We start from the raw sequence: 144,179 nt of genomic DNA, 5'->3' as shown, positions 1-144,179 counted from the left end.
AATGAAAAGGAATTATGTGAATTTTATGTGAATTATGTGTTTTATGCATAATATAAAATTTAAATTCAAAATTAGCTGACGAAGTCTAAACGGAAGTTGTAGAGCGTAATTTTAGCTACGCGTGCATATAAAGAACGTAAAAAACGGAGCTGGTATGCGAAAGTTATGGATTTTAGAAGTTTTGGCACGAAAATCGAGAAAATTCGCATAGTCACGAGTTGCCACGTCACCCTCGCTGAAAAAGTGCCACAAGACAGTACTTGGGACGAGTATGAGTAGGTGTGAATAGTAGTAGAGATCTATACTACTGGAAGCACAGGACTCGCAATTGGATCAGGGAAAGTCACAAGGTTACCAAGAAGCTATTATTTGATTCCGTCTTGTTCTAGTCTGTCGTTGCCATCGTTTCGGTAATGACTAAGAAGATGATTGTTATTCCGACCTTAGAGGTCATATCAAATTGAGTCCGACTACGATGAGTATTATGTGGTTCAGAGAACCATGTTCGATGTAACATTTGACTTAAGCCAGAAGATTGAAATGAAAGATGATCAAAGTGATCAATAGAAGTATCACACTCATTGTTAAAGAAGTTGGTAGTTAGAAATGATACATGTTGAATGGTGATTGTATCACATTAGAACATGAAGGAAGGTATAATTGTTCTGAAATTTGTCCCTTGGAGATCTGAGTCTAAGTAGTGCAGTATACAATGAGAGATCATTAGAACATGACCCATCGGTGTGTTACAATAAATGAAGGAAAGTAGTTATTCCAAGAAGAAGAAGGAGTCCTCAATAAGGATTTATTTTGTAACTTGAATGTTACAATTGAAAGTCCTATGGAGATCTGAAGCTTTTTAGGATTAGCTGGATATTATTACTGAATTATCCAAGGCTTTTCTTCGATCGCGACTCCATTGACAGCTTTGACCCACAAAGGAGCTGTTTATACTTGGAATGAGAAGCATAGGAAGCTTTGAGAAGTTAAAGAAGAAGTTGTGTGAAGCACCGATTCTTTCGTTACCTAAAGGAGTTGATGACTTCACAGTTCTCTGGATTTGGGTTAGGATGTGTTCTGACCCAAAGGGATAAGGTGATAGCGTATGCATCGAGGCAATTGAAAGAGCATGAAAAGAACTACCCCACTCACGATTTGGAGTTGGCAGAGGTAGTATTCGCCCTAAAGATATGGAGGCATTATCTTTATGGCACAAAGTGTAAACTTTTCACTGGTCATAAGAGTCTCCAATATCTCTTTGATCAGAAGGAATTGAACATCAGGCAACGACGCTGGCTAGTATTACTCAAGGACTACGACTGTGAGATACTATACCACCCTGGTAAAGCCAATATTGTTGCTGATACTCTCAGTCGGAAGGTAAGTCTTGAAAAGAAAAGGGCCAAGAGCGTTAAGAATTAAAGTTGTCTTGAAAATTGTGAAAAGTATAAAGAAAGATCAAGAGGAAGCTTTAGAGAAAAATGACCGAAATGAGGAACGTTTGAGTAAAACGTTGGTGTTTGGTACAAACGGTCAAGGAATGGAGGTATTCAAAGATAGGATTTGGGTACCTAGGATGGGAGGAATAAGAGGTCTTCTGATGGAAGAAGCTTACAAGACCATGTACTCGATTCATCCCGGCAATACGAAAATGTATAGAGATTTAAAACCCTATTACTGGTAGCCGACGATGAAGCTCGAAGTTGCTAAAGTATGTGGCTAAGTGTGTAATTTATGCTAGGCTTAAGGCACAACATCAGAAAACGTATGGGAGTTTAGAACCTTTACCTGTACCCATGGGTAAATGGGAAGATATCACTATGGATTCTGTGACTAAACTGCCCGGAACAAGGAACGGTCACGACATGATTTAGGTGATCGTCGATCGCTTCACTAAGAGTGCGCATTTCATAGCAGCCAATGAGAAATGGTCTATGGATAAACTTGCGAATTCTTATGTGAAGGAAAGTGTGAAGCTTCACGGTGTTTCGTTAACGATTGTATCCGATCATGACAGCCGTTTTACCTCAAGGTTTTGTAGGAGTCTATAAGAGGAATTAGGTACCAAGTTGTGCTTGAATACAGCTTACCATCTGCAAACCGATGGTCAGAGCGAATGGACGATTCAAACATTGGAGGATATGCTGAGAGCATGTACCCTAGAATTTCAAGGTAACTGGGATGAACACTTACCTTTAGTAGAATTCACCTATAATAACAGTTTCCACTCAAGTGTCAAGATGGTACCTTATCACACTTTGCATGGGAAAAAGTGTCGGATGCCATCATGTTGGCTGGAAGCTGAGGAAAAGCAGTTTATGGGACTTGAAATAGTCCATTAGATTGCTGAAAAGTTGTAAGTGATTAGAGAAAAAGATGTTAGCTGCTCAAAAGAGCTATGCTGACAAGAAAAGACAACCGATATCATTCGAAGTTGGAGATTCGGTTTCACTTAAAGTCTCGTCGTGGAAGGGACTTATAAGATTTGGTAAAAGGGGAAAGTTGAGTCCAAGGTTTATTGGACCATTTAAAGTTCTTCAGAGAATCCAGAATCAAGCTTACAAGCTAGAATTACCGGAAGAACTAGAGAGTATTCATAACACCTTTCATATGTGTTATTTGAAAAAGTTCACGGGAGGTGTGCCCAACATAATTCCCATTTCTGAATTAAGGTTGGACGAGAACAAGAGGTTAATTGGAGAACCTGAGGCAATCGTTAACCGTAAGACTAAGAAGTTGTAACGTAAGATAGTCAATTTAGTGCCTGTACGTTGGAAACATATAAATGGGCCAGATCCCACCTGGGAAACAGAGAGTGACATAGTGAGTTGCTACCCGTAGTTGTTTGTCGTTGTGTGATTCCGGGGACGGAATCATCCTAAGGGGGAGAGAGTTGTAATGCCCGTGTTTCTAGGCTAGAAATTAATATTGACATAATGGTCTAGGTTAACCTTTGTAACTCATTTAGAAGAAATGAAAAGGAATTATGTGAATTTTATGTGAATTATGTGTTTTATGCTTAATTATTAGGATTTAATTAATTAAGAATAAAAATAAGGGTCAAAATTAAAGTGTGAGATAAGCCCGATATCTTTGCATAAAGTTGTAGTGGTCAAAACAAGGATTTCGGGGATATAAAGAATGCCGAAATCCGAGTTATAACGAAGAAGTTATGACCTGTCGAAGTTTCGCGACAAAACTGGCACGGTGCCGAATGTCGTAAAAAGTGAGTTTTTGATAAACTAATTTTTAGCCTTAGTAATCTAAACGAAATTCGTAGTATTCGTTTAACCGAGAAGTTCGATAAAAAGAACGCCCAAATCTGACTTCGTATGAGGAAGTTATGATTTTTCGAAGTTTCAGCTTAGCAGTAGACAACTAAAAACTTGAATTTTAGATCGAGTGATTTTTAGCCGACACAACCTAAATGAGAATTGAAGGTCTCGTCATTAGGAGAACAATGGTAAAAAGTCTGATGAAAACGGACGTCGGATGAAGAAGTTATGAATTTTTAACGGATTTCCTGTCCTGGTCTGTTAAAAATAATAATATAAAATTTAAATTCAAAATTAGCCAACGAAGTCTAAACGGAAGTTGTAGAGCGTAATTTTAGCTACGCGTCCATATAAAGAACGTCAAAAACGGAGCTCGTATGCGAAAGTTATGGATTTTAGAAGTTTTGGCGTGAAAATCAAGAAAATTCGCATAGTCATGAGTTGCCACGTCACCCTCGCTGAAAAAGTGCCACGTGTCCTGCTGAGTCACCGAAATCTGCTGAGTTACCCTCGCATGAACAGTAGCCACGTGATCCTCGCATGCAACCCACGTGATCCGATCCACGTGTAGGCTTCTGATTCGACCAAGAAGGAGGCCCAATCCGAACCGAGCATCTGTCAAAACCGAGGCTGCTGACAAATCCGAAGCTCGCACCTAGCTCCGAGCCTCGCACGTGTAAGACGACTCCGCGGTCCAATCAGCGAATGCCACCGAGACCCTCGCACATGCTGACCACCTGCGCATCGAACACACGCTTCAGACCAATCACAAGAAGCCAGCAGCCCTTCGCACGCGCAGCCCTCGTGCGAGCCTTCCCTGCAAACCCTCGGATATGCGAGGCGTGGCTCCTTCTCAGCCGTCCGATCAGAAGCTCTACCCTATAACTAGAAGGCTGCGAGCCTTCCCGGGTAACTTTGGAAATTTGCCACTTTTCACCCTAAATCTCATATTTCTTTCATATTAGCATCCCCCAAAGCCTCGATATCGATTGTAAACCCAAGAATACTCCACGAAGTGCCCGTGAAGCCCGAAAAATTTATCTTTTCGGTTTCGAAGCCCGACCTTTCACAGAGCCCGGTTTCTCAATAAAACTCCCGGTTTTATTAGAAACGATCGTTTTAGGAAACGAATTGCTGCCCGGTTTTCATTAAATCATGTGAGTGTGTAGTTACTTTCAATTTACACATAGATATGAAGTATTTACCTTGAAATACGTGTTATGTGTAAATATATTAATTGTTTAATTGAGGTGAATGTTGAATTGATGTTTTATATAAGTTTTAAACTGTATATGCTTTTTATCTACAAAATATGTTGGGTAGAACATGGATAGATGAAATAGTTGATGTGTGTTAGAAAGGTGAGAGACCTCGATGTTGATGTTGTTGTTGTTGTTGTAGTAATTCAGCAGAGTATGGATGACAACCATGGACTATTCTAGACAGTCTATGGAACACTAGCAGGCCCGCAACCTGTAGGTGTAATGAACTATATGTTCATTTGTTGTACTCTAAAACCCATTGACATGTATTGCAGGAGAGAACACCTGTAAATAATATTGTCGATAAATGAGAGCTATGGACTTAGCACATGTTGAATAAACTTTGGCAGCTATGGAATTAGTGCTCGTTGTATAAACCCCGGTCACGAGGTGACTTTGTGTCTATTCCTTAGGATGAATCCTTAGGAAGGAGGGATAGTTGATTCTTAGGGTAAACCCTTAAGAAATAAATAAAATAATGGGGTTTGGGGTAATTAGGTTGATTGATTGATGTTTAAATATAATAAATTTATGTATTGTGGGTTGAAAACCCTATATGCTCACCAAGATTTCAAGCCTGACCCACTCAGCTGTTTATATTACAGGTAGAGGACCCCGAGCATAGTCGGATGATGATGATGAGTGAATTTTGGATTATAGGCCGGTAGTTACAATTAACTGCCGTAAGGCTTATAATGTCTTGTTTATGCTTTTGATCTGTATCGGAACATGACATCTTGAGGTTTTGATATAAAAGGAAATGATATATTTCTTAAAGAAAGGTTTTGACAAACTTTTATCATATTTTGTTTTGGGGACCAATTGCGCAACATCTTTTATAAAGATTTCTCTGATTTGATTTTAAAAAGCATAAATTAAATCGGTCTTTTCTGGCCGAGAAATTAGGGGATGTCACACCGGTCGATAGGGCCAAAGGGGGTGGTTATACCCAGTCATACTAGATTGAATATGGTTACGTGTTACATGCTATGTGGTAGTAGTAGAGGGGTGAAATAGTCCCTATCATCCGGTCGAGAGGACCGAAGCGGAGGCCGGCACCCAGGTATGCTAGGCAGTATCTGGTCGAGAGGACTGTTAGGGAGGCCAACACCCAGATATGCTAGGCAGTATCCGGTCGAGAGGACCGAAGGGGATACCAGCACCCAGGTATACTAGGCAGTATCCGGTCGAGAGGACCGAAGGGGATACCAGCACCCAGGTATACTAGGCAGTATCCGGTCGAGAGGACCGAAGGGGTAGGTCGGACACCCCGATATGCCTGACAGTATGTGTATGCTATGTGTAGTATGGTATGTGGTACGATAGGGGAACTCACTAATCTTCGTGCTTATAGTTTGTTGTTTTGGTTTCAGGTACCTCTTCAGCGAAGGGGAAGGAGCTGGCGCAATAGCGGCACATCATACACAGACTCATTTTTTTCGCACTTTGGATATTCTGGGATTGTATTCTGACAAGTTCTTATTTTATGTCTTGGGTTTTCAGACATGATTCATTGTTTTATGAGATGTTGTGATTTCACAATATTTTCTTACGAATGTTTTTATGAGTTAGTTAATGAAAAAAGAAATTTTTGGTCTTGAAAACTGGGTTGTTACAAAGGAACTTTCTCCCACGAGATGTCCTGCTTATCACAAACAGAAGATGACGAAATATTATAGTCATTAGGTGATTTGGGAGATTGAACCTTTGGTACCCATTTGTAGTTGGGCTTAACCCATTTCTTTTTTGATCCGATGGGTGCCTCGGTACTTGCTTTTGAGCTTGATGTCGGCCGTTGAGATGACTTTGACCTAGCCGATCTTGGTTTCGTTGGAGCATTTCTTGAGTTGGCCTTTTTGGCCGTCATTCTGTTCTTGACCTTGGGAGTTGAATTCTTGCTCTTCTTGGCATTCCAGTCGCCATTTCTCGATTGTGATCTCGAATGATTTCCTTTAGAGAATCTCCCTCTTTGCGCGTTCTGCCAACCTTGTGCATAGTAGGGAACGTGTGCGCGATTTGGACAATTTTGGGCAATGTGTCCAGGTGTTCCACAGTGAAAACATGTATTTTTATTCACCGGGAAGTTGTTTCTTCCTGCCCCTGGTGGCGTGCCTTTGCCTCGCTTCTGGTTGTTCCCACATGCATACACACAACTGATGGGTTTTGAGCATTACATCAATCATATGGTGCACATGCAAAACCCTAAAACTTTGGATCTAGGTTTATCTAAATGTACATGAAAATTATCCAAAGCTCATAAACCCAGATGTAGCATACTATAATCGAAATCACATATGAAAATATGGTTTATATCTTACATTGATTGTTATGTTGCAATAACAATCTCAAATCCTCTTGATCTTGACTTCTGAAAAGCTTAGTGCCTCAAATGTTGCACCTCTAATGGAGTAACAAGTACATACCAAAATAGTTATGGGCTTAGACACCTAATCCAACAGTCTCCCACTTGGATAAGTCTAATAACTCTTTTGCATATGACTTTAGAACCTGCTCAGCAATCTTAGCTTTCAAAATCCGATGTCAACTCTGATCTTATTAGTAACACGTCCTTTAGATAATGGATCATATATTGCTCCATTCTAGATATCGTATAGACTGATACATTGATTTTAATCATTCTCTCTGTCTATGAGTTGTTTCCCGATTTCTGATTTATGACGAGTAACAACAGACTACAATTGAACACATCAACTTAGTCCCGGCTTGGCCAAGCACTTAAGGTGTCATCACTAACTCATCGAGGGGACCATAGATATCACTTTTATCCAACTTTGGGTAAAAGGAATGGATAAAATTCGACTCAAATGCTCGCTTGTACCTACTCATCAAATCACATACAACAATATGTTTTATAACACCAAGTTACTGGTGCGTTTACATATTATCAATGTGGAACCAACTTGCAAACTACAACTCACACATCTCCGTTTCAAGAATATAAGATATTATCGTCTCACTAATCACCCGTGATAAAATCCATTAAGTGATTCAAGTGAGTGTGGGTTTAATCCAATACTAAAATCTTATTTCAGGTGCACTCATGAACACTTCAACAGACTTTTGCTATGTCTAAAACGCTTCGGAAAATCTACAGTCAGATTCATGGCAGTCTTCTTTCAGACCTACTTCCAAAGTATGATCGACTGTGGATGGTTTGAGTAATCTTGTTATTCGGGAAGTCAAAACATGCAAAGTGAAACAAACGAATAATACTAATCCTGTATGGCCCCAAACTTTTGAGTATAAATAAAACACTTGTATTTAATCACCATATTGATTACTCATTATTCATTGTATAATGTTTCAGATAATCAACTTATTACTTGAATTATAACAACAGTTTTCCCATGCTCCAAGCATGCACACTTTGTTTACATATGGTCCATACTTTGTGAGATAGACCAATTGAAAACATTTCCAATGATGCTCATTTCACAACTCCTAATCCTTATCGTTAGTGTAAGAATACAAGATTCTCGCCACTACTAGAATATGTTAGATTCTAACATTATATGCAACGATCCCTTCGTAAAGTCACAGCATCAAAACTACTAAGACTTTGCCAATGATATTACAAAGTGATCTATTGGAGATTGCTACAAGGCAATTCCATAGATATGAAGTCTCACATTCAAAGTACATTCCTTTGAACATCCTTCTTGCATAAAAGTTTCTAATCTAGACATAGATTCTTAACGTCCAACTCCTAATTTGGAAACATTTCCATATTTGCTATACGAAAACTCATCATTACTAGAATTAGATCTAATCATAATAATGTCATTATGGTCCATACGTTACCATACTTCCAACTGCCCACAAGTGACCAATCCTTGGCGAACCTTAGATTGTACTTGACAGTTGTTTAATTATTTTGGTCATATCCGGTTCTAGTTCTTTTTCCCTTTGAATGCCTTAGGTATTTGGAAAATTTAGAACATTCAAATATTACAACATACGCAATCGATCCTATACCCGAAGCGTATGGGACACGATTCATAATGAAAAACGTGATACTTTACCAGTTTCTTGCTATAATATTGGCATATATAGAATTATTTTAAGTTGAACCTTTTCAACATAACATCCATATATGTCCTTTGACTAAATTTAATCAAAATTTCTTGATCTAACCTTTTGGATTTGAAATGAAGTTTAATATTGTCTCCCTTAATTATAGCATAACAACTTTTTAACCCCTGCAACTTTGCAAAGTGAAACTTTTGTTTTCTATAATTAATAATGCTAACTTGCAACACTTAAAATAATAATCATGCTCCCACTAACATGATAATTATATCCATACCAGCATAACATTTATGCTCCCACTAGCTTTGACACGTATTTAGAAAACAATTGAACTTCTAGAAATTATAACTTATTGACTTCGAAAGTTCATATTTCTAATACGATATGCTTCAATAAGCCTTTATCTAAGCTTCCCAAACTCATACACCTTTCCTTAGATTGCTCATAGGAATGTCTAAACTAATTCAGAACTTGTAGCAATAAGTTCTAAATGGTTAGACTACTTGCCAAATCTCACAATTCGAACTATGAAGAGGGATGCCGTAATCATAATCGAATTTGAGAACGCAAATATCACAATTGCTATCTCCTTAAAACATCTCTTAATGAAAGCGTTTCCTCACAATCATTTTCATGAAATGGAGAGAAACCTTATGACACTTAGATTTTATGGTGTATGTGCTCCTATCCATGTGCATTTGTCATAACTATAATCATAAGATAATGTTTGTGACAAGTCCAAAGTCTTATGGACAAAACTTGTTCATTCTTAATTTCTTGCCATCAAGGGTCCCAACATTGCTTCCAAGTTATTGATCAGCTCGCCGATACCTATCAATGTACTTTCCATTTATCAGGGTGCCTTGCCTCTATGCAATCAATTGAGAACTCATAGGACTCACATGCATAGTTGACCAAAATGGAATGGGACAGAAACAAGAATATGTCAACACGATAGGTTACAAACCTCAAGTTGTGTGCTAGTGTTTAATAATAGGTTTACTCCTGATTAGTTCTTGAACCTTTTCATGATCATTTAGACTCTCACTGACCTCTTGACATATAAGATTCTCTTGTCAAGAAACATTTCATGACAAAAAAATATTCAGGAGTTAGTGAGGATTCTTATCAAGACAAACACTACAAAAAATTGGTCTTAGTTGGTCTTTGTCATATCCAAGACATCATAACTTACCAATTTCAAACATGCAAGAGTAAGAAAAACATTTTTCTACTCCACATTTGATGAGTGTGTAAAAAAACTTCTTAAGATGTGTCACCCAAGTCACAATCTTGGAGTATGACTCCAAGACTTGATTTTGGAACGAAGTATGATTCACCTTTTGATTTAACCATTTCAAGAATTTCCTATTCCTCTTCTTAGCCACACTAGTGAGGTGTCCTTAGAGGATCAATTGTGATATGGTTTCATAATCTATAAGACGATCATAAAACATGATAGTAAAGTACTCTCCCATCTTTTCAGATTGGAGAAACTTTTATATTTCTGCCTAATTGATTCTTCTTATTCGTTCTGCCATTCATTGAAACTATTTAATGATTCAGAATTATACTTAATCTTGTAAGCATAACCATATTTACTAGACTTTTAGTAAATCACGACGAATAAACTTATTGTTATTTGTGGTGGACTTGACCAGTGCACAACATTGCGTACCAAATCTCCTTAGTCTTTCACTTGACTCACATACTTATGTGAACAATGAATTAATCTTGATTTTCTAAGTACCAAGATTTACATACATCACATGACTCAAATCATATGATTCCATGCTTCTATTCAATTGAAACTTGGGCGATGGGAATCTTTCCTTAATTAGAAAATTACGACACTACCATAAATAACATAAATGAGAATCACATCCACTTAATATTGCTTATAATAGAAATACACATGCATCAACTTTCACAAATAACATTGCAAGGAGGTATAAATAAGACAAAACTCAAAATTTATTTTATTTATAAAAGGTGCTATAAACTTTTCCTTACAACGCAAATTCGAATGAAAACTACACTATCACATATTCCTAAACAATTTATCATAACTCTAAAAGTAGTAGCTCAAAAATCCAATCATCGAATCCTGCGATCGAAATCCATTTCTTCGCGATCAGACTCAACTTACGTCTTTCTTTATGATTCCTTTCTTTTCTTCGATCGTACAAAACATCAAAATGTAATCTTATCACATCATGTATTAAGAATCTAAAATAGAATTCTTAATAAAGTTAGATAGTAGATTTTACCTGAAGCAGAGTCATACATCTTGAATCTCCCATCTCGTAGATCTCTCAGGTAGTCAGGGCAGCTTCGTAACTAATGCCCCTTGTTTTGGTAGTATAAACATATGTATTCTTTTGGAATGGTACACAGGACTATCTCAGACTCAACCTTTCTCTTGCGTAGAGAAAACTTTTCTGGACTTCCAATGTTGCCATTTCCCATAGAAGGATGGGACATTGATTTACTAGACAAATTTGCTTGACCAATGCGCCAAATCATCGTTGATTCAGCAATAATAAGCAAATAAGTCAAATCAATTCGGGTCACGTCGTCGTCCATCATATAGTACTCTCCAATGAACTCACTATATGATTCGGGAAGTGACTGAAGAATCAAGTCAACAACCAACTTCCTTGAGACATCGACACCCAACATTCCCAATCTATCAATATGCAACTTCATATCCAAGACACGAGCACATACAGACTTTCCATCTTTGTGTCTTTTTGCCAATAGGGCTTGAGTGACCTTGAACTTTTCAAGTCTTCAAACATGTGGGTCAGGGAGAATTATTTGAGGAGGTGGAGGATGTGAAGCATGATTTCCATTTCCATAATCCAATTGTGGAACATCATCTTCATGTGGAAAACTTTTTCCAAAGGGTTCAGGAAGACAACAGTTGTAAGATTTTGACATCTACAAAACGGGAAAAATTCACGTTAGTTGATAAAATCCTCAATATAGCACCCAAATGAAATATTGAGGCTAGGATCCAACACAATATTCTACAATTTGGAAGAGGTATGTCGTAATCCAAATTGCAGAACATTTGAAGGTAGGTAAATGACGATTTACCAATTTCCACCATGAAAAACGAAAATTGAAAATTAGGTTTTAAATGAATTGAAACTCCTAGATCTTTTGAGATTCATTGAACTTTTCAATGGAATGTTTAAATCTTGATTGTGCCCTTCACATTTGTGACTGGGATGTCGAGGATCATAAACAAGGTGTGGATAACCATGCAAATTAGCTTGGTACTCTTGAGGATGTCATCACCTAATCAATGTGCCGGTTAACCACACACACTTCATTTATCTATGATAATCTACGAGCGACCCATTTCCATCCTTTATTGGTCCCATATTAGTGTGCCAGTTAACCTCACACGCTCCACTAACGACCAACAAGGTGCAATGTGCAATTTCATGGATTAGCATCAACTCCACATTTTCCTAAAGTAACTAAGATTTGGGAATTAATGAGATTGATTAGTTACTTCGTATTTCATTATACTTATAATGGAAGGAGGTGTCCTATCCTACTCGTTTGGCTAAAGACCCTCCATTCATCAAGGGTGCGGTGGGTAAGAGTGGATACCCAATGGCGGTCATTTTATAGGTCGCTTCCTTAAACACCCCTTAGAGACCAGCTTTGTGAATGAGGCCTACTAACGGTAAGACTGACCCTTTACTCATACATATATAATATTAGACTTTTAATTATATATATAGTACAAGGGTGTCTTTTACACTTTTAAAATACTAAGTGGTTTAATTTAATAAATTATACTTTTAATTTAATTAAATATAACCCATATCATTATGGATTTATTAACTCTCTTTTGATTATACACTTAATTAACTTAATAAAACCATAAGTGTGTAATTTGAACTTTTCAAAGTACTAGGGTCTTAGAATTTAATATTTCAAAATTAAACTTTTAATCAAACTTTAAATTCCAAAACTTGAGGGCAAGTTTTGAAACTTTTCAAAACCTCAGGGTTTAGAATTTAAACATTTCAAAATTACACTTTTTAATCGAAAATTTAAATTCCAAAACTTGAGGGCAAGTTTTGAAACTTTTCAAAACTATCTAGATCAAATTACAAATAATTCAATTAATCAAATAATTGGTGATTATCTAAATTTGACCTAATTCAATTTTTTGCAAGATAATTTAAATCAAATAATTCAAATAATTATGGTTTATCAAATAAGGCAATGATTATCTAATTAAATGACAATCATCTTTAATTTTGACAACGATATTCATAACAAATTAATAAAATTCGGATTTTATCAATCAAAATCAAATTTGGTAATTATCCAAGCTCAAAATAGGTTAAAATCCTGAGTTTTCTGCCATCTGAATTGAGTTCACATCGTGAGCCCCATCACCTCATGGTGCATTTTACCACTTCGTGGTGATCAGGCAGAAGCAAAAAACGAAAAAACATTTCTGCTTTGAAAACATAACTTTTACATCAAATACATTAGAAAACATCATAGTATCTGATACCACTGATAGGTTTTGAGCATTACATCAATCCTATGGTGCACATGCGAAACCCTAAAACTTTGGATCTAGGTTTATCTAAATGTACATGCAAATTATCCAAAGCTCATAAACCCTAGATCTGGCATACTATAATCGAAATCACATATGAAAATTGGGTTTAGATCTTACCTTGATTGTTATGTAGCGATAACAATCTCAAATCCTCTAGATCTTGACTTCTGAAAGCTTAGTGCCTCAAATGTTGCACCTCTAATGGAGTGAAAAACACCATAAGCAACAAGATGAACAAGGAGAGAGGGAAGAGGCACCAAAAACGTCCTAGGGTTTCTCTTAGAAGGTTAGGGACGTTTTTGGCTTGCCTAAGGGTTCCTTTTATACTTAGGCTTCTAGGGTTACCAACTAGGAAACCCTAATCCAACTGCTTAATCATTATTCTCATATTCTGATACTTTACCTGCACACGAAGTAGAAGCATTAGTATTCTTCACCTCAACACCCTCAGTTGGCCCTAATTGTTCAGTGTTAACTGAAGCTGGAGCTGGTTCAGAGAGTGGGCCAAACTGAGCAGATGTATCTTCCTCGTTGGTCTCAAGGGTTGGGTTATAGTTGTCATTAAATGGAGGTGGTACACTATGATATCCCAGACCCTTATTTTGATTATTTTTAAATTTCAAACAATTGTCAATCATGGACACAACTACCTCACTTGACACATCAAATTTCTTAAAATTGAATTCTGCATCTTTATATTTAGCTTTCAATGCATCAAGGTCGGCAGTTAATTTTGGCCATTTCCCATTTAACATAGTTGTAATTTTCACATTTATTGCTATATTCTTCTTGAAGTTTCCTAAAGTCCTGAGTCTTGATCTCTAATTTTTCTTTTAGAGGTCTTTGGCCTTTTCTAAGGGTATACCGTTCATATTTTAGGTCCTCATTTTCCCTTTTTAGTAACTCAATTTGTTCACGGAGAAATTTAATAGTAGTTTCACAAGATTGAGAGCATGAAACTTCATTGACCAGAATGTTTGCGGAACTCATTGTTTACCAAAAATGCCCTTTGACTAAAAACTCAAAAGTCAACGTTAAAAGTCAAATTTAAAAATCTAACTTAAAAAGTCAAACCAAAAAGCTAAATTTGAAAATTTGAAAGTTAAACGAGAAAGTCAAAGTTTAAAGTCAAAGGTCAAACCTGGAAGACAAAGTCAAAATTTTACGTCAAAAGTCAATTTAGAAAGTCAAAAATTAAAAGTCAAAACTTTTGGTTGAAAATAAAATTTGAAAATTTTGATTTTTGGGCAAAAAGTGTTAAAAATGTGAAAGTAAACGTGCGAGACTCGAACTTCAGACTCACTCCTGGAAGACTCGAACACGATGCTGACCGCAAAGGCGAGGACCGAGACTGATGGACCGAGAACGAAGCCGTAAACGTGCGAGACCGTGAACCCACGAAGACTGAACACATGTTGCAGGCCGTAAACCCTCGCACCGCAAACCCACCGAGGACCGTGAAAGTTCCAAGGACCGTGAACCCTTCTTCCCGGCTGAGAACACTGCTTCAGTGGCCGTGAAAGCTTCTTCGGATCGCGAAAAAACAGCGTTTTTCACCTCTTTTTGCTCCAAAACTCGATCAGAAACTCGTTTTTATGAAAAAAGAACAAACCCCCATTATTTTACCAAGAACTATCCAAAAACGCCAAAATCTTTCAAAAATAAGATAAAAAACACTCCATATCTGGCCAAAATGATTGACACAGACCAAGTTCTGAAACTCGTTTTTATGAAAAATGTAAAGAACAAACCCCCATTATTTTGCCAAAAACTATCCAAAAACGCAAAAATCTTTCAAAAATAAGATAAAAAATGCTCCATATCTGGCCAAAATGATTGATATAGAACAAGCTCTGATACCAACTGTAAGTCCCGAATTCGCTTGACGTATCAATCAGATCCAATTGATGGTGCGGAATCCCAATAAATTGGATGATGCAAGATCAAATATGAATAATGAGAAAAAGAATAATACGAATCTAAGGTATCGATGATCTGAATGAAGTTCCTTGCAAGAGATTCACACACACACACACACACACACTTGCACCTTCTCTCTACTTTCTCTTTCTAGCCGTCAACACTCACACATGCACTCCTCACCTCCTATATATATATATATATATATATATATATATATATATATATATATGGCACATTGGCCGTGAACCAGTTCACGACCGTAAACACCCATTGGGCCGTGAACACATCCAACCACATGGACCGAAAACCCGATTGCCTAGAAAAGCAGAATATAAACCATATTTTAGACCCAAACCGAATGCACTCCTCACCAAAAGTGGGTATCCACTCTTACCCACCGCACCCTTGACCAGTGCAGGGTCATTAGCCGAACGGGTTTGATAGGACACTTAAATACTCATTAAAAGTATAATGAAATACAAAGTAACTAAACACTTTATAAATTCTCAATCTTAGTTACTTTAGGAAAAATGTGAATTTGATGCTAACCCATGAAATTGCACATTGCACCATATTGGTCGGTTAGTGGAGTGTGTGTGGTTAACCGGCACACAAATGTGGACTAATAAAGGATGGCAATGGGTAGCTCGTAGTTTGTCATAGATCAATGGAGCGTGTGTGGTTAACCGACACATTGATTAGGTGATAAATGACTTCGAGAGTACCAAGCTAATTTGCATGGTTATTCACACCTTGTTTGTGATCCTCGGTATCGTAGTCACAAACTTAAATGGCATAATTGAGATTTAACATGCCATTGAAAAGTTTAATGAATCTCAGAAGTTCTAGGAGTTTCATTTAAAACTAGATTTCTTTATAATTTCGTTTTCATGGTGGAATTCATGAATCGTCATTTACCTACCAACAAATAGTTTGCAATTGGATTATGGCATACCTCTTCCGAAATGTGAATTATTGTGTTGGGTCCTAGCCTTAATATTTCATTTAGGTGTTATATTAAGGACTTAAAACAACTAAACTTGAATTTCTCCCTTACAGATGTCTAGTTCTGACAACTATGGTCTTCCCGAATCTTTTGGCAAAAGCTGTCCTCATGAAGGTGATGTTCCTAGAAATCATACTTCACTTCCTCCACCTCCTCCAATAATTCTCCCTGACCCACATGTTCGTCAACTTGCAAAGTTCAAGGTCACTCAAACCCTATTAGCAAGCAAAAACCAAGATGGAAGGTCTGTGTGTGTACAAGTCCTTGAGATGAAGTCACACATTGACAGGCTGGGAATGTTAGGAGTCGTTGTGTCGAGGAAGATAGTTGTTGACTTGGTTCTTCAATCACTTCCTAATTCATATAGTGAGTTCGTTAAAGATTACTATATGAAAAACCGCAACGTGACCGTTATCGATCTTATCTATTTGCTAATTGTTGCTGAATCAGAAATGATTTGGCACACTGGCAAAGAAAATTTGATTGGAAGATCTACTTCCCAAGCTTCCATGGACTTTGACAATGGAAACATTGGAAGTCCAGCAAAGTCTTCTCTTCCCAATGGAAAGGGATCGTCAATGGTCAAACCGTTTGACCAAATGGAAAAGAGAAAGTCTAAGTCTAAGATTGTCCCATGTGCCATTCCGAAAGAGTCTGTTTGTTTCTATTTCCAAGAGAAGGGCAGTGGTTGTGAAGCTACCTTATCTGCCTGAAGGATCATAAGCATAGTAAAGTCAGAGTTTATGACTCTGCTTCAGGAAAGTCCACTATCTAACTCTATTAAGTGCCTATTTGTAGATTATTAATACATGATGTGATGAGATCACATTTTGATGTTTTGTAGGATCGAAGAAGAGAAAGGGAGCTTAAAGGAAGAGTGAGTTGAGTCTGATCGCGAAGAGATGAATTTCGATCGCATGGTTCGATGATCGATTTTTTGAGCTGCTACTTAAGAGTTATGATAGATTGCTTAGAAATATGTAGTGACATACTTTTCATTTCTAATTGCATTGTAAGGACAACTTTTTTTGCAATTTTTTTAAATAATATAAAATTTTGATTTTATCTTATTTTATATTTCCTTACAATGGCATTTGTGAAAATTGATGCTTGTATGTTTCTACTTTTAGCAATATGGATTTGATTCTTTCGTTTGTGGTAGTGTCTAAATTTACCAAATAAGCAAAGATTCTTATCAATAAGTTTCAATTGGACAGAAACTTGGAATTATGAAACTTGTATTGTATGATGAATGAGAACCTTCATCTTTGGGAAATTAAGACTAATTCCTTGTTCACATATAGATGTGAGTTAAGTGAAGGGCTAGGGGATCTAGTACACTTTGTTGTGCACTGGTCAGGTCCAACGCAAAAAACGATAAGACTATTCATCATGATTTACTAAAAGTTTAGTTAATATGGTTAATGATTACAAGATTAAGTGTAATTTTGAATCATTGGAAAAGTTTCAACGTATAGTTGGACGAATAATAAGAATCAAACAGGCAGAGAGATAAAAGTTTCTCCAATCTGAAAGGAAAGGAGAGTACTTTAGTATCATGTTTTATGATTATATTAATGATTATGAAAACCATATCACAATTGATCCTCTAAGGACACCTTAGTGCATTTGTATGACTAAGAAGAGGAATCGGGAATTGTTCAAGTGGTTAGATCAAAAGGTGAATCATACTTCGTTCAAAAATCAAGTCTTAGAGTCATACTTCAAGATTGTGACCTGAGTGACATATCTTAAGTAGGTTTATAGCACCTCATAGGATGTGGAGTTGAAATGTTTCTTGCTTTTGTGCATTTGAAATTGGTAGTTGTGATGTTTAGATAAGACAAATACCAACTAAGACCATTTATAGAAAGTGTCATTCTTGATATGAATCCGCACTAACTCTTGGATATTTGTTTGTCAAGGAATGTTTCTTGACAAAGAATCTTATATGTCAAGAGGTTAGTGGGAGTCTTAAAGACCTTGAAAAGGTTCAAGAACTAATAAAGAATAATCCTATCGTTTATCACTAGCACACGGCTTGAGGTTTGTAACCTATCGTGTTGACATATTCTTGTTTTTGTGCTCATTCCAGTTAAAGTTGACTATGTATGTGATTTCTATGAGTTATTAATTGTTTGCATAATGCAAGGCACCTTGATTAGTGAAAGTTCATTGATTAGTAAGGGTGATCTGCTCAAAAACTTGGAAGACATGGTAGGTCTTTGTGCTGCCAAGTGGCAAGAAATTAAGATTGAACAGGTTCAGTCCATATGTTTTTGAATTTGTCTTAGACCTTGTCTTATGATATTGACAAATTCACATGGCTAGGAACACATATACCATAAAACCTAAGTAACATAAGGTTTATCTCCATTTCATGAAAATGATTGCGAGGAAAAACTTTTGTTGAGAGAAAAACTTGGAGACACACTTGAACAAACGTTAGTACAAGTATATTGCGGAATAGAGTTAATCTCAAAGGATCAAAAGCTCAACAATAATATAGTTAGATAGTTAGTTGCGGAAAGTAAAGAAATGTAAATGACAACAGTTGTTATATCAAGAATACACTTAAACTGATTCATAACAAGGAATGCATTCACTCCAAGTTAGTAAGTGAGATCAAGTTTAGTGATTAAGTCTAGAAGACTTGCTCCGAAGAGAGGTTATGTTCCAGTAGCAGTTTGAGTTGGAAGAGTAATAAGATATAGAAATAAAGAAGATAACTTAGAGAAATATATTCAGAATAAGTTCATAAGTTAACAGTAAGGAGTAAGAAGTGAGAAGTAAGGAGTTGTAGTAAGAAGTATTTTGATACAAGAGAATGAGTCTCTATTTATAGAGATTCAGAAATAAGCTACTCTATAAGCAGCCGTGCAAGGCATGTTGGTCAATAGAGTACATTACATAAGATAAGTAAAAGAAATAACTAAGACCATGGATGCTAAAGACTTGATGACTCCGGATGTTGAGATGATTACTGAAGGAGAAAGGTTGCAGTTTGTAGAAATGACTTCGGATGCTAGATTGGTTGTGGGAGCTAAACCGTTGCGGTAGTAAAGAGATGTTTGCGGTAGTTGAGTTCAAGAGGGTCACTTTTATGATTCAACAATTTCCCCCTAAGTGACCTCTTTAACTCCGGTTCAGTTATCAAGTTTGAGGAATTGTAGGTCCCCAAAATTGCTTGTTTATCAATCAGGTCCAATTGATGGTGCGGAATCCCAATCAATTAGATGATGTCAAATCAATCTAGAAGAGAATGAGAAGAAGAAGATGATGAATCTAATGATGTATTCAATATGAATTATGATCCTTACAATAGATTCTCTCTCACACACACTTCTTCTCTCTAACTTTCTCTCTCTACAAGACTCTCTTCTCTCTTTGTGTTCCCCTCCATACACTCCCACATGCACTCCTCTATTTATATGGACCTCCAGCCATACACATGTGTACAGCTGCACACCCTGTGTACGGCCGTACACACAAACCGCAAACACATACAACATTACATAAAAATATATTTTCCTAGAAAAGCAAAGTATAAACCATATTTTTGACCCAACAATCTCCCCTTGTTTTATAACTTTCTTTTCTAATTGACCCAACAAGCTCCCCCTAAAAAGTAGCTGGCATTTCTTGTTAATCTTCGTTGGGAGCTTGGCTTTAGCATTAGTCTTCAAATTGATTGGGTGAGGAGGCTTGATGTACTGATTCTTGAAAGATAGCGCTTTCAGCTTGAGAATCTTCAGAGAGAACAACGGAGAGAACAAATCTTCTGGATCACTTCAGCAGGTACAAAGAAAGCAGCAGACTGATTGAGGAGGCTTCAATGCAATCCGTCACATATTCTTGAAGTCAGCTTCACCTTGCTTCTGGGGTTGAAGGATTGAATGTCGAAAGAATAATCTTCATTTCTTGTTCCTTCGAATGAGAATTCTTCGATGCTCACAGATGAAGCCTTGGCTCAGAACTCTTCAACACAAACTTCATGAGTCTTATCTATACCTGAAATCACTTTTCAAGACAAAACAAAACTAAAAGAAAAATTAACACACAAAATAAAAATAGAAACAAAAATATTTTTGGATTTTCTGATTTTTCTGAACAAGAAATAACACTATTTTTGGATTTTAATTTTCTGATTTTTGTTTGATTTTTGAATTATTTTTAATTCTCCCCCTAAAATTTATGCATAGAGGAAAACTATGAACAAATTTAACAAAAATAAAATGATATCTAACTTTAAGGATGATTTGGGATCAAAGTTTTTAGACAGCCTTTATCCGCTTGTCGATACCTTCAATCTTCACGTCTTTGTCTGGTTGATCGCCGATATTGTTGTCCACTTAAACACAAAAAATTGTGACAAAATTAGGACATACTATAAGTGACAAGACAATGTCATCCTAAGTTCCTAGATATTATATCTGATCCTAAGTTTCTAGATACTATATCTTAAGGACCATTCAGCTGACGACTACCAGGGATATTGTTGTCCACTTAAATTGAGCAGCGAGATCTATAGACAATCTTTGAGTGTTCAATTTTAATTGTACTGGAACATGTTTCCCGCTTCCTGATATGCCCCAGTAATCAAGAACTTCCAGAGTACTCCTTACACCGGGTGAACAGACAATCATTCAGAGAGAGAACAAATTCAGATTGCTATTACTTATTGTTTCAGAGGGGTTGAGAAGTAGAAGGTTGCATATGCTGTGTACCAGGTCGAATTGGAAGTCACGCAAAGGAGACAACATATGGCTAACAGATAAGAAGAATTTCATAGATATAATATGCAGAGAAATAGATTTGCATATGTTGCAGTCCAGGTCGGATCTCTTCCAATCACGTAGAGGAGGCAACATTTGACTGACAGATAAGAAAGAAAGAAAATAATTTTCTACAGACCTAATTCATCGGAATTTACCAGCCGCCCTATGAATACTGGAATTAAGGACATAATCCGCACATCGAGGAAAAGTTAAACCACAGTTCCAGATACGGGTTCATTTAATGTGACGAGTAGATTCCCATATATATATATCTCCCTGCTCAACCTATCCAAGCGTCGTATTGTTAGGCTAAACGGAACTAACTAGGTCAAGATTTATCAAGTCTCTAAATTCCTTAAGTTCATCTGCACCTAGTCAAGTCTGTTAAATTCTTCGTGCCTACCGACGCATCAAACCAGGGCATTGACCCTTCAACTTTTGGTACGTTACACAAACTTAGATTTCCTGTTATCACTTAATAATATCACTTCCCAAAACATCTCCCTCAAGCACATTCCATAACCAACATGTTATTATTTTTTTTTGATTTTTTTAAATTTCTAATTTTTGTTTTGTTTTTATTTCTCCCCTAAATTTGTGCATAGGAGAGAAATGAAAGTAAATGCGCAAATTTAAACTATCCTAAAACAAAAATTTGTCTTTAAAGCGAATCAGCTTAAGAAAAACTCAGGAGTATAGAGAAGAAAACTCAAACCGTAAGTCAGCGATTGAATTTGCATCCAGAAGGTCTGAGAACAGCATGCATAAACTCAGAGCATATCTGAAAATTCTTCATGTCGTTAAGCACAAACCCCATGAGTGACCAATTCTTTTCTTCCCTTCCCGCAAGGACACATATCTCAAACAATGTTCTGAGTGTTGTACAGTTGAGAGATGCCTCCTATCATGTTCCTGGAGCAACCACTATCAACAAACCGAAGAGATTTCCTGTTATCACTTAATAATATCACTTCCCAAAACATCTCCCTCAAGCACATTCCATAACCAACATGTTATTATTATTTTTTTTTGATTTTTTTAAATTTTCTAATTTTTGTTTTGTTTTTATTTCTCCCCTAAATTTGTGCATAGGAGAGAAACGAAAGTAAATGCGCAAATTTAAACTATCCTAAAACAAAAATTTGTCTTTAAAGCGAATCAACTTAAGAAAAACTCAGGAGTATAGAGAAGAAAACTCAAACCGTAAGTCACCGATTGAATTTGCATCCAGAAGGTCTGAGAACAGCACGCATAAACTCAGAGCATATCTGAAAATTCTTCATGTCGTTAAGCACAAACCCCATGAGTGACCAATTCCTTTCTTCCCTTCCCGCAAGGACACATATCTCAAACAATGTTCTAAGTGTTGTACAGTTGAGAGATGCCTCCTATCATGTTCCTGGAGCAACCACTATCAACAAACCGAAGTCTGATGATATGCCTCCATAGTTGCTCCAGCACAGAGCGGAATCAGTTGGTCTTTGGAACCCAGTCTATTTTGAAACTGGGTCGAGCTTTGTCATCCTTGCACGATACTCTCTCCCATGACATATCCTGCTTATCACAAACAGAAGATGTAGAAATATTAGAATCGTTAGAAAATTTGGGAGAGTGAGCCTTTGAAACCCATTTGTAGTTTGGTTTAACCCATTTCTTTTTCGATCTGATGGGTGGCTCAGTACTTGCTTTTGAACTCGAAGCTGGCCGTTGAGATGACTTTGATTTTGGCTTCACGGGAGCATTTCTTGGATTGTACTTCCTGGCCGACATTCCCTTCTTGACCTTGGGATTTGATTTCTTGGCTATGAGAGTTGAACTCTTGCCCTTCGTGGCATTCCAGTCGCCATTGTCTGAACGTGACCTGGAGGGCTTTCTTTTTAAGTATCTCCCTCTTGGCGTGTTCTGCCACCCTTGTGCATAGTAGGGAATGTATGCGCGGTTAGGACAATTTCTGGCAATGTGCCCAGGTGTTCCACAGTGAAAGCATGTCTTTTTCTTCACCGTGGAGTTGTTTCTTCCTGCCCCTGGTGGCGTATCTTTGCCCTGTCTCTTGGTTTTCCCACACGCACAGTTGCAACAGGCACTCTGTTTAGCTTGAAATGGTGGCATTTATTTACCAACAGCAGGTTGATCAGAAGCAGTTGAGTACGAATCAACATATTCAGAGTTCAAGGAGATGTTGGTTTGTGCAATGGTGTTCTCCTTGTTCTCATCCTCTGCTACTTTACCTGCAAATGTGTTGGATTAGGTGTCTAAGCTCATAACTATAATTGGTATGTACTTGAATTGATAGCAGCACAGTCCTTTTGGGTTGCCCTCAAACCTAGCAACCGAACAACGAAATTATGAAAGGAGAGATATTAATTTATTATAAGATTAATAAATTAATATAAAAGAATTTATTAATATGTTAAAAGATTAATATATTAATAAGAAATCATTTTGTTTAATTAATTGTTAGCCATAAATTAATTAGAATTAATTTTGGGGTTAAAAGAATTAATTATAAAGTGCAGGGACTAGTTTGCAATTATCTAATAGTTGAGTGGAAGGCTCCAGAACCTCCTTGGAAGGAGGTGGACGAAATCTATAGGGGAAACCCTAACGATTTCGTCCAAGGGGGCTTGGATAAGGCCTTTGGCTTTGCTTAGGCCCTAAGCAAGGAGCATTAGGGTTTTTCCTAAACCCTAGATCCCTCAACTATATAAGGAGCCTCCTGGTTCACATTTTGGTCACTCTTTCTTTGGAAGAAACCCTTAGGGCCGAAAATTGCATACTCCCTCTCTCTCCTTCTACTTTCCTTCTTGCTAGTTTGGGTGTGATTCCATTAGAGGCATTACACTTGTGGTGCTAAGCTTCCAAGAAGATCAAGATCAAGATCAAGGGAATTATCAATTTTTTACTATAACAATTGAAAGGTATGTAATTAGTAAACCCTAGTTTGTTAATTTTGATATTAGCCTCTCTCCTCTAGGGTTCTTGTTTTGCAATTCAAAGTTGTATGTTCAATAGATAAAACATAGATCCAAAGTAGGTTGCATGTGAACTTAGGAATTGTTTTCTAGTTTATTTGTTTTACCTAAAACCATCAGTGGTATCAGAGCCATTGTTGTTTTAAATTGAATTGTTATAATAGTTGAATTGCAAATTAGGGTTTATAGCCATTAAACCCTAAAGGCCAAAATTTTCGATTTTAGGGTTTTGGTGCAAAGGGTTTTCGAAAACCCTAGCCTCCATGAGCCCTAGTCGAAATTAGGGTTAGGGTTTCCAAAACCCTAGCCTCCTCCCCTTGTAATTTCGAAATATGCTCCCCCTTTTAAGGTTTCTTTGTTTTGGATAATAGTTGCCTTATTGGATAATTGAGATAAATAAGGAAATTATCCTATCCCCATATTTTCGAAATCTAGAAGGGATATGGATTAGGATTAAATTAAGTGTTTGATTTAATTAGATAATCCTTACTAGATTTAATTAATTAATTAAAAGTTAATTAATAGACAAATATTAAATCTAGTTATTTGGTTGAGAAAATTAAGGAAATTATCATATCCCCATATTTTTGAAATCTAGAAGGGATATGGATTAGGATTAAGTTAATTGTTTAATTTAATTAGATAATCCTTAAAAGATTTAATAAATTAATTAAAAGTTAATTAATAGATAAATATTAAATCTAATTAATTGGTTTACTTAAATTTAAAATTTAATAGTTTAAATTTCGAAAAAATTATATAAACCCTTGGAGTTTTAAAATGTTTTAAAACACACCTTATATGTATATTATAATTAAAAGTTAAACATTATATATGTATAAGAATATGGTCAGTCAAATCGCTAGTATGCCTCATTCACGTAGCTAATCTATAAGGGGGGTATTAGGAAACTGCCTATAAAATGGTAGTTGAATGGGTGTTCACTCTCACCCACCGCTTCCTTGATTAGTGGAGGGTCGTTAGCAGAACGGATTTGATAGGACAACTACATCTCATTAAAAGTATAATGTTATTAAAGAAAGTACTAGAACATTATTTTACAAAATCCCAACTCTAGTTACTTTAGGAGAAATGTGAAAAGTATGCTAATCCATGAAATTGCACATTATGCTTTATTGGTCGTTAGTGGAGCGTGTGTGGTTAACTGGCACACTAAAAGGTACTAATAAAGAGTAGTAATGGGTATCTCATAATTGTCATTTTGATGGAGCGTGTGTGGTTTACCGGCACATCAATAGTTAATGATAAAGACAATGAGGTTACCAAGCACATTTGCATGGTTATTCACATCTTGTTTGTGATCCTTGGCATCCCAGTCACAAATAGAAGAGCATAATCCGAGATTAAAACATGCCATTGAATAGTTTCAATGTATCTCAAAGAATCTAGGAGTTTCCAATACATTTAAAACTTAACCTTCTATTTCGTTTTTCATGGTGGAAATTGGTAAATCGTCATTTACCTACCTTCAAATATTCTGCGAATTGGATTACGGCATCCCTTTTCCAATTTGTGGAATGTTGGGTTGGATCCTAGCCTCGATGTTTCTTTTGGGTGTTACATCAAGGATTCTTATCAACTAACTTGAATTTTCTCCCATTTTTGTAGATGTCTGAATCTAACCATGGTCTTCCCGAATCTAAAGGAAAAAGTATTCCTGCTAAAGGTTTGTTCGACTATGAAGGTGAAAGATCAATCCCTACCATGTGGACTAACTTGATTCCACTTCCTCCACCTCCTACCGTTGTTCTCCCAAACCCACAAGTTCGAAGGCTTGAAAAGTTCAAGCTCACTCAAGCCCTTTTGGCAAGTAAACATGAAGATGGGAAACCTGTGTATGCACACGTCTTAGAGATGAAGTCACACATTGATAGGTTAAGCATGTTTGGTGTCGAGATTTCAAGTGAGTTGGCTGTTGACTGGGTTCTTCAGTCACTTCCTGAATCATATAGTGAGTTCGTTAGAGAGTACTATATGATGGATCACGACGTGACCCTCATTGATCTCACCTATTTGCTTATAGCTGTTGAATCAGCAATGATTTGGCGTGCTGATCAAGCAAATTTGTCTGGTGAATCAAACTCCCAAACTTCAAGGGGCATTGAAAATGATGACATTGGAGATCCAGAAAAGGTAAACTCTGAGATTGTTCCTTGTGTCATTCCAAAAGAGTCCATTTGCTTTTATTGCCAAGAGAAGGGGCATTGGAGACGAAGCTGCCCTATCTACCTGAGAGATCTAAGATATGGGAGAGTCTAGTGTTATGACTCCTCCTTGGGTATAAAATCCACTATCTAACTCCATCAAGTTCCTATTCATTGATTCTTAATAGATAATGTGATAAGATTACATTTGAATGTTTTGCAGGATCAGAGAAAAGAGAGGAAGCTTGATGGAAAAGCAAGATGAGTCTGATCACGAAGAAATGGATCACCGTCGCATGGATTCGAAGATCAGATTTTGAGCTTAGAAAGTTATGATATATTTGTTAGGAATAAATACATAGTTTTTCAGTTGATTTTGCATTGTAAGGAAAAGTTTTCCGCTGCTTTTATGAATAAAATAAAATTTTTGGTTTGAATAATTTTATATATCCTTGCAATGAAGTCGTTATGAAAAATTGATGTTTGTGTATTGTTATCAATAATGGATTTGATTCTTAATTATGTCATTTGTGGAAATGTCGAGAATTTGCCAAATGAGGAAAGATTCTCACCGCCTAAGCTTCAATTGGACAGAAACTTGGAGTCATGCGACTTGATTGCGTGATGAATGAGAAACGTCATATTTGGAAATTAGACTAATTCTTTGACAAAGTGTCAAGAGAAGGACTAGGAGATCGAGTACACTAGGTTGTACATTGATCAAGTCCACCACGTGAGTGATAAAGATATTCGTCATAATTTACTAAAGTTTAGTGAATATGGTTATGCTTAAAAGATTAAATATAATTCTGAGTTGATTGAAAGAGTTTCAATCAATGGCAGAACGAATAAGAAGAATCAAGTAGGCAGAAAGATAAAAGTATCTCTATTCTAAGAAGAAGGGAGAGTAACTTTTATTGTGTTTTATGATAAGTATTAATGATTAGGAACCATATCTCAATTGATCCTCTGAGTAAGTCTTAGTACATTTGCAGAGGAATCGAGAATTGTGGAAATGGTTTAAATCAAGAAGCCAATCATACTTCGTTCCAACATCAAGTCTTAGAGTTATACTCCAAGATTATGAATTGAGTGACAAGTCTCAAGAAGGTTTATAACACTCATCAAATGTGGAATTTGGAAAAGTTTTCTTATTCTTGCACATTTAAAAATTTGTAAGTTGTGACCAACTAGGACAAATTTTGTGAAGTGTTTTGTCTTGATAAGAACCACACTAACTCTTGAATATTTGTTTTGTCGAGGAAAGTTTCCTGACAAGAGAATCGTATATGTCAAGAGGTCAGTGGGAGTTTTAATGATCTTGAAAAAAGGTTTCAAGAACAAATCAAGAATAAACCTTATCGATCATCACTAGCACACGACTTGAGGTTTATAGCCTATCGTGGATGACATACTCCTTTTCTATGCCATTCCAATTGAATTAATTATGCAAGTGAGTTCTATGAGTTCTCATGTGAATGCATAAAGACATAGCACCTTGATCAATGGAAAGTACATTGATAAGTAAGGATGAGTTGATAAACCACTTGGAAGACATGGTGGGCACTCGTGTTACCATGAGGCAAGAAATCAAGATTGAGAAAGTTCAGTCCATATGAGTTTGGATTTCTCACAAACTTTGGTTTTGACAAATTCACATGGATAGGAACTTATACACCACAAAATCTAAGTGTCATAAGATTACCTCCTTCATGAAAATGACTGTGAGGAAATGCTTTCACTAAGAGAGATTTTAAGAAGATAGCAATTGTGGAAATTGTATGCTCAAATTCGATTATGGTTACGGCATCCCTTTCCATAGTTCGAATTGTGAGATTTGGCAATTAGTCTGAACATTTGGGACTTAGTGACATAAGTTCTGAATTTGTCTAGACACACATATGAGCTTTCTAAGGCAAAGGTGTATGATTTTAAGAAGCTTTGATAAAGGCTTATCAAAGCATTAGGTATTAGAAATATGAACTTAAGGAATTCAATAAGCATTGTTCTCTGGAAGTTTAATTGTTTTCTGAATACATGTCAAAGCTAGTGGGAGCATAAGTGTTATGCTGGTAAGAAAATAATCATCATGTTAGTGGGAGCATGATTATTATGGTAAAGTATTGCGAGTTAGCAATATTAATTATAGAAAACAAAGATTCACTTTGCAAAGTTGTAATGTTTGAAAAGTTGTTTTGCTATAATTAAGGGAGAGAACATTATACTTCATTTCAAAATTCTAAAGCTTAGATCGAGAAATGTTAATAAATTTAGTCAAGGATATATGGTGCATTCTCAAATTCGATTATGATCACGGCATCCCTCTTCATAGATCGAATTATGGGAACAGGACACATAAAATATTATGGCAGAAGGATGATAAAGTATCACTTCTTTATGTGAGACATTATGCATCATGTCCAATACGCTTCGAGTATAGGATCGATTGCATATGCTGTAATATTTTACCATTCTAAAATTTTCCAAATGCCTAGGTCATTAAGAGGGAAAAAGGAACTAGAATCGGTTTTGACTAAAATAATTAAACAACTATCAAAGGAAAATCTGAGGTTCACTGAGGATTTGTCGCTTGTGAGTAGTTAGAAGTATAGTACTGAATGGGCTATATTGACATTATTATGAATAAATAAGATTCTATTAAGAATAAGCTGTCATATGACAAATATGGAAATGTCTCCATATTGGGAGTTGGATGTTGAGAGTCTGTGTCTAGATTAGAAACTTTTATGCAAGAAGGATGTTCAAAGGAATGTACTTTGAATGTGAGACTTCACGCTTATGGAATTATCTTGTAATAATTTCCGATAGAGTACTTCGTAATTTCATTGGCCAAGTCTTGGTGACTTTTGTGCTATGACTTTGCGAAAGGATCGTTGCATAAAATGTTAGAATCTAGCATATTCTAGTAGTTGCAAGAACCTTGTGTTCTAACACTAGTAATAGGGATTGGGAATTGTGAAATGAGCATCATTGGAAAGGTTTTTCAATTGATTTATTTCACAAAGTATGGACCATAGGAAACCAAAGTGTGCATGCTTGGAGCATGGGACAATTGTGGTTATAATTCAAGTAACAAGTTGATTTTCTGAAACTATAAGCAATGAATAATGAGTGATCAATATGGTGTTTAAATAAAAGTGTTTTTATTTACGCTCAAAAGCTTAGGGGCCATATAGGATTAATATTATTATTGCGTTTCACTTTGCATGTTTTGACTTCCCGAATAATAAGATTATTCAAACTCCACAGTCGCTCGTACTTTTGGAAGTAAGTAGTGAATGAAGACTGTCATGAACTGGATTGTAGATTGTCTAAGGATAGACATGACAATAGATTTGCTGCAACGTTCATGAGTACTCAGAAATTGAGATTTGAGTATTGGATAAACCCACGCTCAGAGTATTACTTCATGGAATTCATCATGAGTAATACTGAGACGATAATATCTATGATCTTGAAATAGAGATATATGAGTTGTAATTTGCAATTCGGCTATACATTGGTGATATGAAAACGCATCAGTAACTTGGTGTTATAAAACATATTGTCATGTATGGTTTGATGAGTAAAAGATACAAGCATATGAGTCAATGTTTATTCATTCCTTTTGCCCTAACGGGAAAATCGATATCTGTGGGCCCCTCGATGATTTGGTGTTGACTTATGCGCTGGGCCCAGCCAGGACTGAATTGATGTGTTCGATTAGAAGTCCTATATCATCACAAATCAGAAATCGGGAAACATAGATTCTGGACAAAGAGATTGATTGTATTCCATGTCTTATGTCTGGGGATATCTTGCAGAACGAAGGATTATATGATCACTTATCTTAGGACTCGTAACTGACTGGGTCAGAGTTCGGCAGCAGCTTTTTGGAAGCTACAATTTGCTGGTCAAATTTAGAAGGCATACTAGCAATTATAGTTACAGACTTATCCAAGTGGGAGACTATTGGATTAGGTGTCTAAGCTCATAACTATAATTGGTATGTACTTGAATTGATAGCAGCACAGTCCTTTTGGGTTGCCCTTAAACCTAGCAACCGGACAACGAAATTATGAAAGGAGAGATATTAATTTATTATAAGATTAATAAATTAATATAAATGAATTTATTAATATGTTAAAAGATTAATATATTAATAAGAAATCATTTTGTTTAATTAATTGTTAGCCAGAAATTAATTAGAATTAATTTTGGGGTTAAAAGAATTAATTATAAAGTGCAGGGACTAGTTTGCAATTATCTAATAGTTGAGTGGAAGGCTCCAGAACCTCCTTGGAAGGAGGTGGACGAAATCTATAGGGGAAACCCTAACGATTTCGTCCAAGGGGGCTTGGATAAGGCCTTTGGCTTTGCTTAGGCCCTAAGCAAGGAGCATTAGGGTTTTTCCTAAACCCTAGATCCCTCAACTATATAAGGAGCCTCCTGGTTCACATTTTGGTCACTCTTTCTTTGGAAGAAACCCTTAGGGCCGAAAATTGCATACTCCCTCTCTCTCCTTCTACTTTCCTTCTTGCTAGTTTGGGTGTGATTCCATTAGAGGCATTACACTTGTGGTGCTAAGCTTCCAAGAAGATCAAGATCAAGATCAAGGGAATTATCAATTGTTTACTATAACAATTGAAATGTATGTAATTACTAAACCCTAGTTTGTTAATTTTGATATTAGCCTCTCTCCTCTAGGGTTCTTGTTTTGCAATTCAAAGTTGTATGTTCAATAGATAAAACATAGATCCAAAGTAGGTTGCATGTGAACTTAGGAATTGTTTTCTAGTTTATTTGTTTTACCTAAAACCATCAAAATGAAGTAGAAGCATTAGTATTGTTCAGCTCAGCACCCTCAGTTGGCCTTGATTGTTCAGTCTTAAATGAATCTGGAGCAGAGGTTTGGCCATACTAAGCAGGCATTTCTTCCTCATTGGTCTCAAAGGGTGGGTTATAATTGTGATTAAAAGGAGGTGGCACACTGTGATACCCTAGACCCTTGGTTTGATTATCTTTAAAACTCAATTGATTTTCTACTAAGGACTCGACTGTCTTACTTGATGCAGTATAACTTTTGAAAGTAACATCTGTTTTTCCACACTTTATTTTCAAAGCATCAAGTTCTTTAGTTACAGTAGCAAGTTTGCGTTTAATGTGATCGTAATTTTCACACTTGTTGCTATACTCTTCCTGAAGCTTCCTAAAGTCTTTGGTTTTTGCTTATAGTTGTGCTTTTAACGGTTTCTGACCTTTCCTTAGAGTATAGCCTTCATATTTAAGGTCCTCATTTTCCCTTTTTAGCAAATCAATTTGTTCGCGAAGAATTTTAATTGTAGCTTTACAAGATGGAGTACATGAAACTTCATTTACCGGAATTGATGTGGAACTCATTTTTTTTTAATTTTTATTTATTTATTTATAATTTTTTAATTATTTTTTAATTTTTTTAATTTTTTTTTTAAATTTCCCTTTGACTTAAAAACCGAGAAAGTCAACCTTAAAAGTCAAATTTAAAAAGTCAAACTCAAAAGTCAAACTTAAAAAGTCAAACTTAAAAAGTCAAACTTAAAAGTCAAACCGAAAAGTTAAATTTGAAAAATTAAAAGTCAAAGTTTAAAGTCAAAGGTCAAACTTGAAAGTCAAAATCAAAATTTTAAAGTCAAAAGTAAAAAATTAATAACAAAAAAATTTGGGTTGAAAATAGAATTTAGAAATAAAAAAAATTGATTTTTAGGGTTAAAAGTGCCAATTTTCGAAAATAATAACCGAGAAGGAGAAGTTATGTTTTAAGTTTCGGAGGAGAATAACATCAACCAAGTTAGTTGAGATAGTAAGGCACCGGTTGTGTAGGGGGAAGACCCCGGTTCGAATCCTGGCAGATTCAAATCTGTTTCCCTCCTTTTTATGAAAGGGTTACTCTGCGAGGTTGCTGCTTGCGAGGTGAGCCAAGTGCGAGCCGAAGACGCTGTTGATACGAGAGCGAAGCAGCTAATCCGAGAATCCGAGGCGAGACCGAGCCGCACACCGAGCCGGCCTCACACACCGAACCACACACTGCTGAGCCGCACACCTTCAACAGATTCGCGAAAAAAAACGACGTTTTCACCATTTTTTGCTCCAAAACTCGATCAAAAACTCGTTTTTATGAAAAATGCAAAGAAGTATCCCCTACTAATTTTCCGAGATCTATCCAAAAACACTATTATCTTTTCAAAATAAGATCAAATAAGCTCCAGATCTGACAAAATTGACTGATACAAACCAAGCTCTGATACCAATTGTAAGTCCCCAAAATTGCTTGTTTATCAATCAGATCCAATTGATGGTGCGGAATCCCAATCAATTGGATGATGTCAGATCAATATAGAAGAGAATGAGAAGAAGAAGATGATGAATCTAATGATGTATTCAATATGAATTATTCTCCTTACAATAGATTCTCTCTCTCACACACACTTCTTCTCTCTAGCTTTCTCTCTCTACAAGATACTCTCTTCTCTCTTTGTGTTCCCCTCCATACACTCCCACATGCACTCCTCTATTTATATGGAACTCCAGCCATACACATGTGTACAGCCTCACACCCTGTGTACGGCCGTACACACAAACCGCAAACACATACAACATTACATAATAATATATTTTCCTAGAAAAGCAAAGTATAAACCATATTTTTGACCCAACAAGGAACTGGATCAAAATCCACCAAAATTTTCTAACATTTTCCAGCCAAATGATTCTTCTTGTGATCTCAAACTTGACTTCAGCAGTAGTGTGCTTCGATCTTTCTACTGCGGTCTTGCAGATATCAAGTTGCTTCTTGGGCAGGCGGTGCATGGCATACATCGGAATGAAGTATTTGACATTGTCTGTCTTCCGTTTGAATATGATGTCAGGTTCTGGGAAGTTGGTTGCACCTAGAGATCTCTCTTCATAGCCTTCGGTAAGCATTAGCACTGGTTCAAGTGGTGGAAGGTCAAATTTCTTGATGATGGTGGGATGGATGTCCAAATCTATTTTGGCAAAGTCACAAACAGTGTCCTTAGAAAGGATTTGGCTTTGTCAAGAGTAATATGCGTCTTAGGATGCTTCTCTGTCTTGTTCTGAAAGACTCTAGCAATGAGAAATATTTCTTCAGGGTTAATGCAGGGGAAGTCTGCCTGGGTGCGTATGTAGTCATGCTCTCTTCTGGTAAGAGTGAATTGAGCAAAGTCTGCTTTTATGAACTTCCGCATCTTGTAGTTTTTCACTGCGGATGGTCTATCGTTAGACCATATATTTTCCACTATAGATCCATGCTTCGCATAGAAGCGAGTGAGTCTTTCAAATTCCATCGGCAGTCGCTTGTGATCAGGGAGACTGCGGTCGAAGGATTCAAAAATAGCAAAATACTTGGCATTGGGAGAAATTGGAATATCCCAATAACCATCGGATGGTGGTTCAGCATAAGTGAGATGGGGGGTGTAGTCTTCATCTAGCAGCCTGCGGTGCGGATTGACCCATAAGTTGATCAACGACTCATCGATCATAGTATCGAATCCGCACTCTCTCCAGATGAGTTCAGCTAACTTCGCTGCTTTCCAGTCTTGTTTTCTTTGAGCTGTAGCAGGGGAGTCTGTGGAGCTTTCTGATGACATATGTTCCTCAAGGTTTTTGAAATGAGGAGGAGTCTTAGGTCTGTTGAGGTTAATTTTGGGTGATGAGTGGGGAGATGGAATATTTTGAGATGGTGGAGGTGAAGGCTGCGGGGTGGGAATTTTTGTTGTGGTGATTGGAGGGCTCTGACGAATGGTTGTATTTGAGCGATGACCTTCTTCATCAATTCCCCCTCTTGAGGAACGCAACCCCGGTGCTTCCTCAAGCCATTGTTTGAGGCCATCCACTTTGGCACAGACTTCTGCAAAGTGGGTTTTCATAGTTTCGGCCAGTTGGGAGTTTTCTGGAATGGCAGAGTTGAAGAGTAGCTTGTGTATGTCTTTGGTGAGCTGAAGTATCTCAGGGCCATGGAAATTGGAAGTAAGGGATTTCTGCATCCGGTTGATTGTTGCATGAAGAACGGAGATGGTGGACTCATAGGCAGTGTGAGTCTCATTTATCACTCTTTAAGATAAAGCAGCTTGGTCCGCAATGGCTGTTTGTAAGCCTTGTTTGATTACGGTCACCTCAGCAATGAGGCGTTCCGCTACGGCCATAAAATCTTGATGATCTGCCCTGCGGGTGGTGTCAAGCGATCGAATCCCCATTTCGACCTTGAGAGAGATGCGCTCAGCAGCCATACGCTCTCTTGTCTCAAGTCGTTCAATGCGTTCAATGAGGGACTGCGGTCCTGAAGTATCTTCAGGTGGAGGTTGACTAGGCTTGATCGCAACTAAAATCTGATCGACTTTAGCTTGGAGATTGAGGAACTCTTTTCTTGTGACAACAACTTTCTTCTTTTTCTTTTTCTTCTCCTTGGGCTTGGAAGTTGAGTGCTGTGAACCGCTGGACTCTTCTTCTTCTTCGAACATCATTAGGTCATCATTGGAAGGATTTGGTTTGTTGACCTCTTGGATGTCTTCATCATCAAAACCAAAGGTTGGGGCCGAGCTGAGTTCTCTTCGTCTTGAGATGGGTTGACTGCGGTAGGTGGAACAGGAGTTGAAGTAGGAGGAACATGAGATGTACCTGCGGTTGCGGTTGAGTTTTGAGCTTTTAGTACAGTTTCGGCCATTTGATCCATCCAGGTTTGAACCTTTTGGATTGTGTCAGCAGTATGGGCATTGTTGATGGCATTTGCCCAGTACTTGGCCACAGACAGGATTTCTTGTTCCTTCTTTTGTTGTTGTTTGACCTGTGGCTCCTTGCGGGCTTGGAATGCTCTTTTGAAAGCCACATATTTCTTGATTTCAGCATCAGTAGTTGGCTGATACCGACTCCAAGAATCACTAGAATCTTCGCCGTCAATTCCTTGTGTTCGCACCAAGGTGTCCCTTGGGTTCACGGATCCTTGCACATTAGTGCTCACCGTGACTAAACTGATAAAGATGTAAGTAGAGTATGATTTCCTGGGCTTCCTCGGTCTCCTTGACCCGTGGTCAACTCTGGCCTCGGCCCAGTTCTGGCATGGGCGAAAGAGATGCCCTGCGGATGGAGTGGTGTTTGAAGTGTTTGGAATACTTGCAAGAGGATGGAGTCTAACTCCTCAGAAGAAAAAATATGCAGTCTTGAAGCCCTGGAGACCTTAGGGCGATTTCCAGATTTATCTACTTGAGATAAAACTGGGGGTTGTCTCCACGTTTGGATGAGGAAGAGGATGAAACAATCTCACATGATGAGGTTGAGTGGTATTCGAGTGTGGTATTGAATGGATGTGCGGCCATCCCAACGACTACCGGAGCCGGTTGAGAGGCTTCAGTATCAGTCCGGTCACGCATTTGGCCAGTGGTTGCGGTTGTCTTTCTTTTCTTGAGGATAGCAATTGGTTGTCTATCTTCCTCATAATCACTACTCGATACAGTGGTGGTTTTGGTTTTTCATTTCTTAGAAGCTGCGGTTGGTTTTGGGGCTTTCTTCTTGGGTGTGGTAGCTTTCTTTTTAGAAGCCACAGATTTTCTCCGTTGAGAAATGTTAGAAAGTGTAGTGGCAGAGGGGGCTGCGGTACCCTCAGGAAGAATGGTAGTAGAAGGAAGAGGTGGGGTAGAAGGGTATGGCGTAATACCCTCCGTAGCCTCTATGTGATCTGAGACATCAACAGTCTCGAGACTAAGCAAGGTAAGGATGTGAATGGGGAGCCTGCGGATAGGTCCAAAAAGAGTTTGATCAGAAGAGGGATTGTACCTTTTGAGATCCTTGGTGACAAAAAAGTTGATGTCACTGCCCATGTCGAGACCAGCATCCGCATGTAGATCAGAAATGCATAGGGACCAGAATCGAGCAAAGGTGAGCTCGGTTGGGTTCTCTCTGGGGTGCTCTTTGGGAATGTACTGGAAGAAATCATCCCAAAGAATTTGGCCGTAGTTGACATCGTGACCTGTGAAGATGCTCCATACCAATTCTAACAGTTTTAAGCCCATGTTGTCGATGCCTCCGGTCCTGCCAGACAGACAGCGGATGACAAAGTGGCATACGAACTGCCAAACCGCAGGCAGTTGGTTCTTCTTGAATTCACCAATCCCTCGGATCGGTTTCTGGTAACCCATTTGGTAGAGTGCAGTGGTGATGTCAGATAATGATGGTGTGAAGAACTTGATGGAGGGATGAATAAGAAGGTTTATGGAAGTCAAGAACTTCTCTTTGGTCAAGATGACCAAGGAATCATTGATGTGGTTGAGATGCACTTCTTGAGGGTTTTCCAGTGGTCTGTATACAGAAAGAGCACACTTGAAGAGTGTAGAAACGGGAACAACATCAGTGAATGCGTCGAATGGACCAAATAAGATGTGGTTCTTGAGATGCTTGATCATCAGTTTTGTTGGAGCATTATACGATTGATGATCTTCAAACACTGCACGGAAGTTGCTTGAAGCGATTGATGGTGTTGTGGAACCACTCTGAGTCATGGAACCTGAAGCCTTGGATTGCTTCTTGGATGCACCTGATTTCGCCATTGAGAGATGTGAGATTGGAGTTCTTGAGAGCTTTTGGGAGTTTTGAGAAAATAATCGATTAACAGAGAGCATAAACAATTTTAGTGAAGAAGATGGGTTTATAAAGGGGGTAAAAGGATTTTAACCCTAGGTAAAAGATAGAAGAGGGTAAGAAGTTGAATGGGGTTTTTGGGGGGAATCAAGGATTCTGGGATTGAATCTCAACCACACGAATATGAAACGGTTTTTGGAGAGATTTTGAGAAATCTTAAAAGAGGGTTTGCATTTAATGGCGGATTAGACGTATGGTAATACGTCAGGTAAACGTGGGGTGAGGAGAGAGAAAGTTGTAATTGATGGGACGTGGTTGGGAGAGGAAAGGAAAAGTTGAGGATGGATTGATTTGGGAATCATTCTTTTTGTTATCATCCCTAAAATAGGTCTGATCCTGGGTTAATTCAGAAAGAGAATGTGACCGTTTCTAAAGGGAATGTTTGTATTTTATTTAATGAAGGATCATTAAATAGCACACAAGGATTCGAGAGTTAATGAACTGTTGGAATTTATTTAAGATGATTGCGGATGAAAACATCATTGCGGTTGAGAAACTTCATCGCGGATGAGCAAAAGAAAGATTTCAGAGAGAATCTGTGAGAAAACACTTGTACAAAGAGTTAGAAATAAAAGAACATTAAAACCCATGAGAGATACGTATGATATATGGTTGCGGTACCTAGATTGTGGTATCAAAACCATCTATCATATGTAATTCTCAGTTAGAACCGCAATGGAGACCAATGATGGTCTGCGGTAGCTAACACTTCATAAAGAATTGTGGGTCCGGATTCATCATTCCCAACATTTGTAGGAATGCATTGAGTTTTGTAGAGTCAAGAGCTTTTGTGAAAACATCACCAATCTCTTCATGAGTAGGAACAAAGATGAGTTCAATATTACCTTTCAGAATATGATCTTTGATGAAATGATATCGTAACTCAATATGTTTTGTCTTGGAGTGCTGAATAGGATTGTGAGAGATTGCTATAGCACTTTCAGAGCCACAGTAAATTGGTATCCGCGACATTCTGTACCCGTAGTCTAGCAATTGTGTCTTCATCCAAAGAACTTGAGAACAGCAGCTGGCTGCAGCCACATATTCTGCTTCTGCGGTAGATAGAGAAACACACGTTTGTTTTCTTGAGGACCAGCTTACAAGTCTTCCGCTTAGGAATTGGCATCCACCTGATGTACTTTTTCTATCGAGCTTACAACCTGCATGATCCGCATCGGTGAAGGCTTGAAGACTGAAGTCGTTGCCTACAGGATACCATAAGCTCATCGATTTGCTTCCTTTAAGATACCGAAGAATTTGTTTGGCTGCGGTCATGTGAGACACTTTTGGATCAGCCTGGTATCTTGCACATACACTAGTTGCAAAGACAATGTCAGGTCTGCTTGTAGTGAGGTACATCAGCGAACCAATGATACCTCTATAAGTCTTGCGATCCACAGATTCACCAAAGGGATCAGCAGAGATCTTATAACCAAAGGCCATAGGGACCTTAGCAGAAGAGCAGTTGTCCATTGAATATTTCTTCAGAAGTTCGGCAGTGTATTTCTCTTGGTGAATGAAAATTCCTTGCTGAATTTTTTTGACTTGAAGACCTAGAAAGAAATTAATCTCTCTATTCATACTCATTTTGAATTTGTTGGTCATGAGCTTTGCAAATTCATCTACCATGCCTTGATCAGTCGATCCGAAGATGATATCATCCACATAAATTTGTACCAACATAAGATGGTCACCATTTGCTTTTCTGAATAATGTGGGATTAATCACTCCTCTTTTATACCTGGATGAGACTAGAAATTCAGAGAGTGTCTCATACCAAGCTCTTGGGGCTTGTTTCAGACCGTAGACTGCTTTTTCAAGCTTATAGCAGTGGTCAGGGAATCCAACATTTTCAAAGTCTGGAGGATGCTGAAGATAAACCTCTTCTTTTAATTCACCATTGAGGAAGGCACTCTTAACGTCCATTTGGTGTACCTTGACATTTTTGTGCGCTGCGTATGCTAGAAAGATCCGGATGGCTTCCATGCGTGCTACCGGAGCATACGTTTCATCGTAGTCAATGCCTTCTAGTTGACTGTAGCCCTTGGCAACAAATCTTGCCTTGTTTCGGATGACTGAGCCTGATTCGTCTAGCTTGTTCTTGAAAACCCATCTTGTACCAACAATAGTATGACCTTGTGGAAGAGGAACAAGTTGCCATACTTTGTTTCTTTCAAATTCTTCTAATTCTTCGTGCATTGCAGCTATCCAGTCTGGTTCAAGTAAGGCTTCTTTGATCGTTCGAGGTTCAGCCGAAGACATAAATGCTGCATAATGGCAGTGGTCAGATAAATCTTTGGAAGATTGAGTCTGGATACCTACGGATGGGTTGCCGATAATTTGACTTGGTGGGTGGTCTCTTGTCCATACATGAAGACGTGGCATCAGATGATCAGAAGGAATATCTTGGATGTCAGAAGATTCTGCGGTTGGGGAAGGCAGTTCCCCCTGGACTTGAGAACATCCTGCTGAATCATCTTGATCTATTGCAGCAGAATTTACTTGAGGAGTTGACAGAGATTGAGGTTCCCCTTGGATTGCAGATGGGAGTTCCTCTGGAACCTGAGAAGGTTCCCCTTGGAATGCAGATGGGAGAGTGACAATTCTAGGATCGGATCTAGTGTCAATATTCTCAATGAGTTCGTCATCTGAGTCCTCCGAAGGTTCGTTTGATGGAGAAGCTTCACTTCGGGCAGGAATGTAAGCAGCACCAGGTACTGGAACCTCAACGGTTGGAAAATGATCCGGAGTAGAGCTTTCCCCCTCAACCGGAGAGGTGGAAGTATTGAGCGATACTACTTCAGATAGAGATGGTCCAGATACGTCGACATGTTGTTGTTGAGCTACGGGTGACACTAGGACTTCAGATAGTTTCTTCGTTTCAATGGGATCAAATAGATCATCATAATTGATTTCAACTAGATTCAGAGGACCAGAAGTGGCTGGAATGTCACTTTCCATGATTGCAGTTGTTTCGGTGGATAGAGGTGCACTACGGATGTGAGAGTCATCAAATTTCACATCGAAGCTTTCGATGATCAACTTTGTTCTTCTGATGAGCACTCGATATGCAACCTTGTTAGTAGAATAACCAAGGAAGATACCTTCGTCTGACTTTGGTGCAAACTTGTTGAGTTGGTCTCTGTTGTTGATCACGAAGCATCTACATCCAAAGATATGAAAGAAGCGAACATTGGGTTTGCGATTGTTGAGACCTTCATATGGTGTTTTATTGAGACGCTTGCAAATAATACTTCGGTTTTGAACAAAACATGTTGTTGCTACGGCTTCGGCCTAGAAGTAGAGAGGAAGTTGGGCGAAGTTAAGCATGGATCTGTTTGCTTCAACGAGAGTGCAGTTCCTTCTTTCTACTACACCATTTTGTTGCGGTGTACAGGGTGTTGAAAATTTGTGAGAGATGCCTTTGGAAACTAGGAAACTGTTCATAAGATGATTAGTGAACTCAGTTCCATTGTCACTGCGGATGCATCTGACTGGAAGCTTGATTTGAAGTTCGATTTCTTTGATAAAGTTAATGAAGATCTGCAGTGTCTCTGATTTTAGTCTGAGAAAGAAGACCCATGCGAAGCGTGTGTAGTCATCTACAATAACCAGTATATATTTTTTGTGGTGAAGACTGGCTACTGTTGAGGGACCGCAGAGATCAATGTGTAACAGCTCCAGTGGTTCAGAGATAGAAGAATCCATTATCAGATGATGACTTGCTTTTGCTTGTTTGCCGCATTCACACGTTGGACAAAGAGTATCATTGCTGAATTTGAGAATGGGAAGACCACATACTAGTTCTCCTGTGACAAGGTTGTTGATGTAGCAAAAGTTGAGATGAGCTAGCTTGCGGTGCCATAGCCAGCAGACTTCGGATACAGCTTTGGACAGAAAACACAGCTGCGGTTTGCCAATGATGAGAGAAACTTCAAGAGGGTACATCGAGCTTTCGCAGCGTGATCTGATTAAGCAAGTGTTGCATTCACTCGTCATTATGTAACAGAATTGATTGTCAAATTCAACACGATGTCCTACTTTACATAGTTGGCCAACACTGATGAGATTGTGTTTATGACCTTCTACATAAGCAACATTCTGAATGGAAATGTTCCCTGTAGTGAGAACACCGTAACTTCGGATGACACCGTTTTCATTGTTGCTAAACGTGACATTTCCACCATTGTATATAGGCCTGAAATCCCGAAGGTACTGTAACCTCCTGGTCATGTGCAAGGAGCAGGCACTGTCAATTAATCATTCTTCTTCTTGTTCCTCCTTGCACAAAGCCTGAGAATTACACCGTTAGTTTAGCCATCCAAACAAGTTTGGAGCCAGGGACGATTGATGTATTCTTAAATGATGCATTGTCCAAGGTTGCATGGACAGGTCTTTTGTCAACTTTTAGACCTAATCCTGGGTGTTTTTTCAGTTTTGGATTATCACGAGGTTTCTGAAAAGTATGAGGTTTCTGATTTTTATTTGACTTGTCATGAGATAAAAACTTTTGACAGCTGCACTGACATTTACAATAAAAGGGTTTGTCACTGAATCTGACATTGTGCTTGGTCAGCGGTTTATGGAGTGAATTGGACTTGAAATTGGTCCGAGGTGGGTAACTTTTGAAAGATTTGACATTTGATTTCTGAAAAGTTTGTTTTGAACGAGGTTTCGCACGTGGAAATCTTTGAGTTCCTCTAGGTGGATTTGGTAGAATCCCTTTCCACTTGTTTTGATGTGATTTTAAAAGTGTTGGAGTGGGTAAAATTCCTTGTCACTTTGGGTCATTTTGGGAATAGACCTGAGTATGATTGTCTTTATGGTCAAGGACGACATTTGGGACTTGGATCTATAATTTGGACGTAAGGGTTTGTGTAAGAACTTAATGAGTTGGGAAGCATCCACCTGCGTACGTTGGGCATACTAGGTGGTACGTCGCGCGTACGCGATCAAGTTGACTTGGTTGGTTTGTTGAGTTTTACCAATTTTGAGATGTCATTCGGAGGTGTATTCTGCCAGAGATCTTTTCAGACTGAGAGGTGAGTTTTCCTTACTGTACTTGCAGGTCGAAGGCACTATGTCTGGCCCATTGGTTGATAACCTGTTACATATTGTTGTTGATATGTTGAGCGTGCAATAGACATGTATGATTATATGCTAGCTGCTAATAAGTGTTAGATTGGTATGCGTGTAGGACTACCTATGATTATTGGTAGTATGATTAATTGTTGTGTGAGTATAAAAGTTGTTTATAATAGACATGTTATCTGGGTTGAGACTACTTCTTTGTGCTATCGGTCAACAGATCGGGGTATTCCAACCAGGAGGTTGTGGGCTGGGGTGTTCCAACCAAGAGGTTGTGGGCCAAGGTAATCCAGCCAGGAGGTTGTGGACCCAGTATGTGGTATGCGGGGCAATCTAACCAGGAGGTTGTGGGCAAGGTAATTAATCTGGGAGGTTGTGGACCCAACATGCTAATCTATGTATTTTATATGTTGTGTGATGGTACCTGGGGGAACTCACTAAGCTTTGGCTTATAGTTTCAGTTTATTGTTTTAGGTACTTCTAATGATTGCGGGAAAGCGAAGGCGCGATCGTGCACATCTTCTTGTTTTTGTGTTGTTGCATCTTGGGAAAACTCTGATTTTGAATAATAATTTAGTGAACTTAGCACCTAATTACTAGAATACATAGGGGATTTGAGTCATTGTGATTCATTAGCTAAATTTGACAAAACAAACTTGTTGAATTTAAGTCAGTTATACAAAAATGAATTTGATGATTCGGAGTGGATGCAACTTGATAGCGAACTTGAGATATATTATCACTCATTGCATAGAGATAATCAGTTCACTAGTTTGAAATGAATTTTCGACCTTTATTGTATGATGGTGGAAACGGGAAAACATCATTCTTACCTATGGTTTATAGGTTGTTAAAGTTAGTTCTGGTTTTACCCGTCATGACCACGACAGTTGAAAGATATTTTTCCGCTATGAAGCTTTTGAAGACTGACTTTCGTAAAAGAATATGTGACGATTTTTGAACGATGCTATGATTTGTTATGTTAAAAAAGAAGCCATTATGAAAGTGAAAATCGAATATGTAATATACCAATTTCAAAAAATGTGAACACATCGATACCAAATTTAAAATTTTAGATGTAATGGAATGGTTTATATACTAGTATTTTTTTTAAAAATATTTTATTATATTTGGTTGGAATTTTTTTGTACCACTACTATTCAAAGTTTCTGTGTCCGCCACTATATATATATATATATATATATATATATATATATATAGGGGCTAGGTTATAATGTGTATATACATCTATTGTGTGTACGTGTGTAGACAATGCTTTTGTATGAGAATGACTAAGATAATAGGTTGATTGGTAATGTGAACATGCTCAACGTCACACAATTATCGTCATTATCATGCATTCTCACTATTCTAATTCATTTTTGTTCTTACACATTGTTTTTCACTCATCTTTATTCTTACAAAATACGATTATCAATAACACATTCTAATAACATTCAGATAGCTTGAGAATCATAAAAAAAAAGTCTATAATACCCTTATAGACGATTTAATTAGTGAGAATGCGTGATAATGACAATTGTTATGTGACGTTGAGCGTATTCACATTACCAAACAACATATATTCTTAGTCATTCTCACAAAATAGCACTATCCAAATGTTATCATCAATGATTTGGGTTGGATGATTCTGCAGTAATGGAGCCAAACAACTCAAGGAAGCGTGATACAAGGCATGATAGAGGAAGGTCAATTGCAAGAAAAGTAGATTACACAAAAAGGATAAAGGAAAAAGATGCAAACATAAGATAAAACGTCGTTGCAGATCACCGGATCTTGAACCCGGTGCCAGTTAAGAACGATCGATTTTGGTACTTTCACGTTGATTTCATTTTATCGAACTGGTCTATTTCTACTAGTATGTACCTTGAGGCATTTAATGATGGTGGTGTGATGGTGGTATGGCAACTAAAATTACTGAAGGAGGGAGTTATGGTTCTTTACAAGAAATTCTATATTCAAGCTTGTATAGTCATGGACCCGATTTTAAGGGTTTGCAATCATTGGGTTGCTGAAAAGAAAAAGAGATGATGGGAGGGATATGAAGGCGACGTCGGCAGAATTTTGGGATTTTAGGGAGGAGCTTATTGATTTGCATCAATCTATTACTTTAAGTTTGGCTGTTAGTGAGGGCAGCGACTCGAAGGTTGCAATTGGGGTGAAGACGCCTTACATGAGTTACATCGAAGGATGTGTTTATGTAGCTAGAGTTTGACCGATTTAATCGGCTGAAACTGAGAAAGTCTCTTCCTTTTCAATTGCTTTTTGACGAATTCAATCCGCTAAAATTGAGGGAATTTTGTTTCAATGTTGACTGATTCACTTGTTTGACTGGATATACATAAACTCGTTGTACAAATCGCAATATGATTCGTACAACTTAAAATTCAACATTTGACCAAAAATGTTTTATAAGGTATATTATATATATATATATATATATATATATATATATATATATATATATATATATATATATATATCAGGCTAGGTTCAAATGTATGTATGTGCGTGTGTGAGAGATGGAGAGAGCGAGCGAGCGAGAGAGAGAGAGAGAGAGAGAGAGAGAGATACAAAGACAATTGGGTGATATGCTAGGCAACCACAATGAGCTCTGTGGGCCAATACAACACACAATGTCATAACTTAATTCTGTTTTTTTTCTTCTATATGTGTATATGTATGTCTTTGTAAATACAGACACACATACATACATATACACACACATATATAGACATACATTTACACATGCATATATGTATCAATATGTGACATCCCCATTTTCTCGGCTAGAAAAGACCGGTTTTTGTTTATGCTTTATAAAAATCAGAGTACTTCTTTTCATAAAAACGTTGCGGAATTTGTTCCCAGAAAAACATGATAAATACGTTATCAAAACATTTTTGAAGAAACGTATTTTATTCATTTTAAAACGTTTGGGATGTCATCGTCAATACAAAAACATAAGCATAAACAGAACTTACATTTATTTACACTAGTGATCTACATCTCTTTAATCTCTTAGTATAATGTAACTTCATAAAAACACCCGTGACATAAATAAACTGAGTGGGTCAGGATGGGAAACCTGGTGAGTACATAGGCTTTTCAACCCACAATAATATAATTATTATGTTTAAACAATTAAAAAATCAACCCAATTACCCATCCCCATTATCTTCTTTATTCTTAAGAATCTACCCTACGAATCAGTTATTCCTCGTTCATTTATTCCCAAGGAATCGGCACGAAGTCCATCATTGCCACGGTTTACACAACAGGCACTAAGTCTGCAGAGTCGCCAGGGTTTAGGCATCAAGTCTGCATGATCGCCAAGGTTTACACAACGGGCACTAAGTCTACCTAGTCGCCAGGGTTTAGGCATCAAGTCTGCATGATCGACAAGGTTTAGGCACCAAGTCTGCATGGTCGCCAAGGTTTAGAGTACACCGGGTGAACACATCGTTCACAACACCTACAGGTTGCGAGCATGCTAGTGTTCCGCTGGACTGTCTAGAATAGTCTGTGGTTGTCATCCATACTCTACTGAATGACGGGGCCATCGTTTGGGAAAAGGCTTCTCACATTGTCCACCTCCCACCCTCACCTCGTGGTCTATAGCACCTCTCAACTCATCATCCAACTCATATTCCATCTATTACATCTACCCATGTTTTCGCCCAACATTATCGTAGATATAAAATACATATACAGTTTAAATCATTTAAATCATGTATAAAATCGATCATCCAACATAGACAACATGTATTTAGATAATAAGCACACATAGCACGTAGTTTATATAAAATTCTTCATATCTATGTGTAAGCTGAAGGTAACTATGCACTCACTTGAAACGTGTCTCAGTACTCGGACAACGCTTCGATACACTGAAAACAATTTTCCTTCGATAAAACCTAGTATCAATACCACTAGGGTTTAGTCTAACGATAATCGCGACAAATTAATAGTCTAACTATTATTACTATTATATAAGCGTTAAAAGATACTTATATAACTCATAATAATAGCCAAAATAATTATTTTAAGGACCTAATAACATTACTATAATTATTTGAAAGCTATATTAAAAATTGCGTAACCGTAGCTCACTTACAGCGGATTTTAAAGAAAACCGGGTTTTGCTCGAAGCAGCGTTTCCGAAACCGAAAGACCCTTTTTCTCGGAACTCCGGGAGCCTCGGGGCTTCCTTAGGGTGCTAGGGGATCACCTAGGCTTAGGGGAGGGTTAAAACCCTTAGAGAGAGAAAGAAATTTAGAGAGAGAAAGAAATTGGTGTGAAAAAGTCGGAGACCCTCGCCCCTTTTTTATACCCTGCGAGGCCTCGTACTACGCTGGGCGTAAGGCTCGCATCGTACAACACGCGTCCGAACAGGCTTGGTGCGACGTGGCTGCTTGTGGATCGAGGAAGGCTAGAACGCGGAGTGTAGGGACTTCGTACGCGAGGCGTACTCGGACACTGGGCATTTTCGGATTACGCGGGGCATATGCGAGGATAGGTGTCACCCATCCGAAGCGAGGCGTGGGCAAGAAGGGATGGCTGAGATTCGGCCACGTCAGCAACTTCGCAATCGACTTCGTAAATTCACACTCCGACTTCTGAAAATCATAACTCTCACATACGAGCTCCGTTTTTGACGTTCTTTATATCCACGCGAAGGCGGGAACATACTCTACAATTTTTGTTTAGACTCCGTTGGCTAATTTTGATTTATTTTAACATTTATATTTTTAACAGGCCGGGACAAGATTGGTCTGTTAAATTCTCATAACTTCTTCATCCGACATCCGTTTTCGCCCATCTTTTTCTTGTTACGCTACTCTTCACGATATCTTCGATTCTCGTTTAGGTCGTGTTGGCTAAAAACCACTCGATCTAATATTCAAATTTCGGGCTGTACACAACTAAGTCGGAACTTCGAAAAATCATAACTTCCTCATACGAAGTCAGATTTGGGCGTTCTTTTTGTGGACGCTCTTGGTTTAATGTATTCTAAGATTTTCGTTTAGATCGCTAAGGCTAAAACTCGCTATATCGCAAATTCACTTTTTACGCTTCCCGGTATTGTGCCGGTTTTGTCGCGAAACTTCGACGGGTCATAACTTCTTCGTTATAACTCGGATTTCGGCGTTCTTTATATGTACGAAAACCTTGTAACATATACTACAACTTGGTTAAGATTATTTATTGTAAATAATATTTTGCCGAAAATTCATTTTCGACACTTATTGCCTCTAATTTGACTAGCCCAGATCTACAGGCGTTACACAATAATAAAAAAATAAAATAAACATTATCAATATGTAATATCCCAAAAATACTAGATAAATTTTTTTGTTTTTAAATCAACCAAAACCATCAAAAGTATAACATTATGGAAAAATACTTATCAAAGTACAATCCCACGATTATAAATACTAAACAATGGTGGATGCGATGCGATCATGTCAGGCCCTTATCTTTAGAACTAGAAATATCTGAAAAACATTTAAGCATAAACTGTAAGAACAAAGCTAAGTGAGTTCCTCAAAATACCACATACCATACAAGCAGCGGCCCCACCCAATGATTATAACGAGCCTCACCATTACTCGCATAACGGGCCCCACCTAGTGATTATAACGGGCCTCGCCCTAACTCGCACAACTGGCCTCGCCCAATGAGTATTACGGGCCTCGCCCTAACTCGCATAACGGGCCCCGCCCAATATACAAAACATACTAGTATCACACAGCCAACTAACATCCTACAATATAATCCAGTAGGTCGGAATTGGTGCCTTCGACCCATGAGTACAGTCAAGAGGCTCACCTCAATCCGATGATAAGCAAGTTATACACACACACACATGCTTCTGCTACAAATACTCCTTACATTGAACATATCCAAACCAACCCTAATTACTATTTAGGGTAATAACCCATGATTAAAGGTCCAGTTCATAATCTCTCATCCAAGGGGTAAAATACTATTTTACCCCTTCATGGTCAAACCCATCCAAACAAGCCCTAGAGTCCGAAAAATGACCAAACTTAACTTCTAGGGTTACGCATTGCATAACCCCTCCTCTACGTAATGCGTAGAGCTACCAACTAGAAAACATGTTAGCCTTACACTACACGTTGTGTAATGCCCGCAGATCCGGGCTAGTGAATTTAGAGACAATAAGCATCAAAAATGACTTTTGATGGAAGATTATTTAGAAGGATTAGTCTTAACTAAGTTGTAGTATATGTTACAAGGATTTCGTTCATATAAAGAACGCCAAAATCCGAGTTATAACGAAGAATTTATGACCTGTCGAAATTTCGCGACAGAACCGACACGACACAGCGCGGCGTAAATAGTGAATTTACGATAGAGTGATATTTAGCCTTAGTAATCTAAATGAAAGTCGTATAATACGTTAACCTAAGAGCGTACATAAAAAGAACATCTAAATCTGACTTCATATGAGGAAGTTAAGATTTTTCAAAGTTTCGACTTAGCGGTATGCCACCCAAAGTTTGAATATGAGATCGAGTGATTTCTAGCCGAAACAATCTAAATGAGAATCGAAGATCTCGTTAATAGTAGTGCAACGGTAAAAAGACAGATGAAATCGGACGTCGGATGAAGGAGTTATGAATTTTTAACGGACTTTTCCGGTCCCGGCCTGTTAAAAGTATAATAATAAAAATAATTTCAAAATTAGCCGACAGAGTCTAAACGAAAGATGTAGAGCATAATCTCACCTACGCGTGCATGTAAAGAACGTCGAAATCGGAGATCGTATGCGAAAGTTATGAATTTTTGAAGTTCGAGACACGCAAAACGAGGCATGTGAGAGGGGAACGCCCTGCGTTCGTTTGCTAGGCCTGGGTTGGACCACATCGATGCTGAGTCAAGTAGATAAGGGATTTGGATCAGACCCCGCTCCTACGCGTTGTGCTCAGAGGAACGCCCAACGTTCAGGGAACGCGCTGCGTTCGGAGGCTAGCCTCACCCTATAAATAGGATATGAGACCAGCCGGGGAAGGTTGCTCAATTTCTTCTCTTTCACCCTAATTCTTCCTTTTTCTTGACAAGTTATACCCCCGAAGCCTCGGTATTAATACCGACACCCGAAGCAAGTCCCGAAGCCCCGAAGATCCCAAGAAATATAGTTTTCGAGCCGAAACTCTGCTCGCGTGAAGCCCGGTTTTGGAGAAAACATCCCAGTTTCAGCGAAGAATATTATTTTAAGAGACGAGGTGTTGTCCGATCATCGTCTTATCAAGTGAGTGTATAGTCCCTTTCATAAACACGATTTTAATACAAGTATTGGTTGAATGTATTACATCTATGTTATGAGTGAATGTGTAGTCACTTTCTTCTAACACATAAAAATGAAGTATTTGCTATGAGAGACATGCTATGTGTTTATATATTGTTTTTTATTTGAGATGAGTGTGGAATGGATGTTTTATATAGTTTTCAAATGAGTTATAAACTGTATATGTATTTTATATCTACAAATATGTTGGGTAGAACAGGGGTAGATGAGATAGTTGGTGTGTGATAAAAGATGAGTTGGATAATGAGATAAAAGGTGATATAGATCTTGAGGAGAGGGTGACATGTGAAAAATGAGTGAAACGTTTACCTAAACGATGGCCCCCGTCATTCAATAGAGTAAGGATGACAACCACAGACTATTCTAGACAGTCCGGTGGAACACTAGCAGACTCGCAACTTGTAGGTGTTGTGAACTTGATGTTCACCGGTGTACTCTAAAAATCTATTGAAGCATATTGCGAGAGGGGTCTCGAAAACGATACTTCCAATAAACGAGATAAACTTGTTACTAATTCGGGAGTATGGATTAAGACATAGTTAATTGTCCCTAGTCTGGAAGTATGGATTGGGGACAGTTTTAGATCCGGGAGTATGGATTAGATCAGGAGATTAGTTTTAGATCTGGGAGTATGGATCAGATCAAGAGGTTAGTTTTAGATCCATAAGTAGGGACCAGGTAAAGAGGTAAATTTTGATACGAGAGATTAGATCGTGTGATTGTGTGGATCGACGATGTGGGATAAGAGTTGTTTTGTATGGTGAAATTGTATAAGTTTGTGAGTTCTAATATATATATATATATATATATATATATATATATATATACACATATATGATATAACATTGTGGGTTGAAAACCCTATATGCTCACCAGGCTCCCAAGCCTGACCCACTCAGTTTTCTTTGTATTATAGGTTATGGCACGAGAGCATAAGTTGGCTGGCATAACAAGGAATTTTGGATTATAGGCCAGTAGTTATAAAGAACTGTTGTAAGGTCTATTTTGTTATGTTTATCCTTTTGGTCTGTATCGAACATGACATCCTAAATCTTTTGAATGAAATACATTTCTATGGATATGCTTTGATAAATCTTTATCATATTTTGGGAACAAATTCCGCAACTCTTTTAATCAAAGGAATACTCTAATTTTATAAAATAAAGCATAAACAAATCGGTCTTTTCTGGCCGTGAAATTGGGGATGTCACACGTTGCGTACTCCCACCCTACACAGTGCGTACTTATAGGGTTGCCGAAAAGAATTTTAAGCACTTATTCCTTTAAGACCAAATGTCCAAAACTCAGATCTATCCCTAATGGACGTCCCAAAACCATAAAGTTCTTGACTTTACGCCTTTGCCTGGCTTAATGAAGCCCAACATCAAACTCTAACTTCTTAACTTCATAAAATGGGCAACAACTTATTCATGGTTGAAATATATCTAACGGGATTCAATTTTTATTCAATAAGGACCTTAAAAACATCAACTAATGCTAATCTATGCTCTAGAGTAGATTTTACTCACAAGAGCCAACCCTTTGGTCCAAAACATGCCAAAACCCTAGCTAATGTAGATCTATGCAAAAGAATCATAAAGGTTGAGACTTTATATCTACTGGAAGATGAAGAAGAAGAGTACTAGAGTATAGATCTATAAGCTATGGACTCCAAGCACACCTTAAAAGTTCTACTTCCTCACTATAACACAACAAAAACACACAAAAGTTGAATTGGTCTTTTTTAGAGGAATACCATTTGTTTAAATCTTTATTTTGAGACATCTGGCATTGGTTGATTCTATTTCGCCATTTTTGGGGGATTAATCTAGACGATGTAATCTGAGATAAATCTTATTGATAATGACCTCTTAACCAGTTTTTCCATGGATTCATTCCATAATTTGGAAGTTTATTATGTCTTAATTCGGAATGAAATATGCTTTGTCTTCCAAAAAAATCCATTATTTCAGTCTTAAGAAAAAAAGACGGTCCATTATATTGAAGAATAGATCTTTGACATTCTCACAAATGGAGTTAGGGTTTCAAGGCGACTGAAAGAGAAGGTAGTGGTTGATGGAAGAATGGTTTCCAAAGGTTAAGGTCTTTAAATAGGGTCCAAGACACTAAAATTAGGGTTTGCCTTCGCCACGAGTATGTTATGCGTACTCTAGGTACGCCATGTGTACACAAGAGAAACCCTGCATCCAAGTTAACGAGTTACACCCCGCGTAATGGACTTCCATGCAAAAATTATATATATAAAAAAAACTTAGAGAATTTACCTGGGAACTAGGTGTTACATAATATTACTATCTTTTATGTTATTATTATTATCTTTAGGATTAAAAATAATATTATTAGGAACATCCTATTTATAGAACGAAAAAACATGTTTTGAGTAATAAATTATAATGGTATTGCGTACACACATAGATATATGTTGTGACATCCCCTAATTTCTCGGCCAGAAAAGACCGATTTAATTTATGCTTTTTAAAATAAAATCAGAGAAATTTTTTTAAAAGATGTTGCGGAATTTGTTCCCAAAACAAAACATGATAAAAGTTTATCAAAACTTTCTTTAAGAAATGTATAGTTTCATTTCATATCAAAACCTCGGGATGTCATGTTCCGATACAGATCAAAAGCATAAAAAAGACATTATAAGCCTTTCAACAGTTATTTACAACTACTGGCCTATAATCCAAAAATCCCTCATTGTCCTCCGACTATGCTCGGGGTCCACTACATGTAACATAAAAAGCTGAGTGGGTCAGGCTTGGGAGCCTGGTGAGCATATAGGGTTTTCAACCCACAATAATAATAAACTTACTAATTTCATCAATCAACAATAACCCTGATTACCCGTTCCAGTTATCCTTACTTTATGTCCCTAAACACTTATCACAAGGGACCTAGCCTAAAGAATATCATCGGGATGGACACTACTGCTAAGGGGTTTCCCCAGCCATACATGTCCTAAAGGCAACCATGAGGGGGATGGAGTACAGCGAATGAGCACTCTTAGTTCATTAACACCTACAGGTTGCGGACCCGCTAATGTTTCCCACTGGACTGTCTAGAAAGTCCGTGGTCGTCATCCAAACTCCGCTAGATGACTGGATCTCAAAACTCATCGAGGCCTCTCCTCAATTTTATTTTATCACACATCACTATCTACCCATGTTCTACCCAGCATATTTGTAGATAAAAATACTTATACAGTTTAAAACTTGTATAAAACATCAACTCAACAGTTACCTCAAATAAACAATTAATATATCTACACATAGCACGTATTATAAGGTAAATACTTCATATCTATGTGTAAAATGAAAGTGACTATACATTCACATGATTTGATGATAATCGGGCAACAATTCGTTTCCTAACACGATCGTTTCTAATAAAACCGAGAGTTTTATTGAGAAACCGGGCTTTGTAAAAGTCGGGCTTCGAAACCGAAAAAATAAATTTTCCGGGCTTCTCGGGCACTTTGTGGCGTATTCCGGGCTTTACAATCGATACCGGGGCTTTGGGGGATTCTAAGATGAAGAAAATATGAAGAGAGGGGCTAAATATGGCAAAACTCCAAAAGTAACCGAGAGCCTTCGCAGGTACCCTTCTATTTATAGGGTCTGAAGTTTTGATCCAAGGGCTGAGAGTCTTCTGATCCGACGGCTGAGAGGCTTCGCAGGGGGGTGGCTCGCACATGGTCTGCGCATGCGAGGGCTCGCTGGCAGTCTATGATTGGACCGAGGCGTGTGTCCGATCCGCAGGTGGTCAGCATGTGCGAGGGTCTCGGTGGCACTCGCTGATTGGACCGCTTCGGATAAGGCTAGGTGCTCGGATGACTCAGCAGCTCGGGTGACTCAGCAGGACACGTGGCGCATGCGAGGCGAGGGTGACGTGGCAAAGTGTGACTATGCGAATTTTCTCGATTTTCACGCCAAAACTTCTAAAATCCATAACTTTCGTATACGAGCTCCGTTTTTGACGTTCTTTATATGCACGCGTAGCTAAAATTACGCTCTATAGCTTCCGTTTAGACTTCGTCGGCTAACTTTGACTTTAAATTTTATATTATTATTTTTAACTGACCGGGACAAGAAATCCGTTAAAAATTCATAACTTCTTCATCCGACGTCCGTTTTCGTCAGACTTTTTACCGTTGTGCTCCTAATGACGAGACCTTCAATTATCGTTTAGGTTGTGTCGGCTAAAAATCGCTCGATCTAAAATTCGAGTTTTTAGCTGTCTACTGCTAAGCTGAAACTTCGAAAAATCATAACTTCCTCATACGAAGTCAGATTTGGGCGTTCTTTTTATCGAACTTATCGGTTTAACGAATACTATGACTTTCATTTAGATCACTAAGGCTAAAAAGTAGTTTATTGAAAACTCACTTTTTACGACATTCAGCACCGTGTCAGTTTTGTCGCGAAACTTCGACAGGTCATAACTTCTTCGTTATAACTCGGATTTTGATATTCTTTATATCCCCGAAATCCTTGTTTCGACCACTACAACTTTATCTAAAGATATCGGGCTTATCTCACACTTTAATTTTGACCTTATTTTTATTCTTAATTAATTAAGCCCTAATAATTAAGCAGAAAACACATAATTCACATAATATTTACATAATTCCTTTTCATTTCTTCTAAATGAGTTACAAAGGTTAACCTAGACCATTATGTCAATATTAATGCCTAGCCTAGAAACACGGACTTTACATATGTATAAACGTATAAGTTAGGTGTTTTAAAGATATTTGATTTAGAATAAAGTCATATAAAAATAGTATGGAAATAATAACCTCTATGTCTCGAACGATGAATAATAATAATAATAATAATAATAATAATAAATATATTAAAATTATCAATAATAATAATTAAAAATAATAAGAATAACATAAATAAAATAAATGCGATACGAAAAAATTTGTTCGAAAAACGGTCGAAAATATTAATACTAATAATAATATTATTATTTAATAAAGATAATAAATGAATATTAATATCGTTAATGTTAATAATAATAATAATAATAATAATAATAATAATAATAATAATAGTAATATATGTAGTAGTGGTAATAATAAAAGTATTAAACTTAGTAATAATAAGATTATTCATAAAGTTAGTAATAATAAGAATAATATCAACTAGTAAAAAAATTCGCGCGTTGCAGCGAGTTGTTTGTGTTTGCTAAATCAGGGACATTTACAGATTCTAAACTTTTGGGTGTCAATGTAACAAAAATCAATTTTTCTTAATGAAGCGCTGGTACATGATGCGATGAATAGCATTAAATAATATACATTGATAACATTAGTATATTTATAAAAGATATCAATAATATAAATAGTTATATGTTTATCACCCGTCTTCTATGATTTGGAGCATCTCTTGATATGTTTCGATTAGTTTTTTGACGAGTAGTATGGGGAGACGCACTGCAGCAACACAAAGCTGCAACGATCAATCCTTTGTACATGAAATTTTCGTATTGCAGTCATGAAGATCTATATCATAAGTCGTCACCTGGTACCCCAAAACAAAAGTTATAGTTTATTAGAAAACGACAATTTTCACCTTTTTGTTCAATTTGACCATCTACACAATTTTTTTTTATTAACTTATGTTTTAGAGATGGACTTTAGTAGAGTGTATTTTGGTTGATTTGAACTAAGATATTTTTATACACTTACTTTTGTTATAATCATTTCCCTGTTGGTCTTTAAGTAAAAACCTTAGTGATTATCAAAATGAAAAATACATTTTCACTTAGTTGGCCATATGTAAAAATAAACTTTTGATATAGATGGAAAGATTAAGAAAGATGAATATATGAGATCCATAAGAAATAAGATAACAAATAAAGAGGGTAGAACAAAAAAAACATAAAAATAGGAGAGTTTTTTTGCCTAATGGTAAATGAAGGACCTATAATTTGAATTGGGAAGAAAATTCACTGCAAAGTGGGTAAGTGTATTACATATTACTAAAAATTTATTGCAATTAAATGATTGTCAAGGGTTATGTTACCAAAAGGGTATTGTAAAATGTTTCTAGAATGGATATAGGAGATAACAGGAACATGAAAAACCAATACACACTCAATGAACTTGGCATATATCATAGAAATAAAAACTTTAAGACGATAACATCGGGTTGTTTTTAAAAAAATGATTCCCTATCTATATCAACAGAAATTACCAAGGAATGAGTTACATGACACAATAGAACTTATATCTAGTCATCACTAATGCATGAATCCTTCAAGTAAACTGCATTGTGACTAAAAAAGGAGAAGCCTTTTCAATCACTTCGAGATCGTTCACTTGTACATGAATCACTACACAGCTATGAGTGAATATTGAATTTTTAATAAAATGAAACAAAACATATATTATATGTAAACACGTGTTAATATCATATTTGTTTCCTAAGATGTAAGTTGCACTCATGGATTACAAACTTGTATCTATATTTAACACTATCCCTTAAAGAATTAATGATGAGTATGAGGATTAGGGGGTTGGTGGTGACAAAAGTGAGGTACAACCTCTCTCCAACATGAAGGATTAATAGAAACCATATTACACATGGAGGGCTCACAAAGCATCTTTGACAAAGAGTTGGAGTTGAGGTATTAGACTTGCTCCCCCTGCCTATCAATTGAAGAATATGACGTTTACTGTAAAGGGGATTAGTATATGTCTATATGCATCCACTACTAGAAAACAACCCTTTAATGACATGTATTATGTGTCATAAAGGGGTACATATGACAGACATTTGCGTGTCACAAGCTTACGACATGCATTTACGAAACATATTGCGTGTCATTAAAGACCTTGTCATAAGGGAAGATGACACACATTTTTTAGTGTCATAACTTCAAGTTTATTTTTTTTTTTCAATAGATTTACTATTTTTCAAATTAAATAACACATTTAAAGTCTCGTAACACAAAATAAAATACTATACACAAGAAATATAATTCATTGCACAAAATATAATATGTCAAATACAAATGCATCATTTCAATGGTAAATAAATATAATAAATTTATAATATTTTATGAAAATTTATTATAGAAAAAACAAAACACAAAATTAAAAAGAGCATATGAGTAAGTTCTTCCTTCATAGTCTTTATGACTTGAAGATGCATCCATTTCAACTAATGTTGACTCTTTTTCTACAACAAAATTTCCACTTCATGAGCAAACTTGTGAGATGTTGCAGGAACATTATTGACTTTAATAATCTTGATACCTATAAAGTATTTTGAGATGTTGCATGAACATTAAATCCCTAGAATCAATTAATCAAACAATCATATTTAAGCAAACAATCTAATATTAAAACTCAATTTAATAAAGTAAGCTAAGATTATAAACCTATACGAGTGTTTCTCTTCTTTGAGTACTTCTTTGATCAACATCAAGAAGTGTTCCAATGCTTGCAGAGACAAAGCCTACAATTCTTAAACATTTTTAACACTGTTAAGCTTGGTTGGAGAAGAAGATTGAGAACCAAGATGTGCACCATCAACTCTAGTCAAAGTGAAAGAAAGATTAACTTGGTATCTACACAAAAAAACAATAGTAAAACAACTTAAAGAAATATTTAAATGGCTATAAACTATAATATGATAGTTACAAAAAATATGTCATACAGTGGCACAAAAAATATCAATAAAGAACAAAAAATAATAATAATTTTAGTTACGTATTTTAAGATTTTAAGATTTTTAAGATTTTAAGATTTTAGTTATACTTTTTAAAATTTTAGTGGCATTAAATATATCATTTTTAAAATTTTAGTGGCATTAAATATGTCAATAAGGCTATTTTTGTTTACAAACTTAAAGATGTTAAGAACACTCTTTTATTTACCGTAATACAAAAAAAAATTGTGGCACATTGTGTCCGTAAATACTCATGAGATTCTATAATTTAGGTTATTTATATCTATAATAAAATAAAATAAATAATTAGATTGCAGTACTAAATTTAATAATAAAAGTTTCATTGTTTTCATCGATATTTTTTACAACTTTTGAATCAAGTATTTAAGTCAATATCAAATATGTCTAAATTGAAACCAAATACATGCTAAACATAAATGTGAAATATATTTTTAAATGTTTTCATCGATATTTTTTACAACTTTTGAAACAAGTATTTAAGTAAATGTCAAATATGTCTAAATGTGAAATCAAATATATGTTAAACATAAAGTAAATAACAAAAGTAAAAAGAAAATAATAATAAAACAAGCTAGATTTAATATTACAAATATACAAGATTTTGTAATAAGGTAATAATAATAATAATAAAACAAGCTAGGTTTAATATTGCAAATATACAAACCTTTTGTAACAAGGGTATGTTTTATAAAACAATTATTTACCTAAATACTTGTCATGCAGCTCAATCATTTTTATAAGTAAATAACAAAAGTAAAAAGAAAATACTAATAAAACAAGCTAGATTTAATATTGCAAATATACAAGCATTTTGTAATAAGGTAATAATAATAATAAAACAAGCTAGGTTTAATATTGCAAATATACAAACCTTTTGTAACAGGGTATGTTTTATAAAACAATTATTTACCTAAATACTTGTCATGCAGCTCAATCATTTTTCTAACAAAAACAAACCTCGAAGCCACTCCACAATCAATTGTATTATTAAAAAAATATTTTTCTAACAAATTTATAGAGTTAATATTTTTTTAATAAATTTATCTTTTTTTTTTTCATGTAAGCTATCCACAACAAGAAATAAGCTCTTTAGGGACGACAACTTTAGCGACGACTATAGGCTTTAGCGGCGACATTAGATAATGTCGTCGCTAAAGGACTTCCACCGTCGATCCTCTTCTGCCAAACGCCATTTAATCTTGACCGTAGGCTGCTATAGTGATCCATCGGTTAGGGTTTCGTCTGGTAGGCAGCAATAGCGGCGACACCAATTGGGACGGCATCTAGCATATATTGATAGCGATCCGTGTGAAAGTCATCGTGACCCTTCAATTGTTTTTAGATCGGACGGCTACTAGGCACCGGAGAATGACACATGTTTTTCCCTCCAACTTGTTGCCGCAATTGATAGCGATCCGCGTGTTTTTCCCTCAAAATTCTCAATCGTTTGAAGATGATATTGAAGTTGACCCACCGACGAGTATCATCAATAATGTGTCTGATTGCGAGACTGATTATCATGAGAAAGATTCTGATTATCATAGTGATGTGTCGGCAGACACTTCAAAGTGTCTGAGGCGAGAATGATTAAAAAAATCTTTACATTTGACTAGTAAAATAAGGTTTGTATTTGTTGTAATCATATATATATATATATATATATATATATATATATATATATATATATATATATATATAGAGAGAGAGAGAGAGAGAGAGAGAGTTAGGTTCATATACATCCAACAAATATTGTGTGAATGTAAGGACCAATCACAATTTAAGAAAAAAATAAAATATTAATTAATATGGATATAGTTAACTATAGAAAATAATTAAAGCATTTAATTTCCCCTTAAATGAGGGATATCGGTTACATATTAACAAGCGAAATAAAGTCCTCCTTTCATTATTTATATGAAAATCAATATTCAATCGGAAAAAGGATACTCATGGTTAAAACTCATACGATAATTATCAAGTATGTCTCATATATATTCTTTTCCTTTATTAATTGTTTATATAAAAAAAGATTTTTATATTTCACTAACGTCAATTGATAAAAGTTACATGAGCCTAAACCATTTTGCCTTTACATAAGTAAGAAAAAAACAAAAGGAATTCAACAATTAAAATAATAATTTTAGGGATTTTGTTTCTCAGTGTGGTATTTTTTTGTATATTATTTAAGAATCTAATCATATTCTTGTAGAATATGTTTATTTTCTTTTTCTTTTGCACATCTATAATATTGATTTATAATTTGTTTTTAATGCTGAAAGAATGGAGTGTGGAGTGAGAACTAACTTTTGAACGTGTCACATATGATTATATTTTTGGGGGTCATGAAAATGTTTTTTTCCTTGCCATTTTAAGAATAGCAACATACTTTAATTTTGCCTCCAATATTTTTTCAATCTATATTACTGTAAATGTTTACATGTAATAGAACTGTACTCACAGACAAATATTGATAACATCAACATACATTATTTTTTCATATAATAGCAATATATTTTAATTTTGTATTGTAAAAATGCCTCATTTTTTAGTTTGCCACATGGATCAAATCGGCTTGGACGGGAGTACTTTTGTTCTGCTGTTAGGTAATGAATGTTTTTGCATCATATAATCTTTCATGTATTTTTTGTGTGTTTTAACTGAATATTTATGTGTTCAGGTTCAGACGTGAAGAGGTAAAGATAAAAGACATATGAAAGCTATCAAAAAACAAAGACATATTCTTCAAGAACGATGGAAAAATCTTCAAAAATATAGCATAGAATGTTGTGTGTGTTTTTTAAGAATGTTGTATATCAAAAAACAAAGACATATACTTCAAGAAAGTTTTTGTTATAAAAATAGTTCTTATTTTTATAGTAAATATGCTTCATTATATTGAAATATATTTTTCTGAAAGAATGATATGTTATTGATAGATGTATGGGGTGTATTCTTTAAGAATATTACTTCTCAACAAATAGTATTCTTTAAGAATGAATGAATAAAAAAACTACTAAATGCAATCGTCTTCTTTACAAATGAAACAATGAAAATTCTTTAAGAATGAAATAATCAAAATACCAATTCATATTTGTCGAATGAAGCCGTATTCTCAAAAAGTCAAATTTATTTTAAATTTATCTAATAAGATGTTATATTTGGTTTAACTTTTATTAATTAATTCTATATAGTTTCCTAAAATGTAAACAAATCTTAATTTCTCTCTCTTTACAATATTACAATACTTCATTTTTTCCGTTACAATTAATTAGGTATAATTATTCAATACATGCTAGTCTATGTTAACAATATGTAGCTTAAAATCACAACCATTTATTCTTTTAATCTAGTGGTCTAGATTTGGTCACACATTCATACAATACTTATAATTCACATTTAATCCTAACCCTATATATATATATATATATATATATATATATATATATATATATATATATATAGTGTTACAATTTTTCAGGATGTTATTTTTTTGGATTGCATTGCTCCATCTCATGGCTGCTGTGATAGGCCATGGAGGCGACGGTGGTGACGAGCCACCACATCTGTTCGGTGGAGGTTTTGGTGATCACCACAACGATGGTAATTAAAATTTATTCTAATTCATTGTATTTCATATTGTATCTATATAAAAAATTATTCTGACTAATATTTTTTTATGCAGTGGTGCCTACGAGACGAAGAGGCAGGGGGATAAATAAAAAAATGCACAAACTATTTAAAGCTAACGGTGAACGACCTCTAAGGATAATATTCGACATAAATACTAACATGCCTATTGGGGAGGTGTACGAATGTTTCATTCGGAAGGTTGGGAGCTACATGTGGCGGGACATCGGTTTGATAAGGACACATGGAATGGTGTTTCTGAATTAGAAAGGGTTGGCATGTTCTAAGATCTTTCGATAAATTATTTATAAAGTTATATATTTAATATTGTTTAATTTGATTTGTTTTTAATTTCTCTATTTTTTTTTGCAGACATGGTTTGATTTTGGAGTGATTACAAATGATCTCATGGCTACAACTTATTGGGCGTCGCTGAACAATCGGATATGTGCGTGGTATTGAGGCTGCAAAAATATTGCAAAAAATCGTTTCATTGATTTTGTAGGGGATATGGAGGTAGCAAGGGCTCAAGCCCCTACGGGTATGGACCTGCAACGTTGGAATGTTGTTATTGACCACTTCTTAAAAGAAAAACATCAAAAATGATCCGTTGGAAACAAATTAATGTTGAAAGAAGCAAGTAGCTAAGAATCGTGGAGAGACGTACAACTACAGTAGTGCTTGTTTTAAGAAAGGAAGTTATGATAATGCTTATTCAGTTATAACATATTTTTTAATGTTTATTCAAGTATAACATATTTTGTAATGTTAAACAGAATTTGAATAGACCTGAAGCATTTCATTGTGCGCATGTGAATAAAAAAGGCAAATTTATTGATCATTCGGGAGGTTGGGAGCTACATGTTAGCTAGTTGGTGGACTGGGGTTAAGGGATTAATCGGCTAGGCGGAGATTAATCGGGGACCATTAGTTGTTAATTTGTTATATTTTAAAAAATTAAATAAGACTAATATCATATAAAAGTTCATAAATACCACTAATATCATAACAAAATAGGTTAATATGATAAATACAACACTAATCATACATCAAATAGTTTCTATTGAGATATAACTTCTTCAAAGTGTTAAAATTTCGGGTTCTACTGTTTCAGTCATTTTGTATGCATGGATTAATCGCTAGGCGCTCTCTAATCGGTCGAGTAGCGCCTAGGGATTAATCGGGACCTAATCGGGATTTTTATAACATTGGTTTTAACATATATTAACAATCTTTGTGAAATACAGAATGTCTTGGTTGCTAAGGTTGCTCTACAGACTCGTCACATAGCCGACTCTAGTGGTGATCCAGACACCATTGATTGGATCGTAATATTTGAAAAGATGTTGGATACACGAAGGGGGCATGTTAGAGGCATTGGGCCTAAACCTTCTTCAGCTGCAGATACAAGTGCTTCATCCCAATGGCAGTCACAGTCACAAGCACCGCAACCAACACATGTACTTGTTAAATTCTTAAAGAATTTGGTAGTTTTGTTATATTGTTAAGAACTTAATGTATGTGTACTAATTTTTGGTAGCTCGGTAGTTTGTTAAATTGTTAAAGACTTAATTGATTTGGTGTTTTGATAGTTTGATAGTTTATTGAATTGTTAACGACTTAATGTGCTTGTGACTTAATTGTAGGAAGTTGATGTAAATGCTTTTCTTCAAAACCCGACATTTGTGACGACCATTGGAGACATTATTCGCTCGTTTAAAAACCAAGTCAACAACGAGGAAATAACGATGAGGAAGACGAAGACACATAATATTTCTTGTTTTATAATATGGAGGATGTTATTTTGAATTTTTTAGATAGTTTATGGATAATATATTAGATGTTTGTTTGAGATTTATTAGATATTTTATGGAATATGGTATTTTTGATGTTTTTTATATAATGTGGTATGTATTTATTTATATATTTTTATCAAAACTGCATTTTATAATATATATATATATATATATATATATATATATATATATATATATATAAACTAATATTATAAAAAATATGTTTTTTCTCAAAAAAAAAAAAAACATTAGCAGCAACGCATTTAGCGACGACTACAGCCAATTGCGACGACTTATACCTCCGGAGAGGTTTGTAGGAAAAGCTCTGGCCGATTGCCGGAATATTAATAGAGACGACCTTATTTGCGACGACGTTAGTGTATTAGCGACGATATGTATCAGAGACGACTGTATTTGCGACAACAACCGGCTATTAGCTACGAATGAATTGCGGCGACCATTTAGCGACGACATGTCGTCGCTAATACCTTTAGCGACGACAAGTGGAATCAATTGCGACGATTTTTGTCACCGCTAAAAGTTAGGTTTTTTGTTGTGATCCACGTCTTTCTTTTCTGCCTTCTTATTACTTGCACCATCTTGTGCCTGTTTGACCAAGGCTATAGCAACACACCAAAGAATTTAGAACCAAAAACCACGTGATTCTCAAATTACGTGAAACCGAAAAAAATGAAAGAGTATAAATACTAGTTGTGGGTCGGATTGTATACATTAGAATAAAATAATCATAAATACAATAATTATATTAATTTTCTTATAATTATACCTCCAATGTCTTATATCATGAAATATATTCATTATATTGTTATTGATATTTTCTAAAATATATTTTTTCAATAACTATTAAACTAACCATGTTAATTGTAACTACCAATAACATTGATTTCAAAATAGTCACTAATCATAACTAGCAAACATAAAATTAAATTGATATCCACAATATTTATATAACGATTTAATATACTTATGTTTATGTTTAAAGGGAAGATTAGGCTATCGATTCCATCTACTTTGGATATGATAAGAAATAAAGACGGATTTCTGCAACTCGAGAATACACAATAACGGAAATCGATATAACACAATGGAATATATATTTATATATATTTTTTCATAGAGAAAGCAAGTTTTTAAAGGAGAAAACACTACTAGTAAGTAGTAACAACATAGCTAGTGGATTCTAGCTAGCTTAGACTAATGGAACTTCGCCGTTAGTTATTATTCATCACGCTATAGTGTTATACGTCCTCCTTCGCCTATAGTCATACTTCTATTGTACACTGCAACACAAATTCAAAATATATTCATCACTATGCAAAACAATCTAAAGTATAATACGACCCATGCAATATATTAGTGTTAGTGTGGGTAAGAGATGCAGTACGTGGAGCAGTTGAACAGAGGGCTGATTTCATAAGGAATATAAACGTCGCATTTCCCAGGTAAGTCAGTAGCATGATCGATATTAATCCCAGGGAGCATTAATGCTGCTTGTTCCATGCATCGACAGGCTGTCTGGCGATCAGTAACTGTATCTGCGTCCTTATACAGCGACTTTACCCCGTTGCAGCATGCTTTAGGCACATGACCTCCTTTAATCAGGAAGCTGGTGCATGGAGTTAGGCTACTCACTACCAACTGACAAGTCACTGCACTCTCCGTTTTATGGAATACGCTCGCCACCATGGCAATGACCACCGCCACCAACAACACCTTTGCTCCGCCTGACATTGCTGTGTTCGACTGTGTGATTGAAGAGAGAAATGGGTCTTGAAGCAATCGGCTTGTGTGGATTGTGAGTTAGAGATTTGGCTGTTCTTTATATAGTATAGGAAAAGTGAGAAAAAGTGTGTTTTTGTGTGTGAAGGAAGAGCAATTTTGACAAGAAATATGTAATTGTACGTCTAGGATTCTAATAGCTAAGGTTTTATTAGAAGTCCATACTTCATTATCTAAAACCAAATTCTTACTAAACTCAAAAATAAAATAAAACTATTACTAAAGTTATTGAACAAACATGTATTAGGTCATCAAAAATAAAATAAAACTATTACTAAAGTTATTGAACAAGCATGTATTAGGTCACCCACAATTGAACCGTATATACAATACAATAGCTTCAAAATTATGAGGATAATATTTCATATGATAATAATGGCGTGGAGATGCACTTATTGTTAAGCCAATGGACCAGTCCATAAAATTCAAATGTTCAATGAAATTAACAACATAATAACAAAGAGTAATTACCGTTAAATAGTTTAGAGAAAATTACTAAACTAGCCAGTTTTCTTAATTATCATTTTTAGCAAAAAATTAAAATTTGGGCGTCTTCGGCAAAACTAGCTGGTAGCGGGTACCTACGGGTAGCTTGTAGCGTTTTGTTAAACGCTACATGAAGTAACTTTTGATTTAAAACGTTTTGAGTAACTAAACGCTAGAAGCTTGTAGTGCCAAACGAGACTTTTTGTTTTAATCGGAACGTTTTGTCAAACGCTAGAAACTAGAAGCTCTCAAACGCTCCGTAGCGAACACATCCAAACCGTAGATGTGTAAAGTAGTCTACTGTTTCGTCTAAATGGTCTATGGTTTTGGGGCTTCAATATTTAAGGATTTTTTTATAACTCAAACCGAAACCATAAATCTTAAAATGGTTTACGGTTTTCTTTCAATGGTCTACTGTTTTCTAAACCTTAGACCTTAAAATGGTGTACTGTTTCATCGAAAAAACTATGGTTTTGGTTTTATTATTATTATTATTATTATTATTATTGGTATTTGACTACTCTTTACTAGAAGTTGACTACTACTTCATCCATTTTGACTACTATATCGTACCTCGTATATATTAAACGAATGATATTTTTTAGAGTAAAAGTTAGTGTTTATTTTTCTTGATTTTTTCACTCAAAAATGTTAGTATGAGTTATGAATATTTCGTATTGCTTATCACTCTTGGAAGATGAAAGTTTGTTAATTTATCAGACGAGCGACAATGAATTATTGGATTAAGATGAACAAATGATTTTGCAACAGGCAAAGGTGGAATACTTTTTCAGAAGAACATGCTTGAGAACTTTTAAAAGATATCCCTTATTTTTAGTTTATGTAATTTGTTATTGAGTCTCCTTGTTATTTTAGGTTTAATTAGGTTATTATCTTTCTTACTTTTTTGGTAATATCTAATAAATATTAGAGCAATAATATTTATCATTAGTTATTCCAAATCGACGGGTTTGCGGTAAAATTATATATATATATATATATATATATATATATATATATATATATATATATATATATATATATATATATATACTGGATAGGATATAGTAGTTAAAATAAATGAAATAATAGTCACCTTCTAACAAATGGATACCCAAAGGAAACAAAAAATCGTAGTTTTATTGACGAAACAATAGGTCATTTTAAGGTCTACGGTTTGGGAAATAGTAGCCCACCGAGAGGAAACCGTAAACCATTTTAAGATCTACGGTTTCATTTTGAGTAACGAAAAAAAAAATTCATTAAATATTGAAGCCAAAACCATAGGCTATTTAGGCGAAACAGTAGACCATTTTACACATCTATGCTTTGGGTGGTTATTATGGGACAAATGTTAATTTTTGGCTAAAAATGAATAAGTCGTTAAGGAAAATGGTTAGTTTAGTAATTTTCTCAATAGGTTTTTTTTTTTTTTTTCGTTTTTTTTTCGGATAGTTAGTGATTAGAAGTTAATATTTTAATGTTAGTAGAATTCGTCAACGTCCAAATTAGACTCGGAACCATCAATTTAAGCCTTAAAACCTCTAACATGTTAGAGAAGAGGGGGATGAAAAAAAATGCCCAACAAGATAATCAAAGTTATTTGATATCTTACATATGTGTGTAAAGTTTATTTTCTTTTGTTAATATTTGGCTCTATCAATAGGTCTCCTAATATTCAAAACATGATAATAATCCACTAGATGACACTTGCAATTGTAGACACAAAATAGTAGCAATGAACTAGAATTATGAATGGAATGTTTAAATCCTTAGAAGAGCCAAAATCACGATATATATATATATATATATATATATATATATATATATATATATATATATATATATATATATATATATATATATATTAAACTTATAATATTATAAAGTATAATGGTTGAATCTTAACTTTTAAAACTCTAGGTTTGGAAATAAAGTTTCATTAGTGAGACTTTACAAATTCCAAAATTTGAAGGCAAGTTTTGAAACTTGTCAAACTCTTCACATTCATAACTTATGAGTTTAATATAATTTTAGTGTATGAGACCATTCGTTTTCCATAACTTGAGGACAAGTTATGGAGGTCATTAAAATTTATTTAGATCATTTTCTAACAACTAAAATTATCACATAATTTATGATCTAACTAAACTCATAATGAAGATAATTTCAAGTAAACAATTTGAAAGCAATTTTGTTTACCATATAAAAACAACAATTATTTTAAAACTTTGACAATTATCTTGTGGTTGGATGAGTACAAGCACTACCATATCATAAAAAAACATTTTCAATGATCCAAAACAGTTTGTGGTAGTGTTCCTAATCCAAACCAGGCCTAGAAACTCAAAATTCTGCAAACAAAGCCTGCAACTCGTCGAATGCATGAACTAGACTCGACGAGTTGCTCTATTACTAAGTGGACTCGTCGAGTTTGTTCATGGACTCGGCGAGTTCACCAGTCAGAGGCCAAAATTTCAACTTTTTCAGCTTTGAAAAACTATTAAGCATCAAATATAATAGAAAACAATCCTAGGCTCTGATACCACTGTTGGGTTTTGAGCACTATAACACTCCTATGGTGCACATGCAACCCTAAATGCTTTGGATCTATGTTTTCTCTAATTAAACATGCATTTTAAAATTTTCTAAAGGATTCTCCTTAGCTAGCATACAATTAAAGCTATACAATATAAACTTAGTTTGGATGCTTACCTCTTGAGTAGGGTAGAGTTCTTGACCTTTGAAAGCTTGAGCACCCCAAGTGTGATGCCTCTAATGGTTCACAAACACCAAATGCAAGAGAAGGCTTTAGAGAAAAGGTTATTTAGCACAAAATCAACTTCACTATCTTAGAATGTATGTGGGTGCCAATTTTAGCTCTAAGGTGAGTATTTATAATGTGGAAAATGCTACGGTTACACTTTGTAAACACTAATGACCTTTCATATACTTAGGCTCCATGGGTTAACCTCCATGGATTATCTTAATGGTTTAGCCCATCCTAAATAACTATGGATCATTTGCCCACATTATAAGAATGATTGATTTACCCAATCAATCCCCACAAATTTAATTAGTCTCTTTTGATCACAAAATTAATTCCAAACTAATTCTTGACCAATACTAATTAAATAATATGATTTCTCAATTAATATATTATACTTATAATATATTAATAAATCACAAATAACCTCATTCTCAAAAGTCCATCCTATCAAATTGCATTGATGAAGGCAACCCAAAAGGACCATGCCATAATCGGGTCAAGTACATCCCAGTCATAGTTATGGGCTTAGACACCAAATCCAACATTGGATACCATAGAGGAGAGAAAAAAGACGATTAATGATGTGTTAGCCGTTCGAGAGTATTTTGATGTGTTTCCGAAGGACTTACCTAGAGTTCCTCCAGAGAGGCAGTTTGAGTTATGTATTGATCTGGTTCTAGGTGTGGCTCCAATTGCCAAGGCACCTTCTCGGTTAGCACCATCGGAGATGTAAGAGTTGTCTACAAAACTGTAGGAGTTGTTAGACAAGGGGTTTATCAGGCTGAGTAGTTCGCCCTGGATCCCACATGATGTGTATCTATTTTTAGGAGCTAAAATAACTAACAGTGAAGAACCTTTATCTACTTCTGAGGATTGATGATTTTTTGACCAGTAACAGGGTGCATATTGGTTATCCAAGATTGATATGCATTTAGGCTATCACCAGATGAGGCTTAGGGAGGGGGATGTTCAGAAGATGGAGTTCATGACTCGTTATGGTCATTACGAGTTCATGGTGATACTTTTTGGGCTCACCAATGCACCAACAACATTTATGGATCTCATGAACAAGTGTAACATCCTGTTTATTAAATAAAATAAATTGATAAAATTTATGAATGAATAATAGTCCTAAACTCCATGATATTTAGCGGGATGTTGGTTTCGAGGAGCTAAATGATAAAATTTGGAATATTCGAGGGTTAAAGTGTAATTTCGGGACTTATTTCGTAAATAATTTTAGAAGACAGAGGGTGTTTGGTATCATTAGAACCTAATATGAAAGGATTTAGGGAAGCATGGGATAAAGAGTAAATTTTGGACCTAAATTGAAAACAATTTGTAGAGGGAGGGGCTGCTTGGTAAATTATGGATTGGATTTGAAAGGAATTTTCGAAGCCAGGGTAGAAAGGGTAAATTAAGGACTTAGTTTGAAAAGAGGTTTCTGGGGATGGACCATTTATGCCATTATGGCAATAATTTTTGTAGGGCGTCGGGTATTTAACATCCGTCCAAACCCTAACCCTAACTCTCCCAACAACTGTCACCTTATCCTTCCAAGCGACCGACCGCCGTCACCACCCATCTGGTCCATTCTCCGACCATCTAGCGGCCACCGAGCAACAAACTGACCTCCTACCTTTCTGACGGGTCGAGACTCCATCCAACTATCGTCATCAGCTGACAACGTTGCCTCCAGTGTGAACTGTTAGCCTCCAGCTACGTTCTGCTGCCGCTAAAGATGCTCAGCTGCCATTCTTCTCCTTCTCTTTCTCCGGCCGCCATCATAGAGCCTCGGCCGCCGTTGCCTATTTCCATTGAAGACAAGTTGTTGTCAGGCGTTAGGCTCATGTTACATCGCAAAATGTCATCATAAGCGCCGCTATTGCCGCCATATAGCACATTTCAGTTGCTCCGGTCACCATTTGCCACCCCAAAGTGTTGTTGTGTTCATGTGTGTGGGCTTTCGGTCGAGTAGAGTCGTGAAGAACCACCATGGCAGTCGGACATGGTGGCTACTACCGTCCACACCGCCGTTAACTACTGCTGCCGCCATTCGTGCGTATGATGTCGCCGCCGTACGCCTCCAGGAGAGTGGTTGGGTGCTTGCAGACAGAAGCTTGGGTGGATGTGTTTCTATTGTGGTGTGTTTGTGTGTATGGTTTGTTTGGTCGGAAAACCGATAAAAAGCCACCACCACCACCGTAAGGTAGTGGATGCCACCATGTGCCACTGCCGGCCACCACTAGGTGGTTGTGTGTGTTTGTGTTTGTATTTGTGCGTGTGCTATTTAGGGTTTTTCTTTGTAATATTGTAACTGATGCTAGAATAATAAAAGAAACACGTAACCATCACCGTGAGTTGGTGGCCGCCGCCGTGAGCTGCCATTGACCACCACTACGTGAGGTGGTAGTGGGTGGTGCCCAACTAGCGAAACCCTAATAGGCCTAGTGAAACCCTAATGGGCCTAATGAAACCCTAATGGAGCTAAGGACTTAGCTTTTGGGCCTATTGGGTTGGGACTGGATTGGAAACCCTAATTAGGGTTTAGAAAACCCTAATTTTGGAATCATTGGCTTGGACTTATCAGGACCCATATTTTGGGCCATTGGAATCAGACTATGTATTAAGCCCGACCAAACCATATGATTTATCTAGTAGAGTGATGGACTTAATGGATTAAGTCTTTAATAGGTTAAGTGAGAAACACTTAACCCTAATCGTCATTTTATGTGAAAACCCTAATTTCACTTGGGCTTTGATTTGGGCCCTTCTATTGCCCTTTGGTGATTGGGCTATTAATGGGCCACCCAAAAATCAAGCATATGGACTAGAATAATTTAATGGGCTTTAGGTTAAGGCCCATGTAAGGGGTTTGGGCCCAATTTGGAAAATTGGCCCATAATTTGGCCTTTATGTTTATGAGTTATTGGGCCATTAGCAATGCCATATGTTTGGACTGGACTAAATGGTTGGGCCTTAGGGAAGACCATGTAGAGGTTTGGGCCCAATTAGGAAAATTGGGCTATATGTTGGGCCTTGGTTCATTATTAGACTTTTGGGTCTTTGGATTGGGTCTTGAGCTTGAGTCAAGCTAAGACAGGGGTAAAGCAGTATTTTACCCCAAGCATGGACTTATGGGTTTATGTTGGAACGTAATTGCTGATTGGGTGTTATTTTGATGTTGACAGATTCGGGAATCTATCAGCCAGCAGCCACAGCTTTATCCGCGAGATTTTAGTAGTGTAAGGTGAGTCTCCTCACTGTTTGTATGGGTCTATGGCACCAATGCCGACCCATTTAGTTTATATATGATAGGAAGACCTGGGGGTTAGCCCTAGGCATTATGCATGAAAAACCAGGAGGCGGCTCCTGGCATACAGTTTGTTATTATGTATTATAGGAATATTCGAGGGTTAGCCCTAGGCAATATGTTTGAAGGACTAGGAGGTGGCTCCTGGCACACTGTATGCTATTATGTATGAAAGACCAGGATGTGGCTCCTGGAACACTATATGTTGATTAGCTAAGTAGAGTAGTATGTATGTCTGTCTTTGTGATGCTTGCATGGAACACCAGGAGGTGGCTCTTGGCACTTATCTGTGAGACCAAGGGGTGGCTCCCGGCTTGGCAAGAAAGACCACGTGGAAGTCCGTGGCATAATGGCAAGACTATGTTTGACACATAACATCTTTACTGATTATGATATATGTATGGCTCATGGTTATGTATGACAGTATGCTAGTTATGTGCTTATATGCTAGACAGTATCCGGTTGAAAGAGGCCGAAGGGGTAGGCCAACACCCAGATATGCTAGACAGTCTGTTAATATGTATGGTATGTGCTATTTGGGGAACTCACTAAGCTTCGTGCTTACGGTTTTCAGCTTTGGTTTCAGGTACTTCGTTTTCAAAGGAAAGGAGCCGGTTCGATCGCAGCGCATCACACTATGTTTTACACACATGAAATCTTTGGGATAGCAATCTGATATTGTTTTATGATAACATGTTTTGATTATTGACACTTTGGTTTTGACATGGTATGTTTCATGGATGTTTTTATACTATTAGTTTTTTGAATTGTTAAACTAAAAATAAAATTTTTGGTCTTAAATTTTAGGATGTTACAACAGGGTTTGCAGTTCGATGTTGAATCAGTCAGTGATTGTTTTCATTGATTATATATTGGTCTATTCTAAGACCAAGGAGCAGCATTAGGATCATCTGCGAGAAGTTCTGGAGACTCTGGGGAGGGAGAGGCTTTCTGCTAAATTCTCCAAAGGTGAGTTATGGTTTGTGATGTGCAGCTCTTGGGGCATCTCACCAATCAGAAGGGTATCTTGGTTGATTCGGCCAAGATCCTGGTCGCGATGCAATGGGAGGTCCCGAAGTCTCCATCTAAGATTCAGAGTTTTCTTGTTTTATTCGGGTATTATCAGAGGTTTATTGAGAATTTTTCTAGGATCGCAATCCTGTTAACCAGGTTGACGAAGAAGTCGGTTACTTTTCCGTTGGGGGCCTGAGCAACATGAGGCGTTTGAGGCATTAAGCCAGAAGTTATCCAAGGCTCCGATTTTGACTTTACTTGAGGGTGTGGACAATTCTTTTGTATATTGCGATGCATCGATTTCGGGAATAGGGGTAGTGTTGATGCAGATGGGTCATGTGATAGCTTATGCTTCAAGGAAGCTGAAGACTCATTGGGCGAATTATCCCACCCATGATTTAGAGTTGGGGACGGCGATTTTTGCCTTCAAGATTTGGCATCATTACCTATATGGTGTCCATTGTATCATTTACACAGACCACAAGAGTTTGAGGTATTTGATGGATGATCAAAATATGAACATGAGGCAGTGCAAGTGGCTCGATGTGGTGAATGATTATGATTATAAGATCCTTTATCACCGGAAGAGGAACACCAGAAGAGTGAGCACATAGTGTGTCAGATGTCCTCTTTTGATTATGATAACGAGGTTCGTTGACCCTTCATCAGAGAGTTTGGGTTCCCTATTTCGGGGGTGCGTGACATATTTTGATGGAGGAGGCGCATAAGTTGCAGTTTTCTATTCATTCGTGTGCGACAAAGATGTATAGAGACCTCTGACTTGATTATTGGCCTGTATGAAGCAAGACGTGGCCTGTTATGTGTAGATGTGCTTGACTTGCAAGAAAGTCAAGGTCGAGCATTAGTGACCTCACGGAAATATGGATTTGTTGGGTGTTCCCATCTGGAAATAGGAAGAGACCACGATAACTTTTATCACGAAGCTACCATGGACAACACAAGGGATGGATTCAATTTGGGTCATCATGGATCAATTGACCAAGAGTGCACATTATATTCCTATTCGGGAGAGCATCTCTATAGAGAAGTTGGAAGATGTTTATATTTAAGAGGTTATGGCTCGTCATGGAGTTCCAGTTTTAGTGGTTTCAGATCGGGATATTCGATTCACTTCCAGCTTCTAAAAGAGATTTCATGAGGAGTTAGGTACTCAACTGCAGTTCAGCATGGCTTTTCATCCACATACTGATGGATAGAATGAACAAACCATTCAAACTTTAGAGGATATGCTTCGGGCATATGTATTGGATTTTGGTAGTAGCTAGGATACGTACCTTCCACTGGCTTAGTTTACTTACAACAACAACTACAATGACAATATTGATCGACCTCCTTTTGAGATGTTGTACAAGAGGAAGTTTCAGACCTTGATTTGTTGGGACGACGTTGGTTAGCGAGTTATGGGTAGCATGGAGGTGGTGCTCCAGACTACCAAGTTGATTCAGCAGGTGCGCAGGAGATTAAACACCACACAGAGCCGTAATAAGAGTTATGTTGTTAGGTGCCGATCGGATTTAGAGTTTCAGGTCGGAGATATGGTACTCCTAAAGGTGTCATCTGGTTTAGGAAGCGAGGCGAGCTGGTCCCAAGATATATTAGACCTTTCCGGGTTATATCCTGGGTGGGCAGGGTTGCATATCTTTTGGAGCTACCCAAGGAGCTTAGTCATATTCACAACACTTTTCACATCTCTCATTTGCGAAAGTAGTGGTACCACTAGAGGATATTCAGGTGGATGAGTTCCTGAACTACATAGAGACACTGGTTGTGATCCTCGATAGTAAGACCAAAACCATAAGTAACAAGGTGGTGAACCTAGTGAAGGTGCAATGGCATCATTCGAAGGGCTCATAGTGGACGTTCGAGTGTGAGGATGAGATGAGGGAGCATTACCCACAGTTGTTTGTAACAGCGGAATTTGAGGACGAAGTCTTATTCAAGTGGGGGAGAGTTGTAACTCCCGTGTTCCCAGGTATTTTCATTTATGGCTTAAGCTATATAAATTTTTGCATTTTGGTACATTGCATTGGGCATACTCTTTGAGTACACTAGGTGTATCTCACTAAAAGAGACATGGATTCCTTTGAATACATTAGGCATACACAAGATGCACGCATGGCGTACTCGAGCTGACCCAAAACCTTAACTTTTTAGGGTTGAGCCCTATTTAAACACCTTAAGTCCCATGAGGCCTTTTCATAATCACCCTCGATTCTCCCCAATCGGCCATTTTGAAACCATAACCCTTGAGAGCTTGTTTTGGACTTTTAAAGTGTTCTTTGTTCATTTTGGAAGAAGAGGAACTTCACCAATCAACATTATTGGGCTTGGGGCTCGTAGATCAAGAGTTTCCTTCTCATTTTCCAACTTCTGGAGGTATAAAGCTTTCTCCTTTATGATTCTTTTATGTAGATCTAGGTTAAGCTTGAGATTTGCATGATTTTGGCCCATGGTTTTGGTTCTTTTGAGTAAAAGCTACTCCAGAAGTTAGGATTAGCATTTCTTGGTGTTTCTAAGGTTCTTATGGCATAAAAATTGGATCTTGAGAGTTATATTCCTCCCATGTATGAATTGTTGGTCATTTTGTTAAGTTATAGACCTACAGTTTAATTTTGCGCTCTATTAAGCCATGCAAAAGCTTAAAGTTGCAGACTTTATCAGTAAGACCTTCAAAAAATTAAGATCTATGAGTTGTACATATAGTCTTTAGGGATTAAGAGCTTAACATGCAATTTTGGCATCAGAGTTGTACGTTGGGTGTAACCTTGGGGTACGTATGGTGTAACAGGCTTTTCTCTGTTTCCTTCTCGGTGGTAACTCAGTATGAATGAAATAATTGGGAAGTACACATGTCGTACTCCTATAGGTGAATTTTAGGACATTTTGGGCCTTAGTCCATGTTTAGTTGGCTGTAGTATGGGAAGGGTAAAAAGAACTTTTACCCTAGTAAGAGAGAGTATGAAATAGGCCTTTGATTATCGGTTATTACCCTATTTATTAATTAAGGTTATTTTTGGTTATGCTTAGTGTGAGGAGCCTTCGTGTCAGCAGCTCGAGTGGGTCATTTGTTATCATCGGATTGGGGTGAGTGTCTTCATTGTACTTGTGGGTCAAAGGCACCAATGTCGGCCCACTGGATTATGTTTGTAGGATGATAGTTTTCTTTATGACACTTACTAACATGCCTGTATGTGCATGTTGTCTTTGTGACTCTTGGTAATATGATTGTATGCTTTTATCTAGAGGTGAAATATACCCGTACCGGTTGAAAGATACTGAGGGGGTCAGAAGGAATTCAGAGAGTTGGAAGGGATTCAGATAGTCGGTAGGGAATCAGGGGTGAAATAGACCCATTACGCTGTAGGTTGATATGTATGTATGGTATGTGGTATTTCGGTGAAACTCACTCACCTTTGTGCTTACAATTTATGTTTTGGTTTCAAGTAGCTCTGGTTCGAAGGGTAAGGGCCCGACATGATCACACAACATCCACTTGTGTTTTGTATTTTATGATTTAGGGATTGTACTCTGATATCTATTTTCTACAGTGACATACTTTGATGGTTTTAAAAATGTATGGTTAATGGCTTCGTTGATTTTAAAACAAAAATTTGTACTTAGTATTTTTGCAATGTTACAAAAATCACATATGATAGTTGTCCCGAAGTAGCGTGTTATGGCAAACCACAAAGACGAATCACATAATTTTGTCTAATAATAAACTTTGAGTGCATGACAAAATTAGTATGTTTTCTCGTTACTCATGGTTAATATAATATGATATGAATACAAATTAGTTATTGTGAAATCAAATGGTGCGTTTAGTTGTGGAAAATTGTTTTCATTTTCTAAGAAAATGTTTTCAGAAAATAGAGTTGAGTTTTCGCTTTCAATTTTCAATGAAAATTTTAGAAAATGCGTTTGGTTGAAATTGGGGGAGTTTTCATTTTCCATCTTAGAAATTTGGAAAACTTTGAAAAATTGTAAAAATCTTTTTCTAATTTACATACAATTTGGAAAACTATAAATTTTTATTTTTTTGGAAAATTTTGGAAAACTGAATGAACCAAACGCATTTTCAAAAATTTTGTTTTTCTTGGAAAAATTTTCTCGAAAACTGGAAAATTTTCCACAGCCAAACGCACCTTAAGTATTGAAAAAAATCATATATAATTTTATATTTGATAAAATATATGAAAAACTAGTTGGTAGTTTAATTGATAAAAAATGATGTTTGATTAAAACTAGCTGATAAATTTGTTGAAAATTATAAAAAGACATACACAGGCATGTGGAAAAATATTTTTATTATAATTGATAAATTTTATACGTCAGAGAATTAAAAAAAGCTTTATAAGTAGGTTGAAAAACTAAAATAGGAGCCTAGCAGCTGAGGAGTGAAATTTCACACAAAAAGTCCAAGGTTCAATCCTTAACACATTCAAAATATTTGTTAGTGTTTTGCGACTATCCACCGACATGGGCTCATGGGTAGGTTGGTGTGGGCCTCTGATATGATGAGGTTTACAAGTTTTTAAAGCTAATTTATAAGTTAACTTTTTGGTTTGTCAGATACAACAACATAAAAAAACTCATGTAATAAACTACTTTGTAAGGAAACTGAGTAATCTAACCATTATAAACAACCATTTAAAAAAATAACCAACTATTTTGTTTTTTTTTTTTTTTTGAAAAAATGACCACTTGATTCAGAACACCATATTCCGGAGCTCGAAGTTTTGTTTTGGAGGTGTGATACGAAATACAATAATCCGGAGTATTTATGATCTTGTTCCGGAGTGGGTGTCGGTTAGTGGGGATAGGGTTCGGAACCTGAAACTTTGTACCTTCCGGACTGAAAAAGTGTATTCCTGACGGAAGTCCGAAACGACCGTACATTTTGAAGTGGTGTTTCGGAGAGCTAGAATTAGGGTTTTTCTATGTTTTTCTTCCAAATATGCAATGCTTTGGTGTAGATATAAGCAATGATATCAACTTTGTTGGGTTAGTTACCTTGGTTGCTTACAAGTCTAGGTTACACACTAATCAAATTTGTCTATCTTTTCAATGTCCTAGATCAAATATAGTTATGCACATTCTTGACGATAGTGATATTAGAAATTTTCTTAGTTTTGTTACTACAAGGCCTCCCAACACAGTACAATTGTTTGTTTTTAATAATGTTATAGAAAGCGGTACCAAACGATTTCCTGTGGAAAATCATTCTGGAAATGGTTCTTCTGGTGCTGGAAGTAACCAAATTTGTAATTTATTACCTATGACAACCAACCATGTTCCTTCATACAATGAACCTATACATGGGGTTCATTATAGGTCTAAAGGTAGGGTTGTTGTTCATGCTAACCTTACTGTTGATGCGGACAAATCTGCGAATGATGAGACAAAACTAATGATGTTGGTTGATGATGGTAATATAATTCCACATGGAGAGTCAGTTGAATATTTTCAGAGTTACATTGAATTTGATGGGGATGATCATGACGATGGAAACAAGGAACCGCTCCCTTTACAACCCTGAAAATCACAACATCAAAAGTTCCCTTTTAATTTTTCTGATTCTGAAGAAATATAGCCCACCCATTGGGGTATGCCAGAACCTTTACCACTGTCTAAATTAGTTAAAAAAAATCGTAAAGGGGCCACAACGCACAACTATAATTCCCATATGAAGTTATTCAAACTCTTCAAAACCAAAGAAGCACTTAAGCTTAAACTAAGAATGAAAAGTGTTAGTGAAGGTTTCCAATATAAAGTGAAAAAATCTACAAAAGACAGGTTTGAAGCTGCTTGCTATATGGATAATTGTGACTGGCAGATTAGGGCAACAAAACATAGTAATAAGGATACATTTCAAGTGGTTTAACTATCAGAGAAACAAACTTGCTTAAATACACAACTACGTCCCCATCACCAACAAGCCAACAAAAAGGTATTGAGTCACTTCTTGAAGGGCATACTAGTTGATAGTACCGGTAATATGTTGCGGGGGAAACAAATACAATGAACTTTAAATGACCGTCTCTGTGTACATATTTAATACTAGAAAGCATAGAATGCTAAAATGTATGCTCTAAATCTATTGAGAGGGACCCCTGAAGAAAACTTTCAAAGACTACCTTTATATTGTTATAACTTGGAGAAGAATAATCTAGGGATGGTTACACATATAAAGATGAGTGATGATAACAAATTTGAATAGTGGCAAACTCAGGACAAAACATGGCCCTCTCCGTGAACATCTTGGTGATCTCCTTCACCGTCTCTGACCCTTGCCACAAATCCATGTACTCCTGATCCTACCTCTCACGCTCCACCAGCGGCACATATCTGGAACGGAACATCTTTAAAAACTGCTCCGAAGACACAACATCTCTCTACTTAGAAGAAAACGAACTAGTACCAAGTCTCCACCAATCCTTCGCTCCGGACTTCAGAAGGTTTAGAGTGTACCTGAACTTCTGGTCAGTTGGGAAAAAGTAGGTGAAAAAGCATCCCTATTACGCGTACGGGGTCCGGTGCTTTTAGTAGTACGGTCCCATACTACCTTCCACACCTACCCATATTTGTCTCAAGGATAATCACAACAACCTTAACCATACATACTATCATACGCACACACGAAATCCTCACACCCTAGAGGAAGGCTAAACCTCTCGAGACTGGCCGGCTGACCCCTCACAACTTATCCATGAAACTTCCACCAACCTTACGACACTCGTGTATGCTAATCATACATAACACTGGACCCTATAGACAGTCGAATATCTAATCCTACCCTAAGCCCTTCATCACACAAGAACAGGAAATAAGGCCAAACCAAACATTATCAGGCTATAGAATCTTAGTTATGTATAACCATGATGCATACACTAAGCAACTACAGTAATGATGTCAATTTCATATAAGTAATAAGCCTAGGCTATCAGGCGTCATATAATCAGACAATTGTATCATGCGAATTGTAACGCTCGTAGATCAGGGTTAGTCAATTAAGAGACAATAAGTGTCGAAAACGACTTTTTGATAGAAGATTATTTAGAATGAATAGTCTTAATAAAAGTTGTAGTATATGTTACAAGGATTCCATATATATAAAGAATGCCGAAATCCGAGTTATAATGAAGAATTATGACCTTTTGAAGTTTCGCGACAGAACCGATACAACACTGCGTGATGTAAATAGCGAATTTATGATAGAGCGATATTTAACCTTATTGATCTAAACGAAAGTGGTAGAATACATTAAACCGAGAGTGTGTATAAGAAGAACATCTAAATCTTACATCGTATGAGGAAGTTATGAGTTTTCTAAGTTTCGACTTAGCACTAAGCAGCCCAAAGTTCGAATATGAGATCAAGTGATTTCTAGCCGAAACAATCTAAACGAGAATCGAAGATCTCGGTGATAGTAGTCCAACAGTAAAAAGGCAGACGAAAATGGACGTCAGATGAAGAAGTTATAAATTTCTAATGGAGTTTTCCTGACCCGGCCTACTAAAAATAATAAAATAAAATTAAAGTCAAAATTAGCCGACGGAGTCTAAACGGGAGTTGTAGAGAATAATGTCACCGACATGTGGATATAAAGAACGTCGAAAATGGAGCTCGTATGTGAGATATATGAATTTTTGAATTTCGGAACACAAACTTCGAGGCCTTGTCAGAGTTCACGACGTGAACACAGTGTTCACGACGTGAACATGTGCTGGACGCCTTCTAGAGCAAGTGGACTGATGACGAAAGCAATGACCTATGCCTGACCAAACTCACGACGTGAATTTTAGAGATTCACGACATGAATCCATAAAATCAACCCTATAAATAGAAATAGAAGGGCAGCCGATTTTGGTTGCTACTTTCTTACTCTCTCACTCCCGATACCCTCTCTAGCCCTATTAAAGCACCCCCGAAGCCCTGGTATCATCCCGAAACCAGACGCAAATCTCGCCGCTCTGAAGATCCCAAGAAGAAAACAGTTTTCGAGCTGAAGCTCTGCCCGCGAGAAGCCCGGTGCATGAAGATATCCCGGTTTCATATAAGAATACTACTTTAAGAGCCGTAGTGTTGTCCGACAATCTTCTTTTCAAGTGAGTGTATAGTCACTTTCATCTTACACATAGATATGGAGTATTTTACATAAAATACGTGATATGTGTATATATGCTGTTTGCTTATTTGAGATGGATGATGAATGAATGTTTTATATAGGTTATAAATTGTATATGTATTTTATATCTACAAATATGTTGGGTAAAACATGCGTAGATAAAGAATGAGGGATGAAAGATGATATAGATGTTATTGGTAGCTGCGCCTAATAAATAACATTGGCAGCTACGTCTAATAAATAATATTGGCAACTGTGCCAGTTATAGAATAAATGATGTTGTTGGCAGATGTGCCTAATAATTAATATTGGCAACTGTGCCATTTAGAGAATAAATGATGTTGTTGGCCGCTGCGCCTAACGAATAACATTGGCAGTTGCGCCTAATAAATAATATTGGCAACTGTGCCAATTAGAGAATAAATGATGTTGTTGGCAGCTGCACCTAATAAATAACATTGACAGCTGTGCCTAATAAATAATATTGGCAACTGTGCCAATTAGAGAATAAATGATGTTATTGGCAGCTGTGCCTAATAAATAACATAGGCAGTTGCGCCATAGGCACATGTGGACTTTGTACCTATTCTTTAAGAATGAATGAGTAAAGGACAGATGATTCTTTAGATCTTTAAGAATAAAGAAGATAATGGGGATGGGAAATTTGGTTGATTGTTTAATGTTTAAACATACTAAATTTATTATTTGTGGGTTGAAAACCCTATATGCTCACCAGGCTCCCAAGCCTGACCCACTCAGTTTTTCTTTATATTATAGGTAGTGGCACCAGAGCATCAGTTGGATGACTTATCAAGATATTTTGGATTGTAGATCTGTAGTTATAAATAACTGTTTAAGGTCTATTTTGTACTTTTTATGCTTTTGGTCTATATCAGAACATGACATCCCGAGATTTTGTTATTTAATGAAAATACATTTTCTTTAAGAAATGTTTTGATAAATTCTTATCATATTTTGTTTTGGGAACAAATTCCGCAACTCTTTTAATCAAAGGATTACTCTGATTTTATAAAACAAAGCATAAACAAATTGCTCTTTTCTGGCCGTGAAATTGGGGATGTCACAGTTGGTATCAGAGCATTAGTTTAAGCGAACTATGAATATGGATTTATTTCTAGACTTAAACTTAGAATGATAAGCGATGATCGTGAGGAGTGTGTCTAGTATATTTAGGTAATGCTCCTGAATAGACACGAGCACTAGTATATTTTAGGAAAGATGCCTAAAATGCTTTTATGTGCTAAATGTTATATGTTTGCCATATATGATATTATTTGTTCGGATCTATGGTCTGTTGCCGACCGGATCTAGAAACCTTATGTGTTCAGGTTTCTAAGTGTATGACTACGATATTAGAACTAGCATGTAAACGTTTCGGAGTGATAATGAGATTTATACGTCTATCGTAAATAAAGCTTTCTTATCTTAAATTCTCGCCCGGTACACCGAACATCTGCTTGGATGTACAAAACGTCATGGTGAAGACTCGTAGAGATTTGAGTAAATGGAGGAAAGGAAAAGGCTTATGATAGTGAATGACACCTATCAGAAGATATCGCAAGAATGGTATATTGCCTTTAGAATATGTCTAATAAAATAACAATACAAACAGAGGAGTACGGTATGTCTGAAGTACACCTTCGATTGGCAGGATGATGGAATGATTGGTGTAATTATTAAAGTTGTCCCTTTGTCTGGAATTTCCATCACCAATCGAGTTGAAGCATAATTAATGATTGAAGATACGCATGGAAGAAGTCCTAGTAGAGTCTAGGGAGTTTTTTATGATTATTTGGACACATTCGTATGTGTTAAATTGTTTTGTGATTTTAGGACTTGGGAACTGCAGGACAATACTTGGGACGAGTATGAGTAGGTGTGAATGGTAGTAGAGGCCTATACTACCGGAAGCACATGACTCACGCTTGGATCAGGGAAAGTCACAAGGTTACCAAGAAGCTAGTAATTGAATCCGCTTTATTCATGTACGTCGTTACCATTGTTTCGGTAATGACTTAGAAGATGAATGTTAATCTGACATAAGTGGTCATATCAAATTGATTCCGACTACGAGGAGTTTATTACGTGGTTTAGAGAACCAAGTTCGATGTAACATTTGACTTAAGTCAGAAGATTGAAATCAAAGCGATCAATAGTATCGCGCTCGTTGTTATAGAAATTGGTAGCTGGAAATGCTACATGCTAAAATGTGATTATATCACATTAGAATATGAAGGAAGGTATATTCCGTTCTGGAATTTGACTCTAAGAGACTTGAGTCCAAGCGTTGCATCATACGATGAGAGATCATTAGAGCATGACCCATCGGTTCGTTACAATAGATAAAGGAATGTACTTATCATAAGAAGAAGAAGGAGTCCTCAATAAGGATTTATATTGTAACTCGAAGGTTACGATTGAGCGTCCAACATATTACGAAGAGCAGATGCAAGATTGAGCGCTACCTGCAATCGAGAAGTCCAAAAGCTAGATACTCGTTCGAAGAAACATATAGATTACGATTATTACTTAGGATGGAAAGATGACATATGGAATCCTTATACCAAACCTATTTCGTTGATGATTCCGGGACATAATCATCCTAAGGAGGAGATAATTGTAACGCCTGTAGATCAGGGCTAGTCAATTAAGAGACAATAAGTGTCAAAAACGACTTTTTGATAGAAGATTATTTAAAATGAATAGTCTTAATAAAGTTTGTAGTATATGTTACAAGGATTCCTTATATATAAAGAATGCCAAAATCCGAGTTATAACGAAGAAGTTATGACCTGTCGAAGTTTCGCGACAGAACTGGTACGACACTGTGTGACGTATATAGCGAATTTACGATAGAGCGATATTTAACCTTAGTGATCTAAACGAAAGTCATAGAATACGTTAAACCGAGAGTGTGCATATGAAGAACGTCTAAATATGACTTCGTATGAGGAAGTTATGATTTTTCTAAGTTTCGACTTAGCAGTATGCAGCCCAAATTCGAATACGAGATCAAGTGATTTCTAGCCGAAACAATCTAAACGATAATCGAAGATCTTATCGATAGTAGTCAAACGGTAAAAAGACAGACGAAAACGAACGTCATATGAAGAAGTTATAAATTTCTAACGGAGTTTTCCTGTCCTGGACTACTAAAAATAATGTAATAAAAATAAACTCAAAATTAGCCGGCGAAGTCTAAACGAGAATTGTAAAGCATAATCTCACCTAAGCGTGGATATAAAGAACATCGAAAACGGAGCTCGTATGCGAGAGATATGAATTTATGAAGTTCAGAACACAAACTTCAAGGCGTGTGTCAGAGTTCACGACGTGAACACAGTGTTCACAACGTGAACAGGTGCTGTACGCCTTCTAGAGCAAGTGGATTGATGACGAACGCAATGACCTATGCCTGACCAAACTCAATACGTGACTTTTTGAGATTTACGACGTGAATCCAAAAAATCAACCCTACAAATAGAAATCGAAGGGCAGCCGATTTTGGTTGCTATTTTCTTATTCTCTCACTCCCGATACCCTCTCTAGCCCTCTTGAAGCACCCACGAAGCCCCGGTATTATCCCGACACCCGAAGTAAATCCCGAAGCTCCGAAGATCCCAAGAAGAAAAGAGTTTTCGACCCGAAGCTCTGCCTGCGAGAAGCCTGGTGCGTGAAGATATCTCGGTTTCATCGAAGAATACTACTTTAACAGCCGTAGTGTTGTCCGATAATCGTCTTATCAAGTGAGTGTATAGTCATTTTTATCTTACACATAGATATGAAGTATTTTATATAAAATACGTGCTATGTGTATATATGTTGTTTGCTTATTTGAGATGGATGATGAATGAATGCTTTATACAGGTTTTAAACTGTATATATATTTTATATCTACAAATATGTTGGGTAAAACATGAGTAGATAAAGAATGAGGGATGAAAGATGATATAGGTGTTATTGGCAGTTGTGCCTAATAAATAACATTGACAGTTGCGCCTAATAAATAATACTGGCAACTGTGCCAATTAGAGAATAAATGATGTGGTTGGCAGTTGCGCCTAAAAAATAACATTGGCAGCTGTGCCTAATAAATAATATTGGCAACTGTGCCAATTAAAGAATAAATGATGTTGTTGGCAGCTGCGCCTAATAAATAACATTGGCAGCTGCGCCTAATAAATAATATTGGCAACTGTGCCAATTAGAAAATAAATGATGTTGTTGTCAGTTGTGCCTAATAAATATCATTGGCAGCTACGCCTAATAAATAATATTGGCAACTGTGCCAATTAGAGAATAAATGATGTTGTTGGCAACTGCGCTTAATAAATAACATTGGCAGCTGCGCCTAATAAATAATATCGGCAACTGTGCCAATTAGAGAATAAATGATGTTATTGGTAGTTGCGCCTAATAAATAACATAGGTAGTTGTGCCATATGCACATATGGACTTTGTGCCTATTCCTTAGGATAAACCTTAGGAATGAATGAGTAAAGGACAGATGATTCTTACGATCTTTAAGAATAAAGAAGATAATGCGGATGGGAAATTTGGTTGATTGGTCAATGTTTAAACATATTAAATTTATTATTTGTGGGTTGAAAAACCTATATGCTCACTAGGATCCCAAGCCTGACCCACTCAGTTTTTCTTTGTATTACAGGTAGTGGCATCAGAGCATAAGTTGGATGATTTATCAAGATATTTTGGATTATAGATATGTTGTTGTAAATAACTGTGTATGGTCTATTTTGTATTGTTTATGCTTTTGGTGTGTATCGGAACAGGACATCTCGAGATTTTGTTATTTAATGAAAATACATTTTCTTTAAAAAATGTTTTGATAAATTCTTATCATATTTTGTTTTGGGAACAAATTCCGCAACTCTTTTAATCAAAGGATTACTCTGACTTTATAAAACAAAGGATAAACAAAGTGGTCTTTTCTGGCCGTGAAATTAGGGATTTCACACAAATTCCTGAAGATCCCTAGCCTATTACTAGCATATTTTTCTAACATATCACAATATAAAATAACAGTGTGGTAATTTGGGGCTTAGTGCTTAATGGCAAAACATGTGCACATATAACATATAATCATATAACATTCTATAGCCAGTCAAATAGATCTACAAATCACTAAGCATAACATCATCCTATATACCGGGATACCGATTAAACAGATCGCTGCAACATGCATAACAGGATTTCAAACCAATGGGCTCGTATTGGTGCCTTCGACCTACAAGTACAGTGAGGAAAAATTCACCTCACAAACTGAACATAATTGATGAGGTCCAACACCAAATCTTAGCTCTCTAATCCGATACCTATTTCCACCAAGTGACCATTTCCATCAAAATCCCAAAATACCCTCAAGCTCAAACTTGGTCAAATTCAAATTCAAAGTCAAGTGGTCCAACCCACTAAGTCAACTAAGTCAACACATCTGAGTCAACTTAAAAAGGCTGACTCATGCGAGTACGTGTGACGTACTCGAGAGGTACGCTTAGCGTACGCAAAGCCTCGAAGAAGACCAACATCGGGGTGGTTCACAAAGTATGAGGGGGTTACTCCCAGGTACGTGGGGCATACCCTCGCAGCCTCCAAATTCCATTTAGTGCTTAATGGCTTAAGAACTTCAGCCCATATTTCAAATCTATGGTCCAAATGCACCCTAGAGTCATAAAGTTTCCAACTTTATGAATTTAAATGTCCAGAAAGTGCTTAACACAAGATCTTAATCCGTTAAGACCTTCTATAAGATTCATGAAGCAATTCTAGCAACTAGGACCTCATTTTTATCGCTTAGGACCCTTCCTAGGGTCTTAAAGGATAGCTCAAAATGACAAGAACAAACCATGCACAAGTTGGGACCTTTGGGACAAGAAAAGCAACATAAAACACCAAAAAATGGGATCTAACAACCAAGACATCAAGGTGTGGACTTTATACCTTGTAGATCTTCTCAAGAAGGAAAGGATCCCATATCCACAAGCTTACTTCCACTTCAAGGTTTCTCAGTGAAACCTCTTGCTCCTTCAGCACACCAAGAACAAAATCTTGAGCTCAAAACACACACTAAGAGGGATAGGGTTTGCAAAAACATCTCAAAGGATGTGGAGGCTGAAAAGGTAAGTGAGTGTGAGACATAATGTTGCTTAAATACCTCTTAAACCCTAAAAATTAGGGTTTCCTCCTGAAGCTAGTACACCCCGCGTACATAAGTTTACACTCGATGTACTAGGGCCCTCCTTCAAACAACATCTAGATCATTGAATACATTCCAATCTAACATATAAACATGAAATCCTTAATTTGAATTTCTAGGATTCATGAGGGTTTTCACCAAAATCCTTAAATCCATCAATGGGATGATTGGATTGAGATTGGGATCAACAAAACAACTCAATGGAGGTTAGAAACCAAAACCCTAATCAATGAATCAAATTAATTTTGATATTGGCATTTTCCCAAACCTTGAATTCGACATATAGAGTTAGAGGATGAGAAATTATACCTCTCAAGCTTGATGTTGCTTCGAATCTTCAATTCCTAGCTTGATTCCCCAATAAGCACTCAAAATCATCCTCTGTTTCATAGAAATCGCCATTTCCTTATTCCTTCTCTCAATCATGTTTCTCCTTTCTTCAAATGAAGAGAACCTCGTCTAACTAGTGACTACTTTTGACATTTGGCAGAAATGATCCCTAACCTACCTTGTTCTCATATTTAACACCATTTGATCAATAACTAAAAGGGAACTTACATCTTTCACACTTTGACCCCAAAATAATTTATTTTGTATAATTAGTCAAATGAATATGTTAACACTAGTCACGAATTTTTCTATTTATCGAAACTAGTCCCTCAACTTTAAAATTGTTTTCAAATTTACCATTACTTCAATTATTTTCACATTTATATAAAAGATTGACATAAAAAGTCCTCATCCATCCATTATATGACTTTAGTAGTCCTTTCCAATAACCTAATAAACCCTTTGGTCAAACAACTTCTCAAATTTGACACTTTTCCCCTTTAACTTTAAAATGTTACTATTTTTACTAATAACTTTCAAAACTCCATATCAACTAATGATACAATTAAATCCTTCATTGATTAACTATATAAATTGTCTTTCATTTATTTAATTTCATTTATTAAATTTATTAATTTAAGAACCTAGTCTTGAATTTTAGGATGTTACAACAAGAAAGAAAGAACATAGATTTTGTTTTGGGAGGCTGTAAAGGCTTACCGAGTGTTTGATTTCAAAGAAATCTTGTGTAGGCGACGTCGTGCACTAAATGATGATTGTCAGACATGGCTAGACATAATCAGTAACGAGAGATGGGCAAGGTCATGTTTCCCTTTGGTTCGGTAGACATCAAATAGTACCGAGTCTGTCAATGTACTATCAAGGGATGCACGGAAACTACCGATAACAATGTTGATTGATTTCTTTCGAGCAACTATGGAACAATGGTGGTGCCAACGATGTAATGCTAGAGGTAAGTGTTTCCCTATATTGTAGTAGTTCAATGATAATTGTAGTGTAATTTACTGTGCATGACAACGTATACATAAATCTTTGATATAGCTGAAAGCAAAGAAGATGTTACTAAGTATGCTAAGAAGGTCATCGATACGAGGATCAATCATTTGTTTTCAGGTATACCAGATTGATCAAAGAAGATATGAGGCGACTGACCAAATTAAAAATGGTATAGTAAACTTGGAATGTTGTTACTACATGTGTGGGAAATGGCAATTGTCGGGTATACCTTGTACTCATGCTATGGCGGTATTCAAGGAACTGAGATATGAACACTGCAGTGTATGGGTGCCATCCTACTTCACAATGGAAACATATCGATCAACATATGTAGAGGTTGTGTTTCTTGTGCCATTTCCAGCTAAATACGAAGCACCAGATGAAGTCATGGTTGTTTTACCACCATTGATGGACAAACGACAACCCGGACGACCTAAAAACCATAATCGTATCCCATCCCAAGGTGAATGTCCGATTCAGCAAAAATGTAGCCATTGCCAAAGGATCGGTCACACAAACAGAAACTATGATGCTCCATTTCCCACAAAGTCAACAAAAAGTGAATCTTCAAGTAGGACCAAGTCAAGTGGTGAAGGCCTTGCTCAGTTTGAGAGTAAAAATACTAGTAAAAAACATAGCCAACAATATGATATTGTTGATTTAAAAAACTTGCAGTGATGTTTGTACGATATCATAGTATTCTAGAAAATGTTGTTCAAAAGTATAAAATTGTTTTTGCTACATCTTCAAAAGATTTTTTTTTAAACATTAACAAAGAAAACCTTAACTCAAACATTAGCATAATATGCAACATCTATCCACTGGACAATCTCAATGCACCACCTAGCAGCATGCTCCTGCGCAGTAGGCTACAAAATCTCATTGGAGGACACTGCATAAAAAACAATATATAAAGGTTAACCGTAAGTTATTTATGTCATATCAACTTATTTATGTCTATCCACTGAACAATCTCAATCCACCACCTCGCAGCATGCTCTTGTGCAGTAGGTTGCAAAAACTGAATGGGGGGACGTTGCATAAAAAACAATATATAAAGTTTAATCGTATGTTATTTATGAAATATCAACTTATAAATTATAAGGTGGACTAAACTACATGCATTATTAAGATCAAGAATACTTTGACAATCAGGTGCATGCAAAGGCCTCATCCTAGGGTATGCAACTGCCCGAGGGATAACACCTAGTATAGGGGAACCAATAATACTATTGCTAGGAAATGTCTCCAAGATACAAGTCTATAAAATTATGATGATAAACAACTTACCAACTTAAGAAAGTTACAATTCTTGTTGTTTAAAATGTCTTATTAAACATAGTGTACATACCTTAAATGCACAAACAAATCAATGAGAGTATTTGTGTATCTACTGGCGATTCTTGGCGCATTTGAGTTCAAATGATCCTCAATCTTATCAAACACAATAGACATCTATTTATAAGTGAAATCCCATATCAATCTTCCCCATGGCTACCTATGCCAAAAAATTACACTTAATAAATACATGTATCATTTTGATATAATATGGGTAAAAAGCCTATATTGTAACACACATAACAATCAACAAAAAAATTAAACTTTTAAAACCAATCCACAATCTACCATTGTTTACAATTTAGTTTTAAAAACATGTTTAATATTAGAGGTTTCCCAAAATCATGAATCAAAACACCAGGAGGTGTACGATCACGCCTTCGCCTTCCGCGATCATATGAGGCACCTGGAACATAACTTAAAACTGTAAGCCCAAAGCTTATTCAGTTCCCCCAAAGTACCAACACACACAAAAATAACACACATATACAACAACAACATACTATGGGTGCAATCAACTATCGTGTTGGAATGCCAACATATTATGGGTCCAATCAACCATCGGGTTGGATTACCCCATGCTCCTCAACCATCAGGTTGGAATGCCCACATACTATGGGTCCAATCATCATCGGGATAGAATACCATTGGGCCCATTCAACCATCCGGTTGGAATGCCTTGGAAAAACATGTGCACATATAACAAATAATCATATAACATTCTACAACTAGTCAAACAGATCTATAGATCACGAAGCATAGCATCATCTTATATACCAGGATACCGTTCAAACAGATCGCTACAAAATGCATAACAGGATATCAAACCAATGGGCCCGCATTGGTGCCTTTGATCCACAAGTACAGTGAGGAAAAACTCACCTCGTAAACTAAACATAACTGATGAGGTCCGACTTTAAATCTTAGCACTCTGATCCGATACCTATTTCCACCAAGTGACCATTTCCATTAAAATCCTAAAATACCCAAAATACCCTCAAGGTCAAACTTGGTCAAAGTCAAAGTCAACTAGTCAAACCCATTAAGTCAACTAAGTCAGCTCATCCAAGTCAACTCAAAAAGGCTAACTCATGCGAGTACGTGTAACGTACTCCAGAGGTAGGCTTAGCGTATGCAAAGCCTCGCAGAAGACCACCATCGGGGTCATTGACCAAGTATGCGGGGGTACCATTGCAGCCTCCAAACTCCATTTAGTGCTTGTTGGCTTAAGCACTTAAGCCCATATTTCAGATGTATTGTCCAAATGCACCCTAGAGTCATAAATTTTCCAACTTTATGACTTTACATGTCTAAAAAGTGCTTAGCACAAGGTCTTAATCTATTAAGACCTTCTACAAGATGCATGAAGCAATTCTAGCAATTAGGACCTCATTTTTATGGCTTAGGACCCTTCCTAGGGTCTGAAAGGACAGCTCAAAATGACAAGAATAAAACATGCACAAGATAGGAACTTTGGGACAAGAAAAGAAACATAAAACACCCAAAAATGGGATCTAACAACCAAGACATCAAGGTGTGGAACTTATACCTTCTGGGGCTTCCTAAGAAGGCAATGATCCCAGATCCACAAGCTTGCTTCCAATTCAAGGCTTCTCAATGCAACATCTTCCTCCTTCAACACACCAAGAACATACTCTTGAGCTCAAAACAGACACTAAGAGGGCTAGGATTTGAAAAAACATCTCAAAGGATATGGAGGTTGAGATGGTGGGGGAGGGTGAGACGGTGGGGGAGGGTGAGACATAATGTTGCTTAATTACCACAAAAACCCTAAAAATTAGGGTTTCCTCCTGAAGCTAGTACACCCCGCGTACATAACTGTACGCTCATCGTACACACATGTACGCATGGCGTACTCCTCCTGCCATATTTACAAAATTGCCACTAGGGCTTCAAAGCATAACTTCTTGGACTTAGGGACCAAAATGACATGAAATAGAATTATAAGGATGAATTTAGAAGTACTTGAACATCGGGATCTTATATGTATACCTGTTAAACTCCTTTAAATTAGAGACGAGTGCCATACGTTCATTTGTAACTGGATGTCGAGGGTATTTCCCCAAAAATCCTTACTCTAGCATATACAGCAGGGAGACTCTCACCACGTCTTCATTACTTAATTAATGAAGTAAGTTATTGAACACGTACTTAAGGTTAGCCACACTTACTGAATGTGAAAGCGGCTCAAATGGAAACCATGCTCTCTGAATGCTGCAAAACCAGAACTAGGATGGAAATAATCCCTGAACCGCAAGCCGGTGACCAACCAAAATGCTTTCTTGTCAAAGCAAACCCGATAGCCACCAACCGGAAATAAAAGCTCTTTTAGGTCAACCAGATCAAAAGTAGTAGCTTCCTTGCACATAAGATAGTGACATAGTAAATTGTGACATCGCATTCCCATTGGCATGTTAACGTAATCACCAAAACATGATTGCCAAAACATCGCCCCACAAATTGGTCTGTTTTGTAAGCATGCCATGATTTCGCACCCAAGTTCAGGTTTGCAGGTTGTAGTAACAACCACTTTGTATGTTCTATTTTGCTACAATCAAAAGAATTATTATTTAGGGATTTTTATGTATGTTCCGGAGCGGAATTAGGGTTTTTGATTGTAATCCAAAGTTAGGGTTTTTGTATGTATGTTCCGCAATCCGAAAATTGGGTATGGTATTCCAGACCAAAATTCGGGACTCAGTTCATTGTATTCCAGACATGATTTTCGAATTCTGGACACGTTTCGGTCTAGCAAAAATTAGGGTTTTTGATAACGATGTATCATGTAACATAAATGTCTAAGTCCATGTAATCCTATAATTGCCTTAGCACGATTAAAATTCATAGAAAACCCTATAATACCTATATGATTGCGTAAGCTAAATATTTTTTTTAACATATAATCTAAAATAAATGCATTTAATTCGAAACAAATTTGAAACTTACAAATAAAAATTGTATTTCTTCATTGCTATCGAAACATATTTTCAATTGTAGAGGTGTCCGGAATGAGATGTCGAAGTGTAGTCTGAAACAATGGATGTCGAAGTGTAGTCCGAAACAGGTTAAATGATATTTATAGTAGAACCAAATTACCGGATCAGAATTATCTACCCGTTTAACCGAATTTGAAATTAGGTCCGGAACACCTATTCCGGACCAAGTGGTCATTTTGTATAAAAAAGAAAAAAAAATAATAATAATAATAAAACAAACAAAAAAATGGTTAGATTATTCAATTTCCCTACTTTGTAATCAGGACATATCAAATATAACCTAAGTTTAAAGAGTGTATCATAATTCTAATTTGGTTGGTTGACATGGATAACTTATCCCAATTGGCCATCATAAAATTGTAACATCTTTTTCGGGTTTTAGCTTTTTGCTTGTCTTTTTAATAAATTTCAAATCGTTCAAAAAAAAATTTATTTCCATAATATTGGCGAATTAGTTGTGTAATTAATTATTGTAATGTCTAATATGCTAATTGATTTTTTAAGCATCAAATAAGTTATTATCAGTAACAAAATTTAAAAGTAATGCATTTAGTATAAAGTATAATTTTATCTTGTCAGTGATACATAAAAAGCTCTTTTAGTTAATTGATATACGTCAACAAGGTATATAACGTGATAGTTTTTTCTTCATAGTCATATACGTCAACAAGGTATAACGTGAAGTAACAAAAGTTTGCATAACACACCTTTTGGATTGGCCAGAAATTATGCGTATTTAATGTAAAATAGACGGGCACAAATTGCTTTCGTTCTGTTACGAGTAAATGCAGAGTTTTACATTTTTGTTATATTTAAATTTGAAACAGGAAGAAATGTTTTTCTTCTTAGAACAACAGAAGCAGGACGAAAAATGAATTACATGTGAGGAAGGTAGTGTTTGGTTAAATGGCCAGTTCTGATCATCAAAATTCAAAGGTTTTGTTGTGTTTACTAGGGTTCGATGGAAGGAGAAAAACATCAAATGGAGAACGAAATGCACTTATATAGATGATTCTTAATAAATTTATGACAAAATTACATGAAATGTGGTTTATCAAAGGTCACAAACTCCATCATTGTTAAATTTTTTGACAAACATGGTCCTTATGGTTTACAAAACTTACGTGAAAGATCCATTTTGCTAAAACCGTTAGTTTTCATCTGTTAGTATGATGGTAATTTGGTCTTTTCAGATAGCAACGATTGAGTTTGTGGTTATGGGTAAACCATAAAGATCATTCTTGTAATTTTCTCTATATTTTATGATTATGACTTTAAGGTTTTTTCACTATTTTAAATATCACTTTCATTACTTTGAACTTTAAAAAATATAATATTCACCCCCTATATTTTAAATTTTTGTGTTTATCCATCTTAATATATATAATTTGATTTTTTTTAATAACTTCCGTTCATTAACACATAAAAATCTAATATTTTATGTGCTTATTTTTACATACACCAAAAAAAAAAAAAAAAAAAAAAAAAACATTTAGTGTCACACACTTTTTATGACACATCTTGTTTATGCTACTATAGTATGTTTTAATGGTATATTTTTTTATGTCACTATAAAATCAATAGATTTAATGACACTTAATAATCTATGTCACTAATATTAATATTTATTAGTGCATAAAAACTTAAAATGTCATTGAAGTTCTATATTTAGTGTCATATAATTTTTTTATATACCACTAAAGTTTTATTACGTGATTTTGTCCATTTCTTTTTATGTCACTACAAAAATTGAATTACTGCTTCTTACCCCAATCCAAAATGAATCGAATTTTATTGCTAAAATTTGATGTTTCCTCCACTTCTTATACCCTAATCGATCGCATTTAGTAGCATAACATCATACATCCGGCCAATGACAGATTGCCAAGTTGAAACAGATGATTTTGTTGGATCGTTATCTAGATTACGTTTGGAAAACTCAAAATCAAAACTAACTAGATGAGAATCAGAGCTCCTTATTGTGCTATCTCTCTTTCCGAGCTCCTTCTTGTCGAATCTACTCGACAAGAACGAAGACGAGGAGTTTATGGATCCTGTCAGTGCCACCTAGAATCACGATCCGGAGGAATGTTTCTTCAAGCAACAATTGAAATCTGAATATGATTCATATGAGTTCCTTGAGTAGACTATGCGTGGCCATTGTCAACGCCAATGAAAATGGAAAGCAGAGAAACGTTGATTCAAAACCATAATCTTCCACATCCGTCAACGACTATGATAATTGATACACGGTTTTAGTTCATGGTGATGCCTAACTCTCGATTACCCTCTTAAGTTTCCAAAAGGTTTTGTGAATCGACTATTTTCTACTTTCGATGGCTTGTAGACTCGTAAATTCTTGTTTCCTTTTGAAGGTAAAATACATTTTGTTAATCTCTGAAGTTGAATTTGTTCGCTTTAGACATTGTTTAATGTTCCTTGGTTAATTTTGGTTTTAGGATCCCCAACAAAAGCGAATTCATGGACATAGATTTGTGTCGCTGTAGCTAACAGGTATGAATCCATACTCTCGTTGTTTAATTTGGAGATTTTGTGTTGTATTATCTCAATTCACATTATTTGTTTGTAAAAAGATGTGCTCTTATAAACAACCATTTAAGTATGTTTATTACAATCAATTATTTTTCCAATATTAGGTTGTTATAGCTTTCTGGTTATAGATATGTACTCCTCTATAATATGGTAACAAGCATGTATATTGCATCTTCACTCTCAAACATAGTTGATGAATGATGACATTGGATGTTGTCCATCTAGTAGAGTGCTTTGTAGACCTGCAAAACTAGAATCCTAATGGACGCATAAAGGAAGCTAATGAACTATAGAAATATGCAACAAAGAATTATGAAATAGCCATTAAACTAAATTGGAACAGTCTACATGTAACTTTTATAAAGAAAAATATGTAGCTCTATTATATTTATAAACTTACTTCTTGTTTATGGCTTTGTGATGAAATTAATTTTTGGCTCTTAACTATTAGGGACTTGCATTACACGTGCTTCATTTAACACTTTTAATATAGTCCCTAAAATTTTATATTCTTTATACTTTTATTTATGTATATTGATTAACATCATAGGAACAGGGACGGAACACAAGCATTACAAGTGAGGGGGCCGAAACAATATAAACAAGTTTAACTTGGTTTTGAAGTTATGATTTATAAAAAAATTTAGGCCGCTTAAAACCTTAAAAAGTCTCTCAAACGGCCAATTTCCCCTATCACCATCATCATTTGATACCGGTTAATTATTATTTCTTTGTATTACTAGTTATTTAAGTTGCAGAACTATTAAAATCAAACCTTGTCATGATCTAATCTATAATGCTAAAGTAAAAGGTATAACTTTATGAGAAATAAATTACGTTTACAATGGCTTTATGTGACTTATAGATTTTAGAAACTATCGATTACAAAATCCTCTTATTACTCATTCACGTAACTACTGTCTCACTATGCAAGTTCTACATCACAAAACAACCAAAAAATAATTAAATAACAAATGATAAATCACGACATAATGAAGTGACAGAACACTACTGACAATTGAATTTTTTTTTTTTGAAACACAAAGTGAAATAAGTTATTATTATTTTTTTTGGTTTTGGGATTTGAAATATTTTGAATCTTGTTTCGTTTTTGTTTAATAGTTTTAAATATTTTTAAAACAGTTATCTTTTTCACCAGTGTCCGTGATTTCATGAGAGGTGGTATTTTCTTTCCTTAATTTTCTGAAATCTTTTATAACACAATAATATCTCATTTTCATTCCTTAATTTTCTGGAGATCATATCTCATTTTAAGACACATTCAATATAGATTAGGCCCTAATCCTCTTTAATAAATGAAACTTTTTTTTTGTCACATGTCATCTTCTCCTTCATTTTGACACTTGTCATTTTGTGAGAATTTTAGAAATTTTATTTTACACTTGTCATTTTTTAGGGATTTCCATTTTCTTAAAATTAAATTCCATAAAATTGTAATGGGTTTTATAAGGAAATAAAATCATCATATTAATTTGGTAATAATTTCTCATAAATATTTCAAACAATTTAGTTTCTTTTGCAGATTTTTAGAAGATTACATTATGTTATTAAATATTACATTATAAAATATTTCATATTTATATATTGATATTAAAATTTTATTTTTAATAAACCCGTGTAATACACGGGTCTTACACCTAGTACATAATATTTAGTAGTTAGTAGTCCAAAAAGCTGGGCGGCCATAGCCTCCATAGGCCCCTTAAGGGTTCCGCCCATGCATAGGAATTAGGTGCACTTCTTCCTGCCCATGCCCATGAAAAACAGACAATAGTAAGAAGTGTAATCAGTATTCAATCAGGTATATGAAAATATTATTAAAACATCACTTTTTTCTTATAAGTTTTCACCATGAATAACTGATTATTAATTGTGAATCTTCATAACTACTTGTCCAAAGATAACCTGGATCTTCGCAATCTCTTCTCAAGATCGATAGCCCGACAGGACAACAACATGACCTGGAGCCTTGAACCCTCGGGGATATATATTGTGGCCTCTCTTAGGAGATTCATTGATGAAACAATATTGCCAAAAACACCATCTGGTGCTTGGGAATGGAACAACCTGGTCCCTGGTAAAGTGAATATCCTAGCATGGCAAGTTTGTCATAGTCGGCTACCTACCAGAGTGAATCTAAACAAAATGGGTATTGTATCTTTGACTACCTGCCCACTATGTAATATTGCTGAGGAATCCGAATCACATTTATTAACTGAATGCTCAATCTCACAAGAAGTTTGGCGTTGTATGCAGAAATGGTGGTATATGTTCCCATTAACTTTCGGTTCACTGAATGAAATGCTTCATTGCAGAAACTTAGCGCTGGGCAGTGATAACCTCGATCAAATTCAGGAAGCAGTTATGTTGATATACATGTGGGTGATCTGGAAGTTCAGAAACGATAGAATCCACTCAAACATAGTCAGATCATATAAAATTCTGGCAAACGAAGTACAAATACTAAGCCATTTGTGGATCAACTCAAGAAGCAAACATAAAAAAAACTAGATGGGAGAAATGGTGTTGTGATCCGATAGCTGAGTGTAAAAGTTGAGAAAAGGGGGGGGGGGGATGGGGCCTGGGTGTGGGTTCATTGGGTTCTTATGGGTGAATTTGGGGTCCTTGGTGATGTGCCTAATTACAGCCAGTGTGCGTTTGGTGTGGGTTTCTTTCATCGGGTAGACATACGTTAGGAATCGGTTGTGATTAGGTTCTTTTCGTGGTGTTTTCCTTTCGTGTGAAATCTGGGTTGTGGGATGGGGGACACTATAATAATTCTTGGTGTGCGTTTTTTTTCTCCTTTTTTCTGGTGTTGCATCTTATTCCGCAGGTGCTGAAGAACATTGGAGCTTGAACTCGATTAAAGACAGCACATGTGTCGCTGATTGAAGCCGGCAAAGTCGACATGGATCTTGCTTTTATTGCATGCAAAAGGCAAAAGCTAAGCTGGCATCAATGGTTTTGGATGGTTTCTAGATAATTTGGACAAATTTGCCCCTGTCTAAAAAATGGCTGATTTGGAGAGATCTACAATACATTTGACTTGGATTCTGACGTAGCTGATGGACTAATCTGAAGTGGTGGAGCAGTTTTATCAAGTAATCAATCTATCACCCCAAATAGACAAAGCTGTGGAATAAAGATGGATATGGATCTTGAGGAAGATCAAAGTCACTATCGATTTATGGAGCTACAATCGTAATTGTGAGATTTATGTCTATTCTCATTTGGTTTGGTGCATTGGGCTGATGCCTAACAATTGTTTAGTTTATCTTGGAACTTATAACTATCTTATCATTTTGTACAATTTCCAGCTATGCGCTGGATTCTAAGTTAATTTATATATATTGCCGTTTCAAAAAAAAAAAAAAAAGAATTAACCACATTTATTAACTATAAAGTTTCGTGCATCACTACATTTGCAATTTAACTTCCATAGAGCAGTTTACAACCTTGGCAATGTTCTGGTAAATTTATGTAATCTTTTTCCCATGTAATAACATTGCATACTATTCAGGAAATTTGATATTTTGTTAAGAATAATCTTGTATTTTTTTTTTTAGTATGGATTTGTTGGAAATGAGATTCCTTTCAATTCATTATACAATATATAGTTGTTGCTCATGTATCGAAACCAAATTACTCAATTAATACACATTCTTCTATTGTTTCATGTAAAATTTTAAAATTGTTTAAATGACTTTTTCGTCCATCTTGTATATTCAGGTTTACACCAGTGCCTTGTAGCTTGTGTGGACAATGGTAAATATTATTCATTAATTTACATAAAAATATTGTTATTCAATTTTATACTTTTTTTTGTATTTTCCTTTAACCTTATTTATAGATGGGTAATTTACATACCTATCAATGGGAAATCCAATCACACTACAGTGTGACCGGAAAAGATTTAAATTTGTTTTGAAGCGTGAAGTATATGATTCTTTTGTTGTTGTTATAAGTGTAGTTTTTGGTTCATGTAATGATTTTGATGATAAAAAAAAGTAAATATCTCAAGATGGAACAAGTACTAAAGTTGAAATTTTGAATATTGTTTCAGTCAAAGAATACTCGGATTTAACTTTACCATCAGGTCTTTCATCTTTCGTTCTCCATTGATACAATTCACGGACCATTCTTCTTGGTACTTCCCATCTTATCTCTCTCTAATTTTAATTAACAATTTAAAATTAGTATTTAATTATCTTGTTAATTGATGTTATTTTCTTTCTTTTTTCTCATCATATTGCAGACTCACATGAGTACATGGACATGTGGTCTGATGTTATTCGCCTAGTCTACACAATTTTCGCATGTGGTAGAATTCTATTCCTATTTCACTTGACACTCTTAAATTCTTTTTCCTTTTTCTTTGTATAAAATATTCACTAAAATATCCCTATATGAATTATAGGTTGCTGACAGAATGTTATCCTAATTAACGTAACATTTTTTGGTCTTGTGTTTAAGAAGGTAAATCATGTACTAGTAAAATTACAATAAATCTTGACATCTTCATTTGTGTATGTAAGAGGGGATTACTAGTATTGGTTATATATGAGGTTATTCAAGGTCTCATGAAGTATGGGGAAGAAGTTCAAATCCAATGAAATTTAAAGTTATTTTTGTTTAGTTACTTTTATATTTAATGTCTTGTGGTTCGACATTTAAAATAATTTGATGTTGATTTAAAACAATAAATTTTTTATTATTTTTCATGGATTATAATTTAATTAGCTTTCTTATTTTATATTATAGCTAAAAATATGTCGCTATTAGCTGTCTGATTAAAGAATCACATTAGTATTTAAGGACACAAAATATATGCGACAAAAACTTTTATAGTAGTGTCATATAAAAAAGTGCTACTAAAACTACATAAAATCTAGAAATGAATTAGTATGTAGTGGTACAATATATATGTCACATAAAACCTATCTTCTATTGTGGCAAATAAAAAAGTGTCACTAATGTCCCAAAATGCTGCAGCGTCAAATCTAAAAAGTGTCGCTTAAGGGTTTGAGTGAAAGCACTTCTAGTGACATTTTTTATTTGTTCCGCTGTTTCTCTAAATAGCCTATAATGGTATTTTTTTTTTTTTGAATTTTTAGTGGTATTTTTTATGTGTCACTAAATGACATATATTTTGTAGTGATATTTGGACCTATAAATTCAAGATAGTCAATGTTTCAACGTGAATTTAGAACTTTCATTCATTATGTTTTTTTTTTAAAAAAATTACTTGCTTTTTTATGCACTTGTCAGTTTAAATTAGTGTTTATGTACTTTTTAACATAATATTTTTTATGTAAAAAAATTACGTTGAAACATAAAAAAACTCGAATATAAAGCGACATGTGCATAAAAAAAAATAAGTAAGTGTTTTTAAAAAGAAATTAACGAATAGAAGTTTTAAACGTTGACAACATTGAGTTTATACACACATATATAAAGATAAGTATGCAAAAAATCAGTTTTTTTAGATTGATGAACAAAAGTTATTAAGGAAAAATCAAATTATATATATTACCAGGGATAAACACGAAAGTTTAGAAAATGAAGGGATGAAAATAATATTTTTTAAAATTCAAAGTGAGGGGTGAAAGTAACATTTAAAAAAAATAAAATGGTAAAAAAGCCACAAACTCATAAATATAAAATATAGACAAAATTACATAAATGGTCTGGTTTACCAATCATCAGTTCCTGCTTCCCGAAAAAAAAAAAAAACAAATTAGCCTCACGATAACTGAAGGAAAAAAAAATAAAGAAATGACTAAGTTTATGTAATTGATTCTAAATTTAATTGTTCGGTTTATATAAATGTGATGACTATGAATATTTTTTTGGAATGGTTTAAATCTAATCGTAAATTACTCATTAATCAATGTATATTTAAGAAGAGACTTGAATTCAAAATACCATAATATCTAATACCCATCTACTAGAAGCATTTTGGTTGATGACTAAGAACATTAAGCGACTATATGTGCTAAAATATATATGTTTTAAAGTTTTTTAGTATTTAAATTTTATGTCGGCTAAATTTTTTTGATGTTATATATATTTAAAGTCGTTATTTAGGGGGGAAATTTATTGTTATTTACTTAGTTTTCAACCAAATGGTTTTTGGCATAGTGATAAGGAGTAAACCTTTCAAGTGACAGGTCATAGGTTCAAGTCATTTAAAAAAGGAAAAATGACTTAGGAGGGTAACTACTTTTTATCCGTGTTCATATATTGGCAACTTCTTCTTTTTTGTACATAATAAAGCAATTAACTTGTTTTAACTGTTTAAATTACACCAATATTACCGACTAATACTTGTTTTAACCGGTAACTCAAAGGGAAAATGACTTAGGAGGGTAACTACCTCTTATCCGTGTTCACATGTTGGCAACTTTTTATTTTTTGTACATAAGAAAACAACTAACTTGTTTTAAATGTGTAACATCCCAAAAATAATGACCAAAAATTTCGTTTTTAATTTAATACTAAAACCATAATTGTCAAACCATTAATTTAATACTCCAACATCGGGCCCCGCCCGGCATCAGGCCCTGCCTGGCATCGAGCCTCGCTCGGTATACAGGTTTGTCTCTTTTAGGCCCCGCCTGTTTCCGGGCCCCGCCCGCTAAACACATACAATCATATAACATGCTAACACATAAAAAAACATACTCTACTATATCCCTGTCCTAAGAAACATACTCTGCTAATAATGAGATACGGAACATCTTCCGTACTCAGCTAGTGATGAGATATGGGACCTCGCCCACACTTATCTCCTTACCAGGGACATACAAGTATCACACAGACAACAAGTATAATCTAACATGCAAACATTCCTCGGTCACCCGCCCAACATCGGACCTTGGTCTGGAATAACATACTAGCATACAATGCCTAGGGCTAACCCCCGAGTCTTCCTACTCATAGACTACATGGGCTGACATTGTGGCCTTAGACCCATTCACACAGTGAGGAGACTCACCTTGCACTGCTGAAGCCCTGGATGGAACTAGTTGAGTACGAACGAAGTTCCGTATCTCATTATTAGCAGAGTATGTTTCTTAGGACAGGGATACGGTAGAGTATGTTTCTTTATGTGTTAGCATGTTATATGATTGCATGTGTTTAGTGGGCGGGGCCTAAGAGAGACAGATCTGTATACCGAGTAGGGCTCGATGCCAGACGGGGCCCGATGTCGGAGTATTAAATTAATAGTTTGACAATTATGGTTTTAGTATTAAATTAAAAACGAAATTTTTGTTCATGATTTTTGGGATGTTACACAGTTAAAACAAGTTAGTTGCTTTCTTATGTACAAAAAAATAAAAAGTTGCCAATATGTGAACACGGATAAGAGGTAGTTACCCTCCTAAGTCATTTTTCCTTTGAGTTACCGGTTAAAACAGGTAGGGGTGTTCAAAACCGGATATCCGAAAATTCGGATAGTTGATTTTTGATATCCGAAATTTCGGATACGGATTTGGATATTAAACCGGATATCCAAATTTCATTAATTTTAAATAAATATCCACATCTGAACATCCGATCCGTAAAATCACCTCAACTCTTAAAATTAATAATAGCAACTATGTTAAATCTTGCGACATAGATGGATATCGATAGCAACAAATAAATATATGTAGCATTTACTTAATAGTTTTTGATTATAAGCCAACGAACCAGAATTATAACAAACAAATATATAACAATTGTAAATGGAAAGGTTTGCAATAAAAGTTTGGAAATAATGGTCACGAAAAAGTTGAAAATGGTGGGGAACATTAGTCCATTAAACATGTCAATGTTTTTAATTTCTCATTTTAAAATATTAAAAAATAAAGAAAAATTATTTTTTTCGGATATCGGATATCCGAAATATCCGAAACTTTATAAATTCACTATCTGTATCCGAATCCAAAAAAACGGATATCCGAAATTCGGATATCCGGAAATATCCGAAATTTCGGATAATTTCGGATCGGATTTTCGGATCGGATATTTCGGATGCGGATATTTTTGAACACCCCTAAAAACAGGTAGTAACCGGTAATATTTGTGTAATTTAAACAGTTAAAACAAGTTAGTTGCTTTATTATGTATAAAAAAGAATAAGTTGCCAATATATGAACACGGTTAAGAGGTAGTTACCCTCCTAAGTCATTTTCAAAACATAGGTTATATTTAAAAATAGATTAGTTAGTTTGTCGCTTAAAAAATTATTTTGTTCCATTAATAAATAATTTAATATTATAAAGTTAGATACTAACATATCGTTAATCTAACCATCATTCCCTTCTCAATAGCTCATTTATTGTTGACCAAATATGTTTCTGTTAATTTGAAGCGACTCTTTAAAAATCATTGTTAAAACTACTAACCTGATTTCGGCAAAAAAATAAATAGGGTTTTATCGGTATTATTTTTTTAACCAGCAAATCTAATCTATTCTTAACCTAATAACACTTATTTCACCTATATCTACGACGAAACTTGAACCCTTAACCTCAAATAGGGAAGACACCACCTGATACCACTGAAATATTGATAACTCCAAAGGATATTCTCTAAATTTTTCTTTAATTTTAATAGCCTTAGTTAAATAAAAAAAAACACGGCATTTGGGTTTGGGCAACTCATATTCGTTTACACTTTTTGTCATTAAATAAATAGTCTAATGTGATTGAGAACTAAACGACTATTAGGGTAGTAAACACCAAAAAAATAAGTTGTCTTTTTAAGAGTTTTTGACGCTGTAGCACAACGAAAGTTGATAACTTTGCACATTAGTCACTCATGTACGTTTTATGCTCAGTTAGTCCTTATCGTTAGGAAATATCGGCTAATTACACCATTGGGAACCCGGTAAACGGAACAACCGGTTGTCTTTCTTACGTGACATTAAAATAAATAAGATATTTACCTTACCTTATCAACGTAAGAAATCGAAGTCAAAATAGTCACATTTATTCACACACACTAGTATACTCCTTTGTTCTTCATTTTTCTCATCTATCAGTGGCCAAGAACGAAAAAACTAGGGTTCCACACGTTTTCCTTCGATCGGACTCAGTGATCATGCAACCAACCAACAATGTCAACCTCGATGCCAAACCCTAATGGACTCTACCCTGTAGTGGAGCTCAACTTCAAATGTGTTTTTCTTCGAGATTCTTTCTCGTATAACCATGGTATCAAATTCACATTCAAAGATCATGATTTTTCTGTAATGACATACTCTGAGTGTATCGCTTTTCTTGAACGGTTCATGCAAGAAAGTATCAAGAAGCTATACTACTGTGAGTCAGGTAAGCCCTTATTATTTGGGATAACTACTATTCTTAACGATGAAGATTATGCTACTTTCATTTTTGATGCTTTTGGACCCGATGGTTTTATTTCCCTATATGTAGACCATGATGGTCAAGGAATGGATGATTGATTTCGCTTTGAGATAGAAGCAAAAGAAAAAGATGGTGACGATTCATGCATTGATGCAGAGGCAGAGACAATAGGGGGGCTGTCGGGTGCTTAGCCCCCCCCCCCCCTCCCCCCAATCTCTTATGCAAAATTACAAATAAAATGAGCCCATTAGTAGCCTTTAAGCCCATGTCAATTAACTGATCCTAGTAGCCCTTCCCAATTATATTAAAACCCCATTTATTAATTATATAAAAAAACAATGATGATACGATTATTAAATCTTACCACCTCCACCTATTTATCTTATTTTAATTAGCAGTTGATTATATATCCATTTCTTCATAAATAACTTTTGTTAGTTGACTATTCACCGATCACCAAGATAATGTGTTGTTATTTTTACTCGTCGACAAGGTTAATTTTCAATTGAGATATTGTTTTGAGATTCGACACAATTTCAATTCTCTAATTAAGAAGGCAATTTCTCATTCTTATCGTATATTTTATTTCTTGTTACTTATAAATAATAAATTGATTATGTTTGATAATTTGGTTTATTATAATCATTTAGTAAATTATTAGTAGAAAAAAGCATGGACATTTTTTCATGCAATTAGAAGGTTAATGTGAGTCGATGTTTATGGTCTATTGAAATTTTTTGAAAATTGATACTATGATGGTCGATGGAGCTTCTATATCGACAAAATCTTCTTTGGAAATTTCTTTTAAAATTTTAAACTATATTACTTTATTCGGATATAACATTATGTTTTAATATATTATTACAATGTGAGCGTGTCAGCCCCCATTATTCTTAAATCTTGGCTGCGCTCCTGCATTGATGGTGGTGCAAATGAAAATGAAATTGATAACCTTAGAGATGTGGAGGTGGAATTTAATGAGGATATAGTCACTATGAACAGAACACAAGGTGATGAGTTTCTAAATAAATTATGTGCTGAAGAGGAAGAGGGAAATGATAACAACATAGATGATGATGGGGGTGAAGATGAGGAAAATGTAACTCAACAACATTTAATTTTTAATGAGTCAACTCCATGGAAAAAACAGTACCCTATACTTGGTATGAGATTCAAATATCCAACTCAATTAAAATCTATGTTATGCAACTATGTTGTTGCCAATGGGTACCAACATTGCTTTGAGAAAAATGATAGAAAAAAGGTTGTTGGTTAAGTGTTGTAAGGGTGAATGCGCATTTAGGTTGTGGGCATCTTGGATGAGTGACAAGACAAGATTCCAAATCAAGTCTTTAAAGTCAGATCACAAATGTGAAAGATACAAAAAGTTAGGCTCAATGGTTACTTATGTTTGGATATGGAATCATTATACAAGAGAGTTCTTACTTAGACAAAAGATGAGTGTAAGAAAGCTTAGAACAACTATGTCACTGAAGTTTGGTATTCATGTAAGTGTTGGTCAATGTAGGAGAGCTAAGAAATATGCACTGCAATTAGTAGATGGTACACTTGCTGAACATTTCACAAAGTTGTGGTTAGATGCATAAGAGATTAGGAGATCAAATCCAGGTATCACTGTGAAGCTTGATGTGAATTGCATGCTAGAAGGAAAGAACTACTTTAGTAAGCTCTATGTTTGCTTTGATGCATTGAAGAAGGGGTGGAAGGAAGGATGCAAGAAGATAATAGATTTAGATGGTTGTTTTCTTAAAGGGATATGTAAAGGGGAGTCGTTATGTGTTGCCGGAAGGGATGCAAACAATGGAATTTATCCCATTGCATGGGCAGTAGTATGAGTGGAGAACAAGGAAAACTGTAAGTGGTTTTTGATCTACTCATTGATGACTTGGAACATAATTTAGGATAGATACAGTGTCATATCTGATCAATACAAGGTAATTTACTTCTTTATCCTTCATTTCCCATTCTAGTTGCATAATTATTTTGACATAATTTACAATTTTTAATAGGGTCTGATTGAGGTTGTCAAAGAACTCCTTCATATGTAGAGCATAGTGTAACGCCCGTGTTTCAAGGTTAAGCATTGATACAATGATGTAATAGTTAGGGTCAACAAATGTAACTTATTTTGAAGTAACAAAGAGGATTTACTTGAATATTATGTGGATTATGTGATTTTATGTGCTTATATACTTGTCTATAAAGATATAATAAAAATAAGCTTAAAAAATAAAATGTTAGATAAACTCAATATCTATGAAGAAAGTTGTAGTGGTCGTGTCACGGATTCCAGAGATATAAAGAATGCTGAAATTCGAGTTATAACGAAGAAGTTATGACCAGTCGAAGTTTCGCGACAAAACCGACACAACGTTGTGTGACGTTGAGAGTGAGTTCACGATAAAGTGATTTTTATCCTTAGAGATCGAAATGAAAGTCATAGTACACGTTAAACCGAGACCATGCATAAAAAAAAGTCCAAATCTGACTTCGTATGACGAAGTTATGAATTTTCTAAGATTTGGGATAGTAGTGTATAGTCAGGAGTTCGAATTTTAGATCGAGCGATTTTTAGCCAACACAACCTAAACGAGAATCGAAGATCTCAACGGTAATAAGACAGACGAAAACGGACGTCGGATGAAGGAGTTATGAAATGTTAACGGTTTTTTCTTGTCCCAGCCTGTTAAATATATATAACTTTAAAAATAGATTCAAAATTAGTCGATAGATTCTAAGTGAAAGTTGTAGAGTACGTCTCTACCTACGCGTGGATATAAAGAACGTCGAAAATGGAGCTCGTATGCGAGAGTTATGAATTTTTGAAGTCCGGATGGTGATTTGTGAGATTGTCCGAGGAATGTCACACGTACAGAAAGGGAACGCCTTGCGTTCGGATATTAGGCCTCGAGAGCTCCACGTCGCCCCAGTAGACTTCGATCACGTACCCACCGGAACACGTTGTGATTGAGAATGCGCTGCATTCCTCATAGGAAAGCACTGTGTAGACCGAGGCCAGCCCCTCTAAAAATAAGATGCGAGGCCAACCATTCTTTTCACACCAAAAGCTTATTCTTTCTCTCTCTACTCTCTATCTCTCTCTCTCTCTCTCTCTATCTATCTATCTCTCACTTTCTCTCTCTAAACCTCCCAAACACCCCCAAGCCTAGGAAACCTCCTTAACACTAGAAGAAAGCCATGGAGCACCCGAAGTCTCCGAGAGAAAGAGTTTTTTGGTTTAGAAAGCCCTGCCCCCGCAGAACCCGATTTTCAAGCAAACCTCCTGGTTTCATCGAAGCGAAGCGCTGTCCAAGTTGGAATCACCACCTTATTAAGTGAGTGCATATTAACTTTCATCTTACATATATATAAAGTATTTTATATAAATTACGTGTTATGTGTGCATATTATCTATTTATCTTGAGATCTAAGCTGGATGAAAGATTTTAAACTTTTTCTTTAGGTCTGAACTGTATATGTATTTTTCTTTTCAGATCTAAACTTTTTCTTTGGATCTGAACTATATATGTATTTTATATATACAAATATGTTGGGTAAAACATGGGTAGATGAAATAGTTGGTGTGTGATGAAAGATGAGTTGGATGATGAGATGAAATGTGATATAGAATAAGAGATGAGGGTGAGAGGTGAAAATGAGAGAAACCTTTACCCAAGTGAAATTACCCCTTTCATAATTTAATATTTTACATTGATAGTTTGATTACAAAAGACTGGATACAAACCGACTATTAAGACTATTACAAAGTATTATAGTTATTACATAACTACCCACGATATTATAGTTTTATACATACATGGACACTAATTACAAAAGTAATAGTATTATCTATTCAAAATCTTCTAACAATATATGTCTATACTGGTTTCTTATCACCTGCAAAAATTTAAACACTGAGAGGGTAAGCGGTGACGCTTATTGAGTTCAATAATAGATACAATATAACGTTATGCCATATATATATATATATATATATATATATATATATATATATATATATATATATATATATATATACTTCAATATTGCAGAAGAAAAGAGGAACAAGGAATAACAAAGGCATATGCGAATCATGTGACAAGCTTTCCATATCAATCAATGATCTAATTCAAAGATATACAATCAATGAAACATAACAATTTCCATACTTGATATACATCAATAAAGCTTCATCCCAAATGGCACAGAAGACATACACTTTCTGATTAAACTTGTTGGTAGATTTCAGGCTTTTAGCTCTATCCAACCTTCTTCCAATGCCATAGGGTAGAAGTCATTCTCTTACGATGCATGCTCTACACGGCCAGAGGGTACATACCAATACCATCGTGAATCTAAGTCCTTTCACTGATCACATGGTCAGAGGTACAACTTGCTACCATAATAGCATAAAATAATAACACGGAAAAGCACATATCACATATAACACATAACATACAATTGTTCCTATATATTGAACTCACTGTGAAATAAGTGAAGGTTAAAATAGTAATTTGGGCAGCACTTCATTCTAATAAAAAAGTTTCTTCGATGAAAACTGGGAGCTTTATTAAAAACAGGGACTTGCGAGGGTTGAGCTTCAAAACCTAAAAGATAAATTTTTCAGGGACTTTGGGCGCTTCAGAACGTTTTTCGGGTGTTGGGTATGATCCTGGGGCTACGGGGAAGTTGGAATAGCAAAAAATTAGGTTTTAAGGGTAAAAAGTGTGAATTTTCTAACATTAGCCGGGAGGGTTCGCAACCTCCTATATATAGGATGAACTTCGGACCGAGGAGTGAGAAGGGAGACATACGTCGCATGTGAGGTGGAGCCAGGCATCGAATGTGAAGGCTGAACACGCATCGGCCTCGGACGCATCCACGGACGCTACAAGCGTCGGATTCTCGTTGGGCCACTTTGGACTCGTCATCAGATCGGAACACAGGACAGGCTGGTGTGCGAGGGCGACATGGCCGAACCCTAGCCATGCGAAATTCCTCGGATTTCGTGTTTTCTCAGTTTTTTTGTCCCAAACTTCAAAAATCCATAACTCTCGCATACGGGCTCCATTTTTGGCATTCTTTATATTAACGCATAGGCGAGATTATGTTATATAACTTTCATTTAGACTCCGTCGGCTAATTTTGATTTATTTTTTATTATTATATTTTTAATAGGTCGGGATAGGAAAAGTCCGTTAAAAATTCATAACTTCTTTATCCGACATCCGTTTTCGTCTGTCTTTTTACAATTGTACTACAATTAATGAGACCTTCGATTGTCATTTAGGTTGCGCCGGCTAAAAATCAATCGATCTTTATTTTGAGTTTTTAGTTGTCTACTACTATTCTGAAACTTAGAAAAATCATAACTTCCTCATACGAAGTCTGATTTGGGCGTTCTTTTTATGAAAATTCTCGGTTTAACGAATACCTCAAATTTTGTTTAGATCAATAAAGCTAAAAAGTAGTTTATCGAAAAGTCACTTTTTACGCTAAATAGTGTTTGTCGGTTTTCTCGCGGATCTTCGATTGGTCATAACTTCTTCGTTATAACTCGGATTTCGATGAGGTTTTTGCCTAAATGTTTCTAACGAGATTCTTAAAACTTTTAATAATAATATTTTACATATTTCAAATTTTATATTTTTGTTAAATTTTAGTATTTGACATTTGATTGGAATCTCATAAGACTTCCAATATTTTCCGAGTGATTCTAAACATAGTTTTACTTCATTTCTAGTAAAAACTATATGTTAGAACTCAACGCTCAATATCATATAATATTTCATAATATTATTTATTTTTATGCTAAAAACACGATAACTGAACGTGTATGTTACACCAAGTGTTGGTCCCGTCATCTAGCAAGGTATGGATGACAACCATGGAATATTCTAGACCGTCCGATGGAACACTAGCAAGCTCGCAACATGTAGGTGTTGTGAATGATATGTTCACCTGGTGTATTCTAAAAACCCATTGACATGTATTGCGGGTGGACTCCTGAAAATAATACTGGCGATAAATGAGGTAAACCCTGGCAGTTATGGACTTAACGCCTGTAGGATGAACCTTGGAAACTACGGACTTAGTGCCTGTTATATAAATCCTGGCAATGATGGACTTCGTACCTATTCCTTAGGACAATCCTTAGGAAAAAAATAATGAGGGATAGACAATTAATAGAGAAGATATTTAAGAATAAAGAAGATAATAGGGATGGGTAAATGGGTTAATTGTTTGCTAATGAAACATAGTAACTTTATTATTTTGGGTTGAAAACCCTATGTACTCACCAGGTTTCCCAACCTGACCCACTTAGTTTATTTGTATCACAGGTGTCGATATAAAGCTACGTTTCACCGAGAGATTAAGGAGATGTAGATCACTAGTGTAAATAAATGTAAGTTCTATTCATGCTTTTATTTATGTATTGATGATGACATCCCAAAGTTTTAAAATGAATAAAATACATTTCTTCAGAAATGCTTTGGTAACATATTTATCATGTTTTTCTAGGAACAAACTCCGCAACACTTTTCTTTAAAAAGTTACTCTGATTTGAAAATAAAGCATACACAAATCGGTTTTTTCTGGCTGTGAAAATGGGGATGTCACAGTTGGTATCAGAGCATTAGTTTAAGAGAACAAGGGATTTCAGGAAAATTTCTAGACTTAAACTTAGAATGCTAAACGATGATCCTGAGGAGTATGTCTATTATATTCTAATTAGTACACCTGAATAGACATGGGGGCTAGCTCATTTAGGAAAGATGCCTAAATTGCTTTATGTTCTAAATGAATTGTGATGCTTTATGATGTTATCGTTTGATCGGGTCTATGGTCTATTGCCGACCAGATCTGGAAACTTTATGTGTTCAGATTTCTAAACGTTTAATTACGGTATTAGAACTGGCATATAAATTTTCGAAAAGACAAGGAGATTCATACGTCTATCATAAATAAAGTTTTCCTATCTAAATTCTTGTCACTACACACTGAACGTCTGATTTTAGTGTATAGGTCGACATCGTGAGCACTCAAAGTGGATTCGGAAACGGTAACCCACAGCCTGAGCCACAAGTGATTGGGCGTGCACCAAAAGTAGTAGTTGCACCTGTTCCAATCACGATGGCAGGAGTACAGGCAATGGTGTGAATGATGTTGGCTCAACAGGTGGAAGAGACAAGGCGTTTACTTCAACAACGTGAGGACGAACTTATTGTGCCAGTGCGCCAGACACTTACTCTTGAGGAAACCATCTGGGTTGCTAAGTCTGTTGAAGAAATGATCAACGATAGGACCACCAACACGGTTGAAGTTAGCAAGAAGAGGAAATTTGAGGGGTCTTCAAGGTCCAACAAGAGAAACATGTTCTCAAAGTATGGAAAAGGAGAAGGTAAAGAAAAATGGTGTGAGAAGTGCAAAAATAAACACTCTAGAAGGGAGGCGACTTGCTTCAAATGTGGAATGACTGTGCATTACGCCAAGGAATGTACATTTAGCAAGAAGGTGTGTTACGGATGTAGGAATAAGGGAATTTTTCTAGGGACTGCCTAAAGAAAAATGAAGTAGCAAGATCGAATGCACCTCTAAATCCAAAAAGATTCTCATAAAATCATTGACGAAGAAGGTGACAACGCAAGGATAAGGATCTGTCACACCCCCAAACCAGAACAGCGGAAACGTTCAGGGGCGGAGGAGGTCATGTATAGTATCATAGCAATGAACAATAGTAAACAAGATACAATATCATCCACTACATTAATAATATAATTTGATACAAGTGTGTTTTGTGTATAGTTTGAAAGACACCAAAATATGAATCAAAATAAAAGACGAGTCTTGAATGTGCTCCGCCTTCTCAAAACCTGGTCCAGTGTACATGTCTACTGGTGACCTGAGAATATAAGTTATTTTGAAAGAGTAGATTAGCATTTAAGCTGGTGAGTTCATAAGTATTTTAGTGTCATCGTTTGTATAAGTTTGATGAAAGTGTTTGATGTAAATGTTTGTAAGTGTTTGATGTAAATGTTTGTATCTCCTAGAAAATTCTATATTTTCTACTTAAAATGAAATGTAGTCTTCTACCAAGACCCGACTGTTCTGTATGTTTGTTCTTTTGTAAAAGTGAGTGTTTTTCCCAAGTATGACTATTATTATCAGAAAATAGTTTACATTACCGTTTATGTGAGAAGATCACTATATGAATGTAATGGGAAAATGAAGATTTACCGTAGTATTGTATATACTAACTACCGATGTACTAACTAACTTAAACCAATTGTTTAATTAAGGTAAAATATGATGAGATTATAACCATACTTGATTGACTAGTCAGACACGGCGACCAAAGATGTCGAAATGGTATGACATTCGTCATCCGTAGACCTGCAGGTCCCACTGTAGCTAGTAGCAAGGTGTAGGATGGTTAATCCCGTATAGATCTATACACAAACTCACGTTCTCCCTCCAGGAGACTTTGATTACAAAACATGATACAGTAGTATATTGCCATGCCATGAAGTAGTGGCTCACATTAATGTTATATTTTTCTTGTATTAGTGTAGTATGTTCCTTCTGTTCTAGTGTATAGTATGTTCCTTCTGTTGTAGTGTCTAGTATGTTCTTTCTGTTCTTGTTATAGTATGTTTGAACTGACTCATGTAAGAACCGACTCTTGAAAGTTTCATTGTTCTAGAAATAGTGAGTAGTAATCCTCTAAACTATACCTATTATAGTTTACTTGTGCTGTTGTTTGAATGACTGATCATGTTTGTACACCTTTGCTACCCAAAAGTATTGAACTGATTGGAAGAACTTTTATATCTACATACATAAACATGATATATATAACTAAGATTCAAACAAAACTCGGAAAAACAACCGATACCCTAATTCCACAACCAAACAAGGAACACGAAATAAAGCGAGTTATCAGTCCTAAGCCCTTTCAACCTTATTTATATAACTATATCTATATAGACATCATTTTGACAATATATAAGTTTAAAAGATTTTTGTAAAACAATAAAGAGTTTATATAAAATAGTTTTAACCATTTGAATGGTTATTGATGATTTGATGTCAGTTTATAAAATGATTTGAAACAGTTTGCTTGATAACGCGGTTTTGAAGTATAAGAAATCCTCTTGTTTGATAGTTATAAATCACATGTGATTGATACTATAACTATATTGTTTTCTAATTGTATTCTCCCCCCCCCCCTCATAAAAGCATTTAAAAGATAAGTTTAGGGGTATGAAGTCTCCTATAGTGAGTGATTCGAATGAAAGATCAATATAGGATGCTAAGTATGCCAAGTGATGTCTTGAGCACAAATGGATCCTATTAAGCATATAATGACACACACACACACACACACACACACACACACACACATATATATATATATATATATATATAGTGTATATAACAACTAATCATGCAAGGGAACAACCTTAGGGACTAGGAAACACTTGGAATGAAGTGTTACAATAACATATGATTGTATAAAGGGAGTTCATGGCCACACAAGGATGTGTTCATTGCCAAGGGGTGTTCACGGCCATGGAGTTTACGGTTAAGCAGTGTTCACGACCATGGAGTTTATGGCTAACACATGAACTTGAAGGGTTTACGGCCATGGCTTGAAAGGTTCACGACCAACATGATCTTATGAAGGGTTTACGACCACTTGAAGGGTTTACGGCCGTAAACTCTTGAAAATCAAGCGTTTTGGTTCTTGAATCATGCTTAAAATGTATTTGTTTCATGAGGCTTCAAGAGTTTCTAATGGGTAACAAGAATATGGAAAGGATACTTACGATTTGGAAGCCCTTGGGGGTTCACAACTACCAAGAACAAGTGTGTGTTCTTGGTGAAAGATGATGATCTTGAAGATCTAAGCCAAAAGTGATGAATTCATGGATGAAATCAACAGGTTTCACAATGTCAAGAAGGATATCAAGAAAAAATGGAAGAATCACTTATAAATTTGAAGAGAAAAGGAAGTGTTCTTGATGATACTTGAGAGAGAAATGAGTGTTCTTGACTTGAAGATGTGAGAAGTGAAGAAATAATGAAGGAAGTTGATACTTAAGGGAAGGGGTTCACAGCCAACATGGAGTTTATGGCCGTAAACTCCAGTTTGCAGCCGTGAACTCCTTGTGATGGAGTTTCCGGCTTGATTGCAACACAACGAACTTAAGTTAACACATCCCTAGACACAATCCTTGACTGTACTAGGTTTAGAACACTCAAACAGACCCTTAACAATGCTAAAAGATAGCATAAACAAGTCTGAATTTTGAGTGAATTGATTGGCTTTACAAGATAGAAATTTCGGGTTGTCATAGGATTTTATATCTAAAAGTGAAGATATGAAGTAGCCATGTAGATAGTACCACATGGTGTAGCGTATTAGAGGCATAGTATATGGTGAACTTGAATGCCTATGTAATCTTTTCAAGAAATAATATAAACCCTAGTTTTGTTATCTAATGTGTTAAATGATTATGTGAAACTCTTGAATGGTGACTTAGAAAACTACGCGATAATACTTGGGACGGGTATGAGTAGGTGTGAATGGTAGTAGAGGTGTAACATCCGAAATCAGAAAGATCAAGAAAGGAAAGGAAAAACCCTAAGTTAAAGAGGGTTGACTCGGCGAGTCTAGGGAGGAACTCGGTGAGTCGAAGCGGGATCCGGGTGTAAAGTAAGTGACCGACTCAGCGAGTCGGCAAGTGGACTCGGCGAGTCTGGTCTGGGTTGGGAAACCCTAATTTCGGCAATTGGTATCCTATTTAAGCATCTTATTCTCTTCCCTAGGGCTCATTTGCGGCCCCTATAGTCCAGAACCCGAAACCCTAAGCCTCCATTGTTGCTCATTCAAGCTTCCAAGCCATTTTTGGGTGATTTGAAGGAAGAAGAAAGAGGGAAATCAAGGAAGCTTCAAGGATTGGTCTTAGATCTAGAGTTTGTGGAACCTTTCTGAGTTATTGAAGGTACTAAGTCGTTTCCTTCATTTAGATCTATTCTAGTTGTGAGATTTGGGGCTTTTTGGGCAAGTTTATGAACCATTTCGAGTTAGAAACCCAGATCTGAAGTTGCTACTTCAGATCTAAGTGTATCTTGGCCTAGAGAATCATAAAGCATCAGTCTATGGGTTGATTGTTAAGCCCCTTTGTCTTAAACCCTAGTTGATGGTGTATTTAGCCTAGATCTCCTTAACTACACGTAAAGTTTGCCACTTTACGTAAGGAATAGGCTTTAGAAGAGTGGATCTATAGTTTGGAGTCCATGCATGAATGAAAAGCCTCTGAATATTTGATGGACTGAATAGACTCGGCGAGTCCTTCGAGTGGACTCGGCGAGTAGTATGAAGATGGAGATGAACTCGACGAGTTGGATGAGAAACTCGGCGAGTCTGTTGAATGGATTCTGAGCGTATGAACTCGGCGACTCAGAAGGCAGACTCGACAAGTAGGATTGACCAGGACTTTGACTTTGACCAGAGTTGACCTAGTTGACTCTTAGAGGACTGTCAGACTAAGTGTCATATTGATATTAGTAGCTCGGAGAATTAGAGGAGCAGCGGCTCAAAGGATTATTGGTTAGCAGCCAGAGGATTATCGGCAGAGCTCAGCAGTTCAGGTGAGTTTCCTTCCAGTAGGAACGGGTCTACGGCCACAATGTTGGCACGTTTAGTTAGCAGTAGTTTCGGACTTCAGTCCGATGCAGTAGTTCAGTATCCTTGGTGTCTTTGTGATACAGACATGGTATGAGTTATGTGTACCGGACTATGGTCCGATGCAGTATGCAGTATATGTGTTCATGCTAGTTGATATGTTTATGTTATGCTATGTTCAGTTAGTTCCTGACCTTGGTCCAATGCAGTAGTTAGGGTGCTTGATGTCTTTGTGATTCAAGCATGTTTTGTGTTATGTGTTTCAGACTCTGTCTCGATGCAGTATGCAGTCGATGTGTGTTCATGCTAGTTGAATGTTTATGTTATGCTTTGTTCAGTTAGTCTGGACTTCGGTCCGATGCAGGGGACAAGGTCCCAGTCAGTTTCCGGACCTCGGTCCGATGCAGGGGGCAAGGCCCCAGTTAGTCCAGACTTCGGTCCGATGCAGGGGACAAGGTCCCAGTCAGTTCCCGGACTTCGATCCGATGCAGGGGGCAAGTCCCCAGTTAGTCCGGACCTCGGTCTGATGCAGTGGGCAAGGCCCAGTATGTGCTTTATATGTTATTGTATGGTATGTGGTAGATTGGGGGAGCTCACTAAGGTTCATGCTTACGGTTTTCAGTTTTGGTTTCAGGTACTTTATTTTCAAAAGAGGAGTTCGGGAAGATTGCAGTGCACACACGATAGTCAGTTACCCTGGGAATGTTTGAGTCTGATAAGAAGATTATGTTTTGAATTAATACTCGAAAAAAATTATGTTATGACTTATGATACCGTTTTTATAAATATGATTTTAGTAATGTTTTTAAAGAAATTTTTAGTCGTGATTTTTGGGTCGTTACAAGTTGGTATCAGAGCCTTGGTTTGAGGGATTCGGACATACTTGAGAGTGTGTATGGATTCAAACTAAGGAAAAAGGGAAAAAGGTTTTCAAAAGAAAAACATTTTCGAAAGGAATTTTTGGTAAAAAGGAGTTTGAGAAATGAAAAGAATTTTAGAAAAAAAAACGAAAAGAATATTTAGAAAGAAAATAACTCGAAAAGAGGAAAAAGGGTGTGGTGCATGCAATCAGCCGAGCTCAAGTAAGTACTCCCAAATTACCCATACAAGTTTATGATTGACAATTTCAGTTTTAGTTCCAGTTTCAGTTTTAGTTTCAGTAGAACAGTATGCTAGTATAGGACTAAGGATCTAGGAGGATGCCTTATGTGCCTGCTTTGTGTGTTTCAGCTTAATAAGAATTGCATGCTAGTATTGAGTAGCCAGTAGTAGGATAGCCTGTGTAGGTTATGCCTGAGAGTATGAGCTTAGCGGTGTATGCTAGTACAGTTTCTTGTTATGAGAATAGTTTTGTATGAGTATGTTTCCTTTATCCGAATGCTGCTTGCTTTCTGCTTTGAGGGGCTCTAAGTGATGGGAGTTAGCCATTAGGTGAATACGTCACATCAGATGTGATCAGGGTTGGATAATCTCAGAGTGTTGGATTCGGCCCTACTGCGCAGCTCTCGTTGTAGGGAAGAGTCTTTTACTCGAAGGATTATCCGAGCCTCATTGCATGTGATGGTATTCAGGTGGTGGCTAATTAGCATTACAAGGAGGCCTTTCACAACTGAGGACTGGTTTAGGTGGAGTCAGAGGTTCCCTAGGGTAAGCCTAGGAAGGTAGTAGCAGAGATCAGTAGCAGGAAAGTGACTTGGTGGAGTTGAGGTAACTCTTGAGGAAAGTACGAATAGATGTGGAAGGTACTATGGGCCCGTAGTACTGAAAGTAGAGGATCCGTACTCGAATCAAGAGGGGCCGAAACAAGACCAGGGAACTTTTAGAGTGTGTGAGAGATCCCTCAGCAGCGGTGTGTAATTGATCAGGAATTGTTATATTTTCAGCATGGTGACATTGCGCGAGTTACCAGTTAGCAGTTCAGGTATCGGGGAGGGATCTGGCTCGGGCTCTGGAGCCGGCCAGCTTGATGATCAGATGAGGGATTTCTTTTCCGCAGAGATTATGCGCAACATCATTGATTAGACTCCAGTGATTTTCGGCTCAGTTAGAGAGGCCATTGTGGAACTTTTGGACAGTCACCTTGAGGCCTTTAAGGCTGGGATAGTTTCAGGACAGATTGGGGCTCGTCTAGATCCCGTTTCTTATGGAGTTCAGGGATCCATCAGGAAGGGAGATCCCATTGCTAGTTTTTACCATCAGGGGACAGGAGTGAGTGGGACATCCTGTCTCCAAGAGAGACCTCTACATGATTGGATAGTTGAGGAGGTTTCGCGAGGATCTGCCCGGCATGGTCGTGAGGATCACTGATAGGTTGATCGTGAAGCTCTAGGATCAGACATTTGTTGTTCAGTCGACGGGCGGTGTCGACGAGGTAACGCAGGAGCGAGAGACGGGCAGGGAATCAGAAAGGAAGAGGAAAACGAATGAGACTCAGGTAGCCACAGGTTCGGGCAAGAGGCCCAAGGGGTCGGATTTGAGAACAAGGGACTATCAGAGCCGTAGTCGATGCGTGAAATGTGGTAGGATGCACAAGGGTGTGTGCAGACGTAGAAGTGGTGGCGATGCTGGATGTTTCAAGTGTGGCCGAATTAGCCATTTTAACAGAGATTGTACTGTTACCATCGCCCAGGAACTTGACCCGATATGTTTCTATTGCAGTCGGAGGGGCCACAAGAAGGCCCACTGTCTGAGTTTGTATACAGCAGAGCAGGCGATAGCTCCTGCCCCTGTGACTTCAAGTACCACCAGCGATTGCCGGGGGCGGGCAAGGGCGCCCACGGCTCGGAGCCGAGTTTTCCGGTTGATTTCAGCAAGGATTCGAGTAGCGCTGAGTGATGGAGGTACATATCTTTTACCTCCCTGTCAATTATTATTCATGATATTATTGTTATGTTGCTGCATTGATGTCAATAAGCATATGTGTTGGGGTATTATATTACCTGCTTCTGACGGAGTTTTATGCCATTTGCATAGCTTTAAAATTAGAATGGTGAATTGGAGGTCGTCCCTTCTAGATCAGGTTACTTCAGATGCTGTGACTGTAGCATGTATGTATAATATTTAGTAGTGCCTCACTACTTTCGAAAAGTGTCATTCAGGATTGATCAGTTAAATCTTTAGTAGTGACAATTTAGAGCGTCTAGTGGGGTAGCCAGCGCACAGTAGAGAAGTGGGTTGATTGTTAGATAGAAAGAATGGTTCGGATCTGATAAGAGTTAGTTGGAGCGCCGACAGAGGTAAACGTTGGCCGATAGCAGATCTCCCTTTTAATGGAAGGAAGGTTGGGGAATCCTTTTGACCAGTGAGCCGTAAGGAGTTAGCCGAATCGAAGTGGGGGAGAACCCTCCGAGTATACAAGGATAAGAGCATGTAGACCCAGAATGAGTACGCGGCCTCTGAGAAGAAAAGATAGTAGCATAGTGATTGATGGATTGAGGAGTTCAGGATTGGGAGTTTGAGGAACTACCCAATAGTTAGTTCATGTAATCGTGATGGTTAGTAGCTGGTTGGGAATCCAGGATTGGAGGACCGCTTGAAGGACTTTAGTGAGTCGGAATGAGGATCTTGAGAACAGTTAGCAAGAGGTGCTTTCGTTAGTAGCCAGTAGCAGAGACAGAATGCAGGGTTGTGTAGATTCAAGAGTTGGGAGTTTGGAAACTTCCCAACAATAGTTTCATGTAGCCGGATTAGTAGACTATTAGTTTGGGAACCAAGCCGAAGAATTCCACGGCGAAACGCTAAGTATATCAAGGATATAAGATGTCGAGGTTGATGCAGTATTCGATGACTGAGGGCTGGTTTTGAGAAATCAGGATAAGGAATCCCTAGCAGGACTAGGGATAGTCAGGATGTCCTCAGATAGTAGTAATAGTGTTGTAAGTCTGCGGGGATAGCCGTAGCATTCGCTAGCAGTCAGATAGTAGTGTAGTGTTGTAAGTCTGCGGGGGTAGCCGTAGCATTCACTAGCAGTCAGATAGTAGTGTAGTGTTGTAAGTCTGCGGGGGTAGCCATAACATTCACTAGCAGTCAGATAGTAGTGTAGTGTTGTAAGTCTGCGGGGGTAGCCGTAGCATTCACTAGCAGTCAGATAGTAGTATAGTGTTATAAGTCTATGGATGTAGCCGTAGCATTCGTCAAGTTAGTAGATAGCATGAGCGCGTTGTTTGGACGCGGGGGAAACAGTAGTACCCACCAGTTCGGGTGCAACAGTGAAGATATGGGAATCCAAGGGTTAGATTTCGGATTTCCCAGATGGTTCAGTTATGGTTAAGCCGGCGATTCGACAGTCGGATGGTCACCACATTTATGAGATCAGGGAAGCAGTGGACCGCTTGGGTTCGCGTATGTTAAGGGCTACCGCTAGTCTGGGAGCCATCATTTTAGTCTGGGATCTGATGATGTCAGGATTCGACGTATGGACCCGATAGGTTGGATCGGAAAGGTTGTTAGGGCCGCAGTGACAGGAGAACTAGTGGAAACTAGTTCCAGAGAATGATTTCGTTCAGAAGTCGTGGGAGTGACTAAGTAAGGAGTCCTTGAACTCCACAGTTGAGTTGGAACTCGTGTTGCAGATAACCGACGAATGATTGGAGACCAGGAAGGTCTCGAGATATTTGGGAAGCAACCATATGGCAGTCCAGTGTTTCAGTTAGTTCAGTGTTTCAGGCAGTTCAGTGTTTCAGTTAGTTCGGTGTTTCAGGCAGTTCAGTGTTTCGGTCAGTTTAGTGTTGCCGACAGTTCAGTGTTTCAGATAGTTGCAGTGTGATGGTCGGTATTAGTATGTGTGTTGGAATGCAAGTGCTGGCGGTATAGTTGGTTGATTTGGAAATGGAAAGTCCCTCTCAGCAGGATCAGTTGAGCCTTCTGCCAAGTATAAGTGATCTGTAAGGATAGCTAGGCAGGTAGCTTTTCTTTCAGGATGGAAGGCTCGAGTTAGTAGGAGTTGAGTAATCAGATGGGAGATAAGCAGGCTGGTTCCAGCAGCATCGTTTCAGTATAAGCGGTAGAGTGGATAGAACAATTATAGATAATCGAAGTATCTTCAGAAGTCGCTGGACGCAACTAGTAGATTGCGATGGAGTGTAGTGACCGGTAACCCAGATATCGGCGGATTAGTTGGACCAGGGTAGTCTCAGTGCATCCGGTAGGCGGATGAGGGGCAACGAAATTTTCAGTTGGAGAAAGTAACGCTAAGGGAATTATGGAAAAGAAAGAATTAAGTATGTACCAGTAGTAGCGACCAGCACTGTGAGTGGCTGGAATGATGGACAAAAGGGTTAAAGTCACCAGGGAGGGTGTTGAGGCGTATTGCAGGTCAGTTGACCATAGAGAACTTCGAGGACGAAGTTTAGTTCAAGTGGGGGAGATTTGTAACACCCGAAATCAGAAAGGTCAAGAAAGGAAAGGAAAAACCCTAAGTTAAAGAGGGTTGACTCGGCGAGTCTAGGGAGGAACTCAGCGAGTCGGAGCGGGATCCGGGTGTAAAGTAAGTGACCGACTCGACGAGTCGACAAGTGGACTCGGCGAGTCTGGTCAGGGTTGGGAAACCCTAATTTCTGCACTTGGTACCCTATTCAAGCATCTTATTCTCTTCCCTAGAGCTCATTTGCGGCCCCTATAGTCCAGAACCCGAAACCCTAAGCCTCTATTGTTGCTCATTCAAGCTTCCAAGCCATTTTTGGGTGATTTGAAGGAAGAAGAAAGAGGGAAATCAAGGAAGCTTCAAGGATTGGTCTTAGATATGGAGTTTGTGGAACCTTTCTGAGTTATTGAAGGTACTAAGTCGTTTCCTTCATTTAGATCTATTCTAGTTGTGAGATTTGGGGCTTTTTGGGCAAGTTTATGAACCATTTCGAGTTAGAAGCCCAGATCTGAAGTTGCTACTTCAGATCTAAGTGTATCTTGGCCTAGAGAATCATAAAGCATCAATATATGGGTTGATTGTTAACCCCCTTTGTCTTAAACCCTAGTTGATGGTGTATTTAGCCTAGATCTCCTTAGCTACACGTAAAGTTTGCCACTTTACGTAAGGAATAGGCTTTAGAAGAGTGGATCTATAGTTTGGAGTCCATGCATGACTGAAAAGCCTTTGAATATTTGAAGGACTGAATAGACTCGACGAGTCCTTCGAGTGGACTCGGCGAGTAGTATGAAGATGGAGATGAACTCGACAAGTTGGATGAGCAACTCGGCGAGTCTGTTGAAGATTGCCTCGGACTCGACGAGTTTGTTCTTGGACTCGGCGAGTCAAGTCGTGAAACCCCAAACCCTTCGAGTTAAGACTCGAATCAGTGAGTTGGTCAGGTCAGGACTCGGAAATCGGTAGACTCGGCGAGTCAGGGGCTGACTCGGCGAGTCGAGTCGCGAATGAATGGATTCTGATCGTATAAACTCGGCGAGTCAGAAGGCAGACTCAACGAGTAGGATTGACCAGGACTTTGACTTTGACCAAAGTTGACTTAGTTGACTCTTAGAGGACTGTCAGACTAAGTGTCATATTGATATTATTGGCTCGGAGAACTAGAGGAGCAGCGTCTTAGAGGATTGTTGGTTAGCGGCCAGAGGATTATCGGCAGAGCTCAGCAGTTCAGGTGAGTTTCCTTCTAGTAGGAACGAGTCTATGGCCACAATGCCGGCCCGTTTGATTAGCAGTATTTCCGGACTTCAGTCTGATGCAGTAGTTCAGTATGCTTGGTGTCTTTGTGATACAGACATGGTATGAGTTATGTGTATCGGACTATGGTCCGGTGCAGTATGCAGTATATGTGTTCATGCTAGTTGATATGTTTATGTTATGCTAAGTTCAGTTAGTTCCGGACCTTGGTCCGATGTAATAGTTAGGGTGCTTGATGTCTTTGTGATTCAAGCATGTTTTGTGTTATGTGTTTCGGACTCTGTCTCGATGCAGTATGCTGTCGATGTGTGTTAATGCTAGTTGATATGTTTATGTTATGCTTTGTTCATTTAGTCCGGACTTCGGTCCGATGCAGGGGACAAGGTCCCAGTTAGTTTTCGGACCTCGGTCCGATGCAGGTGGCAAGGCCCTAGTTAGTCCGGACTTCGGTCCGATGCAGGGGACAAGGTCCCAGTCAGTTCCCGGACTTCGATCCGATGCAGGGGGCAAGGCCCCAGTTAGTCCGGACCTCGGTCCGATGCAGTGGGCAAGGCCCAGTATGTGCTTTATATGTTATTGTATGGTATGTGGTAGATTGGGGGAGCTCACTAAGCTTCGTGCTGACGGTTTTCAGTTTTGGTTTCAGGTACTCAGTTTTCAAAAGAGGAGCTCAGGAAGATTGCAGTGCACACACCATAGTCAGTTAGCCTGGGAATGTTTGACTCTGATAAGAAGATTATGTTTTGAATTAATACTCGAAAAAAATTATGTTATGACTTATGATACCGTTTTTATAAATATGATTTTAGTAATGTTTATAAAGAAATTTTTAGTCGTGATTTTTGGGTCGTTACAAGAGGCGTATACTACCAGAAGCACACGACTCACACTTGGATCAGGGAAGGTCACAGGGTTACCAGGAAGCTAGTAATTGATTTTGTTTTGTTCATATTTTTCGTTATCATCATTTTGGTAATGACTAAGAAGATGATTGTTATTTTGACCCTAGAAGTCATATCATATCGATTCCGACTAAAATGAGTAGGTTACGTGGTTTAGGGAACCAAGATCAATGTAGTATCTGAATTAAACCAGATGATTGTAGTGAAAGAATAATCGCAGCGATCAAATAGAAGTATTGTTGTCGTTGTTAAAGTAAGAAGCTTATAGCTAGAAGTGTTGCATGCTAGAATGTGATTATATCACATTAAAACATAAAGGAAGGAATATTTCATTCTGGAATTTTACTTTAAAAGACCTGAGTCTAAGCACTGCATCATATGATGAGAGGTTATTAAAACATGACTCATCGGTTTGTTACGATAATCGAAGTAAAGTCTATTTACGAATAATTTGGAGTTGGCAGTGGTAGTATTCGCTCTAAAGATATGGAGATTTTATATTTATGGCACAGAGGGAAAACTTTTCACTGATCATAAGAGTCTGCGGTATCTCTTTAATCAGAAGGAATTAAACATGAGACAAGGACACTGGCTAGAGTTACTCATGGATTACGACTACGAGATACTTTACCACCCTGGTAAAGAAAATGTCGTAGCTGATGCTCTAAGCCGAAAAGTAAGCCTTGAAAACAGAAGGCCAAGAGCATTGATAATTAAAGTTGTCTCAATGATTGTGGAAAGCATCAAGAAAGCTCAGGAAGAAGCTTCAGAGAGAAATGACCGAAAGGAATAACGTTTGGGAAAAACATTGGTGTTCGGTACAAATATCTAATGATTGAAGGTATTCCAAGATAGGATTTAGGTGCCTAAGACAAGAGGAGTAAGAGATCTTCTGATGGAAGAAGCTCACCATACCATGTACTCGATTCATCCCAGAGCACTAAAATGCGTAGGGATCTGAAACCCTACTACTGGTGGCCGACGATGAAGCTCGATGTTGCAAAGTATGTGGCCAAGTGTGTAACCTGTGCGATAGTTAAGGCATACCATCAGAAACCATATGGGAGTTTAGAACCTTTATCTGTACCCATGGGTAAATGGTAAGACATCACCATGGATTTTGTCACCAAACTCCCCAAAACGAAGTACGGTCACGACATGATTTGGGTGGTCGTTGATCGCTTCACTAAGAGTGCACACTTCATAGCAGCCAATGAAAGATGGTCTATGGATAAGCTTGCAAATGCTTATGTGAAGGAAGTAGTAAGACTTCATGGTGTTCCTTTAACGATTGTATCTGATCGGGATATTCGTTTCACATCAAGGTTGTGGAGGAGTCTACAAGAGGAATTGGGTATGAAGTTGTGTTTAAGTATAGCTTACCATCCACATACTGATGGTTAGAGCGAAAGAATGATTCAAATGCTGGAAGATATGCTAAGAGCATGTACCCTAGAATTCCAAGGTAATTGGGATGAGTGCTTACCTCTGGTAAAATTTTCATACGATAATAGTTTCTACTTGAGCATAAAGATGACACCTTATCAAGCCTTGTACGGACAAAAGTGTCGTACGCCATATTGTTGGCTTGAGGCTGGAGAAAAGCAATTTATGGGCCCCAAGATAGTCCATCGGACTGCTAAAAAGCTAAAGGTGATTAGGGAAAGGATGTTACCAGCTCAGGATCATCAAAAGAGCTATGCTGACAAGAAGAGATGACTATCACACCCTAAAACCGAGAATGGCAGAAACGTTCTGGGGCGGAGGACGTTATGTAAAGTATCACAATAATGCAAATGAGTAAACAAGCAACAACATCATCCATTGCATTAATAGTATAATTCTAAATACAAGTGTGTTCTTTCAAAGTATAAAACAACATAATGAATAATCAAAATAAAAGATGAGTCTTGACTGCTCCGTCTTCACAAAACCTGGTCGTCGTACCTGTCTATTGGTGACCTGAGAATACAAAGTATTTTGAAAGTGAGTATTAGCAATAATGCTGGTGAATTCATAAGTATTTTAATGTCATTGATTTGTAAATGAAACTTGTAATAAAAGACTTGTAATTGTTTTGAGGAAAAGTTTGTATAAGTATGAAAATGTTTGTAAGTAATTGTAAACGTTTGAAAACCCTAGAAAACCCCATATTTCTTACTAGTATAAAAAGTAGTCTTCTACCAAGACCCAACTGTTTTGAAAGTATGAACCTCTACTTAAGGGAAGGTTTTTCCTTCTACAACTATTATTATTCAAATCTAATCTACCTCATCAATTACGTGTATGTGACACAAAGTAAAGGTAATAATAATATAATAACTAGATTTGTAATCCTTTTGTATTTGTGATATGTAAAGGGGTATGAACTCACCTGTAGTGAGTGGTTTGGATGAACAGATTGTATAGGATGTTAAGTGTCAAGTGAAGACTTGAGCACACACACGGGTCCTATATAACATATAATAACACATATATGTAACCAATTACTCATTTAACAAATAATTAACCAAGTTAAGACACCCTAGGACATGGAAAACACTTTGATTCAAGTGCTAGAAGTACCAAGGGTTGCATCTAAGGGCTGTATAGCTACCAAATGGAGCTTTCGGTCCAAGTGGTATTCGGTCCTAATGACCTTTCGGTCATGGAGGCTTTCTGTCCAAATGACCTTTCGGTCATGGAGGTTTTCGGTTCAAATGACCTTTCGGTCATGGGGGTTTTCGGTCTAAGGAGATTCAACCGAAAGCTCCTCCAATCTTGTAAAAATAATGTTCTTCAAGGAACCTTGCTCAATGGGATCGGTCTCTAGGGTTCATGCTTAGCCTTAGGAAAGGTTTAAGGCCATTTTTCACCCTTCATGAGGGTTTCCGATCTAAGGAGATTCACTAGACCGAAAACTCCACTTTTTCATGGATGATTGCCGATTTCAAGTCCTAAATCAAGTATTCTTACTAGGTAACATGTATTAGAAATAGATACTTACAATATGGAAGCAAAGAAAGGTGTTTTCGGCCCAAAACACTATTGTGTGTTCTTGGTGCTCTTGGTGAAATGAAGAACACTTGAAGATCTAAGAAAATGGAATGATTTCATGGATGAAATCATGTAAGATCACTAGATAATGGAAGAGATCAACTAAACAAGGAAGGAAACACTTACAATCTTGAAGATCTTGAAAAACTTTCGGATGATACTTGAGAGAGAATTGTTCTTGACTTGAAAATGGGAAAAGAATGGTAAAAATGACTAAGTGTCATTTATATACCCTTTAGGGTTTTCGGTCCAAACACTACTTGGGCCGAAAACTCCTAGCTCTTGGAGTTTTGTGACTTAAATGTTGTAAAATTAATCCTAAAGTATACTTCCTTTCGTTTATTCTTTCGGAGAATAAATATTTAAAATACTCGAACGGACTTTAAACCGAGCTAAAAATTAGTAGGAATGAATTTGACTTTTATTTGAAGTGTTTGACTGTAGGGTTTGTATGAATAGAAATTTCGGGTTATCACAACGACCAATGACATTCGAAGTAAGAGATTCAGTTTTGCTTAAAGTCCCACCATAGAAGGGACTTATAAGATTTGGGAAGAGAGGAAAGTTGAGTCCAAGGTTTATTGGACCATTCAAAGTTCTTCAGAATATTGGGAACCAAGCTTACAAGGTCGAATTACCAGAAAGTAGATGGTATTCAAAACACTTTCCATGTGTTTTATTTGTGGAAGTTCACGGGAGAAGTTCCTAACATAATTCTAATTTCAGAGTTAAGAATGTATGAGAATAAGAGACTAATCGAAGAGCCCGAAGCAATTTTTGACCGTAAGACAAATAAGTTACGACGATAGATGGTTGACTTAGTGCTTCTGCGATGGAAACATACGAATAGGCCAAACCTAACCTGGGAAGCAGAGAGTGACATGATGAGTCGCTATCCGCATCTATTTGTCGATGCATAATTCCGGGACGGAATCATCATAAGGTGGAGAGAATTGTAACGCCCGTTTTTCAAAGCTAATCACTGATACGATGATGTAATTGTTAGGGTCAACAAACGTAACTTATTTTGAAGTAATAAAGAGGAATTACTTCAATATTGTGTGGATTATGTGATTTTATGTGCTTATATACTTTTCTATTAAGATATAATAAAAATAAGCACCAAAAAATGTTAGATAAACCCTATATCTATGAAGATAGTTTTAGTGGTCGTGACAAGGATTCCGAAGATACAAAGAATGCCGAAATCCGAGTTATAACAAAGAAGTTATGGCATGTCGAAGTTTCGCGACAAAACCGGCACGACGCTGTGTGACGTAAAAAGTGAGTTTACGATAAAGTGATTTTTAGCCTTAGCGATCGAAACAAAAGTCATAGTATACGTTAAACCGAGAGTGTGCATAAAAAGAACGTTCAAATCTGATTTCATATGAGGAAGTTATGAATTTTCTAAGATTTGGCATAGCAGTGTGCAGCCCAGAGTTCGAATTTTAGAACGGGCAATTTTTAGCCTACACAACCTAAACGAAAATTGAAGATCTCATAAATAGGAATTCAACGGTAGAAAGACAGACAAAAACTGATGTCAGATGAAGAACTTATGAATTGTTAACGAACTTTTCTTGTCAAGGTCTGTTAAAAATATAAATTTAAAAATAGATTCAAAATTAGCTGACGGAGTCTAAGCGAAAGTTGTAGAGTACATCTCCACCTATGCATCGATATAAAGAACATCAAAAATGGAACTCGTATGCGATAGTTATGAATTTTTTAATGTCGAGATGGTGATTTGCAAGACTGTCCGAGGAACGCCCCGCGTAGAGAAAGGGAATGCCTCACATTCGGATACGAGGCCAAAGCTCCACGTCGCCCCAGTGTACTTCGGACACATACCCACTGAAACGCCCTGCCCTCGGGAACACATTGCGTTCCTCAGTGGAACGCGCTTCGTAGACTGAGGCCATCCCTTCAATAACTAAGATGCAAGGCCAACCATTCTTTTCACACCAAAAGCTTATTCTTTCTCTCTCTACTCTCCGTCTAAACCTCCCAAACACCTACAAGCCTAGGAAACCTTCCTAGCACTAGAAGAAACCCCGGAGCACCCAAAGACTCCGAGAGAAAGAGTTTTTCGGTTCGGAAAACCCTGCCCCCGCAGAGCCCGGTTTTCAAACAAACCTCTCGGTTTCGTCGAAGTGAAGCGCTGTCCAAGTTGGCATCACGACATTATCAAGTGAGTGCATAGTTACTTTCATCTTACACATAGATATGAAGTATTTTATATAAATTACGTGCTATGTGTGCATATTATCTGTTTATCTTGAGATCTAAGCTGAAGGAAAGATTTAAAGTTTTTCTTCAGATCTGAACTGTATATGTATTTTTCTTTTCATATCTAAACTTTTTCTTCAGATCTGAATTGTATATGTATTTTATATCTACAAATATGTTGGGTAAAACATGGGTAGATGAAATAGGTGGTGTGTGATGAAAGATGAGTTGAATCATGAGATGAAAGGTGATATAGGTCATGAGATGAGGGTGAGAGGTGAAAAATGAGAGAAACGTTTACCCAAGCGTTGGCCCCGTCATCTAGCAGAGTATGGATGACAACCATGAACTATTCTAGACGATCCAGTGGAACACTAGCAGGCTCGCAACTTATAGGTGTTGTGAATGATCTGTTCACCCGGTGTATTCTATAAACCCATTGGCATGTATTGCGGGTGGACTCCCAAAAATAATATTGTCGATAAATGAGATAAACCTGAAAGCTATGGACTTAGCGCCAGTTGGATGAGCATTGGCAACTATGAACTTAGTGCCTGTTATATAAACCTTGGCAACGATTGACTTCGTGTCTATTCCTTAGGAGAATTCTTAGGAATAAATAATTAGGGATAGACGATTCATAGAGAAGATATTTAAGAATAAAGAAGATAATTAATGGGGATGGGTAAATGGGCTAATTGTTTGCTGATGAAACATAGTAACTTTGTTATTATGGGTTGAAAACCCTATGTAATCGTCAGGTTTCCCAACCTGACCCACTCAGTTTATTTGTATCACATGTGTCGATATAAAAGCTACATTACACCAAGAGATTAAGGAGATGTAGATCACTAGTGTAAATAAATGTAAGTTCTGTTTATGCTTATGTTTCTGTATTGACGATGACATCCCAAAGTTTTAAAATGAATAAAATACATTTCTTCGAAAATGATTTGATAACATATTTATCATGTTTTTCTGGGAACAAACTCCATAACACTTTTCTTTAAAAAGTTACTCTGATTTGAAAAAAAAAGCATAAACAAATCGGTCTTTACTGGCCATGAAAATGGGGATGTCACACACAGGCAGTGTGCTAAGCATATTAGCCAAAACTTAAGAAAAAGGTATAGTGGTAACCAATATGAAACTATATTATGGAAGGCTAATAAAGCAACAACATAGGTAGATTTTAAGATTTCCATGAAAGAACTTAAAGATCTAGACCTAAGTGCACATAAGTATGTGATGGACAAAGACCCCAAAACATGGTCAAGAGCCTACTATGAAATTGGTAAACGTTGTGATGATGTGGAGAATGGAATGTATGAAAGTTTCTATGTTGTGATTGTTGATGCTAGGAAGAAGCCAATTATCACCATGTTGGAGGAGTTGAGGTTGTATATGATGGATTGAGTGTTCAACATGAAAGCCAAGGGCAAAGGATGGGGCAATCAAATTTTCCCAATAATTAGAGAGTTATTGAATGAGGTTAAGAAATTCCAGATACATTAACAAGTATTACCTAGTGGGTTAAATCAGTTTGAAGTAAGAGGAACCAGAGATGGTTTTGAGGTAGATGTTGAAAGGAAAACTTGCTCATGTAGGCTATGATAATTCAATGGAATTGGTTGTGTTCCTTCTATTGCAACAATTAGTTTTATGAATACGGATGTGGGTCTTATGTTGATAAAATGTTTAGTAGAATTAACTACATGAAAGCATACAAGAATAGGTTAGCACATATGAATGGAAGTAAGTTATGGCCAACATCTTTGTACACACCACCTTTACCTCCTGTTCATAGAAAAATGCTTGGGAGACCTGAAACTAAAAGGAAAAGGCATGCAATAGAAAACCAATCAAATAACAAACCAAAGAAGAGTTCCCGAACTCAATCCAATGATCTGCAATAGAGGGTATCCAAGCCTAGTAAGAAACAAAAATGTAGCCTTTGTAAGGTTGAAGGACACAACAAAAGAGCTTGTCCTGCTGGTGGATGGCCTCCTAAAATCAAAGCTAGAAGAAAAACAAAACAACCAAATAATTAATTACATTACTTGTTGTGTTTTTTTTGCTATTTTTCTATCACATATGTGAATAAGGGTGGTGTTGAAGTCAATGATGGTGGTGAAGGAGAGCATAATGATGGTGGTGAAGGAGGTCATAATGATGGTGGTAAAGGAGGTCATAATGATAGACAAGACCATGATGAGGTGGAACTCTCACTTATGGATTTTGATGCTTCTAGAAATAGAGATGTAGTCAATGATGTTGATGATGCAGTCAATGGTGTTGATGATGCAGACAATAGTTTTGATGTCAATGGTGGTGATGCTTACAATGTCAATGTTAATGAGGTGCATGTGCAAAATGAGGTGATGGAAGGACCAATTAGATCTCTTTTAAAAAAAATCAGATGGAAAAAGTCTGAAATGATTATCAAGTTGAAGTTGGCCAAAAGAAGTGGCGATGAAGATTCACCTGGGACTTCTAAATCAAAAGCTCTTGGTATAGATTAAGATGTACTTTAATTTTTATTAATTTTAATGTAGAACTTGGTTATTTATATGAACCATGTTATGCGAACTTGGATGTATGTTAGTAAGTTGGTTGTTAGTTTTAGTTATTTGTTGAGTTTTTATTAAGTTGGTTGTTTGTTATTAAGTTTCATGCATGGCAAGGGAATATGTGGTTAAAATGAATGGCAAGGACAAATATGGCCAATTATAAAATGTCGACCACATGGTGCACACAAGGGACCACCATTGCACAGAACTCAATTCAATTTAAAATGGACCAAGTGTGCTCGATATGCGCGACAATGTGGTTCCCACAATTCAATTTTAAATGGAACACATACATATCATTATTTATGGACATGGATATAATTCTTCCAACCATTACCATTGCCATTCATTCATTCATGTCATCTTTCGTAACTACACATATAAAATTTGTTAAAAATATGGCCATCTAAAATCTATATCTACCTTACATTCTGTAACAACCCAAAACTTTCAAACAAAATTTTCATTTTTAATTAACCAAATCATTTCCATAAAATACGAAATATCAATGACAATTGTTTTCAAAATCCATAAAATCAACATTTTATTTCAAATATCAGAGTGTCCCATCAAAACAAATATCGAAGCGTGCATGCCGCACCATCAAGCCTTGCCCTTGCCCTTAGGCTCATATGTACCTGAAACAAATCCACAAATTGTAAGCTAACGCTTAGTAATTCCGCCAGAGCATACCCCACACAATCCACATAATTACATAATCCATATTAGCTATAAAAGCTACATAAAACATATAAGCCATGCATACTACCTATAAGGATGCCATGGAAACCCTCCAAGGTCTTACACCTAGTGCCACTAGTGTTGGATTAGGTGTCTAAGCCCATAACTATAATTGGTATGTACTTGACCTGAGAGTAGATGGTCCATTTGGGTTGCATATCATCAGGACAATTTCCTAGGATGGACTTTTGAGAAGAGGTTTATTATGGTTTATTAATATATTATAAGTTCTAATATATTAATATGAAATCATATGATTTAATCAGTATTGATCAAGAATTAGTTTGGAATTAATTTAGTGATCGAAAGAGACTAATCAAATCAATGTGAACTAATTGTGTAAATAAGTTATATTTATATGTTGGGCTTATGATCCATGTTGGACTAAGTTTAGGTATGGATACATAAAGAGTTGGGCCACAGGAACCATGGATCATAAACCCATGGGTATGGATTAGGGTTAACCCGTGACCCTTGGAATCCCACATATAAATATGTTACTCCGTAGCCAAAATCACCACTAATGTACTCTTGGAGATTATGGACGATTTTGGTGGCTAGGATTCTCTCTCAAAATGTCATCCTTTGTCCATGGTGTGTTGTGATTCCATTTGAGGCATTCATACTATTGGTGCTAAGTTCTTAAAGGCCAAATACTACAAGTTCTACAAGCTACACATAGAGGTAAACTCCTAACTAGTATTTTATGTTTTTTATATCACATGTATGCTAGTTGTAGGCTTAAAGCTTTGGAAACAATATTGCATGTATAATTAGAGAAAACATAGATCCAAAGCTTTTAGGGATGTATATGCACCATAGGATGTTGTAGTATACTAAAACCCAACAGTGGTATCAGTGACATGGGTTGTTTTCTATTATACTTGATGTTATTATTGGTTTTGAAAGTGAAAAAAATCATTTTTTGTGCTATCTGGATAGTGGACTTGCCGATTCCACTGGGGAACTCGTCGAGTTCATCTTATAATTCAACCAACTCGTCGATTCAGTTCATGCACTCGACGATTTGGTGCCCCTGAAAGCAGATTTTTGAGTTTTTTTTTTGGCCTGTTTTGGATTAGGATCATTACCACAAAATGTTTTTGTTCATAAAATTTGATTTTTATGCTATGTTAATGATTATCCTCATCCAAAAACAAGATAATTGTCAAAGTTTCAAGATTTGTATTAGTTTATATGATTAACTAGTTTCTTGAAAATTGTTGATGTGAATTATCTTTACTTATGAGTTTAATCTAGATCATATAAAATGATTTAATTATTATGTTAATTAGAATATTTGATCTTAATGGTTTTTATGAACTCCATAACTTGTCCTCAAGTTATGGAAAACGAAGATTTTTTCCTTTTAAAATAGTCATTAAAACTCATAGGTTATGAAAAATGAACGAGTCTCATTTTTAATGGTGTTAATGTCTTCCATAACTCGTCCTCAAGTTATGGAACTTGAAAAGTTTTTGATAAAAACCTTATTAAACTCATAAGTTATGGATTCCAAAAGTTTTTGAATAATTCAAAACTTGCCCTCATGTTTTGGAATTTGTAAATATAAAAGTCTAACTTTTGGAACATTTAATTCAAAACCCTAGAATTTTAAAGTTTAAAATTCTACCCTTATACTATTATAATATTATAGGTTTAATATATATATATATATATATATATATATATATATATATATATATATATATATATATATAAGAACAAAGTTAGTCTTACCGTTAGTAGGCCTCGTTCACGAAGCCAGTCTACAAGGGGGTATAAGGTTACTGCCTAAAAAATGGCAGTTTAATGGGTGTCCACTCTCACCCAATGCTTCCTTGACTAGTGGAGGGTTGTTCGCCGAACGAGTAGGATAGAAAACTAATTCTCCCTTCATGAAAAGTATACTGATAAATATAAAGTAACCAAACTTTTATTAAATTCCCAATCTTAGTTACTTTAGGAAAAATGTGAATATAGTGCTAACCCATGAAATTACACTTTGCACCTTATTAAGTCGTTAGTGGAGCGTGTGTGGTTAATCGGCACACTAATCTAGGTCTGACAATGCGTGGTAAAGGGTAGCTTGATGTAAATCATATATCAATGGAGTGTGTGTGGTTAACTGGCACATTGATTAGGTGGTTGTAACATTGGGTGTACCAAGCAAATTTGCATGGTTATTCACACCTTGTTTGTGATCCTCGGCATCCCAGTCACAAAATTGAAAGGCACAATTGAGATTAAACATTCCATTGAAAACTTCAATGAATCTCAAAAGATCTAGGAGTTTCAATTCACTTAAAACCTAAAATTCTTTTTCGTTTTTCGTGGTGGAAATTAGTAAATCGTCATTTACCTACCTTCAAATATTTTGCAAATTGGATTACGACATCCCTCTTCCAATTTGTTAAATGTTGTGTTGGGTCATAGCCTTAATATTTCGAATTGGGTATAATATTAAGGACTTAAATCAACTACACTTGAATTTCTCCCTCATAGATATCTAGTAATGACAACTATGGTCTTCCTTATCCTTTTGGATAAAACTTTCCTAATGAAGATGATATCCCACATGGCGATCAAGGTGAAAGATTAATCCCTTTGTCGTGCATTAATGGGACTCGAAATCATACTTCACTTCCTCTTGGAGATGAAGTCACATATTGACAGACTGGAAGACTTGGGTGTCGAAGTCTTAAAGGAAGTTGACTGTTGATTGGGTTCTTCAATCACTTTCCGAGTCATATAGTGAGTTCATTAACGACTACTGTGTGACAGACCACGACATGACCCTTAATGATCTTACATATTTGTTTGTTGATGCTGAATCAGCAATGATTTGGAGCACTGGTAAAGCAAATTTGATTGGAAGATCTACTTCCCAAACTTACATGGACATTGACAATGGAAACATCGGAAGTCCAGAAAAGTCTTTTCTTCCCAATGGAAAGGGATTGGCCATAGTCAACCCGGTTGACCAAATGGTAAAGAGAAAGGCTAAGTCTGAGAAAGTCCCGTGTACCAATATTACTAAAGAGTCCATATGTTTCTATTGCCAAAAGAAGGGGCATTGGTTGCGAAGCTCCCTTATTTACCTGAAAGTTCACTAGAATGGTAAAGGTCAAAAAAATTTGACTATGCTTCAGGTAAAATCCACTATCTAACTCTATTAAGTTCCTACTTGGAGATTCTTATTACATGATGTGACTACGTCGCATTTTGATGTTTTGTAGAATCGGAGAAAAGAAAGGAAGGTTAGAGGAATAATAAGCTAATTCTGATTATGAAGAGATGGATTTCAATCGCATGATCCGAAGATCAGAATTTTGAGGTGTTGCTAATAGTTATGATAGTTTGCTTAGGAATGGATAACAACATGGTTTTCATATGTATTTGCATTGTAAGGATAGGTTTTTCTACAATTTTAAAATAAAAAGAAAATTTTTTATTTTATTTATTTTGAGTATCCTTACAATGGGATTTGTGAAAATTGTTGTTTATATGATTCCATTAATAGCAATATTGGAAAATGGATTTGATTCTTTCGTTTGTGGTAGTGTCGAGAATTTGTTGAATAAGGAAAGATTCTCATTACCCAAGTTTCAGTTGGATAGAAACTTGGAATCTTGAAACTTGTGTGATGAATGAGAATTTTCATCTTTGGGAAATTGAGACTAATTCTTTGTTCACATGTATATGTGAGTCAAGTGAAGGACTAGGGGATCGGGTACACTTGGTTGTGCACTAGTCAAGTCCACTACAAAGATCGATAAGACTATTCGTCATGATTTACTAAAGTTTAGTAAATATGGTTATGCTTACGAGTTTAAGTTTAATTCTGAAAAATTCGAAAGGTTTCAATGTATGGCAGGACGAATGAGAAGAATCAAATTAGGTAGAAAGATAATAGTTTCTCCAATCTGAAAAGATGGGAGAGTACTTTAGTATCATGTTATATGATCATCTGAAAGACTATGGAAAGCCATATCACAATTGATCCTGTAAGGACATCTTGGTGCATTTATTTGGATAAGAAGAGGAATCGTGAATTGTTGAAATGGTTAAATCAAGAAGATGAGTCAAACTTAGTTCCAAAACAAGTCTTAGAGTCATACTCCAAGATTGTAACTCGATTGACATAATCTTAAGAAAGGTTTATAACACTTGTCAAATGTAGAGTAAAATGCTTTCTCATCTTGTACATTTGAAATTGGTAAGTTGTGATGTTTTGGATAAAACAAAGACCAACTAAGACCAATATTGTGAAATATTTTTTTGATAAGAATCCGCACTAACTCTTGAATATTTTTTTGTCAATGAATGGTTCTTGAAAAGAGAATCTCATATGTCATGGAGTCAGTGGGAGTCTTAATGATCTTGAAAAGGGTCTCAAGAACTAATCACGAATAAAACCTATTGTTTATCACTAGCACACGACTTGAGGTTTGTAACCTATCATGTTGACATATTTTTACTTATGTGCTCATTTCAGTTAAAATTTGACTATGCATGTGAGTTCTATGAGTTCTTAATTGTTTTCATAACAACTAGGAAGACATGGTAAGCCATTGTGCTGCCAAATGGCAAGAAATTGAGATTGAACAGGTTCAGTCCATATGAGTTTGGATTTGTCTCTAACCTTGTCTTATGATTATGGTTTGACAAATTCCAATGGATAGGAACATAAACACCATAAAATCTAAGTGTCATAAGGTTTCTCTCCAATTCATGAAAAATGATTGTGAGGAAACGCTTTCACTAAGTAGATTTTAAAGAGATAGCAATTGTGGGATTTGCATTCTCAAACTCGATTATGATTATGGCATCCCAATTCATAATTCGAATTGTGAGAAGGGGAAAAAGGTCTAAACACATTATGATTATGACATCCCTCTTCATAATTGTTTAGACGCACATGTGAGCTATCTAAGGAAAGGTGTATGATTTTGATAAAGTCTTGTCAAAGAATCTCTTATTAGAAATCTGAACTTTGGTAAGAAAGTCAATAAAGTATTGATTTCTAGAAGTCCAGCTGATCTCTGGGTACATGTCAAAGCTAGTGGGAGCATAAGTGTTATGCTAGTAAAGTAATTATTATGCTAGTGGGAACATAATCAATTATGGTAAGTGTTGCAAGTTAGCAATGTTAATTATTGAAAACAAAGGTTTCAATTCGCCAAGTTGCAGGGTTTGAAAAGTTGTTTTGCTATAATTAAGGGAGAGGAATTCATACTTCATTTCAATTCTAAAAGCTTAAATTGAAATTTTAATCAAATTTAGTCAATTTTATATATATATATATATATATATATATATATATATGAATGTTTTGTTGGAATTGTTCAACATAAGGAAATTGATCTATTTCACAAAGTAAGGACCATAGACAAACATAGTGTGCATGCTTGGAGCATGAGACAGTTATTGTTCTAATTCAAGTATTAATTTGATTATTTGAAACACTATATAATGAATAATGAGTAATCAATATGACACTCAAAGTTTTGGGGCCATATAGGATTAGTATTATTCTTATGTTTCACTTTTCATGTTTTGACTTCCCGAATAACTAGGTTATTCAAACCATCCATAGTCAATCATACTTTGGAAGTAGGTATTGAGGCAAGGTTGTCATGAGTAGGTCTGTAGTTTGTCTAGATGTTTTAGACATAGCTGTAGTGTTCATGAGTACTCCTGAAATAAGATTCGAGTATTGGATTCAACCTACGCTCATCTGAATCACTTCAGGGATTTTATCAAGAGTGATTGTGAGATGATAATATCTTATATTCTTGAAACGGAGACATGTGAGTTGTAGTTACAAGTCGGTTGCACATTGACATATGTAAACGCACCAGTAACTTGGATGTTATAAACCATATTGTTGTGTGTAATTTGATGAGTAATTACAAGCAAGCATTTAGGTCGAAGTTTATCCATTCCTTTTACCCCATGTGGATAAAAGCGATATTTGTGGGCCCCTCAATGATTTAGTGATGACAACCCTAAGTGCTAGGCTAGGCCTGGACTGATTTGATTTGTTTAATTAGTCGGTCATCATAAATTGGAAATCGGGAAACAACAAATGGACAGAGAGAATGATTATAATCCATGTCTCAGTCCATATTATATCTAGAATGGTGGAATAAATGATCCCTTATATAATGGACGCGTCATTGACTAGGTCAGAGTTCGACAGCGGCTTTTAAGAGCTACGATTGCTAGTCGGGTTTTTGGAGTTGTACTTGCAATAATAGTTATTAGACTTATCCTAGTGGAATACTATTGGATTAGGTGTCTAAGCCCATAACTATAATTGTTATGTACTTGACCCGAGAGTAGCATGGTCCATTTGGGTTGCATATCATCACGACAATTTGTTAGGATGGACTTTTGAGAAGAGGTTATTTATGGTTTATTAATATATTATAAGTTCTAATATATTAATATGAAATCATATGATTTAAATAGTATTGATCAAGAATTAGTTTGGAATTAATTTAGTGATCAAAAGAGACTAATTAAATCAATGGGGACTAATTGTGTAAATTAGTTATATTTATATGTTGGGTTTATGATCCATGTTGGACTAAGTTTATATATGGATACATAAAGAGTTCGGCCACATGAACAATGGATCATAAACCCATGGGTATGGATTATGCTTGGAATCCCACATATAAATATGTTACTCCATAGCCAAAATCACCACTAATGTATTCTTGGAGATTATGGACGATTTTGGTGGCTAGGATTCTCTCTCAAAATTTCATCATTTGTCCATGGTGTGTTGTGATTCCATTTGAGGCATTCTACTATTGGTGCTAAGTTCTTAAAGGCCAAATACTACAAGTTCTACAAGCTACACATAGAGGTAAACTCCTAACTAGTATTTTATGTTGTTTATATCACTTGTATGCTAGTTGTAGGCTTAAAGCTTTGGAAACAATATTGCATGTATAACTACAGAAAACATAGATCCAATGCTTTTAGGGTTGTATTTACACCATAGGATGTTGTAGTATACTAAAACTAGAAAACTAGAACCCCCACATGGTCTTAGCTACCTGCCATGGGAACCCCCACATGGTCTTTACTATCAAGAAATATTACACAAGCTAAACATGAAAATATACTAGAATTCCATGGAAGCCCTCGAAGGTCTTACACTAATACCATGGGAACCCCCATATGGTCTCAATTTATTGCCACGGGAACCCCCCCCCTCGGGTCTTCCATGCAAGAGTCATACTAACGTAATTCATAATCAATCAACAATCCACATAACAAAAAATGGGCCGGCCTTGGTGCCTTAGACCCATTGGTATGGTGAGAAAACTCACCTCTTAAGAATGTTGAACTGCTAAGATCAGATAAGTCCCAACGCACAACTCCAACTCAAATACCTATAACCAACATGTGATTAACTTATCAAATACCGAAATACCATAAATTCCCTCACAGTCAAACTTGGTCAACCCTGGTGAAAGTCAAGTTCAACAGTTAAGGTCAACAGTCCATGTTGACCCAACTCGATGTGTGCATCTAGAAAATCTTCGAGTTCCTTTAGGTCCATAAAACTGAAATCCCGAGTCAACTCGCCGAGTTACCCGAGTAACTCGTCGAGTTCTTCAGTGTCCAAGGGCCGAAAATTCTAAGCCGAAATCTCTAGTCCAAAACCTCGAATCAGCTCACTAAGATCACTCAGGATCCCGAAAAAAAGCGAACCTTGCCCGAATCGTCAAGTTGGCTAAGCAACTCGCTGACTCCCTTCGGTCCTTTTCATGTTTAGTCCTTTTCCAGTGGAATTCAAGACTCCAAACTGCAGATCCAATCCCCTAGGGTATAGTTTCCATGTAAAATTGCCAACTTTACGTACGTGCAAGGCCTTAAGAGGCTAAAACACTCAAAACTAAGGTTTATACTAATTTTAGGGAATGAAGAAAGGCTTAGGCAAGATAAAGTGAGCAACTTTATGTCCATAGAGGTTAGGGATGTCCATATCTGACACCCTATCCTCATAACAAGATCCAATCCAAAAATGACACCATTATGCACCAAAAGTGACCATTTACTTCCTTAAAATGAAATCTAAGCAACTAAAGGTCAATATAGCAACTTTATACCTCAAGATAGTGGCCAATATAGAGTGGATGTCGGATCTACTGCTTCTCTCTTTACTACTTCTTCTTCAAGCTTCAAAATCACTCTCAAAAGTAAATTGCTAGAAATTATCCACACACGTGAAGAAATCGATATTGCCGCTATTACCCTAGGGGAGTTTGTTTCTTTTTCTCCCTTTTCTTGTTTTTAATCTATTTTAAGAATACAATGAGGGCATTATATGAAATAAGTTTGGGGTAGGGGGTCGGAAAAGTAAATTGCTAGAAAATTTTAAAATTTAAATTTTGAAAATTTAGAAATAGATTTGGAATAATAATCTAATAATTGAATCTAATAATAGTTTAAACTTAAGTTTCTATTGTTGTGTGGGATGATCCGATGCGAGCTTAAATGTTTAATTGAGCCAACATATGTTATAATATATTTGTGGCTTCCCAAGTTTTAGTGAAAAGTCATGAGATATGAAAGGTAATCTGGTAGTTTATATGGCATATATGTTTTGCAGCCTAAACCTGAAATCTATCAAGGAGAGCTTATTTAGTCATTGCACTTAGACTAATACCTGTAACCAATAAAGGTTGAAGTTAAGCTCCCTTACTTAAGCATGTAGGATTTGGGTGAAAAGTGTGATATAAAAAAAAAGAGAAATTACCAAAAAGTTGAAGAATTAAGGAGTTGTCAAAGTATAAATTATAAAGGTCCAAAATGCTGAAGAATCAAAAAGTTGAAGATACCAAAAATCATACAATAAAGGTGGTGAATTTAAAGAAAGAAAAAAGAAAATAACAAAGAAGTGAAGAATTCCATAGAGCTCCATTGTGGTATCAAAAATTGTAATTTTTCTAGATTATGTATGCTTGGGCAGCTTAACCAAAAATACCTTGAGGTTAAGAAAGATTTCCGAGGATTGATTTAGAGGGTTGCATAAATGAGTGTCGTATAAGCTAAGGGGTGAAGGTTCATAATGATTGTGAGTACTTAGGATTGGGAAGTTAAGAGGAATTTTAGACACAAATATACGCATTAATGTCTTGGTATAATGGATGAGTTCAAAATGGATTGCTTCATGTGATGTTGGTAATGAGAGTTTAACTTAAAAATTAATTAGTTTTGCTTGAGGGCAAGAAAACAATAAGTGTGTTGTATTTAACATTGCCATATTTATACACATTTTAGGCAATATTTTAATACATTTCAATTAATATTTTGGTTATTTGCAAAGATAAGTGGTACTTATAAGATTGAATTATGTTTTCCGGCCAAAAGGAGCAATCTTGAATAATAAAGACCAAATGCGACAAGTGGCGGAACTTTGGAGGATTGAGGAATTAAAGAAAAAAAAATCCCAGCGAAAAGCTAAATTCACGATGTGGATATCACTTCCACGACGTGGAGTTGGTGATTCTAGAAGATGAGTACACGAGAAGTCAGAGTCCTTGCCTGATAAGGATTTATCCTAATTCACGACGTGGAGTCTTAGTCCATGACGTGGAGTACAAAAATCACGAAAACTATATATATCCTTGGTGCTTACGATTTTAAAGAGGTTATGGAGATTTGGAGGTTTGAAAAGACGAATCCTGAAGTTAAATAATCCAGAGGAGTCAAGTTTTAGCACCCAAGGAAGAAGGAGTTGAAGATCATAATTTTATCTTTTAATTTTGTACAATTGACTTTGTTTTTATTTATCGAGTTTGAGTGTTTGATTTCAGCCATGAGTAGCTGAATCTAGCTACTTCTGTTTAGCTAGATGAAAGTTCAACTCATGGTTTAGTTATTTAATTTTTAATTTTACTAGTTAGTTAATTGCTTCGTTTGATTGTTAATACCTAGCATGCTAATATTTAATACTTAAATTGCTTGAAATCCATGTTCCGTGTAGCTTAGTGAACAATAAATTGCATGAACTTGAAACCTAGTCATTTACTGAACATTAGGTTACTAGAGCCAGGATCGAACCAATCTTAGATTAGTAATTAAAGTTATTAAATTTGGCTGTGCTGGAGAACATATATTGTGACTATAATTATGTTTGTTTAATCAATCTTACATGGTTCCATTCATAATTCATTATTGATTCTATGTTAAATTATGTGTGACCATGCATAGTTCTACATGAATTAGTTATATATTAGTATATTTGGACTTAAATTGCTAATAATATAATAATTGGTAGCCAACATGAATTATCCATGATTAGTAGCTAACAATCAAGGAGAAGTGGATTCAAACTAAACATGAGTGTTTTTAGTATTTGATTGAATTTGATAATTAGGAGAGTAAGTTTTTCTGAACTTGTGACATCAAATAAAAACCAAATTACTTTTGCTTGTTTTAGGTTAATTTTTAGTAGGTAAATTAGTCAACTAAATTTGTTCCTTGAGATCGTTACCCGACTATTTGTGTTATAGTATTTGTGAAAAGGTACACTGCCTTAGTCGAATAGCTAGTTAGATAGTAGGTAAAATTAGGTGTAGCCTTATCGACATCATAGATAGATGCCAGTCAGACTTGGAATTCCAGGTTGGAGACATGGTGCTCTTGAAGGTGTCACCTTGGAAAGGTGTCATCCGATTTAGGAAGTAGGGCAAGTTGGGCCCCATGTATATTGGTCCTTTCAGGGTGTTAGCCCGGGTGGGAAGCGTTTCGTATCGTTTGGATCTACTAGCAGGGCTGAGTCAGATCCATAGCACTTTGCATGTCTCTCAACTGCAGAAATGTTTGGTTGATGATCTGGCAGTGGTTCTATTATGGTACATTCAGGTCGATGACTGCCTGAATTATATAGAGAGACCAGTGGCGATCCTTGAGAGGAGGACGAAGACTCTATGAAACAAGGTGGTGGATCTTGTGAAGGTGTAGTGGAAGTACCGAAAGGGTTCAGAATGGATGTGGGATCCTGAAGACGAGATGAAGGAGCATTATCCAGAGTTATTTACAACAACGAACTTCGAGGACGAAGACTAATTCAAGTGAGGGAGAATTGTAACACCCGATCAACACATTTTTCATTTTGGACCCTTGATGTGTAATTAGTTTGCAATTTTGGTCCTTATGGGCATTATTGTAATTTTTTGGAACGTTGGGCATACGTAATCAGGGGACAAACCCTAATTTTAGGATTTAGACCCTATTTAAGCAACCTTGTGTCCGAAGGTTCTCTTATTTCATAGCCTCCATTACCCTTTTGAGTCCAATTTCGAAACCCTAGCTTATTTCAAGAGAGAGTTGACATTTGTGTGTGTTTGGTGTAACTCCAAGAAGAAGAAGCTTGGAGAAGGAGCTTTCACTAAGGAGGAGCTTCTAAATCCAGATTCCACTCATTATTTCCAGCTTCATTGAGGTATAAAGCTTAGACCTTGCTCATTCTATGCTTAGATCTAGCTATTATGACATTTTGGTCACTTTTTGGTCCTATGAATGAGATCTAGAGCAATTTCATCACTCTACAAGTTATAAATTGATCCTCTTGATGTTTATGAGATCCCTAGTCCAAAAAGTCAGCATCTTGGTGGTTAAGGATCAACCATGCATGAGTTTATCCACTTGGTGAAAGTAGGATGCTAAATCTAGGGTTTGAGCTCATTTGAGCCATGCAAAGGCATCAAGTTAATGACTTTATGGGTTAAGATGTCCCCCAAGGTCTGGCTTTGAAATTTGGAAGTTTGGTCTTAAGAATTAAGTGCTTAATGGAAAAATGGTTTAACAAGGGGCGTATGTCGGGTGTACGCGTATGAGTCCCCGATTAGGCGTAGCCACCGAGTACGTAAGGCGTACTTCTAGAACGCTTAGCATACTCGGCCTGATAATGGGATTTTGTGGTTTGAGCCATCTTTGGACTTTAGGGTTTTGGGCCTTCGTTGGGCCACACGTCTTTCTGATTATGATCCATTGGTAGGGCTTGGGCCTTCTTGGATTTCGACCCATATTGAGCTTTGAGTGTCATTTAGGAATTGGGCCATTATTGGGGCTTTTGTGCCATTAAGTGTGTGTCTCAGCTTTTTGGTCAATTGAGGAAGGGTAAAATGGTCTTGTACCATGGGGGTCGGGATTAGTTGATTAAAGTCTCAATTATGTGACCCAATTATTACTTAGGGTTTTATTTGATTGGATAGTGTGAGGATTCTCCGGTTCAGCAGCCTGAGCATCTATTTGATTGACAACAGACTAAGATGAGTTTGTTCACTATACTATAGGACACTAGGGATTATATATGTGCTTGAACTCTTTGTGACTCCTGGTGTATGTGTTATATGTATGTGTGCCTATTTGCTATATGTATGTAGGGTGAAATAGACCCAGGGGTGGAATATACCCGGTACAGCCTTGTGCTGACATATGAGTTGAAATAGACTTGAGGTGAAATAGACTCGGGTTGAAATAAACCCGGTACAGCCTTGTGCTAACATATGAGTTGAAATAGACTCAATGGTGAATAGACTCGGATGTGAAATTGACCCGGTACAGCTTTGTGTTGACATATGAGTTAAAATAGACTCAGGGGTGAAATAGACCATCTACAACATTG

General features: G+C 36.5%; 1 pseudogene; it reads right to left on the bottom strand.

The window, feature by feature from the left end:
- Positions 1-63,603: 63,603 nt before the first annotated feature.
- On the bottom strand, positions 63,604-64,064 carry LOC145075638 (non-specific lipid-transfer protein 1 pseudogene; annotated as a pseudogene).
- Between the last annotated feature and the right edge of the window lie 80,115 nt (positions 64,065-144,179).

This window comes from Lactuca serriola, chromosome 9 (assembly GCF_051521515.1).
Source record: "Lactuca serriola cultivar US96UC23 chromosome 9, Lser_US96UC23_V15, whole genome shotgun sequence".
Classification (NCBI taxonomy): Eukaryota; Viridiplantae; Streptophyta; class Magnoliopsida; order Asterales; family Asteraceae; genus Lactuca; species Lactuca serriola.
This window is presented reverse-complemented; position numbering and strand designations above follow the sequence as displayed.